This window comes from Platichthys flesus, chromosome 20 (assembly GCF_949316205.1).
Source record: "Platichthys flesus chromosome 20, fPlaFle2.1, whole genome shotgun sequence".
Lineage (NCBI taxonomy): Eukaryota > Metazoa > Chordata > Actinopteri > Pleuronectiformes > Pleuronectidae > Platichthys > Platichthys flesus.
In genome coordinates, this window is record NC_084964.1 from 4755996 (window position 1) to 4877891 (window position 121896).

The 121896-nt window shown below is 41.7% G+C and overlaps 1 protein-coding gene across 1 annotated transcript; it reads right to left on the reverse strand.

The window, feature by feature from the left end:
- Positions 1 to 3520: 3520 nt before the first annotated feature.
- LOC133931779 (dynein axonemal heavy chain 9-like) lies at positions 3521 to 117784 on the reverse strand. Its single transcript, XM_062378732.1, has 78 exons — positions 117386 to 117784; positions 116326 to 116522; positions 116081 to 116239; positions 114908 to 115038; positions 114534 to 114745; positions 112765 to 112998; positions 112483 to 112650; positions 111941 to 112057; positions 111699 to 111849; positions 110093 to 110207; positions 109802 to 109870; positions 106521 to 106647; positions 105927 to 106073; positions 104437 to 104545; positions 100781 to 101022; positions 100478 to 100613; positions 99015 to 99211; positions 98622 to 98884; positions 98263 to 98424; positions 97401 to 97623; positions 96997 to 97163; positions 95855 to 95998; positions 95564 to 95723; positions 94440 to 94595; positions 92893 to 93025; positions 92539 to 92816; positions 92044 to 92174; positions 91838 to 91964; positions 91204 to 91356; positions 90647 to 90772; positions 89287 to 89526; positions 88921 to 89081; positions 84920 to 85076; positions 83877 to 83981; positions 80697 to 80854; positions 79046 to 79184; positions 74488 to 74775; positions 72185 to 72395; positions 71970 to 72097; positions 71392 to 71500; positions 70210 to 70357; positions 69526 to 69700; positions 68529 to 68702; positions 67504 to 67711; positions 66517 to 66682; positions 65724 to 65826; positions 64870 to 65109; positions 59077 to 59238; positions 57967 to 58163; positions 55897 to 56059; positions 55122 to 55245; positions 53221 to 53363; positions 51429 to 51590; positions 50928 to 51161; positions 45077 to 45157; positions 44334 to 44513; positions 43575 to 43805; positions 41878 to 42072; positions 40861 to 40980; positions 39192 to 39380; positions 37432 to 37667; positions 37222 to 37344; positions 36476 to 36680; positions 31543 to 31707; positions 30818 to 30958; positions 29837 to 30007; positions 29538 to 29660; positions 27209 to 27402; positions 26004 to 26152; positions 23138 to 23265; positions 18158 to 18385; positions 16077 to 16268; positions 15754 to 15945; positions 12642 to 12812; positions 8978 to 9160; positions 6416 to 6669; positions 6196 to 6331; positions 3521 to 3836 (listed from the first exon to the last, which is right to left on the reverse strand). Exons 1-78 carry the CDS (start codon positions 117782 to 117784, stop codon positions 3609 to 3611), a joined length of 13443 nt encoding a protein of 4480 aa, XP_062234716.1. The 3' UTR covers positions 3521 to 3608.
- Positions 117785 to 121896: the final 4112 nt, after the last annotated feature.

The window sequence follows — 121896 nt, forward strand, 5'->3', positions numbered from 1 at the left end:
TTACACGCTGTCGTAGCTCCGCAAAAAGTATGTCATTGTGTGTTTTACTTTTTTTTTACAACTCACAGACCCTCTTGATGAAAGTTTTCTTAAGACCTCTCCTCCATAAGTTATGGTCCGTCTGAAAAGCAGAACAAACTAAACTCTCTGCTAAATGCACACATCCTGCTGATCCTGAACTGATCTCTTAAACCCATCAAATATCAAATAAAAGACGTGCTTTGATTATAGGATTTCAATCGGATGTTACAGATTAAAAAGTCAGACTCAGACAGGAAAGATAACTGCTACAGGACTCGTCAAAAAAAAAACTGGCGCCAGCTTGACTGTGGATTGAGATAATCGTTTCCATTATGAGTCACAGCCAGCTCCGAGCATTCACACAGTCGCTGCTGTGGCTGCGACTGGTTTCTGCCTGGCTGCTCCAAATCACCGTCCTCTCCCCTCTTATCTCCCCGCGTGCAGGACCCAACCCCAGTTATTTGCGATAATCCACAGATTGTCGGCAGCTAACCGACATTTGTTTCACGACAGATGCCAGATTCAGATAAACATTTAATTAGCGACTCATCAGCTCTGTCAAAGCTAATTACCCCGGTCTCCAGCCCTCGCCAAAAACGGCTCCTCTCGCAGTTGGTCCGCACTGCAGCTGAGAGCACAGTGGCTGCGGGAGGACACGTGGAGACGGAGGCAGCACAGAGCGGGGGGCCCCTCGGATTGTCCCAGGATTGTAGAGCAGCTAATCCAGCCATTCTGCCACAGCCAAGTCTTATGGGTCAGAGCAGTGAGTACAATGGGTGAGATAGAAGTACAGGCTGAGACCACGTTACACTATTTATCAGCGCTTCACACGCCGGTTGTTAAAAATGACTGCAAAGGGTCTCGACTGCACTTTCAGTCGTCTCCAACAGCAGATTTCAGAGACAACGAAATTTAGGATGTGTGGCGGACATGTCGTTTGGCCGGCAACAGCTTTCTGGGAGGTAGAGGACAGAAGAGACCACTTAGCACCAAGCGTCTGGACTGGAAAGAAGACAACACTGACAGGTCAGTCTGTCCTCCACCAAATGGCTACTGGATAATCAGACTCTGTCTCTTATGGTCTGACATGTTTATATATTATCCACACAGAGATATCTCTATTGCATTCACATCAGGAGCATCTCTGCACTGACCTGTAACCTAGCAACCGCCCGACGGGCCACACTGGTATGTATTTTTTCAATCAGAGCATGAACCCTTTCACAGAACCCTCCACCCTTTTCAGACTCCAGCTTTCTATCCAAAGCAGCACAGCAAGAACACTACCCACACCTACAAATATGAAACAAGATACCACCGCGCTCTTTCAGGCCTTTTGAGACCAGGGTTCTGAAGCTGCTGTCGTTTGCAAAGCTCCGTCATAAACTGCTGTGAGGAACTGTCATACATCTGGCTTCTCACGTCACATCAGTGGCATCAAGTCCCTTTGGTCCGAGTTGCACCACTCGATGAGGAAAATAATGATATGCCAGCCACTGCGAGAGATTCTGTAAGGTGGTGTACATCTTTTAGACTTTACAACCAAAAACACAAGCGCATGAGTGTAAGGAATTAGGCTAAAGCTACAGTCTGTTTGTTGTAGTAAGTTCAAAGACCCAGAGATTAGTTTTTCAAATAATAAAGTTGGAAACAGTAAAATGTCTGCTGAGGGAATTTTGGCGAAAATATTGACAGTCACCTGGAAATGAGAATCTGCTTTCGTTTACCTCTGTGTAAATACCTGACATGAATGAATCGTGACGGAACAAAGGGTTAGTTACACAAATAAGCAATATTTCATTACTTCACATCATCAAGGCCAAAATCATTCTCCTCTGCTTAGTCATAGTAACATGTATGTGTGCACAGATAGAATCGGTTTTCATAATGCCACCCCAAGGTGTAATTTGGGAATTCTACAAAATTGTCTCATCCTGCGTCACTGCTGTCCCCCTCCTACTTTTCCCTCATCTGCTCCTCCTCCTCCTCCTCCTCCTCATGCCTCTCGGTCTCTGAGCGCATTGTTAAGAACCGATGACCAGGAGAAGGAGACGCGTGGGAACCTGGGCTGCGACGGCAAGAGAACAACAAAGAAAGGAAGATATTTCAGAGCTGGGTTGTGTGCGTGACGTGTGCATGTGCCTCCACTGTAAACGTTGTTGATGAGGCTTTGCACTTTCTGCTTTGGAGAGGGTTCAATAATCTCAAATGGGGAGGAGAGAAGAAGAAAGGAGTGAAGAGGAGGAGAGAGACGGGGACAGAGTTGGTTTAAAGACCTGGAAGAGACGAGGCAGGACTGGGAGACTGGAAACAGGAGATAGGGGAACGACTGCATATAGGCACTACAGCAGAAAACATTGTAGTATGTGAAAATAAACCACATGCACAATCTGGCTCGACAAGATAAAACATTGCTATTCTGGAAGACTTCTTGGAAGAAGGTAAAATATTAGTGTATTAATACTAGGACACGTATAAAATATATATAGTTTATGATCAATTAAGACATTAAGATTAAGATTTGTTCTTAGACAATGTACAGTGTAGGTAGTTTTACAGAAAATGTGTGAAAGCACGCATTAGTTAAATTTATTCAGTGTTCCCAACTAGCTACAGATTTAAAACACCTCCTCACTAAATGACTCACAGATACAGAGCAACTACAGTTTCTCCACAAACACATCAGATCATTTCTATTTTAATAACTGAGAAACAGCCCTTCAAAGTTCATAGTGCAGACCAGTCATGGACGAGTTTAAATGGCCAAAGAGACGCAATCCCCCACTTGTCTATTTGTGGAGATTAGATGCACTTTAATAATCAAATCATATATCCATCAGGGATGTTAACTTTCTTTATCAGTGACATATATGAGGTTTTCAAAATTGTTGTTGTTTTCTTCGAAGATTATGTTTGAATCTTTATTAAAAAATTATCAATGACTGTGTGCGATTTCTTGCATGTCCCCCCATAAATGTGACTCTTGTGGATTTGAATGTTGTTCTATTAGGGGTGCAGGCTTTTTTCAGCCCCTGTCTGGTAACAAATAAGTCTGGAAACCATTACAAATAAATATCGGCCTAAAATGTTGACTTTATGAATTTCCATTAGTAATTTGTCATGGGTCCCATTTAATGACGTGTTTTACATCATGTATGTTAGTGTGAATACTTTTCAAAAATATATTGTTTTGTTTTACTTTATTTCAATTTAAAAATGTTTGATCTGAAACTAAATATGTATTATTATTAATAAGTTATTTCTCTGTAAAAGTAAATATACTATAGGAATAAAACAATAAGCTAAATATAAAGATCTAACCATGTCCTGTACTGTTTTGTTCCATTGTTCTACAGCCCTACAGTACAAGTAAACAAGCAACTGTGACTGACTGCTGGCTCCATCAGTAATGGAATGAGACCAAAGCATGACACAATTTATTCAGAAATATTTTATTTCGTCTTTGGTTTTCAGAGAACCATTACACCATTGAAAAAACTTAAACATTAACCAAAACAAAGAATAACTACTTAAAAAAACATCAATATCAAAAATTAATAACTATAACAACTTAAAAAGGAAACTAGCTAGATCTGCAGAAGCAAGGCCACTCCAGCTAAGGTCCACTTGGAGGGGGGCTCTTTGGTCTTCAGGTTGAAGGTCCACACGTACGTAGGTCCCCTCTGACGGGTTTTGTAGACAGGGCACTGGTAGATGTTCCTGCTCTCCTGTTTGTCCACCAGGATGGCTCTGATGAACATGACTGGCATGGCTGGGGTGAGCTCTTTCAGGCGGGCTTCCACAATCATGCCAGTCTGAAAGAGAGAGAAAGTCCAGATGAAGAGGGAAAGACGGAGGGAGACAGAAACATTTCACAGAGCACAGGAAAGTTATGAATAAGTTTGAGCTTCACTGAAAACTTCATTCACACACTGTCCTTGCCATGGAAACTAAAAAGACTAATGCTCCTTTGTAGGAGAAAAGACTTGATGTTGGACTTATCGCAGCTGGCACAAGCAGAGCTAGACTTTCACTTCACTGTGGACGATATGGTGGTACCCTTGAAAAGTGGAGAAAGTCTAATACACACTCTCTAAACACAGTGAAAAAAGAGTGGTCCGTCTCATTAATTAATCCTTCTACACTTAGTGCCTGACAAACAGAGGTTCCTCCCTGCAGGAACAGTGACTTTCAGGAATGAATGTAAATCCTGATGACTTTGGAAAAGCTCGGAGGACAGAGCCCTAATTGCATCTGCAATGACTATAAAACTTTAAAGACTCGTTAAATACCAATAGCTTCATGTCTGCGTGTGTAAATACAAATAATGGGTATATTCAAGCAGACCATGTATGCTCATTGAGATTCACTGTACATTTAGTTTACTCACACGATATGTACACTGCTGCTACTGCGTCAGATGTCTATTTATATAACTATCTACATATTGAGTCATCACTAAGTGGTGGCCATCACATAAACACACAAGCTTTCTCTGTGCATTTCTGTCTGTTTGAAATGGGCTGTTTGCTTGTAATGCTCTGGAGCTACTTCAGAATTATTCCTTATGATTAGTGAGTCCTCCTCAAACAGGCCTAAAATATACTGTCACTTTTTATTGTTTGTTTATTCAGTCTATGGTGCAGAGTGAAGTTAGGAAACTTTGTTTCTGATTGCCTGATATATCTGCAATAAAGATTTTATAGTCAATGTTTATCATAACATGAAAAAGAATTTGCTTTAATAACGTTCACGTGTGTGACTTTTATAAGTTCTGATTAACTGAACCCATTTTTTATAAACATTCCATGTCTGGTACTTCACAGGTCTTTTAAATAATCGCAAAAATCTTATACCCAAGTTTTCCATTATTCTGGAATTCAGCTCAACATAAAGCAATGAGACATGAAACAAATGTTCTACTTTTACTTTAAAGAGAAATTTCCAAACAGGAAGTGATTCGGTGAATATTGTTGCCTTGATAGAGATAAGTACTTTTCTGTGTCTCAGTCTGATATGGTGAAATAAAAAACCTCAAATTATAAGAATGATCAGGTTGTGATGAAACGCGGTTTGAACAAGTTGCGGCTGGAGTTTATCACAGGACTTAGAAGAAGACATGTCCACAGACAGAGTTCAACAAGCTGCCCCCCCCCCCCCCCCCCCCCGCCACTGACTGCTACAGTTTATTAAATGTTTGTTATGATGACCGTATATCAAGTCAAATCACACTGAACTCTGCACTGCACTTTCCTGGGCCATTAATAAAACACATGCCAAGTGTGAAATCCATTAGAAGAATGATGGAAGGTGCACAAGACATGTGTTCCATATACAGACAGATGTTTGTGGAACTAGTAGGTAGGTATCCATTCCACACACAAGGTGTATCTTATACAGTATCTAGCTGTCTTTGTTGTCTTCTGAATGGGGTCAATACTACCGATGAGCAGGCTTATCATAAATCTTTGACTTTTACTTCTGTACAGAGCGGTGTCCAGATGGAGTGCTGCTTACTCTAACTATTCACACTCGGCTACCCCCCGCCAGTGGCACAGAACTGGCCTTGGGGCTAAGAGAAGGAAGATAGGAGGAGGAGGAGGAGGAGGAGGAGGAGGAGGAGGAGGAGGAGGAGGAGGAGGAGGGGTTGTGAGGGGAAGCTGCCAGGCTTGTCTGTCCCCTTGTCTATTTGCCTGTGTCTCCAACTTTAATGAAGAAAAAATGAACCACTCCTCTAAAGGGTGTTCTAAGTGTTCAAGTGCAAACTCTGCACATTCACTAATTAAGAAGTCTACAGGGATGCTCCTTGAAAGCTGGGTGCATATACAGTAGCGGTATGTATGTAGATAGATAGAGCCTTGGGATTCTGAGTAATGCACTGCGCTCTGAGAGCTGACTGTAAGCACGATGCAAAGTAGAAAATTAAACCACAAAGGGGATGTGGCAGCCCCTAAGGGGAGGAATATTCAAGCTACTTTACTTGACTCGTTTTCAAGACTCATTTTGAGGTTAGCTCACCTATGTTGGTCGACCATCAATCATCAAAAGAAATGTGTACAGGAAGATTTCCCTACAAGGCGCTTGTGAATAAAAGAGTTTTCCCACCTCTTCCCTGGAGGCTGGATGTCAAAACAAACAGATAACTCTACGACAATCAGGAATGGATGAATGTACCTGTGTGTCCCAGCGTGCGCCCTCCATGTACAGCCCGTGTACATACGCCCCTTCACGAGGCGCGGAGGTGAAGTCGTCACGATGCTTCTTGGTGACGTCACACTGCAGACACATCCGATCCAGAGGCCACTCGTTCCTGTCATGGATATTTGGCAGTGTCACACAAAGTAGTTTCCATCACAATCACAAAGTATAATGCCACTGTGAAAACAAACCCTACCTGCGAGCCGTAGCCTGCATGATGGCTGTGAGGAAGGACTGGGGGTTGAAGAAGCCAGCTAGCCACACCACAGCGGGTAGGGCAAAGTCATTGGACCAGTGTTCAAGCTCCTTGATCCTGATTAACAGGTCAGTGAACCACAGGGCCAGGCTGGACATTGAGGGATACGCCCGCTTGGTCCAGTTGTCAGGCACCGTGTCCAAGAAGATGGCGTTCTGAAGGTTCTCCATTTCACTGGTCATGGTTAACTCTCCCTAAAAGGTGGGGGTCACAGACAAAGAAACTATTTAAATCCAGCTCATGGCAGGATTAACCTGCAGGGGGAATTCTAGTGAAGCAAGCAAGCAGAACTAGTGTTAACTAAGAAGAGTTCACATTGTTTATTTAAGAGAACTACCTCGTGACACTGACTCTTGTCTCATAATAAAGTGCAAAACCTCTTGTGAGACGATTTGCACTCTGCCAGAAGAGTCTTACATCAAAGTGATGCAACATAGATAATTACCTACGATATCTTCTTCTGTTCCCAAAGGCCAACACACTGCACGGCTGGCATACCAGCGGGAGAAACATGGTCGTGGACACTTTGACATATTGATAGAAGAGCCAACGATCAAACTGCGGTTAGGATAACCTGCCCAACTATGAGTCTTAAGCTTCAGCCGCCCAAGAACAGATACAATTATTTTTGGATAAAATCTCGTTTTAGGTTAAATATCTAACATTTATAATTGTCTAATTGGTTTTGCAGATCTTAAGGCTGAGGTTCTTCTTGTATAGGTCGGACAGTTAAGTCTGTACAATAGCTAAACCTATATATGCTTCTGGGAAGGATTTGGCCACACTTTCAATAGAAATGTCTAAATCAATATTTACAAACCGTGGCACTGTTGTGCATGTCAAATCACTGTCATGGGTACATATTTCTCAAGAGACCAAAGATGTGTACATTGTAGCATTGAACATCACAGGACCTAGAAATATAAATGACCTGTGTTTGCTGTACAGGTTGTTGTGTCGACCTCAGAAAAACGTGTTGTACAGTTTTGCTTCCCTCCTCACTCTGATCATCTAGATAATATCTACTTTAATTAGGATGACTGCGTTCAGTGAACATATGCTGCCTCTTTCCCACAAAAGCCCTTCTTCGCCTTGTGAATTTTCATTAGAGGAAGGAAATCGGAAGTTAAGCAAGTCACTTCCTGTTTGCCTCAAAAGCTAAACATTGGAGGTGACACCTTCCAGCAGCATAAGATGCTTAATGGTCACATACCTTCAACTAACTACTGATGCATACATAAATATGAAGACAAGCATGCCATGCCAGATAGGGAAAGATGCTGTAAGATAGCTGAGAGAAGAAGCCACGAGAGTAATGGGACAGCACAGCTGGGAAACAGTGGTACCCTGAACACACTGATACTGGAGCTGATGTATGGCTGATGTATAGATACCCATATCTGAATAAGACTGAAACAGATGCCTTTTCATCTTTTCAATGCACAGCACGACCGACATACAGTGGCACTATGAACCACACCATCGCACCAAAGCGAGCAATCTGATAGTTCCTATTTATTCCACTATAAAGACGAAATATCATTCCATTTGCTGGTACAATAGTCTACATGGCTCTTAAATCACTCAGCCGATTTATTGAGGCTTGTAGTGCCAGGAGATCAAATCCTCATAACCCCTGACAAACGCTTTTACACTTTTTTCTCCCCCAATCTTTCTCTCTTTGTTTGTTGTTAACACAGGAGACAGTCTGACTTGACACACAGAGCATAGATGTCTCATTCCTTTGTGCTTCCCTGTTACTCACATCTCTGAGAGACCGTGCTTCCGTCAAAACAACAGAAGAAAGGTTAATTACTGCAAGAATACTAAGGCAGCCTGGGTTGGGGCGAACAGCACCCAAGCCAATCTAAGGGACAGTTCAGTTGAAGTTACACTAAAGGTATTTGGCTCTTAGCGCCATGTCTGCAGAACCAGTGGTTCTCAAGATGGGGTCTGTGGACACCCAAGGATGATGGAAATGGTTCCTGGAGTCCACAAACACATGAGAAACACTCTCAATATTCCCCTTAAGTTCTAGCAAAGTGCACTCAACTGCAGATATAAATCAGAGAAAATAAATAAATAATAATAAGTGCCACTGTAAAAAAAAAGAAACTCCCCATATTGGACTGACACAGAATTGCAGAGGCTATATTTTGAAAGTTGTGAAATTTGGTCTGAAGATTGTGTCAGTAGTTTAACAGTCCTTGGGAATAAAAAGCAATGTAAGAAGTTTGAAATGTTTGATAATTCTATGTTCATCCTACTTGGTTTATCTGCAGTGAAGATTTTATTACTTAACGTTTTTATAAAAACAAGAAAACCAGTTAACACAATCTTTTGTTCAAAACTTTTCAAATTAAAAGCTCTGAAATTCAGCTCAATATGAATCCTTTCAGATTCCACTGCAATTTCCTGGGCAATTGAAAATACACATTCCAAGAATGAAGCCAATAAGAGCAGTGAGTGATATCTCCTCTGCTATTATCACTGTCATCTTACCTTCAGTCCTAGGTTGAGCTCATGGAGGGAGCATCTGATCTCCTGCGTAAGAAAGTTCATGCGCTCACACTCCTGCAGCGCCACCACCTGGTAGGGAGTCCTCTCTTCGGCTTTCTCCAGCAGCTCGGTCATGTTGAAATCCTCAGGGAGTCTCTCCATTATCTCCTCCAACACCGTACGCACCTGATAATATGTAATGGAATGACAGTGTGTCAATGAGAGAACTGATAGTAAAAACATATTGGTTGATTAATCTGTTACAACGAAATAAATAAAAATGGTGAGGCAATAGAAGAGGATATAAAAGACTATTGAAAACATTGGGGTTATCTGTGCCAGACAAACTCAGTGATACCAAAGCTTACAGCCTGAGAAACTGTTAAAGTTTGAAATAGACAGCCCCATAAATATTCATGAAGATATATTTTGCAATGGCAGCTCTTTGTTTTCAATACCAGTCTAATCCCTCCAGCAAATCAATGCTCACATCATATTTTTGTGGGTAAGTGATGAAAGCTAACGTCTATGTCAACATTTTCCCAAGGCAACCAGCATTAGTGATCAATCAAAGGATTAGGTGCCGAACAAAGGATTTGAGGTCATCATATCTATGGATTTTTCAGTTCAAATATCTGATGTGGGTTTGGCAGCAGCTAAGTGCACTGAATAGGGAGTGGGCCTCATTGGTAAGCTCTGCGTGGCTGTCATCTGTTCAGACAGTAGTATCCAGGCTTCTGAACCAGAAAGGTCACACATCATAATACATCAGGGAATGGTATTCTGTACACACGTATACAGAATACACAAAACATGCACTGGGAAAAATATTCCATACTAGACTAGAAGGCCTTTGGATTAAGCGCAGTCACCAGTTAGACAGGCCTCAGTGAATATACTTATTTTCAAAATAGTCTGTCTGTCTGTCTGTCGGTGTTGGCTGATAATCACAGTCATTTTGAACAAAAACATACAGTAAAAAAAGCTCTGATAAAACTATGTTTGAATGTTTCTATATTTTGAGAAGAGATGTAAAAGAGGTCACTGATTCTGTTGACCTGATTTCCTCAGGCAGATTGTTCCGTTGCTCCAGGGCTCTGCCACTTCTAGTTTTCAGCCTTGCACAGGTAAAAGTCCCTGTCTGAGGAGCTTAAGCTACGTATTGGATGGAATGGGACTCAGAGGTCGTACTCGTAAATACATATTATTGAGAAGTGTCTTAAAAGTCAACTGCAAGATCTGAAATCCATTTGAAACATTGTAGCATTTCCACCACATGCACGCTGTTATGTTACATATAGAATCTCAGCAAAATCCAGCTTATAGGAAATAATGCTTGAAAAAAGTGGAGATGAAGTTTGGAAAAATGCTAGAGATTGTGATTTAAAGAAAATATAATAATGTTGATTTTAAAGAGGACAACGTCAAAGTTACATGGTAACTGATGGTGTAAAGAAGGTTTCCAAAGACAAACACTGTTCCTGGGTTTGTTATTCATGGTGTGAGAAAACACATATCAACAATCTTATGGTCATCTTGGATCCTAATATCTGGACTGAATTACAAGAATAAATCCAAGTTGGCAAAAATAATATAACTTGAAATAAAATGTAGGGAGGTAAGAGACCTCAAAAGAGGCATTTTAAGTTTTAAGTGTGTTACCGCATACTAGGGTTTTGATCTGCTTTTGATTTGCTAATATGCATAATGGACATTTAACAGAGCGAGGAGTCAGACAGGCTAGACCCTAATTTATGGTATTAAAACAGACACACTCGCTCAATTGAGTTTTGAAGGGCTACAGTCTCTCTGACAGAATATTTGTCTGAGCTTTTACACTGAACTAAACTTTGTGTCAGGTCGGCACTGAACCAGAAAATGCACCGAAAAATACCATCCCTGTAAAAATCACCCTGGGTGTTGTCAGACGCCCCAAACTGTTGGTCCCAATTTATTCTCAATTCCGTGTGCAGCAGCTAAAGCAAATGTCACCTGTTGTCATCACACATTGAAGATTTGGCCTTTTTTCCGCACAGCTTAGTGAAACAATCGTGGTGGTGAAAGGCCGTGGCTTACATATCTGCTCAGGATGGCTCCTGTGTATGAGGGCTTGACTTTTCAAAGTAAGAATATCATGTCAGAATCATGAGCTGAGTTCAGATGCCACCATTATACCTCCTAAAGCTGCACTGGCCTGCAAGTTGGTTTGTCATAACAAACTTATGCAGCACAAAAAGCAGTATTTAAACCCACAGAAGCAGGTTTTAAAACTCCAGTGGGGTTCCAAAGTCCCCAAAGACATCAAAGATGAATTTCATCTTTTAAGCAGCAGCACAATAATCTACAAATACTCTATTAGATGTTAAAGTCCTGCTTTGAAAATTTCTGCTTCATTATTCCTATCAAATGAGATCATTTTTAGATGGTTCGAATATTAGATTGTCAATACTGATGCATCACATGATAAATGGTATTGAGACGATCAGTGAAGAGGAAAGAAGATAAAAACATAGATTCCGGGATTGGATTGTTTTCTCCTCTTTGCCTTTATGTGAAATATTGGAGTTTTTCTTTTTTGGGGCCTCAGACTGTTACTTCATTGAAACCTTGAAGTTACGGATAGAAACATCTCTTTGAGAAATAGGAACGGGTTTAATATTCATTTAAGAATATTGCTTAGATATTTAACTGACATGATCAGGCCAGACAGAGTGGAATAAGACCATTTCTCACACTTAAAGCCAGGAAATTGTAAAGGATTCAAATCTGTTCAACTGTCCACATAGTGAAGATGATGACTTGAGTGGATAATTGAGTGATCACTTGAGAGTCATGCTGACAATCAGGCTCAATAAAAACAAATCTATTAAATGAACAGTTAAACCTACTAAATAAAACATAATGTGAGTTTGAACTCAGAAATATTAACAGATACTGTATAATTACATTCTTACAGTAAACATGTGAGAAAGGTGAGAAACCTGCTCAAGGTAATGAGTCAGTATTACTATGGAAAGTATTGACATGAAGCATCTTTAGTACTCTCTTCACGTACTTTCTTTGGTAATACTTTAGCTTTAGTGATGTTAACAATGCCCACTGTTATTTGTAGAGCTACAAACTATTATGTATTTAATGAGTGTTTAAGGTGTCTCAAGGACAGTGTGCAGTGTGCATCAGTCAAATGTCCTCATTATTATTATTTTTCTAGATATGGAAAAACGTAATCCTTGCTGTTTCTTTATAATAATGTCTGCATGCACAAAACCTGAGCTCTAATTAAATGATTTTCCCAGTGTGGAGGTTCTTGATTGGCCTGCACAGAGCCCTGACCTCAACACCTCTGGGATTAACTGGACTGTAAACCAGATGTTATCAGCCAACATCCCTCCTCAAATCCCAGCAGCCAGGTCCCACAGTCTGTTGGGAAGCCTTCCCAGAAGCTGGAAGCTGCTGTAGCAGCAGATTAATACCTGTGGTTTTGGACTGCGATGGTCAACAATCACATGTGCTTGTAATGCCCTGGTGTCCCCATTCTCTGGTCATGATTTGTATGATGAGCCACATATATATATGTTATATAAGATTTAAAATATCAATACCTGCTCATCCACGAATCATCTTTACACTGCAACTACAGTTTTACTGTATAAATCATCCTGTTTACCTTCTCCTCACGTGTCATCCCACCGCCCTCACCAGCCCCGCCGTCTCTGGGCTGCATCTCCAGCACAGTGCGGAAAAGCTTCTCTGAACTTTGAGTAAGGAAGCCGATCTCAGCGTTGGGATGGAGGCCGTACAGGTAGGGCGACTCAGCAGGTAGGGTGTCATCAATGTACTGGAACAGAAGAAACCACAACACAAATGTTGTAGCATCAGAAACCCACATTTATTCAACGGCATCACAAAAGATGTTGCACAAAGTCGAAAAAGGCAGCACCATTTTTTTCCTTTTTTTTTTTCCTTTTTTTTTTCTTTACCTTTTTCGATCCGAGCAGGATAACATTTCAAATTCCCTTGCATATTATTTTAAATGAACAGAATGAAGATTGTAAACTCCAATTGTGACTAAAAAGTACCAGTGCTTTTCCCCACTCAGGTGTTTTTTAAGATACCACTGAAAAAGGCCGATAATGGAACCATATAGATGATGAGAGATTTCTGGGTGAAATTCAAACACTCGGGATCAATTGACACGCTGCTAATGACCAGAAACAGGGGGAGGGAAGAGTGGCATTTTCCATCTGCTGGTCCATAATGAATATCAATCCTTTTAACTTAGAGCAGATGAAAGTGGAAGCAGGGTTCAGACAGGATGCTCTTTGTGCACCAAATTAAAAAAAGAAAGCCTTCTAATCAGAATGTCCTTATGAAAGTTTTTATGTAAAATAAGTTGACCTTTAACACAGAAAGACTTTGCTATCAGATGTTTGATCTCCCCTGTACTTGAAGGCTAACTTTAGCTGACTGCATATACCTGTATATTGTTTAAAGAGCAGGTAAACTGCTGAGTCAGAGGGTTCTTCTTCATGTCTATGCCACCTCTCTGCTCCATGTACTGGAAGTTTGTTTCAGATTTTTGAGGGAGGCGATGACCTGACACACGCTCTGGGACCTACAGGCCTTAAAGCTCCTGTTCTCTGGCCAAATCTTTAACCGCTCAACCCCCCCATCCCCAGCCTAGTTGAATGGTGACAGCCAAATGTAAAACGCTCCCTTCCCTCCCACCGGAGCCACTATGACAGTCAGGTTGTGCTTACTGAGCAGCAGACTGAGAGAAAATTAGATACTAGTCATACTCGCCACTCCCTCTGGCTCCCTGGGGACGTCAAGGGTGAAATCTGGACCGTCTGTTAGAACACGTTTTTTACCCAATGTTATTCATATAAATGTTGTCAGTTGTTAGTTTTTCTTAAGGCACCAGTGAAGTTGTTTCCTGCTATAGTAGAATAAAGCTTCTATCATGAAACAACCCAAATATGATTGGCCTAGCGTATTTATTTATCTCCTAGGATGATTAATAATATGTGAGACTTTACAGCACGCTGCTGCAGTTGACACGAGAACCAGCCTCATTTTTGATTTCACCCTGTCAATCAATGCTGGTGTTAAATGATAAATAACAACACACGACAAGCAAGGTGAGGTGGTGAGGTGAGGCAGTAACCGGATAATGCCAGGGAGCTGTTACACATTGTGTGTGAGGTGCTCTAAAGCAAAGTCAGGCTTAATCTTGTCAAAATTATTAATGGTTATCACACAGGGGGATGAAGCAGGAGGTGGCTGCTGGATTTCATCTGGTATTGGCCACTTAACAACAAAAAGTGGCAGAATTCCTAAAGAATCCATCTAACGACTAATTTCACAAGCATCTGTCTGTCTGTCTGTATGTTTAAGGTCCAGACTTGGGCCAAATCCCATTTCAACCCTTGGCTCTGCCCCTACCCCCTGTTTTCAAGGGTTAACTTGCCCCTTTAAACGGAGTCACACACGGGAAATTGGGGCAGCTCTTCAAGAAGCTGTTACATCATCAGTAGTTGTCCAGGAAACTTAACACGTCATCAGTAGTTGTCAATGTAAACATACGAGGCAGATTTCCCGGGGATGGCATTGTAATAACATTGTTCAATAAATTATGTGAAAATACGGCCTTATCATGCAAAAAAAGATTGAGCATTATTAATTTTGTGCGTTCAAGGGTAGGTGGAAGGCTGTCCCAATACCTGTTGGGACGGAGGGGTAAGGCCAAGGAAGGCCCTCGGAAAGAAGATTTTTCAAACCCTCACCTCAAACCTAGGGGCACCCAGAATGCCTTGCGATCACCGGCAAGCAGTGAGGGAGACCCACGTATGTAGTATTTTCTCAATTTATACGGATTTAAAAATTAGGATAACGAATTTCAATATCTTAGTTTAATATCATTTCAATGTATTATGGTCATTTTTTTCAGGACAACCTTTAAAAAAATACTGCGAGTGCGCTAGCATGCTAGCGATGTGTTTTTGCATAATAGTCCAAATTTCTTATTTTATAATTTCACAAAAATTTGAATCCCTTCCGCAATTGTTTGAATTTCATGTTGCTAGATATTTATAATTGTATCAATATTTTCTTAGTAAATGCTATAACTGGTAATTCTATAATTATTTTTCTTACTTCATACATCATACGTGGTACCCTCTAGTCTTGCTCCAAACTTGTTCATTATACTTGAACAGTGACAGTGAAGATCTCTTTTTCTCTCGTGGGCGTTAATAAACATTTTGTGTTATGACACATCTAGATCTACTTATTTTGACTCCACACCTCTCAGCGTTCCTTGTTAGATGACTTCATAATCCCAGCATTGTAACTTTCGGGTTTACTAGCGAGAGTTACTGGCAAACTCTTTCCACCCACGGAGCATCTCCACCTCTGAGAAATATTTGTATAACTCGAACTACAATCTGTTACGACCCAGGGACTCATATGGGAGTTTTATTGTGATTGATTTAGTAATAAATTGTAGAACTCTACACTGTATATTGGAAACAGGACAGAGGATGAAATATCTTTTAATTATAGTGATTAAATTATAGCAGCATTAAACCGACATTTATTTTGCCACATAGAAGTTGCTTGGGGACCCCTGCTGGTCCAGAGACAACACCTCCAAAGGTGGAATCTTAGTATTTTCTTGTATTGTAACTATGTAATCAATGCCCTAATATCATGGAATGACTTCATTTGATGTTTCAGGTAGTCTAATGGCCTCATATGGTCTAACCTTGATGCCTCACCTGGTGGTAGTTGTTATAGTCCATGTTCCCAGGCAATGGGAAGCCGGGCGCGAGGCACAGCTCTCCCTCCATCATCTCGGGCTTGATATACTCTCCCAGGTAAGTGCGACACAAACGGCGGTCCCAGTCGTCTGTGATGTGACCTCCATACATGATCTCACCGAACAGGTAGCGCAGGTCATCAAACGGCACCTGGGAATTAGAGAAGGGATGTTGTGGTGTTTACCTGGGGTCACATGTGTTTAGATTTTCAATTAAGATTACAAGCGGTGGCCATCGTAATCCTTTGCACAGGAATACAAATAAAACAGAAACACACGTACCTTAGGATTGGCCTCCAGGTAGTTATAGAGGACGTTGATAGAAATGGTGAGGTCTCCAACGTTAAAGGGATAGGATCTATTCCAGCCTTGAGGACCAAACTTGCTCCTCTCTGCTACGACCGCATGGAAGTAGCACACAGCAAATAAAATACTCTTGAACTCGTTCTCCTGTGCGCACATTTCCAGCGTGTCCTGGAAAACAACAGAATGACACATTTAAACAAGGTTGGACTAATCACCTCTTGAAGTGTGCAGTTGCATTAACAGAGACAAGTTGGTGTGTTACAGGTAAAAAGTTGTGGCAGGCAGCCCTGTGATCTCCTTTATTTAGAGTCCCAGCGGTGCGGTGCACTAACAGACAGACAATGAGATGACTCGATGGCAATAAACCCTACAATGAGATTCCCTTTTAATTGTCACAACTTGTCAGACGCTTTCAGCCTCCAACAGTCTCTGGGGCTCATTATTCCAGGCAGGCAAATCAAAAACGGACATAAATGGCATTGAGGGGGGGGGGCAGTTAAATACGCATGCCAATAACCCCTATTGAAATGGGAAGGCTAAATTCTCTTTATTCCAGCATGTGTCATGGTGAGAGGGCCTTTCACTCTCCCGGCTGCAGTGCCCTGGGGAGCTGACTCCTGTGATGCACATGTACGCACACATACAACTACAGTGAAGGCTGACTACAACAGACACACACACCCTATTGGAGGTTTAGTTCATATTCTGCACAGTACTCCACTGCTCAAAACAGCTGAAACTGATGCATAGCTTTTCTATTCATGAACTAGACTGGAGAGCACCGACATGCAGTCAGATTGCAGAGAGACAGACACATGACCAAACACATGCAGGAACACGCACCGAAAGAAACACTTTAAATATCAATAAACTTACATAGGTTAAGAGCTTAGCTTCTAGGTATGCCTGAGTATGAACACAGTGACAATTGGACAGATACAGTGAATTTATCAGTTTCAGCAAACCCAGAGTTGCAAATCCATATCAGCAACAATTGTGTTATAAAACTGTTATCTCAATATAAAACAAACCCACTGTGCTAGATATTAACATCAGCCCACCCGGACTCCATCTTACAGGCTTCTGAGAATGGAAATAGGCAGTGTAGCTTTACGCATCTCCCAGTGAAAAGGTCAAGAGGAAAGAAACTGTCATTTCTCTGGCTTAGCGCTGGCTTTGGCCATGCGGGTGGGCTATTACAAAGTGTTAGCCTTACATTGATTAGCTTTCACTGAGTACACATGACTGGAATACTCCCTCCATACTTGCCTCAGCAGACCTCCCTTAGGCCCTGCATACAGCAAGGCTCACAAGCACAAAGTACTTATCAGGCAGATAGACATCGGCAAACTAAGAATCGTGGAAATGGACTGGGAGGGAGCCGAGCACTCAGGTAATGGTGCAGAGGAAGCTGCATTGGCAGAGAAGCACTGGGGTAATGGTAATGCTCAGATAGAGATGAGGAAGTGATAAGGTAAATAAAAGCAAGGAGATTCCACTGCAGCGCTCTGGTCCATTCTGACTAGGACGCCTGTAGGACAGACCAGCAGCATGACACTCTTTGACCACTCACTGATAACATCCATCGATCTGTCTTCATGTTAAACCTCCATGTTCCCACAGACTGTAACCCCACTATCTTTTGACGTTAGCATGTGCTACATTCATATCTGTCCTCCATGGGTCAGCAGCAATTCCAAGGTGACAAAGGTGACTGCAACCATCTGCTACATGCTGCATTTCTACAAATTGGCAACTTTGAGCTCTGTTTGGTTTTTACCAATGCTCTTGTAACACCTTTCAGATTGCAAATCGTCATTTGATTGACTGCTAATGTAAAATATTGATTAGCTTTAATCAATTTGTATGCTGTTAGGCAGTTCATGCTTTAACCAGGCATCTTATTTTATGACCTCATGTTGTATTTCATTAAAATTATGTTACCAACTAAGTATGGAAAATATTCAAGTGTGGTACCTCAAACTGTAAGTACAATATTTAGTTATTTTCCATCACTGATGAGGTTATTATTCTCAGATTGCCTCTTTGACTTTTACCTGGTTGAAGTTGTCCAGAGCCTTGTGCAGGTTGGCATGCATGCCTGAAGGTGGTTCATTGGTGATCTTGATGGAGTTCTCCAGGATGCCCTGTGGGATGATGTGGCCCTCGGGGGTGGAGGAGGGTTCAGCACTAACAAACACCCTGAAGTCCACGTGGCTTCCCTCTGCGTGCTGCTCCAGTATTTTCTCTAAAGAACCGAGCCAGCTAGCCACCAAGTGGATGTTCTACAGGGAGAGGAACAGGAAACAGCGTCAGCAGGGACAACGATGAGGAAGAAGATGATGACATGTTATCCTTCGGGGACAAGATCATTTTCCTCTGTGAGGGTTGAAAAGCTAATCTTCACTACGACAATGTTTTCTGTTGGATATCTGTGAAAAGTTTGGGCTTTATTGGATAAAACATAATAGCTTAATCAGATGCTTGATGCTGGAATCGCCTGTATAATTAATATTTGTAATGACAACTGGCAAAATGGAGCAATTCAAATGTTGCATATTCTCATCTCTCCACTGTGACTTTGATATGGCACCAAATTAAATGTTACATAGCACTTGAATAACCCATTTCTAGGTTGCTGACATTAAGTGACCATTCTCCAGGGTAACTTCAGCTGACTTTCTGTATATTCATCTCTCAGTGCAGCGAGGACAGCAGACCTGACTTGTACTATCACACAAGCATGGGTGAGCTCAATTTTCCGTCTCAACTGTCCTGACACTTACAGGATATCCAGTGAATGATAAGGAGTCAGCCATGCCCCCCCACGTCTCACCATGCAGTGCTGCCCATTCCCTAAATCTAATTACAGCACTAATAACTACAGTCATTAATTCATAAGCCTCTTTGCGTTCTCATTTCCCTTTGCTCTCCATATTTAATCTTCCTTATGATGGCTGAAGTTAACCCTCTTTCCGAATGATGGGACACGACATGGAGGGGAACGTCACATTTTTGGGAGGGTCATTGAATAAAAGAAGAAGAGAGAAGTTTAACATTCTGTGAGAGAGAGGTCCGGGAGGAGCTGGAAGCTGAAAAGGGGATAAGTTAAGTTTCCCTCCTGATGCCTTAGAGAATAATGAATGGTATACAAATTAAAAGGCTAAATTCAAGTGCTTTTTCATCAAGCCACAGTAGAGCCCTTCCTCTTGGCATGTAAATACTTTGGCAATAAAGGGAGCCAGCAGAAGAAGTGAGAGACTGCCTCAGAACTTGTCACTGTAATGAAACCATTCATCCTCTGGCTGCAGGGGGAGAAGAGGGAGAAGAACTAACACAGTGAGAGAGACAGACCAACAGGCTGACAGACAAACAAACAAGACAGAGGAGCAGCCACTACTTTATGGCTTTTTAATTAACTTTCAGGTGAAACATTTTTTTGTTCCCTGAACGTCTTCTTGATAAGAGCCTTCCAGCCCCTGTGATAACGGCGCTGATACTACATCAAAGAGTCACCTATTTACATAATAATATAAAAGTTGAATCTCAAACCCATTAGAGGCCACCACTGGCACGGTCTTTGATGCATTGCTATCACACACAACCTGAGGGAATGCACAATGGTGCATTCAACTGCCTGTCACACAAACGGCTTGTACAATAGCAAATAAATAAAATCATTCAGGTGCGCACACACACACACACAAAATATTTCTCTTTCACGAAGGAGAAAGCACATTTGTCAAGAAGCAGCTCTGAGGACAGCTGCACAGCTGGGCCCCAGCACTGAGGAGGCAGCCCTGCAGTGGAAAAGCCCTCAGACTCCAGACTGACGCCGAAATACTATGAATGGGGCCGAGAGCATAACATACTGCTGAGTCTATATTTAAAACTGGTCAGGATAAATATGCTGGATACAAATACACGATTTGATTTTGGAGTCAATGCTTGTTCCCAAGCCCTGGTGAGATGAAAGAGGGTTCAGACAACTGAATGACAGACTCCAACCCTGGTAGAGGAAGGTTCCTCACTGAAGAAATTTAAAAAGTCATTAAACCACACCTAGCAGACCAGCCAGCATGCTTTCGGCAAAATAGTTCATGTGTAGACCAGATTGCAATCCTCTGTAACATAGTCAAGTAATCTCTGAAACAGTCTCAGCTATACACTCCATCGACTAAAAGGTGCCAAATGACATTGTTGAGAGAAACACCCTCTGGAAACTTCTCTGAGACCAGAGCAAAATGGGAACTGGTACAGAGAGACATCAGAGTTATCCACCGTGAACAATTGGTTTCAGGACAAGGTCCCTACTGCTCTTCTTCCATCTGGGTATTTATTGGATAATGAAAGCCACAACGGCTCATAGTGGACAACCACAATGCAGCTGGATGATTGAGACTTTGTCAATGACCTTACTTTTCTATACCTCGTGTCAACAGCAGACACAGAAGACAAAAGAACCAGCAGATAACTCGCAAGTATAGATCTCAACATCCATAAAGTGAGACCTTTTGAATATCCATTGGCAAGATGCCCTCATAAACAAGAACCTCAGGTCAACAACCTGTGCAAGACGAGATCTAGAGAACCAAGATGGGAAAGGATCAGGCACAAACTCCAGAAACCCAATGCCACCTGTCACAAGAACCTTGAGAAGGACGTCAAGCAAAGTGAGTCAATGGCCTATACTCTATACCCTACTACTGATAAGCCTTTCTGTTTTTTTCCCCAGTGTGTCTTATTCAATGTCATGTTTTCATCACTGCCCTTCAGAACCAGAGTCGATGAAAACATCTATCTGCTGCAGAGTCATTTCACCTGGCAGTGAACGCTGATTGTATCCATTTCCATTGCAGACAAAAGCCAGATGATAGCGGGTGTTAGTGGTTTGTTGAACAGTGGAGAAGGGACTTAAGTAAGTAAGTACGATTTTGGTGGACTGTTCTTCATAGTCATCTAGGTCTCTGGAGTACATTTAATTTATATTTCACAGTGTCAATCCAGTAATTACATTTAAACACCTAGAGTAGACTATTAAAGTCTAGTTGCAAAGTGAGACAGTATTTTGAGCATCCAGGGGACCGGAAATTCGTGAATCTTGAATGCAAATGAAACTCTGCAACAATCATCGCAAAAGATATACAACTTACTAAATAGAGAAGTCAATTAAACCTCTCAAGGTGCATTTTGATGAGGATGGAAAATAGGAATCTATTAAATGTTGCATACACAGCTAACAATTTTTGGATGCTGAAGATTACAACACTTTAAAACATCCTTTTCATCCTTTTTATCCTTGATTATAAGGGTGATCTCTACATCAATACTTAAAGTGAATCTTGTCCAACTCTCAATGTCAGAGGAATGATTGAATCATTTCAGTTTGAAAAGCTGACCACTGTTATCTGGCACTTTCTTACAAAGTAAAGTGACGAGGAAGCATTTTCCTCAAACTGTCTCTGCTGCTTTCTGTTCTATTCACATTCTTTTCTGCCACTGGCTGCAAATGGGGTGGCATTAGCAGTAAACCTTCGAAGAAGCTGGTGAGCTTAGGCCACTTGATTCCCACTGCCTGGCCAATGTCTGATATTCAATTCCAATCTGTCCGATTGATTGCCTCTCTATCTCCCCCCTCCTCCATCCACATGGGCTGCTTTCAAAGTTTCTGCATCGCTGTCTCACAGGCCCATCTGAGCCAGAGTGGCTGGTCTGCAGCATAATTACCCATCGACGAATGGGAACCTGCCATTGACCTGGCCCTCCACTGATGGAGCCGGGCCTGGCAGCAGGACAGTAAAGGTGGACTGTGGGACGATAGGAGGGGGGGGGGGGGGTTGATACGTAGGAGGAGGGCCAAGATGAGATAAGGAGGGGAGGACGTGAGGATTGATAAAAAGGTAGATGCAGTGCAGAAAATGATATGGCTACAGTGTGAGCGTTGCTGCATGAGGTGGAATGAAAGTTTGGAAAGAGGAGTAGATCAGACAAGACGGACCATTGTAGCAGGAGATAATACTGTAATACTCTCCCTCCCCTGCCAGTGCCACGGGGGTGGCTCTCAGCAGGCAGACAAACGGACAGCTGATGATAAAGCGAGTGGGAGGTTTGTTGCTAGGGGGACAAGGCCTTTTTAAGACCATCGATCGGGATTCCTATGCAAAGGTAATTAAACATCTGCTTGTCTGTGCTACCCTGGGTCTTAAGCAAAGAGTGATGGCCTCCCAATCTTTTACTTTTTTCTTAATTTCTAATAGCTATTAAATTCAAAGAAAAGGATGTCCAGTCTGCGGCTCATATATGTCAATACTTCCTATTGAAATTCCACCAAGGTTTCCACTTAAAATGCAAACGCCAGCCTTGCCCTCCAGATAAGAGAAGAACAGACACCGTGGCTGTAGATATCGTACTGTATAATGGTGCAGCCTCTTCAGTAAGGACATTTCTGCAGCAAATTGAATTCACTTTTTAATGCAGACAAACCTGGGTAGAAAGCAAATATCCCATTGAGTATGCAATGAAGAACAATGTGATAATACGACGGACTCATTCACAACACACACAGATAAAGGAAATGCCACCTGAAACCACTCCTGAATAGAAAATCCTTGACATAAATGAACCCTGCATTCATTTCCCTAACCATGTTATGGATGCAAGTGTTTTTTTGTGAATAAAATATCTGTCACTTTTCATTGCAAAAGTATTTTTTATGATTTGGCACCTTTTGTGTGAGAAAAATAGAGTTTAGTAGATAAGACATTCTCAGAATGTTCACAGAATCATAATTCAGTATACAATTATATATTGTGTATTTTGTTCAAATACTATAATTGCATCTTCTCTACATGACTGTTGGAACTTTCTGTGAAAACGAAAAAAAGTTTGTGGGTGTTCTCTGTCTATTTTGAATTTATATTGAGACTGTAAGATGTAATATGTCAGACGTATTTTTTTGTGCTTTTGATTAAATACCACAATAAAATATGTTTTTCTTTGTGTATAGTGTGTAGAGCATGATTGTGGGGTTACTGTACCTGTAATATGACCCAATGGCCATTCTTAGCTGCCAAATTGAGGGCTTGGTCAGCAACGACCTCCTGGCCTTGACCCAGAGAAACATTATGGAAGTTCTTGTTGTCAAATGTGAAGCCCAGTTTCTTTCCTGAAACAAAACAGACAAGTTTCATTTCAAGGAGAGTATTCTCCTGACATGCTGGTTAACTACAGGCTTCAAACTGTTGTTCAATAATATTAAATATGATTTATCCGACTGAGAGTTAGGTAAGATATCTAAGAGTTAGGTAAATAACTAACTCTAACCTACTCTGGGGGCTCTAAGGCATATTTAGCCTATAGCTTAGCATAACAAGTAGTAGCATTGGTAAAGCTAGCCTGGATGAAAGGTAAATAAAGAAAGATTGTGTCATATACAGTATATAGTGTGATCAGAGAAACGTGTCATATCATTTCAAAATATTCTCGAACCTTCATCATTATAAAAGTTGATGAACATTTGGACATCCCTTTAATACCAGCAGGACATTCACATGAAGGCAACACAAACAAACACAGAGGACAGTGAAAGTGAAAAAGAACGAGGCAAACCCCAACAGGAGAAAGATTCCAACGAGCCTAGAGAAAAGCAGAACCTCCTACCTAAAGCTACTTCTATTGCATGGATGTGTTCTGGTTGAAAAGTCTGAAATGGACCACAAAACCGAACTTTGCAAATTAAGGTCTAAACGGTTTCCCTCAACATACTTAAATTATCCCTAACCTCTTGTACCATCTACGCAAGACTCATGTCAAACAGTAAGGAGAGAGTTATGGATGAGAGACTCAAAAGTAGTAGAGTGTTCAAAACAAACTTCAGACTCTGACGCCGCGAGAGACTTTTGCCTGCAGCACAACATATGGCAAAGAGTCGTGAGCATGGAAGGAGGTAACAGCTGTCATCGCTACTTACATCTGCAAAAACATGGCTCAATGTACCTGGTCAAGAAACGGTAAATGTATTGATATTTAAATATACAATTATTTCTATCGGGACATGAGACTTAGGTCAAATCACACAGCCTTATAATTATATAATGTAGCCACTAAGACATCAAAGAGTCACTATGATTTGAAAAGCAAATAAAGATTCAAAGGTCAACTTCATTATTTTATAAGGACGTTCCAAATGTTGCAACGCCTCAGTGAAAAACTGCTTGGCGAATTCAAGTATCTGTTTTTTTGTTTCTACTGAAAACATGCAAAGTTGTTTAAGGGGACAATTGAATATCACAACCTGCTCTTGCCAGTTTTTGCTGCAATAATTTTGAGGGGATTTCAGGAAGGTGACTGCTGAGCCACCGACATAGACAGGGCTTGAGTAAGTCTAGATTTAAACAGAACTTTACACACCACCAACTCTTAGCTGACTATTGAACTGAAAACAGAAGCAGCACTCTTAATATCCTGGTGCCATGAGCAGTGATGTAATCGCTTACATGAATGAGGGCCGATATGCATTTGGACATTCGTCACATAGTTTTAAATATATTTAACAAGCTTCAAACTCCTGTTGCATTGAGATAACAGTGATATTGATACGTTCATCTAATTCTCAGAAATAAATTAAATGAAGCAAATTTCTTCAAATGAAACAGTATGTGTCTAACTTCCCAGCCAGCAGATGGTCAGTGATTCAGCCTTGTCCACCTTGAGATTTCATTCAAACAGTACAATTACTTGTAGGTTTCATTAAAACTCCAACCTGAGAGCAGGCAGATAGCAGAGGTCTGTCTCGGGATATTAGTCCCCTGCAGAGCAAACTAAATCACACCATCTCTCTAATGAAAATCTAATTGAAGCTTAGTACCAATGCGAAACCCAATAGTCACAGCTATAATGGCAAAGCCCCTTTCCCTGGTTCAGGGTGCTGCTGCTCCCCATCCACATGCTCTGTCCACATCTGCAGCAATTGACTACTTGAACCTTTCTACTTAAAGTGACTGACTACAGTCAGAGTGAGGGTGCAGATAATCAATGATCCCACAGTTTACAGGCAACTTGATGAGAAGTGTGTCCTATTGTCTAATTGGAGGAGGGTGGTTAATTTCAGTTTGGGGTTGAAGGCCTGTCTACAGCAGGTGTACGTTTAATTTCACCACCTGCTGCGGCCTGTCTCTGTCAAGATGAGGCCTCTAAGATATTCAAAAACAACTGTGCAACAGCTGTTTTTGTTGAAATGGCTCTATGGTATGGATCCATTAGTTTAAGAAGGACTTTCTAGCCGAAACAGCACATAAATGTATGATGCTCTCAGGGACTTGGTTAAAGTAGAAACACTGGAAACCTCTCAGTTCCAGTAAACTGCAATCTGAATATTTCATCCAGCTGAATTCAAATGACACTGACTTGTTCTGCAGCAGATTCAAGTGATGGTGCCCGGTTCCAGATCAGTGCAAGAGCTTTGACTTTTGAATCCAAAAATCAAAACAGCACATCCTGCTGCCATTCGCACAATTCATAAGAATGTAAAGTAACTCTAAAACCAATGACATTTAATTTTCACTGCCCCTTATACACCAGTGGTGTTGTCTCATATATTTGTGACCTTTAGTATAATCTCCTCAATCTATCCAGAGCCTTTAGTGCATCGGCAGAGATAGCTGGTATCACAGCAGAGTCACACAGCACTATCTTCCCCGTGCAGCAAGAATCACAGTGGAAATTATGTAGGCAGGTAAGCGTGCACTTAACTTCAACAGGCTTTTCAACCTAAATCCTGCATGTTCCCACCCCATAAAGAAACGACAGCTAGACCGGCTATATGTCGGCTCTGATAAAAGTCCAGAACACACTGTGAGGCTGAATTTTACAGCTTATTAAAGATAAAACAAGCGTGAGTATTACCATGTTTCTCCACATCCTTCAAAGGGTCAACTCCAGGAGAGAGGATGAAGAACATGGGCGTAGCGGGACCAGACTCTTCAAAGGAGATGGCGAAGTCCAGGGATCTGCCAATCACGTACTTGTTTCCCAGTTTCTCCTCGACAAAATCTCTGTTGGGGGGAACACAACTCAGTTTGCAACCCTCTTTTATTATCTTTGACCGACAAGCTGAATAATGTAAAGAGTCTGCAGCCTCTGTATTACAGTGCATTGGATAGACAGGTACTATATTACCTCTAGTCACAACTATGTTGCCAGTGTATGTTTTCTACATCTGCCGGCACTTTAAACACTTTTTTTTCCATCTTTCTGAACAAATCTTTTTGTTTCAGACATTAAACATTGTTTAGATTTCAATCTTTGCTGGCAGGTTTTCTTTTGAAAATGCAAAGCAAACATAGATGCAGTTTAATGCTTACTTTAGCAAATTAGAGGAACTATTACACATGTATACACATTGTCACGCGTTAACATAAAAATCTTCCTGAGTGCACTGTACAGCAAAGTCATAGTAAAGATAATGTCTGAAATTAACACAACAGGAAATATTCAGCAGGATTGGCTTCATATACGTAGAAGAAAGTAACGAAGATGTCAGGGGAGCTATTGGTGATAAGGGCCGATGCTGGTGTTGATGTGCTACGAATAAAAACACCTGATCTCCGGAGAATGCATTCGTTACGTTCTGCCTCTGCCTGCTGTGCCCCCCATACTTATGTACTGTTGTGAATGTGTCTGAGCAGATAATCTCCTGCTGCCTTATTCATGTTTCAAAGGCGAACTTTTAAAGTCTGCCCAAATATGTGGACATCCTCTGGAGGTCATGTCTGAAATCGGCTATTTATTTGATATTTTCTGAATTTCAATATCCAGATAAGATATAGCGTATAAATACCCTGTGAGCACTGTGCCCAAAGTTGACATGATGACATTTCGAGAGGTGAGCACTGTTTCTCGCCTTGTTTAATAATGAGGCTCATTGATTGTTCCCTGGAAAGTCGTATAATTGAAGTTGTTTCTGTTTGTCTGTATTAGGTGCTCTTTCAACTCAGATTCTAAAGTCAAAGGTTAAACAGTTTAACCTGTTACCCTTCACAAGGAGCACAGGTCAGTAAAATCCTTCACAGATCACAGAGCAAACGTCAAGCTAAGATTCCACCTCTCACCTCACGGCATACGTCATGCGGTCAGGCCTCAGCGCCCTCATCATGCATAGCCTCTGGAGCGAGTTTTTGTTCTTCCACTCCTGGGGGAATTTCTCTTTTTCAGGACACTCGCCCTCCACGAACTTCTTCCAGCGTTTGGCCGAACCTTCGATGTCTTGATCCAGGTTTCTGAACTCTTCCAAGCAGCACAGGGCCTGGTGTGGGAGGGAAATAAAAATTATTCATATAGGAAAAACGACTACATCTTCTTTTAAAGTGCTGCTTCAGTGTGATCAAGTTTTTGACCACTTCAGAGCCATTTTGCAAGAAACAGGAAAAATTGACAAACTTTGTTTGCAGAAGTTGGAGGGAAAAAGAGAGGGAAAAAAGTTAGACAGGACTGTTTATCTCTCCTCATGCCTATATAAATAATATTTAAAATGGAAAGGCTGAGTAATCACGATCCCTTTCAGAACGTTCGGGGGGTGGGGAGGACTGAATATGCATCCGTTGCAAAACAAGAGGGGGTTATTGTGATGCCCAAGCTGACAGACACCTTATCTCAGCTGTGGAGAACAGCAGTGTCACGCAGTGCAGCCTCCAGCAGGTATACTCCCTGACAAGCATACAAGCACACACACTGGCTGTCTGTTCTACTATATCATCTGTGAGGAGGGTCCTGGAGCCCGCCCACAGTAGACACATGGAGTCGGCTACAAGGTGCCACGGAAAGAAATGTATGCAGTTTTTAGCTCTCCCACAACCTTCACTTCGAATGAGGTGGCATGGTGGAGTGAGACGAAATAGCCCGGCACACTGTCTGTCACGTCAACTCTGTCTGTCTAATTACTGCAGGCGGTTGGCAACCTCTCGGCCCCCGTGAGGGGAGAACACACACTGCCTCATGGGACTCCTGCTCTGCTAATATCCTCAGGAGAGCCAAGCATTCAGAGGATCTTATCCTCGTTAAAGCTTTCCAACTGATTATGTATCCAACTGCAATAAGAAAATCGAGTGACACAATTTGATTAGCGGTACTTTAAACATCCGCGGTGGTTCGAGAGCAGTTGGAGAAAGGCCGTCTCTGAATCCTCGGAGGAGTTTAGGTTAAGTCAATATTCTAGGCGGTACAGATTGAAAAATTCATGAGCATGAGAGGGGGGAAAAAACCACGCTGCTGCTTCGGTTTCGTTGGCTGCTAAACTGATGTGACAAGCAAGGGAGCCTCTGCTGTCTGACGTTCACAGCATTGCGTTGCCAGACGTCTGTCCTTTAAGAGGAATTATGGGTACGCAGAGCTCAGCTGCTTTTAAAATGAACCAGGGTCGTAGAGCAAAGCTGGGCCCCAGAGAATCACGTGCCGTCAGACCGAAGGTTTGGGTGAAAGGGAGAAAATAGATTTCAATTAATCCTTAACTGTGTTTTCAAGTTAAGGCAGAGTTGTTGCTGGGAGACTGGGCTGCACAAATTGCATCATAAGAGGCAACTCCACAGACTGGGTTGAGCAGCCAAGTGCTAAAATAACTTGAGGGAAACTGTGGATTTCAGTCAGGCCTCTCATACATGATAGGGTGGATAAAAAGGCATAAGAGTCAATTATATTTTTTACAACTGGAGACCATATTTCTGACATTTCAACATTGAGGGGCAGCTACATGGGATTCCAAAAATGGAGCTGATCTACAATTTAACACTGTGTGCATATACCTTTCTAATACATCTTTATGAAAGTCAAGAGGAAAGCTTGATCTCTTGATCAAAGGTGGATTTTGAAATGTAAAAGTAGCTTTATTTGGTTAATTACACCTTAGCACTAAAGTTTTGTACTGATTCTTTTTGCTCTCAGTCCATTTACTTTAGTTACTTTAGTTCGCTCAATGCATGTGGATTATAACACTATTTGACTGTAGATTATCATTTTTATATATTTGTTTTAATCAACCGTCCAGTGCTGAGAAAGGTTTCACTTTGGCTGTGCTGCAACATGTAACATCACATGAGGGATGAGGAGTTAGTTCAAATATGTTTCTTGGATAAACTGTATTAAAGATAGGGTTGGTAATCCTGAAAAACCAGGAAGATTTGATTTGGTTGGTTAATGACAGACAGGTATGACAGCTAATCATCATATTTGGATAGAGTATAATTGAAAATATTCTGTCATTTGTCTAACCAATTACTTGTCTTCAGCTCTACAGTTGTTGTCACCACTTCGCAGAGGATCCAGCATCACCTAATACTCGTTGACCACTCACTTACATGACATTCTAATTGATTTCACCTCTGCGAGTCACAACAAGAACTCAGCTCATTACATTTTAGTAGCAGCAACAACACAGCCACACAGTACCTTGATCCCTCCCCAGGAGTGGTTGGATAAGAAATCCACCGATGATGTTACACCTGGTTGGACGGGGTATCTCAGAAGGAAGTCCAGCTCTACAGGGTTTATTTCTTTATCCATCAGAAGGATCTGGGGACACAACAAACATAGATGACTTGGAGATGCTGTATTTCGAAAACACACCGCACTTCCTTTCCACTTGATGAAATCCAAACAGGTCCTCTGGTCTCAGGAACAGCTGATTCAATGGCCAACTTGTTCTAAAAACAAATCATTCGGAAAATGAAAGCGGCCTCCCTTCCTACCTGGAAAGCGAGCTGGGCTATGTACGTGAGCTTGTCACACTCAAACAGGCCCCTGGTGGTGTACTGGAAGACTGAGGAGGTGATGCTGTCAATAAGGCTGGACACCCGCTTGCTCAGAACTTCGTCCTGCTCGGCCTTCAGAACTGCTTTCTCGAAGACCACGCTGAACGCCTGGGGATTGACACACAACACAAATGAATAGTTTTGTCAACAAGAGAGTCACTTTCTAAAAGACATGGATGAATAAATCAAATGGCATGATTCAATAACTAACTGTTGTGTTGAATGTGGCTCAGTTATAAGTTGGACATTATCTAGTCAGTTTCATTTGAGATGATAGATATGATGCAGTTAGGCCTGATCCAGCATAAGGAAGTCAGAGTTTTGAGAGAAGGATAAACAAACTGTTGGTTTTGGTCTTTTCCTGGGATTTGTCCTTGAAGCCGTGGCTGTCTAATCAAAATTGTAGTCTAACTGAATTCTTGAAATAATGAGTGACTGTCAATACTAACATCACTAAGGTGATAGAATAATGTCTTTATCTTCTACTCTGAGCACCACGCTGTCATTTTTGTCAATTAAGCTGTCACACTTTGCTCTCACCTGGTGTGAAGAACACATCCTGTAAAACATTTTATTTCATTCAGAAGGTCAAAGGTATATCAACACTGAATGTGTTTTCATTTGATTACGTTGGGAAATAACTTGGGCCTGGGCAGCTACCTGCAGAGTCTGGAGTGATTGCAAACCATATCTCAGGCTGCCTCCTCTCAGCACTCGCTGGCTGACAATATGAAAGACATTATCCTCTACGTAACCACATTAGGGAGCCACAAACACAATGAAAGCAGGACAAAGAGCATAAAACATGGTGAGAAAATGGAGAAGGGAGGGGAGGAACAGAGGGCTGAGTGTAAAGAGGGGTCTCACAGGGGGCCTGTGAGGCAGGGAGGAAACATGGCATGTCAACAGACAGTATACCTTGAGAGAGAACTGGTACATGGGGTGGATTTTATTGAGGTCGTTCATTATGAAGTACAATAAGGAAGCCCGTGCTGCTGCTGGTCGGTAGTGCTCCCGAGCCTCATTGATTTTGGCCTCTGTCACCTTGGCTTCTTTCACCTACAGTAAAGATAGTGCAAACACAGAGGGAATCATACTCACAGACACAAGAGCACATCTGTACACATATTCATACACTAAAGGTTCATCAGTCAGCTAATGATGAAATTCTGCACTATCCAATAAAACACCCTCCAGTAAAGAGCAGAGCTATTTCAATTTCACGGTTCCTTAGAATATGTTCCCACACTGCATGGAACATGATAATTATTAGACTTTTCTGTTTAAGCCAGCAAATGCCTGAACAATTATGCTTCAGAAGGAAAATCTGCAGCTCCCCCTGCAACCCTCAAGAGGATAAGAGGTGTATATATGTAAATATATATTTATGTATAACATAAACAGAAAAGGAGAATACAGGACTTAAACTTTACTTTCCCAATTTGTCCTATCGTGTCCATCTATCTATAGTAACAGACAGTGTGCATTTGAATTTTAAAGTTATCTCCTAACTATTTTATTGATTCCTAATATCCACTAAATGCTTGCACTGAAACTTATTATCTGTAATCTTTATCGTTGATTGGAGCTGAGAAGTTCTGATCACATGACAAGGTGCTGTAACAATACAAAAAGAAGAGTACCTTTTCTTCGATCTCGGCGGCGGTGCGTTTCGTTGTCTCCAGGTTTTCCACCAGTTCTGTGTCGCCCAGGAAATCTCCTGAAGCGGCGGACAAACGGGACAGCAGGTTGTCCTCCAGCGTCTTCAGGGTGATCTTGAAGCTGTTCTGCTGCTTCGTCAGGTCAGACTAAGAAACACAGAAACACACAAAAACTTTCTGTTTGACAGATTCTGCATGTCAGAGGATTTCTCACATACACCATATGCTTGCTGTCAGATTCTTTTCTTTTCCATCATCATAATTTGAGGCGTAGGGGGAAGTTCAAGGTGTGGGTCAATATGAGGACGTGAATACTGAAGGGCACCTCAAAGGCAGAACTAATCAATATGCTTTGCATCAGCTATCTGGACCCATAAAGGAAGCGCTCTGGGCTGGATTAGCCAGCTGCCGTCTGGTTGCCAACATCAAACCTGCAGAGCGACCCAACCCTCGGTGTGATGACACCGTCGATTCGAGGGAAAGGAGAAGGAGCTTTGATGGGAACACTACACACACACTCATTGTGAATCATTTGATACATGGCATTATGGGTTTAATTATGAACCTTTACAGGCATCAGACAGAATAAGCACGCATACACACGCTGCTCAGTCCCAGGGTTCTGCTCACACCTCAGCATATGGATTAGTGCACCCCGTCGTCTAATAAAGCTTAACTCAAACCATTATTTTTTTTTCTGCCTTTGTTCTAACTTTTTTTTCAATTTTTCAAAGAGTGCTGTCTGAGAGGCGTTTGGAGAACAAAGTTGACAAGGCATGGTTGCTTGTCTTTATAGCTTCATCCCGCTTTGTCCTTCATTATAGTCGGTTGCAGCTTCTTGTTTCTGCTCGATAATGACTTTGCTTTTATTGAAGTTTCCTTTAATTGAAGCCTCTGCGACCTCTGAATTGTTGTAATCATGGGAGGCTGGTCTGTTGGGAGAATTGCCAACTCGAGGATTTTTTGGCGACTGATAAAAGTTGATGTTTTTTGAGTGGCATGATCCCAAACAGGCAGTGGTAATAACGTTCTGGTTGTAGACGTTCCTGCCCCTGACCCATCACCAGGGGAGCTGGTAGGTTGCCGTGGGGATTGGAGGGGGGGGGGGCTGTTCCTGGTCCTTGCGGCATAATGTTCCCATGACAAAAGGCATACAGAGCCAGTGGAGTTAATTCTTTTGGAGATCACACTGCTTAATTGGCCTTTTTATGACAGTTTTTCCTTTTGCGGTGATGAGAGGTATTTTACACAATTTTTTAAACTAATTGAACCTACACTTGTTAAATATTTTATGCTCTATATTTGCATTGTTTCTTTCTCCATACTTTAAAACTTCTCTGCCAAAAGTGAACAAGGGAAACCGAACTGGTGTGATTTGTGATACTTTTAAGGCAAAGACCTGACATGCCTGCGCTCAGAGCACCGAGAAAAAGCACAACATTGGTTTGAATGGTGGACATTTAACTGAGGAAATTTGCCTGTGTGACTCAGTGGTGACCTTCTGCTGGCCCAGACTCGGATCTCCTGAGGGGAAATGCCATCCACGCTCAAACATTCCCAACTGGATGAAGTAATGAGTCAGTTTTAAAGATTGGCTTTCCGCCGGCACATTGTACTTGTAATTACTCTTGCTTGAGAAAAACAAACAATTAACCAGTCAGCAGAATGATACTGGAATAAAAATTAGATATTATATCTATCATTCTTTTTTAGGCCAATGATACTGAGTGCCACTTTAGGTACTTTTGGGAGTGCAGCCTTTTAGCTCTCATTAACGCCAAATGTCCACGCAAGAATGGTGCCGGAACAAACAAGCAGAAGGATGCACACATGCAAACTCATATGAGGAGAGGGACACCAGACGAGTTAGTTATTGTGATAAAAGGTTGTGGACTGATTCCCCCTGTGCGCTCTCCAAAAAGGCAACTTGACATTTTAAGCTCCTTAGCCCGTCTTTGCTCCGTTGAATGAGAGCTCTTTCACCCAGTAGTCATCTTACGGCTCAGAAGCAACGCTAACCTCATTAAGAGGTATAATGACACCGAGTCATTCAAAGATTAAACAGGTACAGACAATTTGGGCTCCGCTATCAGTCGGGCGATAGTTATCAGTCCGGGTTGTTTACTGACAACAAAGAGCCATTCAGCGCTTCATTCTGCTGGCCGTGTTTTGAGAGTGTGCTCAGCACCCCCCCCCCCCACACCCACCTTCAACTTTCACTGTTAATTAAAATGATAAGTGAGTATCCAGATCTTGTTTTTTTCCCTCACCCTCCGATCTCAGTGAAATGCTAATTAAACAAGCTTCATTAAATAACATTTCACTTGCTGAGGGGACATTAGACTTAAAAGGATTCCAGTGTTTTGCAGAGTTTTTTTCTCCCCCTCTCTCAGTTTATTAAAAATGCAGATTTGTGTATTGAAGCCTACAGGTCTGAATGAAGTGTCGCCTGCAGAGGCCCCAACGCAAACAAGGGCGCCCTCCGGAAAGCCATCAAAATGCAAATAGCATTGTGTTAGAGTAAATCTTCCTGACCCATTAACAGAGTTCCCACATTATCTACAGCTCTGATCTCTTAAAGACACCGCCGTCAGCCAGACGAGAACCAAGAGGGTTTTCTGATTCTCCTCGGCCCTCGACTAACAAGAGACCCATTTAAGAAAACAGTGGAAGTGTGTCAAAGTGCTGTCTAATTGCTGTGGTACAGTAGCGCCATTGGCAAATCCGTTTCAAACATCTGACATGAAAAGAGCAGATTGTCGATAGAGACGAGCGGGAGGCATCATTAGGCGCTGGAGCTCTGCTTAATTACCAACATTTACATTCACACCGTGGACCGTGCTGTGGATATGGTAACTATCTGCTGCTTCTTGGAAGTTGGTCGCACAGCAGTCAGGAATCTGATGTACTGAACACAGTGTACCGAGCTATAGCCATTAACTCTGACCATCTTTTAGCTTCTGCTGGAGACAGCGATACTGATCAAAGAGTGGATCGACAGCTTTCTCCTCCTCACAGTCAAGGGTCAAGGATCCACGCAACAAAGAAAGCCATTTAAATTAAAAAGGGAAACCATCTTAGAGCGTCTCGTACCTGCCTCTGCTTTGATTTTGGAGATGTGGATGTGTGAACATAAATGACTCTGCCAGAGTGATAAAAAACTGATGAAACTCCCTTGAGGATACCATCCAGACACAATTACCCAATTTCTGAGCTTGATAATAAATGTGTGAGTGTCACAGGAACAGTACCCAGGGTGACTGTGACAGAGTGTTAAATTGTTAGTGCTTCAAAGTTAATTAGATTTCTTATTTAGGATTAATGGATTATTGTCTGAATGGTTCATGCTTCATGGATGCTACAAGCCATGACATGCAAATATAAATACTTTCTTCTTTGATACTGTCTAAGAGGCTGGAAACTGAACAGGGTCATGAAAGCAAATGGAACTATGGATATTTTGATGGTCCACTAGAGCACTGCATTTCTGCTGATCTTGACAGATGGGTCTGTGTGTGTGTGTGTTTGTGTAACACGTAAACATGACACATGTAAAAATGAACCCCTTGTTGGTTGTCGGATAGAAAAATAAAAATAAATGTTTATCCCTTGTTTAAAAGCAGCAGCGCTCTCAGGAAGTAAGTGAGTTTCTCATAATAATCCATATGAAACAACCTCACAACAAAACTTTTTCTTTATGTGCTCTTATATTTGCCATTGCCTGTGCAAGCTCTACTTCTGTTCATGGAGAGGGAGTCTGCCCTACTCTCTGTGCTGTAAAGCAATGGAGCACTAAACTGTATTCACAGAATGCTTTAAGTGTCTGTGTAAGGTGAAATAACCTGACAGGACAAACCCATAAAGAAAAACCCAACACTGCAGATCCCTTCAGCTGTCTGAGGTGTTTTACTGTCTTTCAGCTCATTGCTTTGGTCTCATGGTCCCAAACTCTACAGTCTCAACCTCCAGTTCAGTCTCAGCGTGAAGATGTTTTCAGCAGCAGAGCTACGATAAACCCACTTGCCTAAGATCTAGTGGCAGAAAAAGCTACTGAACATAGTGGAGCATATAGCAGGGTTAGGGTAAGGTAAGTCAAAAGCACATTTAAAATGGAAATATATAATTTCCAGATTACTCTATGTTCCTCCCAGACATGTCGCTTGAACACCGGCACTCATGCACACACAGACAAACACAATCTCACACTGACACAGAGGCATCCGGGGTCCAAGTCTCCTTAGGTGTAGGATCCAAAGCCCCATAATGATCACACATCCACTTAGTTTGCCACTAATCAAAGGCACCAGCTGATTGTTTGTTAAAAGACAGGGAGAGTTTTCTTGCCTCTGTGTAGGAAGATGGATAATGACGAGCGAGGGGTTTCTTTTAATTACACCTGCACAAAAGAAACGCTCAAAGACCAACTCAAAGACTCCACTGATTGTTTGTTTGTTGTCACCTGGAGAGTGAGACTCTTTCCTAGCTACCTCCGCCAGCGCGGTTATGTGGTCACTTTGTTTCTCTGTCTGTTAGTTGGCAGGATAATGTATAAACTATTAGACGGATTACCACAGAACTTGGTGGAAGGATGCATGAGGCAATCCATTTACTATTGGTGCAGATCTAGATCAGGGAGCAGATCCAGGAATAAGTTTTTCACTTTCACACACACACAACTTGATTCAGGCTCACACAGAAGGATCAGAGCGGAGATGCTGTGGTGAACACAGTGAACATTAAGTCCAGCTGAAAACTGAGCTAATTTTTGTGCAGTAAAAAGTAAGAGGCCCACTGTGCAATGTGGTACAGATCCAAAAGAAAATCCAGATCTAGTGAATTTAAATGTGCTTTCATAAGAGGACTGTTGGGCCTGAGTGTTCATATTACATATCTCTGCCTCCACTGACATTCTTACCTTCAGCTCTTCCAGGTCAGGTCTCTCCATGCTGACCACCGCGGCGAGCAGCTGGTCCTCCAGACCGTCTCTGGTCACTGTGAAATTTATCAGTGTGCACTGAGCCTGCAGCTCCGGCTGGTAATGAGGGCTGGCAAGCTTGGTGTGCAGGATGAGGCGGAAATTAGGGTTGTACTCGCACTCCTTGTCTCCGATCTTTATGTACCTGTGTGGGTAAGTGAGAGCAGCTGAATAGAAGTGAAGATTCCCATGATACCAAATGACACCATTAAGGGGATAGAACACGATCAACAATTATGTCATCTCACTGTCATTAGGAAGTACTAAGTACTGACTATATTTTTCTTTTTGTTAACAAATCATATTAAAAGTGCTGAACCATGCATGAAGGAACATCAGATATCAAGAAAGACCGTTTCTAGAGCAAATGTCAGCTTTGTCCATTCTGAGCTACTGGAGAAACATGGCGGTGGAACATGGTTGACTCTTTGGATAAGAACCCTCCCTCTATCTAGACATAAAAAGGCTCCTTTAAAGGTATATTCACTAATATATACTTTTATAAGTCATAGAATTTAAGTAAAATGAATTTACTTGTCTTCATTAAAATATTGTTTTCTAATTCAAAGTTTTTATAAATTTACCTTCAATAATTTATACGCATTTCACCGGGTACCAAAACAATACTCAGATCAAATACCAAACAGAAAGTTTCAGAATGTAAATAACTTTGTGAAACTGCTTACCTGCCCTTCTTAATGGTTTCTCTGCCCAACAGAGGTCCAAGAACAGGATCCATTGTTTCCTCCAAGTTCTCTATCAGAACGGCGTCACCTGCTGCCAGCGCTCTTTCCATGGCATCCAGGTATCTGTCAGGGCAGAACAGCAGGAATTCATGTGTCCAAAACTCTTTTACTAAAAGTGACAGATGCACATTTAACTGTGAAGCCTCTTACCCTTTCTGTCCAATGCGGACGACACGCAGGTCGTCCCCATATTTGGTTTTGATCCATTTGATGCCCTGCAGCTGGGGGTCCACCATGAGGGGCCAGCGCTGGCAGGTGGTGAGAATGGTTGCGTTCTCAGTGGACATTCTGTCAGCAGGCAGGCCCTCGTTCTGCCATATAGCGATGTCAGCGCTATCAGTCAGCATGGTCAGAGGGTCCAGGTCAGGCGTCACCGGGATTGGAACCTGACAGATGATATTTGGTGTTTGAATCATGTGTATTACCTTTAGCATCTTAAAGAGAAACAACGGTAGTCAGTCATACTTGAACACATACATTACGTTTGAACTTCTAACCACTAAATCCACAAATCTCAGTCTGTCTGTTTGTGGAACGCTGATCTCGAGAACAGTTCATCATGAGGTGTGATCAGCTCACACGTAACATGTGTAGTGTTGAAAGGGTGCAGTTTGGAAAACGTTTTCCTTTATACACTTTATACAAACAGTTGGCAATGTTCTGCAGCAATGCAGGCTGGGACTCATCGCCATAAGAGATTTTGCCAAACATGACAGGCGCAACAACAACTGATTCTCCAGTTCAGGGTTCTGTGGCCTGAGTCAAGGTGAACAGCTCTTTGTGCAGCAGCGGTGGCTTCAGGGTTCTGTGGACTGAGTCCTGCAGCAGCTCTTTACTCGCTGCGGCTCAATTACTGCAGGTAACTTTTCTAGTTTCAGAAAGAAAGTAGCAACCATCATCACCACAGGCCAAGCAAACAGCCCACCTAACCAGGCATGTTCACAACAGGCACTGCGTGGGGTATAAAGCTAAATGTGTCCTTGACATAAGCCTATACTGACCTGCGAGACACTTTTATCCAAAGTGACAACACTGAAGCTCCAGTACAGGAGAATTAGTGCTACATCTCTTCCATAAACCAAATTGAAGGAGATCAGGTGAAGAAATGCAGTGAACGTGCACACTAAGTGCTAGGTAGGCACACAAGTCTTCAAGAGATCATTAAAGACAGAGAGGAATTGAGAGCATTTGGTAACTTATTCCATCATTAAGGAACTACACACAAGAACAGCCTGGACTGTTATTGACTTGTGGGCAGAGATGGCAACGCCTGACAGACCAACTATGGGAAAGTTCCCTTTACACTGATAAATAGACAATTGTGATACAATCAGTAACTGGATTGATCCTGTTTACGTTCTTTCATTCATCATGATCGACAGCAGTGATTGCAGCAAGCAGCAGGTTTGCAGTGGGGATGGTTTTGTTAGATGTGTGACTAAAATAAAGAGAAGGTAACTGAGCCTTTCTTCAACTTGATGAATGTGCTGCTCTCTTTACAACAACCTCCACCAGCATCACACAATTGTGGGAGAAAACAAACAGGCCATCCTGATCATCACAGTTCCTGCAGCCTCCATGTCGAGGAGAAAACAGTGACTTTGGTTAGGGACTCTTTTCATCTGTGGATTCATACTCTGTAAGAATATCTGACAGGTAAAAAGCTGTTAATGAGAAGTAGATTACTGAGACTATAACGTCTAACTGTTCTTGTAACACAGTACTCTGAATGCACCAGCATAACTAATACAAACAATCATACATGTTGAAATCTGGATGTCACACTGATGAATGTTGCACCGTTAATTAAAACAAATGTAAAGTTTTTTAAAGCCCTAAAATAATCGTAGGGCTCTCTGACATTGTTGTTGTTTCTGGTGCATTCTCATACTCAAAACTAGGCCTCTCACCTTCAGCTGGCTGAAGTAAGACCTCCACATGTTGTCCATGAGATGCAGTCTGTAGTGTTTGGTGAAGTATCCCAGGTAGGAGATGAAGGCAGTGATGAGGAGGACATCCCCGCACAAAGTCCTCTCCTGTTTCTTGAACTCTTCGACCGCCTCCGCCCAGCGAACATTCTCCGACACCAGACCTCCCACCTGAAACACAGACCAAGAGATTTTTTTTTTTTACTTCACTCCAGCACATTCCTTCTGGGAATCTCCTGTAAAATCAAATCTAAATGAATCTACGTCTGCTGTCGTCGATGCACACGCTCAGGAAAAAAGAAAATCTCCAGAACAACAAGTCCTTGTTACCTTCAAGTCCTTTTTTATTAGGTTTTCATATCCTCTCATCACCTCCCTGCTCGTGTACCAACACCTCCTTACTGCAGAATGATCCAATTTCCCACCAGGGATCAATAAAGTTCACCTCAATATCTTATCTCTTCTAAACTTGAGAGGCTCCACACCTTGATACAGACTCTCACTTTTCAGTGCACATCGTGTAAACACTGTACACTTGAGCAGGTTCACTGCATTTGCATTGATATTAAGTGATTGACGAGCAGACGAGTACAAACCCTCGTTCTTGTTTTGCTCTCGTCGCCCTTTGGAAGCTTCTTTTGAATAATTGTGATAATAATACCAACAGTGTCAACACCCAATTTTGTATTGCTGCTGTCAGCAGCAGATTTACACACTGGCAGATAGGAAGGGATTTATGAAGCCTGTATATGTGAGTGCATGTGTGCAGACATACATACTGTGTACCTATGGAATAGACAGCTGAAATAACAAGCATAAATAGCTGTATATGTAGTATTACTGTATATGTGCCTAAAAATACAAGTTTCTTAAAGGGATAGTTCATCCAAAAATGGAAAGTGTTTGATTCTACTAAACACTTTTTGAGTTTCAGGGGTAAACAGTGTCCTTGTTTGGTGTGTGGATCACAGAGAACATCACAGGGAGCAGTATGGATGCATTTGTTTTCTGTTGTTTTTTAACGTTTGAAGAATCGGTCACCATTTACCTCAATTATATTGGATTTTGCCCCTGAAACTCCAAAAGTGTTTTGTCAAACTCTTCACCGACTGCTCCATCGGTGTAGTGGTGAGTAGATAATGAGTATGTTTTCACTTTTGGTTGAACTTTCCATTTAAGCTGTTTATTTTACAAGTTATCCACATCTCTAAATCATTATTTTTTTAATTTTCTCTTTGGAAAAAGATGTGAATCTGTTCACATTACTTTGAGCTTTTTTGTCTATAGGTTGTGGGTTTATTTTGGGACATTAACAGGTTGTGGATATCTGGGCTCGTGGCACCACTGTAAAGTATAAGGTTCAACTGATTGTGCCTGTGCTGTCTGTTTGTATTGATTTGAATGATTTATGATTTAAAGGAAATTGTCTGACATTGATGGGGAAGGGAAGGGCTGAACGAATATTCTTTCCATTTATACCCCTGAACAAGTACACAAATATATGAAATCATATGAGCGAGGGAGTTTGCAAGAAAGTGTGTGTTTCTGTGTGTGTGTCTGTGAGTGTTTATGTGTGTGTGTGTGTGTGTGTGTGTGTGTGTCTGTGAGTGTTAAAGGATGCTCTGTGTGAGACCACTGTTCCCCTCCTCACCAGACGGTTGGCCAAAGAAATGGTCCGAGCGGTTGATTCTGCATCCTGTTGGCACTTGAGCTTGTCTGCAGTGGCTTTCTCAAACTTGGCTGTCAGCTTCGCCAGGTTCGCATTAAGGATCTGATAGGCCACAAACACACACACACACACACACACACATATGCACAGACACACAGAGATAGAGAGAAATTGGCAGTGGTTAAAATACGGCATGGTCATAAATAATCCTCAAAGACAGGAAACAAAAAGGACTAAAGTCTGTCTACGAGAGAAACTTGGGAGTGTGTGAAAAGTTGGGTGAAACTTATGATCCCTTCCGCTATGGATTTATTTGGCATATGGAAGCAATTAGCACAAGGACAAACAGGATTAATCGGTGGTGAGGCACACAGGTTCAGTAGATTAGTTTGAGGATTGCTAATTCCCCTTGGCTCTGAACCCTATCTCCGCTCAACCGATCTGACTGAGGGCTGAAAAATGACAAGATGTCCGACTCTGTCTTTTTAAGAGTTGTCACTCTGCAGGGTTGGATAGAAGCAGCAGAGTCCCGAGCACCACTCTCTGTGCCGAATGCCAACGCGACTGAGAAACAATTATTTACAGCTGCTTTTATCTATAGTGTTTTTAGGCTGATGGATCTGGTTTCAGATTAATGAACAGTAAAAGCCTTTAATGGCCCTTACACCAGCTTTGTATTGTTAAATATGCTGCTGCTCTATCATTACTGGCATTGCTCATGTGTCAACTGTCACTCAAGCTTTGATAAAATAAGTCATATCCTGAAGTTGGGCTCCGGCTTATAGCCTCTGGTTGTTGTTGTCTTATTTGGTTTCATTTCTCTAGCATCATATTCTTATTATACTGCATATCTTCAGGGTTTGATAGAGTTGTTGATCCATACTGAAATCTCAGAAAAGTTTCATAGCTAGATGCTGAGATCACTGTCTTTCAGAAGTCAAATTGCATTACTTTGAAACGAAAGTTGGTATACAGCAAATAAATCTCTCAACAACTCACATTGATCTTGCTCTTGATGGCAGCGAGCTTGAGCTGTGCAGCAGCCAGCTCTGCGTTGGCCTTGCTCAGCGCCTGACGCTTGGGCTCCACGTCGCAGAAAACCTCGTAGAACTTGACGATGTTTATAACCCAGGAGCACAGACCCGCCGCTGCATTCGACTTGGAAGCCACCAGATCTGGTTGGAACTCTGGGTCCTGATGAAGAACAGTTGAATCCACACATGCAGAAATGAAAAATATAACATCACAAATTTCCAGTCAGAGTGAGACAAGGTGCTGAAAATAAATTGCTATATTGCCCTGCACATGCAGAAGCTACATACTTGCACGAACAAAACTGAGTTAAGACCAGAATATCTTTCTGACATTTGTTCTACTTTATATATAAAATGTAACAATACATTCCGATTTTATGTTTTTCTTTGCCAGGGAGAGACAGCTACACAGCTAACTCCGATCTGTAATTGAACTCTACATAATGAAGAAGTAACGGCAATCAAAATCCAGTCATGTTGAAAAATGATAACACTGACTAAACTAATCTTAGTAGAGTAGTAACTACCATCTAAGCCTATGGCTGTTTTAAAATTATCGATGTGCTCATCATTATTTAGGCCAGTTCATCGTGGGAATGTTGGCAAAGAAGGTTTCAATTTGTTTGTATCGAACATCTAATGCAGAATCTCACACATTACCTTCAACTGACACTGGAGCTAATGTTGCTAAAAGCTAACACAGGATGTGTTGTAACAGAAAAAGGAAAATGTCTTAGAAAACCTTTTTTGACCTTGAAAAATATCTTCTGTTGGTTTTGTTCTGGACTTACAGAACACCACCAGTTCACATTGCATGAAAGCACATGATATGTTACATTATCCCTCAAATGTAAATATCAGTCACTGCTGGCTGAAAACTGTTGTTGTTGTAGTTGCCGTTATAGATTCACTTGCTCTCTTCCCAACTTTCTTGTAACAATTGAAGAATGTTAAATTGGTGTGTATCTTTCATTTGCTAAAATTGACAGTTAAATTTGATTTCTAACATTAGCTCTACTTTTGCCTTAAAAAATTTTACGTTTATGATTCAACACATGCAAACAGCAGTGGTTTCAAATGAGTCTGGGCCATTGTTGAGAGAGTTAGATAATGGTGAATTGGAAGCTGAAACAATGAATGGGAGTCAAACAACAGCGAAATAAACTAGGACAATAAACGGACAAAATTATAATCACTTCGCAGCAATATCAGCCTGAACCAAGTTTTCAACATTAGCTAATTATCAACCATAAGTTCACAGAGTGAGATTGGAGCAGAACAAGGCCAGAAAGCTTACTCACCTGTTTATTAGAAAATCGTATTAAACACGAGAAACCATGAATGTGTCTGGAAACTGAGGGCAGGTGGTGTTCTTGGTGAATTCAGACACAAGTTAGGTTTTATCTGCTGCACTGACTTACCTTGTTTCTGCTCCAGTGAACTTCATAATCAGGGTGGCTGTTAAATTTGTAACGCTTAATTAACTGGTTGATTTGCTCTGGCTGTCATTTGGACACTCAACACCCATAATGTGGTACCATCATTGTAATCATGCCCATGCTATATTTATGACTTATTAGTTGAGCCTGCCCAGCAGCAGACATTGCACACTGCCCAATGTTAGCATTGACTTAATGAATAAGGGCTAATTGGAACACTCACCTTGAGGTAGGGCTGAATAGCTTTAAGGCAAGTGTCTGGGATGTTCTCTTTGTCGAAGTTTTTGAGCGCAAGCAGGAACGCGTCCACCTTGGCCATCATCACCTTTGCAGCCTTCCAGCAGCGGTCCTTGGGGACTTTCCCACGAGGCGCCATCAGGACCATGACGGCTGCAGTGACATTCGTCACAGCGTCCACTGGAGAGCCGAACGACTTCAACTCTGTCAAGTTGTTCTGACATAGAAAAGAGAGGGAATATTGGATGGAAATTAAAGAGCATTAATTGAGTTTGAACAACTGCAAATCCCGGAAAAAAGGGAGAAAAGGGAAAGGATTAGAATAAAGGAAAAATAACCTGTGCTGACTTTGAGAAGACGACAGAGAATACTAATTAGAGCTCTAAGCAGTGTTTGAACTGTCGGTTCTGCTTGTTTGAGCAGAGAGCACCTTTTAAATAGAGGGTGTTTTCTAAAATCCCCTAGGCTGCTCATAAACCTACATGGGATGCAAAGATGAAGCGAAACTCTTGCAGAACATAGAGAAGACATTATTTTTGCAAAGACCCGGCTAAGTCCTGTGATTCAATAATCTTTCATACTGTTCAAAGCCTACGTGGACATAACTTATTCCACTGAAGCTGGGAAAACGAAATCAAACAAAGGAAAAACAACACAAATCCTCTTAAACACAAACACATCTAGGAGAGAAAAGTATGATTGAGCAAATCAATAAGAGATAGCCAGGGATGAGAGAGTAACTGACCTTATTGAGAGTGTTAAGGGCTTCCTGAGCAGCTAGGAGAGCTGGTTCTGCTTTGGCCAAGTCCTCCTCACAGTCTCTCTGTGTGCCGCTGACCTTCACAGCAATGGCTGCCACCTTTTCCTCTTCCTCATCGGCTATGGCTTTCTCCTTGGACACCTTCTCGGTTTCTACCCCGACCACCTATGGACAGAACATGGAATTTATTGATTGTTAATGATGCAGGTTCAAACAGAGGCTCAGCTTTCAAAGCATGGGCATATGATATATGATGTAAAAAGTCATCGAGTTGTCAGTTTAGCACCAGGCTAATTCACATTTTCTGACAAAACCAGATCAGCAGCAAGAAAAGTTCAGCCTGCAACAAATTTATACATGAAAATGTTTAGTCCTCTCATCTATCGGATCTATAGCTAAAGCTTAAACAGATCAGAGGCTTAAGTCCATGTTTCACTGAATTTCTCATCTTGTACTGAGCAGTTTCTACATCAGACACCAGAAATCTATATATGGATTATCCAGACTGGCGGGGACATTTTTTGAAGGATTTTGTTCAAATGAAATATCAAGTTTTTGAGCAACAAAAGGGAGCTTTGTTAGCAGAAGAAATCTCAGAGACAGATATGATAATGCTGGACATATAAAACCAAACCTCAGATCAGACTAGAGCCAGTGTAAGTGAGCAGAAGCCAACACTTTGACTGACAGTTTCTGCAGTGTTTCTAAGAGGGAGCACATGGTCTTGCCTGAATCAGATTGTCAGCGTCCTCGTTCTTCTGCTTGAGTTCCACTTCTTGGGCTGCCAGCTTGGCCTTGAGGTCATCCACCTATCAGAGAATGAGACATGGAAGCCAGGAGGTCAAGAAGATGCTATGGCTGATACTACAGCTGTGTGCATGGATCAGGATGAATGAACTGTAGATCATATACATTAGACCTGAAGGATAGTGTTTGCAAACAATTCTAAAAACACTTTTTTCCTGGATTATTTAGAGTGAACTGGTTGGCAAAATGGCCTTTGTTTATATAACATGTAATTGTATATTTTTAAAAGTAAAAGTTAATTGTGAATAAAAGCCAAGGGATCATCTAAGTAGTAGTGGTATCATTTTCAAGTACTATTGTTATATTTTGTACTTTTCTAATATAAGTGTTAACAATTTATGCTTTTTAATACCGACACTTAAAAAGGGACTGTGAAACATTCAAATCTTTCTTTGTGTATGGTCTTGAATTGCAAAGAATGTGTGTATCATGGCCATTCATTAATTAATTACTATCATAATGAAGGCAGTATTGAATGACTGATTATATCAGTTTAGGACTTTTTTGTGTTTTTGTCCACTTATTAACATTATTGTTATCATTGTTCGAGGTAGAACCTTTCTCTGTTTGTGCTGGTTTATTGCTGTTGTTGCTGCTGCTTAAATTGATTTTAGCTATAAAGAGCAAGAATCACACAACTTGATTCAATAACTCGACATGATGTGCACATGCTTCAAGAAACATGGGACCAAATTTGAAGTGCACCATGTTAGGCCTGAACTCCATAATACTACTATTGGAAAGATTGATCCATAAACATGGCTGCTACAAACCAATCACCTATAAAATAGTTGGTAGATTTCTCAAGGCCATGTTTGGAACAGAAATTCCACTATTTTGTGCATGTGCTTTGAGGACAAGCATTACACTATACATTAAGTAGTTGATTGATGAATGTGGGCATGGCTGGCTCATCAGTATCAGATACAACTCCTTCCGTGAGCGGGAACAAGCTCCAAACATGAAATTTGGCACAATAACTGGGAAAGAAATGCTAATGTCTTCCAAATATGATTCAAATTGACCTGAAGAGGGCAAAAATAATTAGCTGTCAGCGAAGTGAAGTTCTGAGTTCCATTGGCTTCATCTGCAGTACATCTACAACTCAGTACTCTTCAAACAAGCTACTTAGACCAAAATGGCCCCATGATGAAATCTTAGCTCCTTTACAGTAGAAACTACAGTTACATGAAGGCTTCTTCTTAGATTACAACTGTACCAATACAAATTTGGCATACAGCAATATGGAATCTTCATAATTCTACATTAAGTGGACAACATTAGTCGAACAAATGGTCAACATCAGTCAATAATCTCAACAAAGGATGGGACTCAGCAGGGAATTTCCCATGAGGGCTGCTGCACATTAGAGGATTTTCCACTCTTGACCAGTTTCAATAACCTGGGAGACCACAGACATAATGAGAGATTCAACCTATCTTACAATCTTCAAAACACACACACTGGGTGATTTGCCCAGTATGTTGGACCACACACTTGCCTGGATTTAACAGTGGTGATTGAAATCACACAGAAACTTGCGAAAGCTTCTTCCTTACAGCATTACAGCCACCTTCTGAATTGGAGTGTGGAACAATCACGTGATTTGAACTTAAGAAGAATAATAAACCTTGATGAGCACTGACGTTGTGTGTTCTGTTTGCAGCGAATATATCATTGTTTTAGTCACAGCTGTACAAGTACACAACATTCATTTCTGTCGGAGCCAATTATATTATAATAAATTGTATTAATATATAAAAAATATGTTTGATATTTACGATTCGAGATCAGAGAGGCTCCGACTCAATCAGCAGCGTCAGGATTATTTTGTCACATGATCAGCCCAGAGTGACATCCAGTCGGGAACGCCCCGTGTTGGTGGAAGGGACAATTCAAATTTCAAAGTCACAGTGTCCTCACAAAATTTGTTTATGTTTTTTCTTGAGGGATATATCTTAAGATCAGTTTCAGAGACTGTCTTCAAATTTGGTCCAATTATTCACTTTGACTCCAAGATGAACTGATTCGATTTTGGTGGTCAAAAGTCAAGGTCACGTGAGGTCACATTGCTGTGAACGTGATACATCAGGAAGGCCTCAAAAGGAAATTCATTACATCTAGCACAAACATTCACTTTGACTCAATGATGACCTGTGTGCTAGTTTTAATTAGATTAAAGAGTGAAACCCTAGTGTGAGGCCTTAAAAATGCTTTCTACTGCTCGTGGCCTTAATTTTATTTTCATTTTTTGTGTTGTTGTATCTTATGAGTAATGCAATTGCTTATGAGCAAAACAGCAATTTAATTGAGCCCTAAACATCTCAATCCTTCAAAGCAATAAAGAGGATTTTGTGGCTCAAGAACATCGAACAAATGAGCTTCAAGAAGAATCTATTGATATGACCTTCAATCCATTAGTTAAAAAAATGTTATTCTGTCCAAGAAGATAAAGAGGCGGAAAAAGATGAATGGCGTGCATTTCGGGGGGGGGGGGGGGGGGGGGGGGGGGGATGGTAAAAGATTAAGGTATCAAGAACAGCTATGAGCAAACACACACACACCCGCATGCCGCACACACAGTCACACACACACACAAATACATACACCAAGGACGGCCATAAAGAGAAATTAAAGCTGTTACAAACTCCCCATAACTCCCCAACAAATAGGGCTCTGTATTACCGTCCGACTCTGTCAAAATGTTGCACTGGGGAAATAAAAACAGACTGTTTCTCATGCTTGTCTTTCATCTAATTAACAAACAGGAAATCAGGCCGCGGGGAAGACAGTTCTTTCGGGGTTGAGACGATTCCACCGAAAAGATTCAGTCGAACATTAGACGAGCACCAAGTGAGCCATCAACATGATGAATAGGTGGGGGGGAGACAGGAGGGGGAGGAGAAGGGGGGAGAGGAGGGACAAACTAATTGGTGGGAGACATGGGTGAGATTCAATACATCTGGGCTCTTGTTTATCTACTGCAGATGGAAATCAAGCAGGAAAACGTATCTCTCTGCTTCTTGTCGGTCTTTATAAAGCAGCTGACTACAATTAATTACTACTAGTACTGCTACTGAAACCATTACTAATGCTATAACTAGTATTACTAATACAAAGTACTACTACTGCTACTGGCACCACTACTAATGATAATACTTCTACTACTACTAATAGTTTCTGTAACCACTTCTGCTACCACTAGCAATGCTACTTTTTAGCTTTCACTTCAACAACCTCTAAACTTCTTTTTTCTACTACAACGTCTAAATTCCTAAATTACTACAACTATTTACTGCTATTATTACTATACCTACTTCATACCACAATCTCTGCAACTGCTTCATACCAGTATAACTACAATAGTCTAAAACTACTATTATTATAACTGCTTAATATAACCATAATGCAGCTGCCTACTACCACCATTAAAACTACAACAGTCACTACTCACGTGACTAGTAATGCTAGTTTTGTGCTACTGTTAATACTATGTCTGTTGTTATCTTACCATAAGTATTCCTCAAATGTCTTACTACAACTACCACTGCTAGTGACTGTAGCTGGTAAACACATACTATATTACCAATGCTATACTATAACTGGTCTTACTACTACTGCCAACAAAACCTACACAACCATTAAAGTTATTGTCACTACCACTATTACCACTCTTTCTTCTAGTACTACCATCTCTACTACTATTATTATTAGGGTTACTGCTATGATTAGAAATTCTAGCATTTAATAATATGTTGTACCATTATCTAATAACAATAGTAGTGGTAATACTACGATACAAATGCCCCAGAAAACAACTTGTGTGTTTCTCAATTAATGTTAACGATAGTGCGATTGTGGCAGTCCATTCAATGATACACACATTACTAGTCCAGACTGAAGCAGCCTCAGGTAGGACACAACCTCCACAAAGTTAAAGAGGGAAAAAAACACATGGAACTAATGTGTCCTCTGGGGAGCTGATGACTCATACAGCATCTCCTACATTCAGCACACACACACACACACACACACACACACACACACACACACACACACACACACACACACACACACACACACACACGCACACACCCACATACACAGATCTTTGTTTCAACCCTCCTGGTCCTTGTTTATCATGACCACAGCAGCCCCTGGTGAGCCATGGATCCTCTTGCACAGAATGTTAAATAACAGTACTTACAGTTGTGTGGCCATCAGTGTGGATGCACTAACAAACACTGGGTGCATTAATGGTGTCTTGCTGCTGTGAAGTGTGTGCTCTCTAATTAGAGGACTCCTCAATTACCATACACCTCCTCTCTCTGTGTGTGTGTGTGTGTGTGTGTGTGTTTCATTCCTACAGTAATGGGAATGCGGTGCAATCGGAAATGAGCACAGGACACCGTGGCTTTCAACACCCTGACGTCACCTGCGTGTGAGAGGTGTTTATGAATGTGCGATTGTGTGCGGGTGGCAATGTGTGGGCATATTTATGCAAAGCAGTGGATAAGCATTGTAAGTAAGAGTAAAATTGTGTGTGTGGTTTTGCTTCGCTTGCACAGTGTACACCGTTTATAATTAGGGCTGCTTCCAATACAGACCCTGTGTTGCATTATTCATGGCCCTTATCTGCAAACGTGTGTAGATAGTAAACATCTGAACCAATGGATTCAAGTGTAGATATTAGAGATGAAAACACAAACTGATGCGAATAAACATTTCACATAAAATAAAAAGGACAAAAGTCAAGCCGTTATTTTCTGCTCTACATAAGTAGTATCTTTAAAAGGGGACCTGGCTGCATACGGCATAGCAATGTTAAGCTTAAAGTTATCTGGACCCAAACAGCAAAGCAGGGGTAAGGCAGGTGAGAAGATAAGTGAAATGTAATAAATAAAGGCAGGCAAACTGAAAATTCTGCATATCCCAAAAACTGAAGAAGCAAAGGGAACAAAATGGCAACACTAAAATTGAATGGCACCAAAAACAGAAGCGCAAACCAGGGATATAAAGATGAGAACTGACAAAGGATAGAGAGAAGAGCACAAAGACTAAGGCATTGTCTACACAACCACAGATGTTTGTCTGGACAGATTATTTCCCCTCAGTTAAAAAAGATCTCCTACCACGCCACCTTCTTTTTACGAGATCACAAAGCGACTACAAATGTTCAAGCAAGTGTGCCAAGCCAGTAGATGGCGATAAAGTTTACATCAATGATTTGCCAACTAACAGAGAATGTAATTGTGAGAATGCTGAATGAGTTTATGGAGTGAGGAGTGATACACAGTATATTTCTCTAAATTTTTCTAAATCACAACAGTTGTACCACAGACAAACTGCAGGGCTACTTGATAGGGTCTAGTTGTGATGTTCCTATGATGTTTGCCACATTGTGATGAGACGATTTTGCTATAAATTTACCCACTGACCTTATTTGAGGTCAGTATCAATGAAAAGGGCTTGAAAAAACGTAACAAATATCTTAAATTCATTGACATGAGCACAAACTACATCAGCTGATGAAGACCATAAGATACGATAGAAAGTTTGGAAGTTTTGTAGTTTCATGGAACAGAAACAATTGTAAATCCCTTTTAAAGATTGCATGCAGCTTGGTTAAGTTTCTCTGTTTGTAGTGATTGAAGATACTTTTGTTTTAAGGAATTTTAGATTAAAAAAACAAGGATACTGGGCATGAAACCTGGGAAAAGAAAAACATACCGTATCTTCATCAAGTTTTAAATGGATGCTGATGTACTGTACCTGAGCTGAGGTGCTGTTGAGCTTCTGCAGGCCGTTCTCCAGCCTCTCCATATTGTTGGTGAGGAGCTTACTCTTCTGACCCAGCAGGCTGCGGTACAGATTGATCTGCTCCAGGAAAGACTTGGGCGTGGTGTAGTTGTAGCGCCGCTCATTGGCCAGGTACTCCTTGGATGTATGATTCACGCTCGTGTGCACGTACGCCATGAATTTACTGACTGAGTCCTTCACTTCAGGCTGTGGGAATTATAAGTTACAGAGCTGGTTACATACTGATTCACACAGAAAGCGGATGAATCTGCAGATTTAGTGGAAAAGCAATATCTCCTGAGGCTCAGGCTCTGAATTTAATTCATGGGTTTCCGGTCTTGCTCTTGAAATTAATATCACATTCATTGTGTCATTGTGCCTGACATTTGAAATTGTATTTTCAGGGCATGATGAACCTTCTTTTTTGTGGGATCTTCTTGTCTGTGTGTGTATTAGAGTATGAGCTGCTCTCACCTCAATATTTTGCACTTCCTGTAAGAACCTGAAGCTGACCGACTCCAGCGCCTCCTGTGGCCACTCATGGAACCAGTCGATAGCCGTGCAGTTCACCACTGCTGGGAACTTCCTGCCGCGAACCCTCAGTTTATTACCCACTGGAGAGAAACACAGAGCCACCTGCAATACATGGACGTGAACACACACACACACACACACACACACCAAGGTCAAACACATTTGAGTTTGAAGTCTGACACAGCAGCAAGATTGAGCTAATTTTCTTTCACAGTCAGACAGAGAAAAGAATTCCTGCTCCGATCAGCACTTCTTTGTGGTCAAGAGGGAGATTGGAAAACTCTGCATTAATTATTTGCAGCTCCATCATTAAGGAAATAAAGCCCCAGCGAGCATGTGGATTAAAAGTGCGTTGAGCTGTGGGCTGTGTCAGACTGATTTTCGCTGTTGGAGACTAACAGCTGGCTTGTTGAGAAGCTCGGCCAGATGCTCAGGAGCATTAGACTGAAGAGGCAAACACACAGAAGGCCCAGCCAAAGACTGATGACAGAAACAACAAACAACTGAGAGAAACAACAACAATGTTTTACATTTCCTGTTATATATGTCGTACACACTGACTCACCTCGCTGCTTTGATCAGAAGGGACTCTATGTGTCATCAACTAAACCACAAGGTTCAACTTCTCATCACTGGTTCATTACTTATTTTAGTCTGTTAAAACAAAACCATGGCAACTTGTGGTAGAGGTTGAATGCAGTGCCACATGAGCTGTGGGGCCCCACGTCTGATTTCTAAAGTTAATATTTTGTATATTGTACACTATTGTTAGATGTAAATTTATTTTACAAAATTCAATAGGATATGTATAAATTCTGTTTGACTGATGCTATTCACTAAATTAATCAACTGCAGCATGGGGAACTCTGCTACAGTTAAGGTCGGGCAGAGACGGACATGTTTGGGAACATCGGCTTACCCATTAGGCTGTATTCAGTCACCGCGTAGCCTTCCCTGATTGGTCAGGGTCCTGCCAAGTGACCACTGTCACAGATAACAATGTGACAATGCTGTTTATTTTTTGGGAAACAGGTGCTTGTCAAGCAGAGCTACAGGCAGTGACAGACACCTCAGCAAATTTGATGCAAACTTTCTGAGTGACAATGACTCTTTGACGAGCAGCTCTTTCCGTCCAGACAGAGTCATTATGAAACAGAGACACACACAGGGAGAGAAATCCACTCTTTTCAAACCCGTGCCCATGGGACTGTCTCCCTCATTTGTTCACTCTCCAACCCAGCGAGGCTTGAGCTGGGAGGCAGGCAAGGGTGGAGGATGTGGGCGGTGGTGTTGTGGGCGTGCACACTGTAATAATGACAGGATAAGCAGCCCCCTGGAATCCCTCATCTCCCAAGGGGAAACAAAGTGTCTGCACGTTGGTGAAATTATCTGAAACTATTGTGCTTGGGATTTATATTTATATGGCGTCCACCGATTGCCGACGCATTCAGGTTCATCTGAAAATGTCAAAAAAAATGATTCTCTAGGGGGAGACTTCATCATAAACCAGGTGTTTATCCAAGTCTGAGGGTTGTTTTATTTGAGAGTGTGAGGCAGCATGCCACTGCTGTATTAAGACAGGAGGGAGAGCAAATTCAGACACAGTTCTAAGAGAGAGATTAATGTCAAACTTTGCCCCCAAGGTAAACCACTGAGAATAACTCTTTCTGCATGAATGGTTGTGTAATTCAAAGTAACAGAAACAGCTTTTTGTCCTGTGCTTGTGTTTCACCTTGAGTTGTCTACGAACGCGGTCGATGAAGAACTTCCAGCAGTTTTCCCTCGTATCCACCACTCCGGAGGCGCTGACCTCTGGCCTCACGCAGCTAATGATGTTCTCCACCTCGTCGTCTGGGAACAGGTCAGGAATCTCTCCTTTAAGGGATGAAATGATACACATAACCGGCGGGAAGACAAGCAAGACTGTAAGTAGATGTCCTAATGTTTTCTGTTAAAAAGCTAAACTTCCAACTTGAGAGAACTCTGTGAAACGTTCTTATCGTGTCAGGATCTGAACTGACACTGAGACTCAAATCTAGGTGTGTAAACAGAGCTGGGGGCTGCAGGAGTTCATACAGAGGACTTATGCTAATGCAGGGATCCGCTGTAAGGAACAGCCTCGCAGCAGCAGAGACGAGCGGAGCACGGAACGTGAACGTCGACTCCTTACAGCTCCCAAAATAGACGGTGCCCCGAGTTCAGGTGTTTCTACATAAATGTCCCCTTCTTTTACACTTGCTTAATTTTGTGTTGCCTCTGATCAGCACAAAGCCCCTCTGGGTTGTTCAGACCTGATCTTGTGTGAGATTAGGGCAGAAAATAAGCCACAAGCCAAAGTGAAAGCCAGCCTGACATTCAGACTGAATAGCCATGTCATTTCACATCATTACTCAGAACATTACTTCCTCAAAATGACATTTTTCTTAGAATCTGTAGGAGCAGTTCCTGGGATGAGTTAATGCTTTCCATGACAATCAAAGATATATGACAATTTGAGTGATGATGATATAGTCAAATTACAATAACTTCTGGGGAAAGATGTCAACATTCTTAATTTAACAAATGTTATTTCCAATAGTTTGGTTGTTGGATCAAACAGTCGTCAATGAGCACAATATCTAAAAGAAATTCTAATGTTCTGTATGTTACAGCTACATCAATATCAATGATATTGATGTAACTATGTCTAACTATGTGTTAAATTTGTTATACATTTACACGGTAGGAATGACACAATGTATGAGCATGATGTCGTAGAATGCTTTTGTTTCCTCTGCCAGGGAAGCTTTGTTTTCATCGCTGTTTGTTTGTATTTTGGAGGGTTGTGTTTTTTGTTGCTGCCATGCTTTAAATGTTAAGCTAAACTGTAGAGCTTTGATTTAAAAAGGTTTGAGCTTGAAGACTGAGTCGATGGCTGAACTGACTGGCTCAACATGCAATGAATGAAAAAAACAAAAACCAGATAGGATAAGCGCAAAGTTTTTTAACTGTGCTCTGCACCATAGACATATAACATATAGAATATTGGAGGCCTGCTATGTTTTCATTATTCATTTAGCATTCGTGAGCACTAATGCCAGAGAATAAATCTGAAGTAGCTACAGAGCCTCACCACAGGTCAAGGAAACGGCCCATTTCAAACAGGCAGGATTAGAACGGGCAGTTAAGAGTCCTGAATGTATTGAACTGAGCAAGTGTTTCTTATGATTTCAACTTCTATTTTTATTCATGGGGGAAAATTTGTGCTTTGTCTTAAAACTTGGAAGTAATGTTTTAATGTTGTTGTTCTACTTGCTGCTTTTGACATAAACCATCTTTCCCAATACTACCAGAAATGATTTAGTACATTTATTTTTGTAAACTAACGACAAAATGATTCCTTTGCTAAGATTGGTATACAGAGAATCATTTATCCTCATATTTCATTATACTTCGATATGTGTTGTGCCCATTGAATGTAGCGTATAAATCTACATGTGGCTCTCAGCTGTGGCTGCAATCCCTCACAATGATGTGTTTGGTTGATGAGTGTTTGGTAGAAGCGGCACCGCAGTGATTTGTTGCTCAGGTGAAGCAAAAGCATTTCTCTGTTGCAAAACATGACATGCAGTAATTAGCGGAGCCTGCTGTTACCTGATGCCAGCAGATCGTTGACCAGAACCAGGAACTTCTCGTCTGCCACTTGGGCATCAGTCATTAGGAACACGGTGCCAATATTCTTCACGCCAGCTTTCATGTAAAGGGCTGCCAGGTCACACTTGGAGATAGGGAGAGAGAAAGAGACATGGAGTGAGAGGGGGACACTCAGAATGAGACCAGGCTGTTAGCGGCCTAACACAGTGGTCAATGACTGAGACCTGGATAACTGACCACATTCACAGGGACAACAATATTCATATATTGACCTGAATAAGACAGAACAGTGTGAATAAGACACTGCCATGTAGACAGCCTGTTCTCATAACCTCAACCTGATTGAGGTTATACTTCAAATAAGCAATAATTGAATTATAACATTACATTATTACATCTGATTAGAGTTTCCCCAGCATTTCCCAATATCGACCTGAGCAGCAGTTACCACCTGCATCACGTCACAGTGATTCTTTGCTCAGTAACATGTAAATGGTGATTTGAATGGGAAACTCTTCTTGCAACTATAGCTGAAATAATTCTGCCTGTATAAACGTAGTCAGTGCGAGGACACCATGTTGATTCTCCCAGTGTTGACATACTGTCGGGATTATGCCTGTCTTTGCCTCAGACACCACCATGTATACGTTTGAACCTCACTTGGCTGATCTGTATGCATGTTAGAAACTTGTTATGACTCAATATGAGACAAACAGACCAGCGCTGATGGATGTTTGTTCAGAGATGTAAGCTTGCAGTGTAATTCTCCTCATACCTTCAGGTCAGGGATGCCGTAGCCTTTCTTCAAGGTGATCTGGAAAAACTCCAGATTGGAGATGAAGGCAGCCAGTCGGGTCAGACTCTGCTTGCCACTGCCGCCCACTCCGACCAGCAGCGCATTACCCCGTGGAGACTCCAGGATTCGGTTGATGCGGCAGCTACATGTGGAGGTGCAGACATTCGGGGGAGGGAGGAAGGACACATATGATGGAGGAGAAAAGTAGAGGGTGAAGACAATCTGACTCATAATACAAACACACAGGTTGCCTTTGCCTCCCGCTCTCTGCTCTCATACAAAGAGTCACCCCCGCCCTCATCACTCTGTTTCATTAAGCTGTGCCACAATGAAATGTGTTACAGATTGGACTCAGTTGTAGTGGACTCCTGAGAATCTATGTGTCTTGCTTATAACGAGATGATGTCTCTTCATTGTGAATTGAGGAAATGATTTCTGTTTCGCTTTGTTGTAGCTCCATTCTAAAGGAAATACACCAACACACTTCAACTGCTGTCCCTGCTCACACACTGAGCAACATATTCTACCCATTAAACGACGACAACCTACCTGCGCCTGCATCTGCCTTTGACTCTTTGTCTCAAATGTCAACAATTTAAAACAAATAACTGCTGATCAGCAAACACTGACCTTTTCAAAATACGTTGGTAGTGGTTTTTATCATGAGACTTGCGGTTGATAATATGGAGGATAAATATTGTCTGCTGTAGTCGGGTGTCTGTTTAAAATATCAAGACAGCACATTTAACCTGAAGACTGTCTCCTTTCCTTTTTAAAGAAACTAGAATCACCCATTCAACACAATACATCATTAATGTTATTAGAGCTGCTACAAGATTTCAGTTCATGTTTACATGACTCGAGGAATAGGAGAGGCATTATTCTATCATATATCAACAAAGCCCAAAGCCTACCATGTGTAAATCTGTCTGTCAATAGCAGTTTCCCTATTCTGAATGCTGATTTCAGCTTAAACCCCCTAATAAAGATGTGAATCTTTCAAATCTGGTCACAAATATAGACATTCATTTTCAGCAATTTCCTGAAACAGCTTGAAACTGTAGTTTTTAGCAAAAGTTACTCAAACATGAGCCAACTGTGTATTTTTAGGGTCGATTTTCAGTGGTGGATTAATACATATTTGGTGCTCTCTTGAGTATTTGCATGGTATGTGTATGTGGGAACAAAATGAAAATAAACTACAGCGTGTGTGTTCATGGTTATGTATGAACATCTGGATCATTAAAGTGGTTTTAACTCGGCAAAATCTCCTGAAATAATCAGTTGCTGTGGACATTCTCCAGACTTTCTCCTGCCAGCCCCCTGGTAAATCTGTCTGAACGAGCCCAGGTGAGAAAACAGCAGGAGATTATCAGGACAATTCACTGCAGGCGTGTTGGCGCGTTGATGATCAAAACGGTACAAATATCTAAATAAAGAGAGGAGTAATCATCAACTGATTGTCAACTAGTACAAGACGAGATTTGAGAATATTTGGGGTTACAGGTAGATGAGGATGTGTTACAAACAAAAAAAGAATTAAAGCAGAATTAAAACCTTATATCCAGCCTCCTACGTGTCGCGCCGCCCTCGCTTCAACGCCCTGCAGCTTTTGGGGTTTTAGTAAACATGTCTTTCCATTGTGCGGATATTAATCTTAGTTCACATCTGAAAACCGCTTTTGTTTTTCGGAAAACATTAGCGATCTATGTCAGAGAAGAATAAGATACAGTATACCAGGCTTTGGATTCACACTGAACACTTGTTAGGGACAGTCACCGAAACTTCTGCTTTTAAATTTTTTTACAATGAACCTCTACTCTCAATTTTGTTGAGGCCATCATGATGTACTGTCACTGCTTGGTGTTTAACTGATTTCCCTGTGTCTGCTTTTGACAGTCTGCAAATGGAACTGTTAGACCAAAATCACCCGGGACGCCATTTGCCTTCTATTTTAGAGAATAAAGAACCTGACCAAAATATTTATTTTATACTCCTTCTTTAGTCTCCCCCCACAGTCCCAGAGGGGGTTGCAACACTTCCACTTACATGTGAGCCATGGCATCCTCAAACAGCACCAGGTTTAGGGTGGCATTGACCTCGTTGTAGGCGTCCAGCACTTCGAGCAGGGTTTTGTTGAGGCTGCTCCAGGACTCTGCAGCCAGGTACTTGGGCTCCCCCAGCCCACTGGCAAAGTGGCAGAACAGGTTCATCTCCTTGACCTCTGCCAGAGTCTCGTCTATTTCCTAGTGGGCGGATACACACACAAGCACACACACATTGGAGTGGTAAACATACAAATACACATGCTACCCCTGTCAGCATAACATTAGTGTTAAGCTTAAACAGTCTGGACAGGGACACAGCTGAATATCACAGCTGCGCACAGGGTGACCTAGTTCATTTTCACCCGGGCAACTATTGGACCACAAATTATTTCACTGGAGAGATTTTGTGTGTCCCTAAAGGATGCCTGCACCCTCTGTAAACTTTCACTGGCATAGAGTTGCAGTAGATGTGATGAATGAGGCATTTTTGTACAGATTCACATATAATTCATGATTTGTTGCAGTCTTCAATTTCATAGGAGCAGGTTCTTACAGCTCTATGTCTCTAAAGATATTATTGTTTGTGTGTAAAAATAACCAGAAAACATGCTGCAAACTGTTCTGTGGCACACATTTTCATAAGTTTGCAGAAGGTGTGAGCTTTAAATAATATATTGTAGAGAGGTTAGGATTATTTTTCTCCTCCTTCTATTTCTGTGGGTGTCTATACACATACACTTGTCAGGCTCTTCATTGTGGCATGACTAGTGTGCATGCAATAGAGCCAGAGAGGCTAGTGAGGGGAGCAGTGGACAGAAAACCATTAAAATGTTTTCCAATTTGCTGGGTTGACAGCACAGACCCTGACAGCCAGGCCCCCATACCATACTGATTAATATTCTCACTAACCCTCTCCTGGCCCTCCGTCCCATCAGCCCCCTCCCACACTAAAACACATTCTGTCTTTTCTCCTCTGCTCCTTCTCCTCGCTGTGTTGACCACTGATGTGGAGGTCCAGACACAGAGCAGGCAGCCAAATTATTTCCTCCACCTCCCCTCCCTGCTCCCTCCACCTTGTCTTACCCGGCAGAACTTTGTCAAAAACTCTTACCTCGTAGAACTTTTTCACTGTGTCCACCTGCAGCTTATCAAAGACCTCGAAGTCACGCTCCTCCACCAGCTTGTCTCTGTAGACCCGGCTGCACTCGTGCAGGTAGATTTTCAGCAGGTCCGGAGGGGCTTTCAGACACTCGCTGGTACAGAAGAGAATGCCCTGGGCAGAGATGGGAGAGAGCAAAGCGTTTTCATTCCAGAAGCTGATTTGGCCCATTTACACTAAAACGAGGAGCGAAATACACCTCAGTCACTCAGAACAAATCAATGGATATTGAGTGGGCAAGCTGTTAGTCAGAGAAACTCAGAAAATAACAGCAGCGCTTTCCTTTCATCTCACTGTCTCAGAAGTGTTGCCGCATGTGGTTACAAGTTCTGTGGGCAGGTGTTGGATGGAAGAAATGAATTATGAAAAATCAAGGAATGGGGTTTCATGTGGCTGCAGTGCTCTCAAAGAGGGTTTAGTTATTTCAGTCTACCAGTATGTCAGGAAATGATTCCCTTTTTACTATATGTTGAAGTCTGCTATTTTTTGAGTGGCCATATTCTGCATTTGTGATTTCACATGTGAATGTTATGATGATATAAGGCTCTGAAAAAAGAACCACTGTCATGAAATTGTAGCAACAATGGCATTGACCCTATTTTACTCTCCTTATAGTAACACCTTATAATGATACAGTAAAATGATTATTCATCAGTGTTTATGATGTGGGTTTACTGCTCACTATAGAGTAAATTACAGTGTGTGTTGCATGAAGAAAAGTCAATCACTCATTCCCCAATAGCAGCAGGTTGAGGCAACACATTTACCTAAGTCAGTATGCTAATATGCACACAATGACAACATTGCTATGTTGATGTTTAGTGAGCTTTCAGAGGCCAGGGTCAAACAAACCAGACAGGATCCCAGGTGCAGGATGTGCAAAGATGCCCCTGACACAGCCCAGCACATAACAGCAGAGTGTGAGATGCAGGCAAGGACGGCATACATGGAACACAATAACCATGGAGGGCAAATGGAAGAGGAACATCTGTGGCAAGAATGGGAGCTGGAGGTCCCAAGGTCAAAATGGAAAAAAAAAATCCTGTGGGACCCCCATATCCGAACAGATTACTACTACTACTACTCATCCTAATTGAAAACAACAGAAATCCAGGGAATCAATACACTGAGCAGATGAGTGTTTAGTGGATGATTGATGATTAACATGTCTCCACTGGAGGCTTGTAATGTATATGTTTCCCACACGGCCATTCCCACCAAGCCGAGCGGAATGGACGGTGCACCTCTAGGCACCTCACATAGCAGGTGTGGTAGAGGACGAGAAAGAGAACGAGGACGAGGAGACGCCCGGGAACTTGTTTCCCTCTGCACATTGTCCCCCAGGAGGCTGAGCTAGGCAAACAGATGTTGTGTGTTTCCAGCCCCAGAACTTATTCTAATCAACAGAATACTCTCTGGGGGTAAAGCCAGCTGAATCTGATCTGCCTTCAAATCTTAGCCCACTGAATGTGACAATTGGCTGCTAGATCCACTGTGTAATGGTGCAGATAGGGGAGGTGTGCTGTGTGTTGATTTGTGTGCACGTGTACTGAGACAGAATTATCGCCACTTTTCTGGATCTACAAAAGTCAAGATGTTTTCTTTTCCATGTATGTGTGAATGAAATAATCCTTTGACTTTTAATTGATCTCCTTTTCTGCTCCATTTCATTGCTTAATGGTGACAATCATGACATCACTGTGTGTAAAAGTGTGCCTGAGCAAAACAAAACACCATATGGCAACTCCTCATGGCCGTCATACTCGAGTCTTTAGCTGTGCATCGTACCAATCAAACAAACAGCTAAGAGCTAACAAACTGAGGAACTTTGTTTTTCTTCTATCCAGCTGACTTTCTCTCCCTGATTCTTCATCGCTTTGCTCAACTCAGATGAGAGGGATTAGAGAGTTCTGTGTGCCGGCATGTATCTGTCTGTCTGTCAGGCAGTCTGCAGTGTGCACGCTTTCCCTGTAGCCTGACAGCTGCTCTGAGCCCCAAACACTACTTCCCCCCCTAACTAATGCACCCAGCTGAATATCCACAAAACATCATACAGACATATTGTGCAGTCAGTACAGTTCAGCTTCAGAGTCTCTCTGCAACGTGTATCTCATGTACTCTGTTTCTCTCTCTTTGCCTTGTCTCTGTCCTCCTCTTTTACTCTGTCCACATCCCCCCATCCTCTCTCTTGCCTCTTGAGCTTCAAGGAGCTCATTTAGGCTGACGTGGAGAAGACAGGCCCGCAGAAATGCCTGCTGGTCATGGCAGAGAATGAACCCTGGCAAACAGAGCTCTTTGACAATGCTCCGGGTCGGACGTGAATTTTTTTATCTTGCACTTAAAGCGGAATTTGGCAACAGTACTTGACTTATAGTTTGTCTAATTTAACATCCACAGGGTGTTCGCCCCAGGGTTTCATGGAGACAGTCTGAAGCAGAAGACCCAGTGAGAAAGTAAGTGCTCAGGGACAAAGTGGGAAATATTGTTGAAAAAAAGAAGGAGAATAATTTAGCTCCACTCATATTTCAACATAAAGGCCCTAACCTGAGAATTTTGTCAGCAAATAACATAAACAATATTTTTTAAAAGATGCATCCTTGAGCGTTGTCTGGACCAGCTTCTCTTGCCACATTTAAAAAAACCTTTTCAACACACAGAGCCTCTGAGCTCATCTTTCTGCCTCATTAGAGATGATCATAACGAGACGGTTACCTCTGGCTACATCTCTCAGCTCCAAAGTTTTGAAAAACAAAGCGAATCGCAAAGAGTCCCCCAATTATTTCCGCTGAGGTAAACATCTTAAACCTCCAGCCACAAAACGCTGAATGACAATTAGGCCTTCTGCTCGATATTAAAGGAATCGTCTGTACAGTCCCGGCAAATACTTTCCAACTTCTGAGGGTGTTAAAGCGCCGAGGTGTGGAGGGAGAATTACAGCGAAGACAGATCTGTGAGCTGCAAGTCTGCTCACCTCCACCCGTCGTGCCAGGAGATGTCGGGCAGAAAGAGTTAGACAGGAAAACTTCAAACGAGCTCCAGGAGTCCCTTTCTGACGTCCTTTACAAACTCGCTAGAGGAACAGGGACCCAAACTTTCACACTGTTTCCACTGAGTGGCCATTGGATATCCAGTTGCACTATGCAGAATGACTTTGACAAACGGGCAGAAAGATCTCTTCTAACGCTGGCCTCACAGTGCCACAGTGGGGCTAAACTCTCCCCTTGCAGCTTCAAGGCAGTGTTTTGTGTGATCAAAGTTCTAAAAGGTAAGTCTTGGGGTCATCAGGGCTTGCGCTTTGGGGGGGTAATTATGCTGAATCTCAAAGTGCAGGAGGCCTATACCTGGTACAGAGAAGCTCATTATAATGGCCAAAATCCAGTCGTCATAAAGGAAAGGCTCTGGTGAAAACAAAGTGCTTGTTGGATGGTCTCACAACGTCGGAAGACCCCCTTTTAAACTGCAGAAAACGTTCAATCGGATCATCCCTCCCACATTATTCAGTGACTTGTAAAACTTTGCAGAGTTTGAACTTCTATCGCAGTTTGCTGCCGTAAGCAGCTAGACACTTTAAATTACTTCTAGCTTAATCCAACTTTCTGTGTTGAGTTGTTGTTTTGATATCACATTTTACAGGGTTGTTTAAAATAATTGTTTCCTTTTAAGGGACTTATATCCCATATTATACTGTATAAAAATCCTGATTAAGAGGTATATGTTAGTAGGTTGTGCTGATTCTGGGATGTATAAAATAGTAACAATGACTTTGTAAGGCCAAACACATGCAAAGCCTGAAGTTATGTGTTTTACATGGCGACTAAACCCTTTGCCAATCCTAGACTGACCACTCCTAGAGGCACAATGACCTCTATTCCTTTGCTCAGTCAGTCGGTGAGAAAGCTCCAGAGTCGGTGGTGCTGCCATGACAGGACTAGTTTAATGCTGAAAAGCTTTGCTGCACTGTGCTACCATGCGGTGTCCTGCACAATGTGGCCCATAGGCACAGCATACACCAACAGATAGTGCCCAGCCTTCCAGAGGACGCCGGAAAGGAGGCTTTTAAATTAATTTTTTTAATCAGTTCTTTTAATGAGTAGCCTGATGCCCTCTTTTAATTGGCTCACTTAACGTGTGCTTTCTCTGGAAGTGATATGGACAATTATGAACTCATTAGCATATACAACTTAGGGTGTGGAATGATTGAATTGTATTTCTCAATTTCATATTTGCTGGGAAACACAAAAAAAAATTCTAGACTCCTGCATGTGCACAGTTTCATTGTTTTTCAATGTTTCAGTGCAAAAGCGGGTAAATAGCGCACTGCTGACTATCCAATCAGTATAGAATCTAAACAGGGCTTAAGAGTCTCCAGGTTTTAACAGAGAAGAAGAAGAATGTGTATAAAATAGATAATAAAACGGACTCGTAACTGTTTCTACTGCATCGATCTTGATTGGTCCAACACTGACAACAATATTCCCACTATTGACCCTATTTTTAATAAGACACTATTTCGATAATGGTGTACACATGAGTTGCTAATAGAATATTCAATTAATATTCCCATTGACATTCTTATGTCAAAGTGCATAGGCGGAAAATGCTGTTTACATGGCAGTTTCTTTGACATTGTCTTATTAATGGGGTTAATATCAGAATATTGGTGCCCATGTAAACAGAACTTTTCCTTCAGCACAATCATCGCGTCAAAATTTAACCTGTCCAACATTTTTCTTTATGACCAAATACCAATATGAATCCTAATTAGCAAATTCTAGAATGCTAATATGCTAAACAACAATGCTAAATGTGGTATCCCATTATACCTGCTGCATATAGGCAAGTCAGCACTGAGACTGTGAGCTTGATTGTGTGTTGAAGTTAGCATTTAGCTTTGAGTGTCTCTGTGAACAGCCTGAAAGAGCTCCTTGCACAGTGCTTGTGTTTCTTGCATGTTTGTTCAGGCCCTTATGAATATAGTCGGTTGTCCTCCCCTTTTAATGACCGGCCTTCTAGTGCTTGTGTGTCCAAACTATAAACGACTCTTTAACATGATACATTCATTTTATCTATTGTTAACATAACAAATATCGATTGGTGCAGTTTTTAACAAGTGCACATCAAATATAATTTTATTACATCTGCAGTAGTAGATAGTTGATTATATTGTGAAAACCAAGAGCTGCCTTTGTAAACTCTGAGATGGAATTATGAAAAATGAAGTTTTCTATAGCTGAGTGGCTTAAAGCATTAATTATTACAACGGAGTATGTTAAATGAGGGAGCCTGCCCTCCATGAAACCGTGGAGGATTCTGACAGAATTATTGCCCCAAAAGCTTCTCCCTTCACAGCCTCCCTGCTCTGATATTATATTCATTTAAATACATTAAATCATCACTAAAACCCGTGGAAGGGCAAATCCATTCTATTTTCTGTTACACTTATCTCAGACTTATTTCTAGCTTTCAGACTCTGCTCTTAAATCAATAATCATTTAGATGAGAAATTAGTGACAGAAGCCTGACTCTGTCCACATGGGAGGCAGAGCCATAGAAACAGAGAGAGAACTGCAGCAAACCACATCACTCCGTGTTTGAAAGGGAAAAGGGAGTGAAGTGAAGAAGCACACAACTCCCAGGCAACTCCTGACATTTCATTGTGAAAAGATTAACCTGAGGTTGTTCCTTTTTCTCAAAGAACGTCTATGTGGATAAATCCTTCTAATACATTTTCTATATATGATTCACCTGGAAGATGTTGGAGAGATCTCTCAGGTTGAAGATGTAGTGGAACTTGACTGCGGTGGGAAGGAAGTTGCAGGAGATGCTCTGGTGCAGGGCCAGGGCTAACTGGACCAGGGTGGGGCAGCTCTTCTGCAGGGCGGCGGTGAAGCCCGGTCCTTTCAGGTGATGAGACAGGATGGAGGTGTAGATGGTGCTCAGGGCCTCGGCTCCGGGAAATGACAGGGCAAAGACTGAGAAGTGCCGCTGTTGATGGAGATGCAGCACAAACAGGGAAACAGTAAACAGGTTGTTCTTCAACCTGTGAGTGTTTGCAGCATTAAGTAAATGTGCCTTTTAAATTCAAATATGACTATCTTTAATCCTTCATTAATAATAATGACAGTCAGTGGGAAAGTGTTCCTCCAAATTTAGTTAAACTTCAATCATCTCAGATTTGTAATTATTATCCTGTCTTTGATAATTTCTGATTATTATCTATTAGATCTAAGCTCTGCATTTGGACACAGATAAACATTCTGTTGTAGAGGACTGTCTCTGCAACTAGATTCATCATGTGTCACCACCCTCATGCAAACTGTTGTAACATCCTTAGTGGAGAAATATAATGTTGAGATATGGTGAAAAGTCAAAAGCAAATCAACTCTGCACAAAATGCCTGAACAGACAAAATGCAGGAAAACCATGAGGCCATAATTTTGGCCATAAAATTATAAATAGTTGAACTAAAGGGGTTGGAAAAGCCGAAAATGTCACCTAATTGAATAAAAAAGGTACGAAGGGAACCAGAGCACATGTAACATCAGCAGTATGTGACATAACCAGTGGAACACAATGGGGGGGGGGGGGGGGGCATGTACCTGCAGTCGTGGATTAATGGTGAAGCTGCCAGCTGTGGGGTTCATGCAGGACACGTATTGAACGTTGTTTATTTCCTTCAAAAGCAGTTTGGTACGGTCATACCTGAGAGGACACACACACGCAAAAAATGATTATTTAACAGCCTTGAAATGCACAGAAAACATACACCCTAGCTCCCGCACACACAAACACCTTCCCCACACTTATGCCGATATGGATGCCTCAGCTCCCACTTAAGCTGGCTTGGCTCAGTAGCATCCTCCTTCCTCTCAATTTCATACCTGAAATCCTCCCAGCATATCTCTAATGGGCTGACTGTGTCTAAGCCAGTCAGCCTGTGTCTGACGCAGTGGAACCATGTTCAGAATGGCCTCACTGTGTCAGAGAGATGAGCAACAAAATCCTTTTAAGGGGAATCATACAACTGCTGCTCTCGCATTTGACTTCTGACTCTTGTAGAAGTTGTAGCCCATTGATACTGATGCGGGGATCTGTCTGAATACTAGAGGGGAAGCGTTTTCAGCAGAAAGGCTGTTCATGTGAATTATTAGGGTATTAGACCTATCAGCTGCTGGCACTCCATTATCTGAATGATCCTCTTCTGTGTTAATACATGGAGAAAATGTCTGAAAGTGTCCATCATTTAGGCAATTACCGACTGGAACAGCTCCACTGCTTCCACCCAGAAAGACGGTCTAGACATAATATTCCTCTTTTAAACTGCAACAAACTCATGTTTACTCATACTTACAGGATATGTGTCATAGCTGCAATATAATGTCATAGCCTTACCAGTGATTATAGTCCATGTGTTGGCGTATGATTGTATGAGGCTGCACGGTGCCATATTCGTCCACCTCAGGCATATTCATGTCATCTATGAAGTAAATGAGTCTTCTGCTGCCTGGAGGTCCATAGTTACGCCCTGCTTTCTTCTCCAGGGGCTTTTCCAGCACCGCTGTGTAGGAGAAGAGTGATGGAGCAGAGGTGAGGGGAAGAAAGAGTGAGAACTGAGAATAAACAATATTTGTGGAGTGGTTGAGGTAAAGAGTCGGGGGTCAGTATTGACTCATAACTGGAAGAGTACAGAGGAGGACCCCCAAAAGGATCACAGTATGAATAGAGTTGGGGTTCCTACACATCCGGTATCCACCAGACCTAATCCCAACAAGGATTTTGGTGCCTCATTTCAGTGCCTGAGATTTGTACTGAAATAGTTTCAGTGCTTACAGGCAACATAAACATAAAGACTCTCTACATGGCTCTGGCAGCACGTATAGATAAGCCTGCTGTTAGTCATCAAGTATCTTCCTTAAACAAAACAGCAAGTCTACAGCTAAACAGTTGAATACAATTCTGTGTAAAGCGAGGAACAAAGACAAACCTAATGATGCACCTGGCATTTTATATATAATGAGATTTTGTTATGTAAAGTTTCGCACTTATTCATATTTTTATATTCAAGTTATGTACACTTTTAATGTTAACAATTAGTATGTTAAGCTTCAACCTCCAATTTATTTTAGCAATGAAAAAGCCATTTGCATTGTTTCCTGTCTTCCTCTTTTAAGAAATAAGTATTAGTTCTGGCACCAGTACAACACACTAGTACCGTTATCCACCAGTATAAGTAAAAACCCAAATGATGCCCAACGCTGAATAAGAAGCTATGGGGTCATGATAAGTTTGAAGTATATAAAAGTACATAGTTTTACCTTTGATACGTTAATATTTTCTGTATCCGTTGTACAAAGGCTAATGTAAATGCAGGGTTATTACCTTGGAGCATAGCAGATGTAGTGTAGTAGTTGAAGGGGGCATTTTTAATCATGTATTTGTCTGAGTCCAACGATCCCAGTTTGTCCCCGACCAGAACAGATTTCCCGGTCCCAGCATTCCCCACCAGCATGACGGGCCGACGGTGCTCAATGAGGCGGTCCATGAAGTAACGGACTCGAATGGTCTCCGTCGTGTGGACCAAGCAAGCCTGCACATGGGAAACACACACACAAACACACACATTTGCACAATCACCTAATCCAATATTTCTATTCTAATTATCAATCAATCTGAGTGTTAAATCTTTTCTCTGTAAAGGAATGCATAATAGAAGTTCCGCGATTTCCTGGATGTGACAGAAAATGTCCTAAAAATATCAATAAACTATTTTGTAAAATATAAAGAGCACTAGAACCAGAAATGGATACTGGATGATTACTGTTATGGCCAATACAAGTACAGATGTTTGAAATAAAGTTTTCTGGTGGACAAACCAATGAAAGTTTCTAAATGACCTCAAACAATCTCTACAATCATTGATTGTTATTGCAGATAATACCGAGAAGCTTATTCCTGTGATAAAAAAATAATCAATAATATTAAGGGTTAGGGTTAGGGTTAGTATCAGTGGGTTCCACTTTAAATTAAAGCTGTGATAATCTGTGGTTCTTTTTTTAATCATATGGGACAGATGATTAAAAAAAGAAGCTAAAACTCATGTCAGAAAAAGTTTGTTGAATGAAACTATTTAAACATCCAGCTGCCACAGAAGATTATAGTGTTAGCATTCATTTGGAGCCAGGTACCTTGTAGTAGATCTATCAGAGCTGTATCATTGAATACAGCAGCAGCAGGAAACTGAACCCTGTTTATTCAGAAATATGAACTGATGTAAATTGAACCTTTTAATCAATAGTTGATTAACTCCTGTCAGTTGACTAATTGACTACATGATGATGTGTGTATGATGTAATCCACTTGATGAGACTGGATGTAAAATCCTGATAGAAAAAAAGCTGTTGTACCTGAAGCGGTGTATCTGCGTCCATCTCAAACTTGGGCACCAATTTGGACCAGGGTTCAAACTTCTTGCTCTCGGGGTCGATGTAGTAATCCAACACAGTTCCATGGGACGGGAACTTGATGGTTTTGAACTCAGTCACCCACCACTTGCTGAACTCCACTCTGTAGTCGACCAGCTATTCACACAGAGCACACACGCAGAGACACACAGGGTCAATACTCCACACTCACTTCCTACCTGCTTTTTTTTCTCCTCCATACAGGAGCTATGGATCTGGGCCTTTCAATGGCATTGGTGTGCCTATGAAGCGGAGGACAAATAAACAGCAGCAACACAGAGACGCAGCTGCAGCAGTTGAAGGGTAGAAAATGAGAGGTGGCAGGCCCATCTATTCGTCTTCAGACAGTGAAGTAGCCTGATCACCTGCTCCTCGCCCCCCCCCCCCCCCCCCCCCACACACACACACACACAAACACCTCTTGGTACCTGTCTCCTCCTTTCACTACCAACTCTCAAGTCAATAAAACCACTTAGCATTTAAATGCATTTGTGATGGGAAAATAAAGTGGAGTACATTTGCACCAAGGGGAGAGCGGTTTTATCCCATAACGTAGACGGACGCACTTACTGTACAGCGCTAACTGGATTGCTTAGCAACTGCTTGCTACTGCGTGGCTCCCCTGTTATTTAAATTCAGCCAGCCTGTGTGTTGTTGAGCAGGAACGGAGTCCACTACATTTACAGAGATCACTCATCTCTTTTTAAAAAGCCTGTAATTTCTTCAACTCAGAGTAATTTTCAAATTACTTTCATGAATAGATAAACAAAGTTGAGTTGCATAAGAGTCATCAAGGCTTAAATTATACTGATGAAGTGCAAAAAACTCTTTCAGGAAAGAGTTATGAAATCTTTCAGCTGTTTCACTTATGCCCCATTCTTCTCCCTGTTTATGCAACCACTTAGTAAGTGCCTCGCATGGCCAGAGGACCACACAGTACCTGGTCCTGGAACATGGCTCCCCCGAAGGCCCAGACCGCAGCAAAGACAAAATAGAGCTCGTAAAGTTCCTTGGCACAGTCTGGTGGGGTGTTCTCAGGAGTCAGCAGACACTCCAGCAAGTAGCACAGCATCTGGACCATACTCTGCTCAGGGATAGGGATGATCTTCTTGAACCTGAGCAAAGACAAACACATCACATCACCAGATTCAAGCATTACCATTGACTTGTGCTGTGTGACTCATTGGGTCAGAATAAGAGGTACTGTGCTGAAAGAGTTAAATATGTTTTCACTGAAATATTTAACATAAAAATAAAGCAATTGTGTTTGACTGGATGAAACTGGATGACACATTTATAAGCTGTGGCGTAGTGGTGCATTTTTCCGGTCTTTGGCCTCTCATAGAGGACAAACTACTCCCCCTCTGCTTCCTGTTTTTCTGTCTCATCTCCAACAGCAGTGGTGACAGAGGTGTTAGAGGAGGCGATTGGTCCTGTGCAGCAGAAGAGAATGAAGGACAGCATCCAGTTCTTCTGAGTCACTCCCGGTTTGCTCCTGTCCAAACCGCCCACCTCTGCACAGTCCCTCCCCCAAGACATGTCGCTTCCCAACATCCTGCGTCAACTGGACGTGTCTGTGATCATGATGTTCATAGTGACACAGAGCGGCTGAGGAGCTGCTTACCTCGTTCTGAGGACGTCCAGGCAAGAGGGAAGGTACTTGTCGAACAGTATGGTCAGGTTGGCCTTCTCTGATTGGACCGGCCTATTGTCAATCCAGCTGGATACGGGCGGGTTCCAGCCAAGATCTGCTGGGTTTATGTACAGGATGCCTGGAGAAAACACACAGGTAAAACTATGTGGTTGGGACTCCTAGACTCTATGCAAGTACTCTATCGTGGCACCTCCATGATTCTATCAAATGCAAGGTACACAGCAGAATATTCCTGGCAGCAAACAATATTCAATCAAAACAATTCAAATAAAGAAATATATATATAAAAAAAAAAAAAAAATATATATATATATATATATATATATATATAAGATATATTTTATTTTAGTGATTCCTCAATTGTCTTCGGTTTCAATTTCAATTGAGAGACAAACTAAAAGTCAACATTTATTTGATGTTGTGATTATTTGTTCCGGGCAACTTTCTAGTTTACTCCATGCTTCATTAGAAAGGCAATCATTCCCTAATTGATGAACGGCAATTCCTTTCACATTAGGTTCATTCATTTCATGTATTACGATTATTGCAGCTCTGAGGTCTCCAAATGACGCAGACAAACTGATGCTCACTTTAATTTCAAGCGGGCGGGAACATTGCAATCCCTGACTATCTGGTCTACTCAAAAAAACGTACAATAACCAGCAAAATAATAGCATTAATAATAATAATAATAATAATAATAAATATAATTCTGATCATCTTTATAAATTAAATAGAAAAATAAGTACATCAAAATAGAAATTTAAAAAGTGTATCAGTACTTTTCCTTACCTTGTTGCTACCAATATTATTTAAAATAATGATTACAATTATCATCATTTCTCTCACCAATAATAATAATAATATTAATGATCAATAGCACTACTTATCGTCAAGTTTTTTAAAATTAAGTTGGGGTACACATCGCCGTGTCCACTGGTGGCATATATTGTACTTTTTTATTGTTTATTGCTTTTATAACTTTTGAAATCTATTTTATGGAATTTCAATGAGAGCATTTTTATTTGTTTTTTCTAAGCTTATCATCAATTGTGAATCGCTTTGAACTGCACTTACGTTCGATTGATTGTTTGAAACGACCTTTTCGATACGGAGCACAAAGAGCAAAGAAAGAAGAAAAGCAAGAAGTACCTGCTCGGGACACTGTGGCAGGAGTAGCGGTGCGGAGATGGCTGATCTCGAACACCAGCCTCATGGTGGGGTTGAGAGGGATCCGCTCGTTACTGGCCAGAGTCAGCACCTAACAGAACCAGACACAGTGTATGAGGACATCACCGAGCGGGAAGGTGCTCATTTTTGTGCTTCCTCCTCAAACAGTTCTACAATATACTGTCACTTTTTATTGCTTGTGTGCTGGAGTTTGTGTGGAGAGCTTTTTATAAACAGTCCATGGGGCAGACTAAGGTTAGAAAACCTTGTGTTCCTCCTACACTGTTTATTTGCATATTATCTGCTTTGTTATTTTTCATGTGTGGTTTATGTGTTAGTTTGAATTATTTTCTTAACTGGGGTTGTTTATTTATCTGACAACATAAAAGAAGACACGTCCAAATCTGTCCACAGACTGAAGACACGCTCAATCTCCTATTCATATCGGTCTGCTCATTTACAGCAGACATTGAATGTGTCATTTGTATTTTGAATGGAAGACTATAAGTCAACACATTTACAACAAGCACACACACACACAATCTTTAATTTGCTCACACCTTGTTGTCATCCATGACTGTGTTGAGGGACTCAATCCACATTGGGTCAATGTCTCCATCCAGAACGATCCACTTAGGCCCATTGTGAGCGACATTGGACAGGTCACGCAATATGTTGGAGAAAAGGCCTGCAGGAAGAGAGAGAGAGCACACTCTAGTTAATCTGTTCTTGAGTCACTCTGTCATACACTTTTTCTACATGACTCCTCCATCACCATCTTTCCACTCTCTGGTGGCTGGGTTGATGATCCCGAAAAGCTCGTCATTGGTCACAGCCTTTGGGTTGAGGTCGGTCCACATGGGTCTGCGCTTCATGTTCTGATAGGTCCTCTGGAGAGACCTCAGCACCTTACTCTTTCCCGTGCCAGTGTTCCCGATCACAAACACAGAGTGTCGCACAGCCAGCAGCTCCTCCAGCTGCACCACCTACCAAACAAACACAGTGAAACGTTTTAGATAATGCTCTGTCTTCCTCACATGGAGGGCAGATATAGAATTTCATGGGCTGCTACGCTGCAGCACTCAGTCCACTGTATCCTCGATGTTCTAGTTTTCAGTGAATATAATGCGATGCAGACTGACAGGGTAGTGTGCTGCACTGCACTGCGGTGAAGCAGTTTAGTACACTGTTCACACACTACAACAAATGATGGCAGCATTCTTCTGGAAGGACAGATAGCTGCACTCTCATTAATCTGTGTTTGCACATCTAAAGGGGCACTACACCAATTTTACACAGAAAGATGCTCATCACAGGAAGAACACTCAGCCTTTTCTTTGCCGACTTGCATACAAATTCTAGCAACATAAGCAAATTACCTCTTAAATAAAAATGTAATCACTTTTTGATTCAGTAGGAGTTTTAAATATAAATGTGTCTTATATTGAAATATGGAAATTATAACATCCAGTGATTTTAAGAAATATTATATTTTTAAATGCTTTTTTCCCCAAAAGATTTAACACAGCACTAAGAGAGAATAGAGAATGGTGCATTGACAGAAGGTTGGTTTTTACTTCCCATTATGTAATCTTAAAGCTGTAAGCAATGTTTTTTAGCTAGTAACAAAATTTCATTTAAATTTAGTTTTGGGGGGGTTTAACTACAAAGTTTGGGGGATAAAGCTCTAAAGGTCATTTATTTTTATTTTTTAAACTATTAAAAGATTATTTTACTGTGGTCCTGTTTTCCTTGACTCAGTGGTCTAACACTTCCTGTGAATCCAGGTATGTGTGGCGACACCACAGAGCGGGTAACAGAGAGTGGCAGGGAGAGCAAGGGGGAAAGAGAGATTTTCTCCCCAATTCCACTCAAACATAGAGATGGCGGAGCTCAATCAATGCCATCGACCAGGCTCCTTGCTGCTCCTACTCCTCATCCATTCAGCCGGGGCGCAGGCGGGCGGCTTTACACTCCCAAAGGCCCGGCTGATTACTGCTTTGATGCGGAGAGTTCTAATGCTAGCACAGGCTAACACTTTAAGGTATGCACTCTCTCTCTCACCTCGCCCGCTCCCCCTGAAATCAAAAGGTTGGCCATACAAACAGAGGCAGTAGAAGTTCAGGCTCTGGGTGTGGATGGTTGTTATTGACTGACATGCCATTCTCTCTCCCCCTCTGTTTCTCCTCCTCTCTGTTTATTTCTGTGGCTGTCTCTCATAATGTCAGGGTTAAGTGGCATGGTGCAGTGCCAGCCGCCATTGATTGACTGGTATTACGTGGTTCTCATGTCTATTTGACCTGAGGCAGATTGCACTTATTTCCCCTGGTCCTGTGCTCATGTGACTATGACATATAGTGCCTTATACTGTGCATGTGTGTGTATGTCTGTGTGTGTGTGTGTGTGTGTGTGTGTGTGTGTGTGTGTGTGTGTGTGTGTGTGTTTGTGTCTCTGTGTTTGTTAGTTTCTGTCTCAACCTGAATATACACCAACCCATGGAGAATTGTGCAACTGTGGGGACAAAAATTGAGGTTCCAATGGGTAGAGACTGCTGTTTGAGAGTTAAGAGTGGTTTAAGGGTTGTGGGAGGATTAGGTGTAGGTTAGTTTGAGGAGATGATGAATACAGTATTCATCCCTGGGTTTTCTTGGATTTCCTGCTGTCACGGTCGAAAAACAAGCAGATTGGGGTGAGGTTGATTGGAAACTAGAAATTAACTGTATGTGTGAATGTGAGAGTGACTGTATGTCGACCCTGCACAACACTGGAGACCTGTCCAGAGTGAACCCTATTGGTCAGTGTCAGTGGGGATTGGCTCCAGCTCCATCTCCGACCCTCAAAGGATAAGCAGTATAGATAATGGATGGATGAATAAACGAGTGCTAAATCTCCAACTGCTTATATCTGGAAAATTGTTAAGGATGAAATCCCCATTTTGGGACTTTGCTTTTGCTTCTCAAACTACTTGAGGTTGCCATTATCCTTGGTTTAGTAAAAATTGTGAGTTTTACATCTTTTACATCAGCAGACAAGCATGAGAGCTGTCAGCAGGCTGTCAAGGAATTGTGTTTACTTTACCTTGAGTACAAAATTGTCCTCAGCCTGTAACTTCAAGTCCAGGATAGAGTCCTTTACGTGCTTCTCAAATTCCAAATCTCTCTTCCTGGGCACGTCAAGGGCAGGAAACAGATCTCCGATCAGCCCCATGAACACTGGCATGTCATCTGTCACAATCTTGGGGATGTTGAAGTCTCTCAGCGCTCGCATCAGCACCTGGTCCTCCGCTCTTCCGGGGTCTCCTCTCTTCAGGGAGCCGGCCACCACCAGCACTGACTTGATGGCTCGTAGGCCCCAGTCATAGTGGTCCTTTGGTAAAGACCAGAGAAATATCAGTGAGCAGAGGAAAATACACAAATACACATATCATGACTCGTCATCAAACTTTAACAAATACTAATGTGGTTTGGTTCGGCTATCAATTGCTTTTCCTGGTACCCCAGCTGTTTAATCTGAATTTTTGCAACTGAATTTTTACAACTGAATTTTCGCAGTTGAATATTATACTTTGAAATTGAATAGGGAAATTCATTGGCAAAAAAATGAAATGCATAATTTCCATGTAAAAATAATTCAGTGCTAGAAATTGAAAGGCCTCAAAATCTGAAGAGACTGATTTACTTCCATACACTTCCTTCTGAGGCTTCTTGACAGTGGGATGATGCAGGGCCATTCCTTTGTCAGCTGAACCTACCTGTAGCTACTTTGCAGACATATGGGGCCTTTATTTTTCCTATGTTTGCAATAGACATGCAGTTTTATCTGAATATTTGTTGGTCATCCACACCTTGACTCCCACATTTTCTCTTAAGTGCCTTTTCTTATTGACATTTCAGACAGTGGACATCTTTTCATAGCCTCCCCTGATATATATGCATCAATTAGATCACAACTAGAGACCAAAAAGTTTTAAGAGTCATCCTTTAGCACCTCTGGAAAAGTTATCAGCTGATATTTTTTTTCCTGAAGCATATCAATTACATATTAATCAGTTTTTACGCGCGATTCATGAAGGTTCATGAAAAAGAACATGACAGCTTTTCACATTAAAAATATCTGCCTGCTACTGGGGTTGTTTTGACGTCTTTTCACTTCGTCAATCTACAGAATCTGCCCAGAGGTGGCCAAACCTTTACAAAAACTATATATCATGCATTTAATTTATCAAAGACCATCAGTGGAAAGAATGCTCTGAGACTGTCCAGAGGCTCTCCAGGTTAAGATGGAGAGTAAGGCATAACCCTCAAAAACCATCCATCCACCCTGAAATATAAAGAAATCAGGGGAACACTAGCTCACCTGTTATTTCAAGCTCTAATATCCATTAAGGGACTCACAGTAGAACTTATCGGGTGGAATCCCCAGGAGGCTTTAAAGCATCTTTTTCTGTAGTGTCACTTTCAACATACATTTTAGAACTATTTCTAAATTATGTAGTATTGTGTGAGTAGCATGAGGTGATATGTTTTCAACCAAGGTGACATCATAAACCTGAAGTCAGCAACTGCCCTAAACCTGTAGATTCACTCTACGATGATTTGATTTAACTTTATGCTCCACTAAGGCATTTAGCTTGAAAATGGCCTTTTCACTGACAAAGGTTTTAATCCCTGTCCATACTAATACACCTGAATATGCATCATGTGACCACTCAAGTACATTAGACATGCACGTCCGGTGTGAACAGGGTCAGCAACGCTTGTAATTGATTATTCATGTTGCGTTCTACACTGGAAGTCGAGGCTGATGCCATTTGTTTTCTCCCAGGTGGGGTTCACGGACAGGAGCCTGAAGTATCAGTAAAGGCTATGTAGTGACCCAAAAGACCCCACCAGCAAGCTGTTGAGAGAATCTACGTCATTCTCTCCAAACATCTTTGTTTCAGCCCATTCAAAATAAAAAGCAGCCCTAAGGTTCCATTGATTTTCAAACAAAACGTAGTCGCCTGAATTTAATGTCATAGAACTAAGAAAAGCAGCAAATAATGACATCTGGGAAGATGTTACTAGAGAAATTCTGGGGCGTTTTTGCTTGAAACTTCTTAAATAGGACTTCAATCATCATATATGTAGCAGCTGACCAGTCAAGGCTTCATGCACAGCAGGGAATCAACTGCAAATTGTTCCAAGGGGGTTCTAAAAGGTTAATCTGTCCATGAACCTTGTGATGAGTTCAATCAAATGTTCTCCTCTGATATCAATGTAGTATTAAAGGTCTTGCCAGTCTGCACACTCTCTGCCTAATAGCAAAAAAATGTGTCTGCCAGTCAGAGGCGATAAATTGCTTTACAAAAGGCTCTAATCTGTTCATTATTGATTCAAGCCAGACAAGCGAATCCTGACCCCAGATTGTGTCAAGTTCTGTTTCTAACTCCACATAAATCTTCTGACCAGTCAGTTGAACATCCTCTGTTGGATGATTATTAGACCCCGTACAGAACTGGTATTAACATCCATCCTGAGTGATCACAAGTGAATGCACCGAGACCGAGACATATTTGAGATTCGATCATTTAGACCCATTCAGATGTGGTCTAGGACACAAATGTGTCATGGCCATATTGAAGGACCACATCAGCTCATGTCCACTGACCTGCTACAGATTGCTAATGAATCAAATGTATTTTTACATTTCTCAGTGTTTCACATACACACTGATGTATTTGTGGTCACAGCTACAATATTAATACTGACCACTACATATTGATTTTCTGTTTTGTTTGAAATTTCATATGAGTTAAATCTTTTTAATTGTTTGCACCGGGCATTGATTCACTTAGCTCCTACTTACCCTACTTTCTCTATCTCTCTCACACCCACACACAAACACACACACACACACACACACACACACACACACACACACACACACACACACACACAATGACAATAGATCCGTCTGTCATAGTCAGACTGGATAAAAGATAAATCAGTCTTTGCAAACAGAAAAGTAGCTCTCTCTTCTCCCCCCTCTTTTCCACCCACTTATCTCCTCCAATGTTCTCCTCTCAAGAGTCGGGTTTTGTTTACAGGTGCCTTACATTCCTACAATCCAACAGTAAAATCATGTACAGCAAAGCACTTTACACATCCACATCAGGATCACATCACCCACACCCCCATCCAGTGGTGTGGCTCAGCCCAAACAAGAGAACTCACACAGCTGTGGAAGTAGAGGCCCCAAACTTAGCACTTATCACATCTTGCCCAGCGGGGGAAACAGCAGAGTCATTCTGCACAGGCCCATTCAGCAGAATGGATATTAAATCTGCAATTATGAACCAGTTGTTTACCTAGAGAAAGTAGCTCTCTGAATCATTTCCCATTGATTTGCAGTTTCAGCCCTTGTGAATAGAGCTTAGAGAAGCAGTCTGTTCATTATCTTTTGATTTCATTACCACTGAGTTGCTAAAGATGGAAACTTGTAACGGAACTCAGGCAAACAACTTTGAGAAGATTTTTAAAAAGTGTTGTTACGGGGATATTTAAAAATGTCTGGAGAGCTAGAGTTTAACAAAACATGAAAAAAGGAACTGCTGTGCTTTCAGAGAGAAATGAGGCCTGTAGACGCAGGAAATATCTATGCTCAACTGATACCATGAGGCAGCACTGCACATAACCTTATTGTGTTCTTTAAATTATGTCTTGCATGTAAAACAGCCCATGACTGGAAAATAATAACAATAATAACAATAATAATAATAATAACAATAATAATAATAATAATAATAAAAGCTTAAAGAAGACATATTATGCCCATTTTCGCACAAGTTGATATGGTTCCTTGGGGTCTTAATGAAATGTCTATATCATATTTTGGTCAAAATACCTCAAGGTTTATTTAAAACAGCACCCTTTTTACCCTGTCTAAAACAGCCCTCCTCAGATTGACCTGTTTTGAGTGCCTGGTCCTTTAAAAGCTCATCAGCCAGCCCTCCAGAGTTCTTGGGTCGGTACACATGCTAGATGCCCAAATTAACGAGTAGAAGCACTACAAAAGTGGAATTTTCATAATATGTCCCCTTTAAATGTATATAGAGCCTTTACAGCTCACCTGGTTGGGCTGTCACCCCAACAAGGCTCGGGTTTGGTTCTGACCCGCAGCCTCCCCCACTCTCCCTCTCTATCTTCCCTTCACAAGCCTAATCTTCCCTATCCACTAAAGGTGATATAAAGCCCCAACAATACATTTAGAAAGAAATAAACAGCACTAATGGCAGGGTGGAGCATTAACTGAGGCCAAAGGCCTTAGTGAACGGGTGGTGCTTGAGTCACTTTTTGAAGCTGTCCAGAGATTTAGTGTTGTGAATTTCGACAGGGAGAAAGGATTAAAGAAAACACTTCTAGATGGAATAACATCACCAGCCTGCAGCTTCTCATTCATATGCATGTAACCCTCCACTCTGACAGTCAAGTTAGCGACTCAGCTCTTGTGTGGTGCCTCTCAGTCATTCCTTTATCAAAAGCCTCAAATATGTTTAAACAGGGCATTGTGTCAGTTGTCAGGCTTTGAAGTGGAAATAGATGTGGGTATTTTTTAACCCGATCAGATGTGTAACATTGAAGAGATCAGACAGTACCTGTTTGGACAACAGCTCTTTGCACAGCGTGTAGAGCGTGATGAACTTCCTGGCAAGGACCCGGGCGTCAAGAAAGCCCTCAGCCACCAGCATGATCTCACAGATCAGCTCGAAGTCTGGCACCACCATGGCACAAGGTCTGTGGAGACGTGGAGAGAACACATTCAAATGAGCTCAGTTCTTCTTCATAATCATAATTCTGAAGAGATAAATCTTTTGCCATCCACAGTGCATCATTTAATTAAATATGCACATTAAATCATGGTAATTTTACATCATTTTTACATCATATATAACCACAATTTCTTCCCTGCAGTTGTATGCCTCCGTTAACCAGTCGGACTTAGTCTACATACTTTCTATTTCCAGACTCACTCACTGTGACTTTTGACCACTGAAATGTAATCAATGAATACTTGAGTCTTAGAGACAAATGGTCTAATTTGAAGAAATCCTATTCAAGAGGCCTCAATATTTCCTTGAAAAGTCCTTGAAATTTGATCCCCCAAATTTGATCAGTTAATAAATGAGGCAAATTAAAAAGGATTTGATTAAGATGATGTGTTTACTAGGCAAAAAAAAGGTTGGTCAAGCTGAGAACATAATGCCTCCAGCCACTTGCTGTGGCTGACACTGAGGCATAAAAAGCAGAGAGATGTCAACATTAAGACCCGACACCTGTATAGTATCACAATTAAACAAGCCACACAGCTCTGCCTTAATATGACATTGTTTATCCCACAAATTCCTTTAGGCGTTTTCCATTAAAGCAAATCTGTCCCTTCAGAGAGGACCTAATATCTGGCATGCTCTCCCTCCATTGTATTCCTTCACTTACCTTGATTCATGTACCTGCAGCCTTGTGGCTTTAGTGTCATGTGGAATTCAAAACTTTTGCGTGCAGGCTTCTCCTTCGTCTCTTTGGACTGAACTAGTTTGTCACTTTGGACAAAAGGGTCCGAAATGAAACTTTAATGTAAAAATTTGCTTAACATGAATGTAGTCAGGGAGATATATAAGGTAATGTTAAAATTGTTACTGCATTTATTTATTTTGTATGTTAAAAATAGTCAGTTTACTCACACCCTACATGTGCTCTCAAAGACAGGAAGGTCCCGCTGACAATATGATTTTAATTACAGTATAGTTGGGTCATTAAAAATTCTTTAGGATTGCCTACAAAGAAAGGGTTGGTTCACTTAAATGAAATGGTTTCATTTGTCCAGGTTTTGAAATAACTGACGTCTGCGTCTGCCCTGAAACACTTCACAGACCTCAGTGTCAATAGCTCTTAATTTGGACATTTGGATGACTCTGACAAATTTCATGGCAAATCATCAAATAATGATTGAGATATTTCACTCATGGTCCTCATTATCAATGGTGAATAGACTTTAGACTTGACCAGTGTTATGAGGAATTAGAAACTATACTAGTTTATAATTATCAAGAGATCCACCTCAGGTCAGAAGTCTTTCACAGGGCAAGTTCAAAAACTGTGAAATTATTCTTTCAAAGACAGATACAATGTTTTACTTTTAATCGTGTCTATCCATTTAAATTGTGTCTAATTTAAATTTGTCTGGATAATCTCATGAATAAAAGATAGCAGCAGATAGCTGATGAGAGAACTGAGAGTCATTTTGCTCACCTGAACAGAGCCTTCAGGTTCTCAGGGAGCTCAGTCCTGCCAGCGTAGCCGGGATTCATTGTGATGAAGATGCCGACAGTTGGGCAAAGATTCACGTCCTCTCCCATGAAGTTAAATCTCTTCTTCTTATCGCGAATGGCATCCTGGATACTCTTGACCTTCACATGAATAGAAAAAAGAAAACACAATGAACTGTCACTGCTGGGTTTACTGGATAGCCAGTAGTACTTGTCACTCAAAGCACAGCAGTGCACAAACACAACGACCCTGGGAACATGCTGATGATAGGCATGTAATTCATCTTGGCTTAGCATCTCAGCCCACAAACACCACATCATATGTTTTTCATAATATGTAGATTGTTATCGCACCTTTAATGTCGTTTTTCCAATGTTGTGGTCTCCACCCATAACAATACTATTCGCTGCTAAACGCTTTGCTGCTTTTATCAGCTTTGTTTGTCTGACATTTGGTTCATCAACTCTATTTCAATTTTGTATTTATCTTATTTAACATTAATTTAACCAGGCAAGCCCCACTGAGTTCATCAACATATCGTTAACATCACTCAGCAATCACCAGAGTCTATTAGTTACAGTCTGTCAAGTTGTTACGCAGCATACACCTTTTTTTCAGGGACGCAATGTCATCAGCATGGGCGTGCTATCAGCCAGGGTTTACTGGATGGATGAACAGCCAAGGCTCTGTTTGTCTACATAATGATTGAATGAGATATCAGAAATGAACTTTTTGTGCGTGTGCGTGTTAGTTTGGGTCTAAAACTCTGACTCCCGGCCTGTAAGAGGCTTTATGGATTTCACATGCATGTGGTAACGGAGCGTTGCGAGTCGACAGCTGGAAAGAGGAGGAACATCTCTTCATGGATGAGTACTCGGCTACAGATCACTCAGTCATACTAACACAACAGGGAGAGGACAAAGGCAAATGCAAAAACAAAACGCACAAAATGAGAACATCAGTGGGACTTTTTACGTGAAATGACAGCAGCCCACCACTGTCGTCCCACAGGGATATGAAGGGAAGTAAAACAGCAGAAGCACATTTGAGAGAAATTCAAGAACAGACACAGTTGTGAAAGGTGGGATCCACTGGGATGTGGCCCATCTCTTTGCTGTCTCCATGAATGTACAGACTGGAACTAGCAGCATCACAGTCCAGGGGCAGCTCTGACTGGAGCAGAGGCAGAACTTCACCAATTTATCTCCATGTAGTTCCGTGTGACAGCCTTCTGTTTGTCCATGCTTTATTTAACATAGAACTGGTCCCGCCACCTGTGTTAGCCGACCCGACCGGCAGTATCTCAACATGCAATGCTAGCTGCTCCCGCTTTAAGAGGATGGATTAGCAATGTGTGCTACGGGGAGCGATGGCTCCAACGAAGCAGGCCGGTCACTGGGGCGGGCCGCCAGCTGTCACAGCAGGAGTTTGACGCTCTTATGTTCTCAAGGTCTACTTCTCCATGTATTAGGCACCGTGATTTATTATTCATTACGCGATGCATGCAACACCTATTCATTCTACTGACACTTGAAAGTGCTGCAAAATTCAACAGCTTACAGAAGAGAGAGAGAGAGAGAGAGAGAGAGAGAGAGACAGAGAGAGAGAGAGAGAGAGAGAGAGAGAGAGAGAGAGAGAGGAAGGACAAACTTTTTTGCCATTATCATCACGGCCATAATCGGCCTCCTTCTCAACTGTACACATTTTTACTTTGACAGTATTGCCCATGCATGGCACTAGTGTCTAGGACAACAGCCTGCAGGATATGAAAACACCAGCGGGACTTATGAAAGCACAGAGAGAGGATCTGTTTGATCCGGGATAACTGAATGCAAGATGGCAGAAAAGCTAGCATCAGCTGAAACACACAGAATATGACTGATTTCTCTAAAGAGGCACATAATCAAAGGGCTAACTGCTGTAGGTTGCCCAGGGTGTCCACTACTGCGAGTGTGGAGAATATGAAGCTTTTTAAAACTTTATTAATCTGTCACTGTGCATGAAGTGGAGACAGAAGAGGAGAATGAAGGTGAAGACACTCTGCAGTTCATTCAGAGGTAATGATATAACTTGCATGGAAGCGCAGACTTTAACCCTCTTTAACTTTTATCAATCAACATAAACTGTTAACAAAGCCGTAATGTGACTCACAAGTCTGTGGACTGTTTACACATTCAGCAAACACAGAGGTAAAGATGTATTCACGCCAATCACCATGCTGTTTTCACTAGCTTTGTCTTCTCTAAACTTGATTTCCTCTGCCAAAAAATGTGTTGTCGGTTTGTTTGTTTGTCTGCTAGTCAGAATGATTACGTAAAAACTCTAGGACGTCTTAGATGAAACTTGGTGGAAGGATGTGCTGTGGGTCAGGGCCCAGATCTGGGAGTAGATCCACGAATATGTTTTCACTTTCTTTAGCATAGTGAGAGGGAGTTTTGCAAAATGTTCATAGACTTCTCCGATAATGATTCATCGATCAATTTTGTACAGATCCAAGTAAAGATCCAGATCTAGTAAATTCATAGGGGGACTGTTGGGCCTTGGCTGAGCGATATGCACTCTACAGAAACCCAGGTAATACTTTTACAGAGGCTCAAATAAGCTAAGATCGAGATAATCACATAGTAAAGCTCAAGTAACGCTGAAATAAGCTTGGGGCAGGGATCATTTACAATAATTTATAAAAAAGATGCTTAATGCAGCTAAAATAAAAATGATGTTAAGTTAATTCAAACGATAAGTGGGATTAAACTCTCCAAAGACTGACTGAAACATCAGAGTTGGGAGTGAACTCTGAGGGGTTGTCACCATGAGCGACACCTTTGACATTACAAATCACCATCTGATCCATTATTAATGTGCAAATATAAATATTAATAACTTAAAAACATTCCTACCTCACCCTCAATACAGAGGAGGTGAGAGTATTTCATTTATGGTGATCAGATCATTGAAAAGTGTTTAAAAACTAACAGCATTTCAGGAGAAGTGTCCCTGTTAGTGTCGAAATAGGACCTTTGTGAACTTGATATGGATGGACCACCCCCTCAAATAAAATGAAACATTTTAAGAAACATTTAAGCTCCATACGCTGAGGGTGCAAACACACAATGAAGTCTCTGACAGGGATTCGGGAGGCAGGAGAACTGGACTTGTTCTTACCTGTACGGCCACCACGGACAGCACCTCCACGGAGATCCTGTTAAACTCGTCAAAGCAACCCCACGCCCCCGTCTGAGCCAGGCCTTTGTAGATGCTCCCACAGGACTGGTGGACACAGAAAGACAAAGACATTCAGATTGATACAGCGGAAGTCGGTCTGTTAGGCTCGCTGATGGGAGACCTGGTCCGACTGAGCGATAAGGCATGTGGCAAAGCAGACAGAGACGTATCACCAATTAGTCAGAAGATATATGGGAGAAACATTCTTTGCAGCAACACAGCAGCCTGAGAGTAGGCGAATAATAACAGGAGGATACAAAACAGGGCCCTGATGGCAAAACGGGAAAGGCCAAATAGTCTACCACCCGCAATTTAGCTTTCGTCTCTACTTGAGAGCAGGTGAACAGCCCTTAGGAGAGCAGCTGGACCAGGATGAAGCAGGCAGCTGACTTTTCTCACCAATTACAGGGCCAAGGAAACCTTCTCTGACGCAAACCGGAGCTGACTGGAGGATTGATCCAACTCGTATGTGTGCGTGTGCATAACACAGTATGAGTAACACTGTGAGGCTCTGAAGCCTGTTTCTATTGCCTGTGTTCCTCCTGGAGTATATTAGCACTTTTCTCTGACACCTTGCTGCAGTGGGTATAGCCTGGGGTGCTGTACACCTCTATACTGTAATGATGCCCCCGTCTGGGGGAAGCAGGAGCAAGCTGCATCACAAGATTATGTTTATGTCTCCCATGACCGCTTTATATGCAGAAAGTGTGAGTGTTAAGAGTGTACAAGTGTGCATAATAACACAAGGTGGAGGCTGGATACGGAGAGGGCATTACAGGAGAAATAACAATCAGAGTTTAACCGATCAGCTCGTCTCAAACAGTGGATGAAAAGGAGGAAGATGAAAGAAGGAGGACTTGAAGGTGGGTTGTCAACATTAATGACAAATGCAAACTATATTGCTGACTAAGGCAGAGATGTTAAAAAGAAACATGCTGTGAGTGCACGAGTACAGACGCATGTGAGTGTTTGCAGCATCTCACCTTGTAGTCCATCTGCTCGGAGCAGTTGAACACGTAGACCATGATGCCCAGAGCTCGGCCCAGATCCTTGGTCGTCTCGGTCTTGCCTGTGCCAGCGGGACCTGCTGGAGCGCCACTCATGGTCAAGTGCAGGGACTGGGTCAGGGTGATGTAGCATCTAAAGACACACACACACAAACACACACATGCCTGTTTATATGACAGCTACAAAAGAGGAGGCCTTTGCCTGATTCAGTTGGCTGTTCTTCCATTTATAGACATCTGGACAAGGATCCTTCACTCCACTCACTCGCTGGAGGTTTTTGACAAAAAAGAGAAATTTATAGTTGTGTTATCTTCTGGGTATGTATTTGCATTGCTTCCTTTTATCTCTCTTTTTACTATAACCAGTATTATTTTTGTTCTTCCTTCTGAATTTCCCCCATTCATTTTGTTGTTGTGCAGAATTTTTTTGCATTGATTAGAGCTGTATAAATAAAGGTGCCAGCTTTTATTTAGAGAGAACTTATTGTACCTTATTATTATGAAAAATAAAAATTAAAAGATTGTGATTGCAATTCATGACACTTTCCCTTTGAATGTTGTTCTGTCTATAATGGGCCAACTGAGTAATTAAATACTTTTTTATTTAATCTCAGAGATTAACAAGCTGTTTCGTATAGTTTATTGAATTATTTGCACAAGAAGAAAAATGTAAAATTGACAATTTATAGATTGAGGGGTAGGGGTGCAGCCTCTCCTCTGGTTGCTTGGCAGCCTCACTGTGTCAGCTAGACTTCAGGAAGTCACCACTTTCAGCTAATTACTTTGTGTATAAACCTTTAACCACAATTTCTGAATCTTGCAGATTAAACTTTGGACTGTTGCATTGAGAGCAGCTTCCCTACTTTCAGTCTTCAAGTGTTACATACAGGTGTGAGAATTACATTGGTCTTATTTTGGAAATAAAGTGAAAAACTATATATTGGCGGCTCAAACTGCTGAACTATATTGTCAAGACAGAGAAGGGAAACGTGTCCGTGGGCACGGTCTTCCCTCCTGGCACCTGCCAAGAGATCCGCACCTATAATTCTATTTTTCCTTGTGCCTCAGGATCGCCACCGGAGCCAAACTCGCCTGTCCTCGCTCCAGCTCACAGACTCTCACCCTAAGCCAGGGATCAGACTCTCACCTGCTTGCCACAGCTCAAAATTAAAGACTCTTTTCATTCACAACCAGTTCCTCTCTGTGTCTAGTTCCGGGTCAAGTTACAAACAAAACCTCACAAATTTACCATTTACAATTTTCCAGTTTTCTTGTCGCTGCATTACAAGAAGTGCACACGGTGACAATGAGTTGACAGAGTCTTCTAACGAGCCCTAACAATGTCTTGGTGTTGGCTCAGCCGTCATCATACATAACCTCATTATATGATAATAGAATCTGCTCCTGTGCTTTGATTATCATGCCGGCTGATTAGTGACGCCAGTGATTGCTTCTCCCGCGGAACCTGTCAGCGCTAACAAACAGTGTGCCCGTCTAGCATCAATAAGAAAGGAGCAGCGCCATGGACGTGAACCGATGGAGACAATCAGGACTTTATTGATCAGGGCAATAAACACTATGGTTTGCCTTGAATATCAATACAGCAACGATTTTAATGAGCTGCTGGTTAATAGAAGATGTATGGAAGGGGGAAATATTGGAAAGCATAAGGGGACAGAGAGGCTTCAGAGAAGACAAATGATCCCATCTTTGTACGGTGTATCATTCGGTCACCAGTGCCAACAGGCTTTATGATCATCCCTTGAAATATGACCAAAATCTCACTATCATTTGTTGAGGAAGCTGGATGAGGATGTTTCTGTTCAGAATAACTAAAGCCAGGAGACAAGAGAGTGAAACCAAACAGGGTGGCCGTGACAAGGTGACTCGTCCTATTACAGGGTTTTTAAAAGGAGCAGCTGTATATCAGTCTGTCGCGCTGACTCATTCTCCTTCCATTCTTCAGTCCTTCTCTCTCTCTGTGTGTGTGTGTGTGTGTGTGTGTGTGTGTGTGTGTGTGTGTGTGTTGTCTGGGAAAAACAATTCTGCAATTTTGCCTAATGGTGAAGCTTTGGAGTTCCTGCAGTAAGTATTGAGCGAATGCAAACATTGTGCCGATAACATTCCTGCTGTTATAGATTAGCACCAGTGATTCCTTTAGCCTAATTATACTGCTGCAGAAGGTGAGCATGCCACACTAGGTATAGCCAGTTTGTAGTTAACAAGCACAGTGACCTGTGTTCATTATACAGTGTACTTAACTTTGGAGCAGCAGTGTCAGTGCTGTCCTTTACATCCCTTTAAATTACATTTATTATTCAAACTGGCTCTGCTTCCCAGTGTCTAAGAATACATTTTAAAGTGTGACTACTCCCTATGCTGCCAAATATATATTATTTTGTATATTTCCATATATGATCAGCTCCTGATATTCTTATTCAGGTCTGCTTACTGTGTCAGGCTAGAAAAACTCAACTTGTATTTGTTCATTAGGTAGTAATAATAGTATATTATAGGGGTCTGGATAAACATGCATGTAAAAGGTGATGTGAATGTTCGGCAGAGGCATTATTCCTGTCTTTTGTAACCCTGATCCTTTCAAAATCCTTCAGGATGTAATCAGACATCCACACTGTCAAGCAACCTGAAACAAGGTTTTCATTTTCAGATACTGTGATGTGAGGTTTTCACTTGACAGCACCAAGATGAATCTTCTGTTGCCGACTTGGTTGCAAAGAAAGCTGTGTAACAATATTGTGGAGCAAACATGTTTTTTTTATCTGTTTTCTCAAGTCATGGATTAAAGGATTTGACACCCAGCTCCCTTGGTCCGTGGTCCATTGTTGAAATGAAAGCCAGTGGCAAACTATGTGAGTCTTAGCGGGTCCCAGTGAGGGCATGCGCCATATGGTGGAGTCTCGCTACATGTACGCTGATCCAGCCATCAAAGCGTATTGTTTGTGCTTTGTTCAAGCTTCAAAGGGAATACTGGTCAACCTGGAAAACCGCACAGTCAAACGCAGCAGTTTGCCAAAGGGCTCTGGGAGGCAGGTATTCATCTCTGTGTAGCTCAAACTTTATCAGGAATACTGCAGAAACACATGCATGTGCATAAACAACCTGTTGGAACAGAGCCCAAACGGAGCTGTTCTAAAAGGTTGTGCATGTGGTGGGTGTAAGTAATGATTCAAATCAAGAGTTCCATCTTCTGCTCAGTTCTTAACAACACAAACAGACTGTTGTTATGTACTTAGAGTTACCTCCATGCAAATTGGTTTTGATTTCATCATCCCACAAAGGATTATAAATCAACTACTCTTGCTAAGCACTTGTTTTCCGTTTAACCTTTTTGAGGGAACTAGTTGGATGACTTTGGCCAGCAGACTGTTTACTGACTGCTGTCCAGTAACAGCCTGGTGAATATTGCTACAAACAGTGCATGTCTCTTAAGCTTGGGATTGGGACTGTAGCGAGAATGATTCTTGCAGTTTAAATTGAATGGAAGTTGATCTCCTTTTTTCTCTATTAAACATTTTGAAAACACAAAAATATTAATTAATAAATAATAATCTGCTCTAATCAAAGTTCAAACATTAACATGTCACTTTGATTTATTGATTAGCCCAGCCAACGGTTACTTCAAGGACCCCAAACACTAGGATCCTGGATGCTACTATTTTATTATCCTTAGTTAAGAAGGTTGTGTTTTCACCCCTGTCCTTTTGTCTCTTTATATGTTTGTCAGCAGGATGATACTGAAGGTCTACACTAGGTAGGCCAAGAAACAACCCATTACATTTGGTTGTGGATCTGGGCAAAGGTGTAGATCCACATCCAAATTGAAGTGTTTTTTTCTTATCAATGGAAACTGCTTGATGTGGCAACAGTAAGCTAACGGTCAATTGAAATAGCTTCAGGCAATCATGTTATGTCGCCCTTCAGTCGTTACAAAGGCCCAAAGAAGGAAACCACCATACCTGTCTGTCAGAGGAGTGATGACTAGTCGTGGTGTGTTGCCCAGGTATTCGTACGAGTAGGTAAATGTGGCATCACAGATGTTGGCAAAACAATGCCCCTCCTTCTCGCCCCAACAGTGCCTCAGCTGGGAGAGCCACACAAATGCCTGAGAATTGTCCACCTTAAAGAAAAATAAAACTAATCTGTACCAAAGATTGATAAAATACCAAACATAACAAGTGCTTTTCCACCTTCTGATTATGGTGGTGAGACACCTTGCTTGAATAACACAATGGTTACATCTTCACGAAAAATGCTGCCATCATGTCTGCAATAGAGTTTGTAAACGTTACGTTCTTCAACAAAATTTATGTCTTCCTGCTCACCTTCTGTACGATCAGCTTGTCCACCACGTCTCGGGCGTGGACGTCAATAGTGCAGATGGTCATCACCTTCTGCCGATCGCCCGGCGTGAGCTGGCCAACCAGCATGGAGATGAGGGTGTTGAGCTGGGTCACCTGTTTCTTGAAGTACTCCTTCATGGCGTTTTCATAGCCCTCCTCCAGCCGGATGAAAGCCATGCCAACGTCAGACGTCCACCAGATCTGAGAGCAGGTCAACGCCACCTGAATCCGAGGCAAAGAAAGGTAAAAATAGAAGTGATGGATTTAATGTAGATGGATTGCTGTTTTCAGGAATTTAAAAAAAAAATGATCTAAATGTGAAACAAATGTAAGAACTGAGCCAATAAAGCATATGGTCTCACAATATACCTTTGTGTTTTATACATAAAACTGGCAACCCCTCGCCTTTAGAGAATCGAGGTTTCTCTGTATGTGGGAGAATTTGGACTGAGATGCGAAGTTAGTTCATGACAACCAGGTCTGCTTTTGCTGATCAGTGTGAAAAGTCAACTTCAGTGAAGAGGCGGGCTGGGCACGTTTTATGAGGTCTGGTCATCAATCTGTCGGGGGTGTAATTGCGACTAAAGACCAGTTTCTATTCTCAGCCCTACTTTGATTTTCTTAGTAAAATCGTGCCAACAGTGTCCAGATGTCATCATCCACATGAGAGAAGATAAAAGGGTTGACCTGGACATTTATGCCACCTTATTTCATCACCATGCCCTCGCAACAACAAGCTTCATGAGGAGGTTTATACTTCTTTGCCCTGAGTTTTGCCCCTCAGGATACAGGCTGCCCTAATCTTCCAATATTAGATTTGCTTTTTTCACTCAGCCAGAGAGGAGGAGAACCTGCAGATTTAACGAAGAGCTGGAAAATGTACTGCTTCCTTGCTCACGAGCGAATCATTACATTTCCAAATTAAGTAATTGGTTTATTTATTACAGACCTGCGAGGGCCACAGTCATTGTCTTTTTTCCAAACAACTTTATTTCTTGATGGCAATCGGGACATGAAGAGTATTTCTATAAATTCAGAGACAACTTAGCAATCCTACCATGTATTTTGCCATTCAGAGCATCAAATACTTACATTTCAAATTATGGAAGTAGAGAAAACATTTCCAATAGTATAGCACACCTATATTTGTAGTTACACTATTCAGAATACTCAACTCTGTGTATAAAGTGTAAATGAGTGTATGGACTGGGTTGAAATGTCCATGGGAGACAAAGTACTATTTTTGGAACTGATCCATCAGATGTTGGAGAAGGTGACCAAATATAAAATCCCCAAAGTAAGTGTCGTCAGTTAAATCGATGCGTACTGAGCCTGTTTTTACCTGAGCTGGATAATCAAACAGCCACTGCTCTCTGGGTTTCTCCTCGTAGGCGATCACTGCCTCAGTCATCTCATGGCGAACTGTGTTGCGCATGGAGTCCATCACCCGGTTCAACCACACCTCCACCTTATACAAGGCACACACACACACACACACACACAGAGGCCCATGAATACAAATGTAGGAAAATATTGCATTGTCTGTAACGTAGGAACCAACGGGCTCTCTTATCATTGGACCGTAATGAGGTCATTAATAAGCATTAGAGTGAATGTGGAGTCAGGCAAATACTATGGGATGTAATGGAAAATTAATGGATTTATGGGCTTTGATATGCAAAACCCCTGAGGGGCAATGACAGACTAAATTTCATTCGTCTCCCTCATTGTGGGATATGATATCTGTATTTGCTACATATTTTCCTCAATGTCTTTCCATTACAGAAAATGGCAGGTAAGTGAATGTTCTATCGCCTAATAGAGACAAAGATAATGAGTCATTGGAAGTTGCGGCACCACAATTTTAAAGATGGAACAAAGTTCCCGGGTCTATTTTACCTGTCCAGTGCAGTCACAGGGCTGATAAAAGGGGACGTACTCTTCCTCTTTGCTGGACATGCCCAGTCCAATCTTAGTGGGCTTCCCTTCTCCATCCTCTTCAAATCGCATCTTAGCCATGTTGTCGAACAGCTTAGACAGATGCCTTTGGACCTGAGCAAACACACAGACACATTAAGCTCGGGCTCGATTTACACTCGGCTCACGGCCTGACCGGTATTTTCTTTGCCTGCCACTGCACAAATAAATAACATTTCATTACTGTTTTTCAGAGTTGTTAATAGAAGGGCAGGAGCTGTGTTCTGCTGCATGCCTGCTAACTTCCTCTTAAAGAGATTTAGTGGCATGTTGTGCTTTACAGTGATTTATTCCTACGAGCAGGAAATGCATAAGACGGTGTCCTGATGATGGAGGTTGATGTGGGCTGCAAGACTATGAGCAACATTGCCCCTGTGTGGGCACTGTGGGAACTACACAAGTCATCAGCATAGAGCAGAAGAGCCAAATGGTGCAGAGGAACATGGTTTTAAAAAGCTGTTAAAAAGTAACTTGTAGAATGTGCGGCATACAGTTTTTTTCTGACTCCTGCAAAACATTTCTTGCGACCCCCTCAGGCACATATAAGTGAAGTCACCTGGTGTGGGTTGGTCCCATTAGACAGGATGTCAAGCAGATCAGCTGACGAGACGAAGTAGAATCTCGGGAAGGCAAGACGCTTGGTGTCCAGGTATTCTGCCAGAGCTTTTTCACAGAGAGATAGTCTGTAGAGAAATATACAGTCAGCGTATTTGTGAGACTGCCCCTGATAACAGACGAAGAAGAAACAGAAAGAAGTCTTACACGTTCTGCATGTCCTCAAGCGTAGCAAACAGCCCTGGTTTATTGGTGGCCTCCACCACATTGGGAGTTTGATGCAATGCGATGGCCAGCTCTTTGAAACTGGTGTCAATTCCCTCAAATCGCATGGAGTCCTGCAGAGGATTTCACAAGGGAACACGGTCAGGGGATTTAGGTTCCCACAAGAGAGACGAGAGAATCACAGGTTTAATAGCAAACATCTGGGTTAAGCACAGCATCAGGGGAGCAATTTAAATAGTTGTTTAATCTCAGCTCTTGAACTGTATGGTCTAATTAATGCATTCCTAATTAACAGCTTTAACAGCCATGTTATCTGGGTTCATATGGCAACACAAGGGTGTAAGTAACCCTGCATGAATTGGCGCTTGTCACTGATGCATACCGGAAATATAGAGCTGTAAGTAATTGCGTGTGTGTGTGTGTTTGTGTGAGCATATGTATCCATCTAATCAGTTTGTGGTGGGATTTGTCTGTTACCTCAGGCAGCTGTTTGCGTATGTCCTCAGAGCCAATGAAGATGCTCTCTAGATGGGTCCACGTCCGCTGCACCTCGAACCAGATGGAGATGACCGAGTCGGCGATAGACAGTTTGGTCTGCCACGACGACACTTCCTCCAGGAAGTGCCCAATGTACTTGGACGTCATGAGGTTCTGCAGCTGGACCTGGTTGTCCTCCAGCGTCTCAATGAGCTCCTCGTCCGTGCGCAGCAGAGGCACCTGGGTGCGTTGGTGGGGCTCGTATTGGAACTGCATACCTGCGTACGATCGGTAAACTCAGTGGACTGGAAAAACTTTGCATTCTGATTTTAACAAAGTGTCCCCTCCCCATACCTGTCCATGTGGTATTGAGCTCGGCAAGGACCTTTTCCATCCCCATCTCTTTAACAGCCTTATCCACGATTCCTCTCACATCCTCTTCAAAGCAGTGCAGGTTGAGCGACAGCAGGTCGGCCAAAGTGGTATCCTGCTCACAGAAAATGACATCAGTACTTGGGCTGCATTATGGGCTGCATTACATAACCGGATAATATTAGTAACATATGACAGGTGAGCACAGGCTGTGATTGCTGGTTTCCGTTTAATAAGGGAAAAGCACGCATAACTGACAATCATCATCAAATCCAACTTCTCTCACCTACATCAAGAAATGATAAGCTTGCGCAATTTGGATACTTGCACGTGACAATAACTACGGAAAGCGCTTCCCACAGAATGAATTCCATCTATGTCAGTAGTGGGTCAAAGGTCACTCTCACGGTTCACAGACTTAAGAGTGAAAGATAAGTTCTACGTAAGAGAAAGAACTACATTGCAGCAGAAACTAGCCAGTGTTACGGGACCAATCTCAACATTTTGCAAAACATAAGGAGGACGCCACACCAGAGTTATGCTTAAAGCAAAATGTTTGTGTCAGCAGAAAACCCTCATTAAATAACTAGGAGAGTGTGGAGGTGTGGCCAGATAAATAAAAAATGAGAAGATCTGGACGAGCCAGGTAGTGTGGGCTGTCAGACCCAGAAACTTCTCCCTCACTACCTGAGTGAAATAACTAACCAGAAACAGGACTTACTCAAAAGAAACAAACAAAGAGAAACAATATAATATGTGCCAGGATGATGGAGGCTGTATATCTATTATATTACTGAGCTTGAAACTGTGGACGGACATTAGAATAGACCCATGTTAAATATTCACAGGCTGCAAGTATTGCTCGTACAAAGGCAATACAAAGTTTAACTGACTAATAAGTGGCATAGGTTAGAGCTCTGCACTGTAGCTGCTTGAGCTAACTTTAGCATAAGAGAGCCTTTAATATCTCATTTCACAGAAACGTTCATCCATCTATCATCTGTCCCGCTTATCCTTTTGATAGTCATTTCAGAGATATGAAATGTACATGCTTTTTGATTGTTGAGATAAAAAAGTGATCATCATTCAGCCCTGAGAAGTGCTGTGTAAAGCAGAGGAGAAGCCTATCGTAAAGACCTTTCAAAACCTTGAAGAAAATATGGCTGCTCTTCACTTTCAAACCAAGTCCAGCAATGTTATAAATCATTGTAACCAGTGGAGAAATATTTATGGAGAGCGTCTAACGATAAAAAAGTTATTTTAGAATTTGTGGGTCCAACCCTTATACCGGAGTTTGGTGGTAAAGACTTAAAAGTGAACAGGTCCAACTGTCCCCTGTTACTTTCCTTTCCGATAGTTGGCCAGAGCAAATTTTATAAGGTATTTTGGCACACTATTAATACCTTAGTTCATTTCAAATGTCAAAAGTTGCACTAATATTCAACAATAAACACATTCACCCAAAGCAATGAACAGAATTAGAACAACAGAGTGCTCGCATTACGTATCTTTAAGAATATATTGCTAACCTCATCCATGGTGAAGCTGACTCCAGTGGCGGCCATCAGCTGATCCCAGTGGTGGGCTCGTATGGCTGGGTTCTGGAGCTCCCCCACAGCCCGGAGGGAGACAAGGAGGTTTTTCACCCTGCTGTCGAGACCCCCGAAGGCGTCCCACGCTCTAGCCTAGGGGGGCAGAGGGCAGGAATGACTTCAAGTATTTTTGAAAGGCTTCTGCTCGGAGCCACAATTTCAGATTTAATTAAAGATAAACTAACTAAGTTGACATTTATTCAGTTACACATAGAGGCCTTGCTCAAGGGTACGCACACACAGTTGCATAGAGAACATACCTCCATCAAGGTGCAACAGCCTATATTTCATTCAAGCTGCACCAAATGTTACACACTTATAAATATCAGTTCCTTAAATGTGCCTGCAACTTCCAGGAATTATTTCGCAATGAGTTTGTTGAAGAGGCAAGTCTCCATCTGACTGACAGTATTACCTCCATTGAGGAGGTTAGGGTTTCACCCCTCTCTGTTCGGTCACTTTCTTTTACGTTGCAAAAGGATGTTTAGATTCCCAAGGAATAATTCATGGTTATTTATGGTTATTTATGGGCCCTGATATTGATAATACAATTTGGAACATATCCAGAACGAAATCCAGATCAGAAATGTGGTTTCAGGGAAGATTTTTTCAGCAGTTGTATGGTAACGAACAGGCTACAAACCTGTAACTACCACCAATGTTCGGCTGAGATAATTTTGAATAAGTAGGGAATTGGTGTTGAATCTAAGGGAATTTTGGGCGTTGGCAGAGGTATGAGCTCTTTACAAATACTTTTAACAAAATGTGTTTAGAATTTAAATTCTATTTTTGTTGACGTCTGGGGTAACAAGAGTGTAAACTTCCTCCAAATAAAATGAAGCATAAGATGGAGAGGCAGCTTAAACTCTGACAGCATCTAGGATGATGGAAGAATAACTGTTCAGAGAGGGGTTCACTGAATGGTCAATTGCAGTTGCAAATAAATTATTCATCTAAGATTTTCAAGATTATTTGTCCTCTTCTTCTCCGCCTAGCAAACTTTTCAACCTCCATACTACTGCATGTTATCCATCCTGGTCTTGCCCAATCTCCCCCCTCACCTCTTTATCCAGGCCCCGTGTCTCTTTAGCAAAGCGTTTGCACTCCTGCTCCATGTCCTCCACCTGGATCTCTCTCCACAGAGTTGTCGTCCACCCAGCGATGCTAAACTCCACCGTGGTGATCATGTCCCACAGCTTCTTCAGCATGCCCACCTCAAGCCTTGGGGATGAAGTGACAAAGTGAATTTAACTGAATAACACTGAATGTGAATGTCAAATAAGATCCCCACTGCAAAAGACTTCACATTTTGCACAGGATTGGTATCTTGGGCTGCCAGCGTCGGGCTTTACCTGCATTGTCGGAGCTGTTTGAACTCTGAAACGTGGACCTCAAACAGGTTGGCCGACTTCACCAGAGACGCCATCACAGCCTCCCGCTCCTGGATCTGCTGGTCAAAGGCTTCCAACATCTCAAAGGGGCTCTCGCTGTCAAACCTGGTCAGATGCACAGAAGCACCCGTCACATTTGCACAAGCCCAGTATAAATCAAGCTGCTTATGAACGGCTGCAGTTTAGCCTGACTTGGCTGCAGCATAACCACTGTGACAATTAACAATGACATTAATGGGGGAATAATCACCAGGTTATTAAGGGACCAATTACACACATAACTAATCTGACAATTATAACGAAGCATCGCTACCTATGAATTAATTATCTTTATGTGAAGATTCAATTAGCCTTGTCGGATGTGACCTCCAGCCTCAAGATAACACTTTGCTATTATCTTGTGAGAAGGCGAGGCAAGGTGACAGTCTTATCTTTTCAAAGGTTCTCGCTGAACGGAGTCAGTACTGTAAATTAAGTAGCCTTCACTGAAATACTGAGGAAAGTCTGGTTCAAACAGTATCACACCTCTCCATTCACCTCCTATTGATCATTTATAAGCTGCAGAATTGCAGAATAATATACTAGTAGCAGATGATTGGTCCTTTTTAACGGTGAATTAATACACCCACATCAACTGTAGCATATTTATTAATTATATTTCATATATTTATTGATGAAATCTGTTACTACTTCAACTGAACTGTCAGTGAAAGACCATCTTTTAATAAAAGCCAGGGTCTTGAGGGTGATGCTATCCCACTATATTTTATACATAATATAATGATGAAATATTTTCGAGAAACATATCTGCAAAATGTTCATTGTTCATTTGTTTCTTTATGTTATATAATATTCACTTGTAGCAACTATATGTCTTTTTTTTCATTATATTGAAAAAAAAGTTTAAGTTAAAAGGCAATGATGCTGATTTTTAATAGGATTTACTGGCCTGTTCAACCAAACTGAACTTTGACTTAAATATAGCAACCTTCCAGAAACATATCCAGTGGGAAATATATATATAAATATATATATATACATTTTATATCTTTGGATTCTGTAGTTATTTAATATGGTGCAACGTGGGTTTCAGTTGTCCTCACCTGAAAGGTCCATTTTGGCGGAAGTCCTCCCTGAAGGTGTGCTGCTCCACATCAAATGAAGCGACTTTGCTACGCAGGCTAGACACCTCACGGAGCTGCAGTGGCGCCACCTGCTGTTTGGCTGACACCGCCTGCTTTCTCACAGTGTTCCATTTGTCTGGCAACTCCTGCAGATCGACAGATAGATTTGATGCAGACAAAGGGAGATAAAAATGAAGAGAGAAAACGAGGGATGCAGGAGTGACAGATGATGAATGGCCAGGAGGAAGAGGGTGGAACAGGGACAGGCAAATGGAAGATGCAAAGTAAAAGTAAGAGAAATGGTTCTGTCTACGCTAAAAGAAACAGATGGAAGAGTACAAGCTGGTGAACGTGATCTGAAATGACTGAACACCGGCACTTACCTCTAACTGTTTGTAGACCACATCAGGCAGCTCCTGCTCATACACCTTCAGCAGAGTGATGGTTTCCTGCAGGGGCTCAAACATGGCGTCTGTGGTTTTTTGTCTTTCCTTAACAGCCAACAGGTGACCCATGATGTCCACCAATCCATCGTAGTCACCCTCCTTCACTTGTTGGCCCAGGCCATCCTTAGTCACGCAGATAAACTGTTCCAGGTCTGACAGGCTGGGGACGAAAGACTGATCATTATAGAGGTTCATCAATTTTACAAGAGCTTTACCTGCCATGAGCAGCACAACTGAAATCAGTCGTGAGCCCACATGATATCATCAGGGGTCATCTCAGTACAAAAATGGAGAAGACTATTTTTGAAAAGAAATCCTGCATTAAAAATTAGAGCTTGACAAATACAGCCATTGACTATGGACATGAAGAGAAAGTTATCTTTTTGAGGTCCTGACCCTCTGCAGTTCATCGCTACAGCATTTTATGGAATGAGTGGTGACATAGACTCCATTAAGACTGAGTATTCACACCTGTCCTGAGTGATACAATTACAAGTGGTCAGTGCTAAGTACAGGCCTGAAAGAACCAGAGTGCGTCCTGAATGCGATCACTCAAACCACATTCAGAAGAGATCTAGGACCAGGTGCACTTTGGCAGGTCGCCTTTATAGACTAGACGGGGAGATTATTGCATAGAACATGTTTTCACTTGAAAATCATTACAGATCAGTTTGTGTAACAACTTGACTATATGCCCATTGGGCACATTACTTTGTGCAAAATTGCTTTGAGTTGAAGTTTCCTTACATCCTTATCTTACTTGAAGTAAAACCCCTAAGTGTTTGAAATATTGCCTCACCTGTTGGTAACATTGTCAATTAGGTGCTGTTTGAACATGAAGCTCCACTTTTTGATGATGTTGAGCAAGGCACTCTTCATGATGCGGCCATCAACCTTCATCCACCCATTGAACACATGCACTGCCTTCAGACCCTGCACCTCTTCGTAGATCTTCTCATACCTACAGGATGATGACAAACAGTTTTCATTGATGTACATAAGGACTTAACCCTTAGGCTTATTTCACCCTATTGTCCAATCTTTTCTCCAAAATAAAATCCTATTCCAATCCTTTAAAGTTGAGATGAACATAAGAATAACTAGAAATTCAAGAGCAAACACAAATAAGTGCTCACTCGCTGCTTCACCAATACCCACTTGTCTATCGTGTCCCTGAAGTCATCCAGTGCTGGTGGGGTCTCTGGGACTTCATTATCTTCATCAACCTCCATCTCTTCGGCGGTGAGAAAGTGTCCATACTGGAGGAACTGACGCATTAACTTCTTCCTGTCATCCACGTACAGGAAGCTGTAGTGGTGCAGAGAGCTGCGATACTCACAGCACGTAACCATGACGCCCTGAACACGTTTCATGAGGAGTTTACGCATGTCAGCCAGGTCGGCCATGCCCTCCATGTCAGCCTGAAGATAAGGAATCACCAACCGCAGCATTTAGTCAGTAGAAGGGATATGCATTTAAGATATTACAACTTAAGGGAAAAAACAAATAGATGTTTTGTAGATATTGGAGCTGTATCACAAACAACAGTACCTGATAGTGGGGGAAGGGAATGTGCTGGGCGAGGCGTGGCACCAGTGAGGAAATTCTGAACACATCATTGATGAGGCTCTCCACCAACTCAAAGAAACCGTCCCCAGCTCCCGATTCCAGAGAGGGAGCGAACACCATGTCAGGAACCTTCAGGCTCAGCTGGGTCTCAAAAAGAGGGGCCCCACCAGTTCGCTGGTCTGGAACCAAAGGAAAAAAGTGGAAACTGTTAAAATAACACGGAAAACTCTTCTCAAGTAAGTAAGCATCCTGCCATCCTGCTTTGTCTCATGGTATTTCCCGTTGCCTTCCCCTATTGAGTCACCTGCAAAAAGCTTCCTGATCGTAAAAGCTTTTCTGAACCCAAACAAGAAGAAGGACAGGGAGAGGAGGATAATGAAGTGGAAGCAAGTAGGAGATGAACTGGATACTGTAACAGGCTGGCAAGGATTATCCACATCTTGAACCACGTCCCAATTCATCTAAACCCGTTGACAAAACTTGTGCCAGCAAACAGAAGTATTTCATGTCCACAGCCAATACAGGCAGACACCCAATTGACATCAAAAGCCCTGTGGACATGTTTTTCAGAGGCAGTCCAAATCAGTGCTGGCTGGGAGACAACTAGTTTATGGTGTAATCAAAGCAGTGAGTAGTGCTGAATGTTCTGATTTTACATTTATGGTTGGCGGCAGGATTTGAGGCTTTGAAATAACAATAGTAAGATCACTACAGTACTACAAATACTATGGGCTCTATTTTGTATCCAAGCACATTGCATAAGTGTATTTAAGGAATGTCCAAATCCTATTTTGCTAATGTAATGGTTCAATAGGGTTGCATTTACCGTTATTTAATCATGAGTGCGTTTTGGATGTGACATACATTGAACCATGTCCCATTCCCTTTAAAAGGTGGTAGGAGTAGGAGGTAGTAAGGGAGAACTCTTCCCTGCAGAGGAAACATGGTTCCCTTCACACACGAGCAGATCATCTGTGTGGGTAACATCCAGAGTGGATGTGTGTAGCAAATCTTTCTAAGAGAGACATTTGCATCAGGCTTGCTGCTCTGCGCCACTGAACAAAAATTACACTTACACCCTCTAACATCTGGCTTTTGTCTCCCAATGAGAATAGATACAATTGGCATTCAGTCCCAGGTCAAAGGACTCTGCAGTAGACACAGGTTTTTATCGTCAATTGGCTTCGATTGGCAGTGATGGAAACAAGGTCCCGGTTGAATGCGCTCACTTGGCATGACCAAAAGGTTAGAGATTATCAAACATGATGCACCACAAAATAAAAGCATTGAGACAAAGTCTTCTACTGCCAATGGGAAGAGTCAATCACCTTATTCCAGCAGGTTTACCTACTTTGAATAACGTGCATATACCCTCTAAATTTAGAGTAGAAGTTTTTTCATTTTGTGATTTGATTGTTCTTTCTACTTCCTTCTTAATGTCCTACCTGTGTTATCCAGGAAAAACTTGAAACAGTTTTTGATACTGTTGAAGAATCCGTCAATGACCATGTCGTCGATGTACTTCACATAGGCCTTCCACTCCTCAGTAGACGACTCAGCTCTGAACAGCTCCAGATTGCTCTAAGACGTGACGAAGACACACACATGAGACAAAATAACCATTTCTCCCATGTATGTACACTTTAAAATCACAGACTTATATTAACAGCATAGAATGACGGAATAAGAGCAAAACTCAAAGCCTATTTGGTATTTCACAAAAACACAGAATAACATCTTTTATCTACCTTCATCAGGATGTGCATCTTTTCTCCTGAGGACCGGATCAGACTGTAAAAGCTTTCCACCCTCTCAGCCCTGTCCTCCAAACTGAGCATTGCTTCTTTCTTGTCCTCCTTCCTGTTGAACATAGGGGTGGCCCAGGACCTCATGCAGCTTTGGATCTCATTTACATTGTCTTTGGTTCTCCGGAGTCGGCTCTCCAGGTCACAGACGGAGGATTGCACTTTCTGGATATACTGCGAAATACCTAGAGAGGGAAATATGACGGAGTAGTGAGAATGAGAGTGAATGAGAGTGTGTGCTGCTCCCTCACTGTGAGGGAGAGAAAGCCACTCAACAAAAGCACGACTGTTTGCTGTCGGGGCTCCTTGATGGTAGAACGAGCTCCCAATTGACGTCAGGACAACGGAAGAACTAAATTAAATTAAATTAAATGTTTAGTTCTCTTAGATTTTTCTGGGTTTTTACCCTCACAGTTTAATGCATTTATTGTAAGTCTTATGGATAAAAGCGTCAGCTAAATGAATGTAATGTAATGGGAAATATCGGTATCACCTAAAAATGTGTTAATCTTGTGTCTTGTTTCTTCTTTCAGACTACAACTTAACCTGCATAATTAAGATACGATTGACAACTGAGGTCCCTCATTTCATCGATTTTGGTTTCCTATGACAAATTGTGTCGTTTTCTGTAGTACTACCAAACAGGAGGTGTGGGGAACCTCTGGAATTTGATATAGCCCATTAGACAATTCGTGAATAGAAAACAGGCAACGGGAATGTTAAAAAAACTTTTGAGAGCAAGGAGGTTCCTTCTGGCTGGTGCAAACATAGCTATTACTGTATGTGTCATCGCAGACAAGCATCAAAGCAACTGTCAAGAAAAACAGATGATGATGGAGAGGAACGATGTCCTTTCAAAGAGAAATGGAGATGCATTTATTTCTTGTTTGATAATGTATCGGTGTGCCTGCTTTGTGTCGGTTCACTCAGTATGATGAAAAAAGAAAATTCCTTCTGTGACACGTAGAGACACTGAGACTGAGTAATCAGTTCTACCATTAATGTCAAATTCAAAAGATCAGATATCACCTAATCACCAAATAGAAGGACTAAATTAGAAAGAAACTTTCGAAACAAGCTGTGAAAAAAGCCATTTTAGAGTTGTATCACTACCATCTGACATCAGACGTCTCCACAAAGAGAAACAGTTCCAGCTGGCATAAGGGTTAGTATGATAATGTGACTAACGTAAGTAAGTTAACAGATTTTATATCAATAACCTGGCACCCAATATTCTTTCGTGTGGGGAATTAGGACAAAACAAAACCTGAGAGAAGAAGAAAAAACCCTGGAGCAGAGGAGGAATCCTAGAGTTGATGTTTCAGAGATAAAACAACCACATTATATAATATCATGTGTTCAGTTAATTAGTATGGCCCGCAAAGGACGTTATAAAAATTGAAATGGCCCTTGATAGAAAAAGGTTTCCCCTCACCTGCCATAAAGAGTGGTCAGTGTGAGTGTGCTTCAGCAGCTTTCACAGCATTTAAACAGACTTGCTTTAGTCAATGCATAAATATTAAAGCGTTCAACCAAAATACAGTCTGCCAGCACACTCAGGATCGAGTGTGAGCAGTGGGTGTATTCAACAAACACACCAATGGACATCTGCTTGACTGACTTTTTAAAACAGACTGGAAATGCATTACAAACATGTCTTTCTTCTTGGCACCTATCGAAATTGTTGAGCTAGGTTACCGTCCAGGTTGCCTCAAACAACAACATCTGACACATAGATACATCGATAATATGCATGTGAACATGATGTTATCAGGCCCAACATGGAATGAAGACTCCAATTATTTCACAATTCAGTGGCTGCATCTCTCAGACGCTGCACTTGAAGAACAGTGGCATCAATGCGGAGTGAGTCCCATTCTAAGGCTCCTTCAAATGAGACGAAGAAATGTGGTTGGATACTTCTCAACACAACCTATCTCAAGATTCATTGAGTGCCGATGTTGAAGCTAACAAGCTGGCTATGCAATGCGATTAGTTAACGATGCACTGGTAAGAGTGAGACAAGCCTAGACCAGACCGTCTCATTTAAGTTCAGCATATCAACAAAATACACACCCACTGTGCAGCATGAAGGAGATAAATGTGTGCAGCTACTGAACATTCTGCAGAGGGACTGTGACTTTGTTCCCACAGACAGCTGCATGCTTTTGCTTTTACCGTAAACTCTCTATTCATTTCTGCTGCGTTCCTCTTCTGGGAATCCCAGGGGCTGAAGAAACTAACAACATGCCTGCCGGCGCAGTGTCAATCAGAGCATATCAATGATTGAACACCTCTCCTATCCTTATTTTACATGTTTTAAAATGCAGAAATTGCTGTTCATGTCACATCTCTCAACATCCTGCTCTTCCCTCGAAATGACAGGGATGGAAGGAAGCGCCAGGGAGTTGGAGGAAGGAGGGACATTTTGATCATTCAAATAAATACCTCCTTGAACATTGTGTAGTCTCGGATGGGTCTCGGATAGGTCTTCCAGCACGACAATGACTCAAAAAATACGGCAAAGGCAAAAAGGAGTGGCTCAAGAAGAAGCACATTAAGGTCATGGAGGGGCCGAGCAAGTCTTTGGACCTTGATCCCATGGAAATAAGTGGAGGGAGCTGAAGCTTTGAGTTGCCAAGCGACAGCTTTGAAACCTCAAGGATTTGGATAGTATCTGCAAAGAGGAGTGGACCAAATCCCTCCTGAGATGTGCGCAAACCTGGCCCTGTCAACAACTGTTTCTCCACCAAGTACTAAGGCAAGTTTTACTAGGGGATCAAATACTTATTTCACACAATCAAGTGCAAATCAATTTATAATGTTAATATGATGTGATTGTCTGGATTCTTTTTGTTATATTCTGTCTCTAACTGTTACAATAAACCTACCATTACATTATAGACCATTAATTTCTTTGTCAGTGGGCCAATTCACAAAATCGGCAAGGGATCAAATAATGATTTCATTCACTGTATATTTATATTTTCTCAAGCAAAGAAAGTGAATGAGCATATAACCCAGAATGTTGACCTAACTATTCCTCGGAAGGATAAAAAACTTCTCTCTTAAAGCAAGTAAACAGTTACGCAAGGTCATTGCATGAGACTTTAAAAAATATATCTCTTGCCCTACAGTCTTGTGTTACTACAAGACCCTAATACACATCCATCTGGTGTTGCAGAGGTGCTATCTGTGGTTGAAATCCAACTTTGGGCTACCAATCTAAACCAACACCATGTATCCTGTTACCTCACTCTGTCAGAACAACCTCACTGATCCACAGCAGTTTGATGCAAAAAAGATTTTTAAGTTTAGCTTAAAAATGCATGGGGACGTATGTTCTGGATTATACGGTGATACACTGTTTCTACTGCAGAATAATTCAAATGTAATTTGTTAAAGCTGTGAGCACCACTCATGAAATGTACCCACCTCCACTGACCTGTGGTGCAAAAACTGTCAAGCTAAGAGTATAGCTACAAGTGTGGAATAAATGTTTTCTGTAACGCAGGTTAAACCGACCATTTAACAGTCACGAACAATTACATAGGTAATTTCTGAGTTATGTGTCTGATAGTATGAGTAAACATCCAGACCTTTGCTGTTCCAGTTCAGACTCTTCTCAGCCTTTTGGAGCTTAGCGTCGATGTCCCTGAGTTGGCCCATTATCAGAGGATGTTCCACCTCGAGCACAGAGCGCATCACCTGCAGTCAAACAGTGGGAGATTAAAAAAAAAGGAAAAGAGGGATGTGATGTGATTCTGTGCTCCCATTAAGCGTTCACAGTAATATCATTTTAATAGAACCGCCAGTGAAAGGCCACACAAGGGCCCAGAGCTGCAAGACGGCTGTTGTCCTCATTAAAGTCTCTGTTTCTGGATGCAACCAGGTTGCTGGGACTTAATCTGACTTAAATCGTTTGCTACCCGAAGCAATGAAATGCTGTATTTCCAAAATTATGGCAGCTGTGACACATGTGGCTGAGTTGCCCATTTCCCATTACAACAACATAACAGAATTGTGAAAACAGTATACTTATGTTCTAATGTCTAATGTCAGTAAGTGAATTCATACACATAATGTGCATCCTCAATTTTGGATCTTATTCCCCCAAAAAAACAATTCTTGTTTTAGCAGTCTACAGTCTGTATGTTTATTTGTTCCATTCAACTGAAAATCCTCAAGGGAATTTCTTCAAATTTAAAATGTTCACCACTAAAACATGAACTAATTAAATTCTGATGGTCAATGTTGAAGGGGTATGCTGAATTCACAAATAATAATTATTAATCAGGAATCAAACTTGAAGAATAAATAAATTATGACAGATTCTCTGACATTAAAAAGTTTGAAAGGATGAAATTTCACTTTTATAAATCTAAAGGGCAACATCACATTATAGTGATATCAATATTTTGTCCCAAAACACCTCTGGTCATTATTCAACTCCCTAATTCAGGAACAGGAGTAGATACGGTGAATGGACTGTATTTAAATAGCACTTTTCTCTTAGCAACCCCTCAACAGTAAAGTTATCATTCAACAATTTACGCAGCACTACCCTAACTAGCACTTTGTCCACATGCATCTCATACACACGCTACTCAGGAGCAATTGTGGGTCAATGTCTTGCCCAAGGGCACATGTCAGCCTGGACGAGCCAAGAGATTAGTGGACGGCCCGCTATACCTCCTCATGTCAAACTAACTATTGAATGTCACCAGTGTATCTTATCTTATTCCTATTTTAGCTTAACTTAGCTTAGCTTAGTTTAGCTTATTTTCCTCACCAGTCAGTGTTAATGTTAATGTCTGGAGCTACTACTCTATAGTGCAAGCATATTGATGCGGATGACATGAGAGGATGTGACATCAACGGCAGGACTTATATATTTCAACGAACTAATAGATGTTCCCTTCTCTACAGCACTGATGCTAGCATGGTTTAAAAAGCCTCAGACTGCCATCTAGAGGTTGACATGTTTCCCCTGCTGCCAACTGTGTCCCCACCTCATGCTCTGATATCACACTTTATTTTCATCCTTGTATACATTTCCTTGACGGCTTACAGCCTGATCGACACCAACCTTGTTGTATGCGCCAATGGTGATCTCAAGGTTGGCAACATATTGCAGCAGCTGCCCCCTGGTGGTGTAGATCTGCATTGCAGTTTCAGGGATGGCCACAGTCTTACTGGCCTCCAAGTACTTCACCTCCCGCAGCAGAGACACCAGCTGAAGAAGAGGAAGAGGGAGGCAGTGAGAAACACAACAAGATATATACATGTTGTACTGGATCCTCATGTTATCCTCATGTTATTTACTGTAAAGTTTTGTTGTTGGTGGAAAAACTTCCCACTAAAGCTCAGATTAATGAGAGGTCAGTTAGAAACTCTTTAGGGCAGCATGGAAAATTAAATTACCGACTTAACTTATTAAAATGATGAATGCGCAGGAAAAACACAACTTTATTTAAGGAGTTATGGAGCTGTGGGCAGGTGTCTGACACTTAGTGGAAGATGTTTAATGAAACAGATTAGTTTGATATATATGACAAAACCAAACTAATATATCACTCAGAGCGTGTGCAGAGTTTCTCAGAGTAAAAGGTTTAAAAACAGTGGCACCTCTAGCAGCCTCCCTCGGATCACTTTTTAGAGAAAAGTGGATTAATGTAAAAACCTGCGGGCTGAAGTTGACTGAGATCAGCTTAGTGGCCGGGTCTCTGCTGATTAAAGGCAGGTTCAGGTTGAACTGGGAGCTCTCGCTCACGGTCTCTGTCCATGTCTCATACAGACTGGTGGAGTATCTGGAATGGAAAACACACAGAAAACAACACTTTATCTCAGCCAAACTGAAGTTATTATCACACAGAAATATACCCATTGTTTTTAAGCTCTCTGATAAGTGCAGGCATCTCTGTGCATCTGACTGTGACTCGCAGGGCTCTGTGTGGAGAGATGAGCTTCAGTGAGGTTTTAAATAAACAGGTGAACAGCTCCTTGTGAAGCGGCAGTGGAGCAGCTCAAAGGTTTAATCTTTATGACGCGGTCAATTATAGCTCGGAGCTCGGAAACTGCACCTGGAACATCACCTCAAGTCCCAATTTCGAAGGAACTTCACCAACCCCCGAGTTTGCAATCCAAGATGGCGGCTCCGTGTATCAACATTTAGTAAAAGCTGTAGTTTTTAATGTTTATAAGCACATAGTGTTGTCCAATTTCTGTCTGGGGTCATTTACCTACAGTATAAGTACGCCTGAAATGCCATGTAATGCGTGATTATGAATTGATTATGCTAACAATGGCTAGCTGGCTAATGTAAACAATCTCAGGGAGGACAGCCGCAAGACAGGCTTTCTCTTTCTTCGACTTCCGACCAAATGTGATACAGCCAACATGACCACAGGCCAAACAAACAGCCCATTCTAAACAGGCAGGTTTACAACAAAACCTTCACTAGTTCCCATTAAAGGAGATTTTCTGTCACAAGGGCACAGGTTAAAATCAACATAAGTAAATAAGAGGCATATGATTGAGACATTTTCCCCAAATCATCCGAGGTTGTAAACAGAATGAGTGGCGTTATTTGCTTGTTCAAGGGCAGAGGGAAAGGCAGCAGTTCAGGAAGGTTACATGCAAGTGTTCAGGGGTAAGATGAGGATAAACCTTGATTCATCTGCAAGAGGCTGGGAACAGACAGCATTTCAGGGCTCTGTACAGCTATATCAATCAGTAAATAGTCAAGATTATGACGAGAACTTAAGTGTGCACTGTGTGCTCCTTATTGGATTTCTGCTGTGAGCTTCATTTCCTGATAGTGGCACCGCAGACGCAGAGGCAATCAAATGCCTCGGTCATGGCCATAAATCACACTGCATTTTGTCTGTGGGGGTAATGAGTGGGGATGCCCATTCTGTCCCTCACTGGAAAATGTATAATAATGGTGGCACTCACTCTCGACTGAGGCGATGATTATTACAACATAACAAGAGCTCTAATTTCTGATGGGAGTAAATTGAGGGCAAAGGACTGCTGTTGTTCATCATTTGAATTCTGTGGGTTCGGGGGGGGGGGGGGGGGGGCATCAAGTGAAGGAGTCATATTAAGTGTGAAGCGGTAACATTGGTTATCTGTCGGTTGTGTGTGTAATAATGTGCATCATTCACAAAAGACATCTTCACACACGCACACACTTTTACATTACCATACTTGTAAGGACTCACTTATCTCTATTCTGAGCTTGGTCTGGAATAGCTGTAACTTAACATTCATCCTCATCTTAGCTCTAACATAATATACTGGCTGCTGATATTTTAAATTAAAGTGATAATAACTTTCTTCAATTAGGGGACAAATAAATTGATCAAAAATATCTTTGTATCCGGCCGCTGTCCAAAACCAAAACAGTTTCACTATCATGTAAATGACATATTTCTGGTTCCAAGCATCTTATTTACTGCTGATGAGGAGAGATCTAATGAATGTAATGGATAGTATATTTATTTTCTAAAAGAAGAGCAAAAAACATCCCCAATGGAATTTGTTGATTCTCTAAATCCTGGGTTTCATTGCTTTGATCGGTTGCAGATCAAGACAGTTTTTCTGCAACTGTTGACATCGCCCCTTGGAAGTTTAACTGAGATTGTTAGGTTCTGATGCTGATTTCTTAACTACTTGAACTTCTTTGTTCAACAGGGCTCCATTTGGAAACACCATATATTTCCAGCTCATTACACCTATTATCTGCCTGATCTGTTTGTTGTGTTTTCTCTCTCTCTTTGTTTGACCTGCATCTCTTGCTCTTTTCTTATTCCAACAGGAAGCAGCCAAGCAAACTGGAGGCCATGCAGCAGATGGGACTATTTTTATGTAAATAGTGAATTATTTTTTTATTCCATAAGGTGTCCTCCCTCATTTGTCAATCATGTTTTGTGCTATCCTAAAAATATTTTGAAATACACAGACCTTTTTATTTTGATTATATTTATTTACGCTTTGACTCCCCTCAACAGCCAGAATCTATATTTACTGCAAGTTGTACGTTAAGAGAATTCAGCTGTCAGCTTTTCACCCGAGGCGAAACCCCATCACTCTTGTTTTAGCCTCTTTACACTGGCTCCTAGTAAGTATTGGTATTGATGTTAAGAACTTACATATAATATAATATTCTTATATATTTAGGCCTGGCTCAGGTCTGCCTTGGACCAGCTTCTAGTTATACTGCTATAGGCCTAGATTGTCAGACAACACATGGACAAATGGAGCTTCTCTTTCTTCATCTCATTCTTCATCAAATTAATGTCTCATTGATCCATGTTACTCACTATGTAGCTTTAATCAGCTGCCATGTGTAGAGTGCCTTGAAACATCATCCTGTGCAGACATTTCTACACAAGTGGAAAAACAGACATGCCCTCTCTCTCTCTCTCACTCTCTCTCTCTGTCTATTTTTGCCTCTAACATAATTTCGTTTGATTCCATGCAAACAGCATCTTCTGACCCATGGGATGCTTTATCTTTCAGTTTTTGATGTTGGATATGGTCTAAAAGGCCATTCCTCACTTGACATCAGTGAGTAGTGAAGGAACATATGGGATTATGGGAGTCCTGTGAAATAATCTGTAGAGCAGCGCCACAGTAATGAGAACATAAATCATGCTCGAAGCTGCGTGTCTACATGCTATTCCACAGGGGCTGCTTTCATAAATGTTACACGCTCAACCATCAAAATCACAAACATGCAGGTTCAAAACTGAGTCTGTGTGAAGTCCCAGCCACAGAGGGAGCTAATATCTGAGTAATGTGATTGGCTTTCAAGGTTATTACAGTCTTGAAAGATGACGTCTCATTCTGTCACTGTCTATTCTGTTTAACCTCCCCTTCTGTTCTTTTATTCAGTGATACAGACATCCAAGCCTGATGACAAGGGTTCTATTCTAGGAAAATAACATCCACACTTACTTGTCCAACAGTTGCATCATCTCCTCATACTTGTCGATGACCTTGGCTCCTTCCTCAGACTCCAGACACCTGCAGAGAAGATGAAATCCGTCACCCCTTGCAACAATTGTAGCCTATACCTTCCAAGGAGCCATTATTCCACATCATAATTTTTATGAGGCCTCAAAAACACCGTTGTAAATGTTATGAAGAGGAGCAGCTAGAGCATCAAATTCACAGGTAAACCGCTGGAAATGATTAACCACAAAACAATTCAGTTTTTAGCAATGTTGGCGATGGGAGGAAACTCACGGGCAGGAGAGTTGTTCGAATTTGGAGAACTGGGTCTGGATGCGCTTCTGTAGACTCTGGGCCCATCTCAGCCCGCCAGCTACTGGAGGCATATTCTTACTCACGACAGGCGAACCTGAGGAAGTCAAGTGTGCTACAAAGGTTAATGGTGACTGAGATAAGAACCATACTATGTTGTCAGAGTACACTAAATGCACAAAATAAGGTTATCCCCGAGAAGAATGAACCCAATAAACCTTCGATATGGTGATTATATGATCTTAAATCTCTCTCTCTCATTCTCATTAACTGTTTCAAATTGAGACCTTTCCAAGTTTAATCCCTGCATTAACCTGTGAGTCTTTGCAAACTGTCCCTGAAGCTCCTTAAGCCATTTTCTTGTTCTGCAGAGGATCTCCCGAAAATGAGGGAAAGAGAAAGTCCGCAGAAACTCCAGAGGAGCTCATTTCAGTTCACACAGAGTTGTGTGCACGTTTAAAAGTAGCTTAATACATCTCACACTTATATCCCTTGTTTTCCAGTTTTTTGGGCAGTTTGGGCCTTAATTGGGTAAGTGAGAGACAATTGGAAATGAGAGGAGAGTGTAAGAAAGAGAGATGGGGGGAACAACATGCAAAGGTCCTCTATAGCTGGACCTGCACTTGCTCTGCTTTATAAAACTATATTTATCTATAGTGCTATCTAGCCACCAAGATTGTTTTCATTTTATTTCCCTAAGATCTCAGATATGGTGAATGTTTCCGCCATTTGTGCTGCCGCCCCAATACGATGCAAGTGAAAAGCAATTTTAGTTTGTTGCTGAAAATAAATAACATTTTATGAAATGAAATTTTAACAGATACAACCTCTCTGTCAAGCCACTTGCTTTTGGCTTTGTCATGGTTAGGCACTTAGCGATCATAATTTTTCATCCTCACAGCTATAGACTTATATGTGGTCTCTTTTAAGGGGATACTGAAATATATATATATATATATATATATATATATAGCATACTGTAGTAAAATGACATCTATTTATATATATGTATATATATATATATTCAATATCATACACCACACTTAGCTATCTAATATCAGTATTTTTTTGCATATGTGTGTTCATTTCGATATCTTTTTATACATAATTCACAAATACAGTTTACAGGTTTGTACAATCAATCTGTGCACTCAAGTACGTTTGTCTACCAATTATTTTCTGTCTATAGTGAAAGGTGTGTATTATTGTTTTTCTCTATATTGTTATTTACAGTTATTACAGATGTATTCTCTTATCGTATCTCCTCTATTCTTATTTTGTCTTACCTTCCAAACCCGTCAGTTTAAAGTTTAATGTCTAATCTACACCTTTTTTGTTTTGAGGTGGAGGCTGAAATCTCAGAGTGACAAAACATGTTCAACAAACCCTTGAAGAGACAGATACCCCAGATGGAACAGAAAACCCCTGTTATCTCAAAATGTTACACAAATTATACAGTTTTTAATTTCCATATTTGCCTAACCCGAGCTACATGGTGTAATCTCCCGATCACTCTCTATTATGGGGGCCAGAATTTTGTTATAGCTTTGCTCACTGTAATAATACAGGAAATTGTTCTAAATCTCACCAAGCTCCTCCGCAAGCTGGATGTGTTTGTCATAGACAAGTTTACAGCAGTTCAGCTCTGTCTCAAACACAGTGACAAGGAGAGGGTATCGGCTCACAGCATCGGCTGCCACTAGGGGGCGTTCCAGCAAGCTACCAAACATATCCACAACCTGCAGACAACAGATTAGCAAAAGGGCTTTAGAACTCGTTTGTGACTGTGTTTGTGCATTTGTGAGAAAGACACAAATTCAGTTCCCAGACCTTGAAGGTGGGCTCCAGTCCGGCGGCATCATCGAAAGCCAGACAGAAGATGGTTCCTAGTCGTCGCTCTATGTCATCCACCCTCAGATCAAACTTCTTCACATCTTCTTCAAACTCCTGTAGGGAACAAAAAGCACAGCTACAGCGGCAGCCAAAAGAGCACACAGCTTAGACTGTGACAGGCCGGCATTTCCCTTTTCACATCTCACTGACTCAAAGCCATCCAGAGGGGAACACCGACGGGTCTTACACGAAAAATAAATTACTTTTCTTGCCATTGCTCAGAAACATCTTGGTGAAGCAACTAAAGAGTATTGGATAAAAAATACTATTTTGGTAGAAAACCAATTTGCTCCCCAAACATAAAACTTCCCAAGCTGTAGTGGTGTTTGCCTGCTTGAATAAAAGAAGCATAAACTGAGAAGTATTCAGGGCTAAAAATTGCACTGAGTGAGTAGCCTGTGTCTAGTATTTCATAAAACCCTTGCATCTCACTTTAATAGCGAAACCCCTGTGCACCCAGTAATCCTCACACTCCGTACCGTATTGTTCAGGTCCAAGCAGTCATAGGGCTTCTCTGTGATGAATTTGAAAGTTTCTGCAAAATCTTGGTTGAGCAGCTCGACCTGCTGGCTGAGTGCACTGCCTCTGACAGCTCCAATCACCAATTTTTCCAGCTTTAACATGTCTAAAGCGGTTAACAGGATGACCTATAGGGTGACAGTGAGAGGAAATTGAGGCGATTGAGCTAAACTACAGTATCACTGAAGTGACTGCATCTCAATTCTCATGCCAAAAGTGCTAACCTTGGATTAAATACTCACCTTAATGGCGAGGATTCTATTGATAAAGCAGTCAAATCTTGAGAAGACCAAAACCGGGGAAAAGTCCCAAGGCTTAACCAAGTTCCCGGCCCTCTGGTACTCGGCCAGATTGGCCCTGCGGTCCTCGTAAGTGGTCCTGAAGAGCTTCAGGATCTCCAGGCACGTCTGTACCGTCAGGAGACTCTCAGAAACCTCTCCTTTCAGAATCTCATCTGGAACTAGAAACATCTGGGCCTGGTGTTGGAGAGGAGTAGCAGCTACCGTAAGTTTGGATTCCTACTCAAAGAGCCTCATCTCAATTATACGCGATGGAATGGATTCTATTGAGCCCAAAGTTAACTTCTCATCATGGGCCAAACACAGACTTATATAATGTTAGCTCTTATATCATAATCATTGCACAAACGCTAGCTTAGCAAAGATATTTTAGGGTTCAAGCGACGGATGTAATTAGTGTGGATTGTTATGATTTTCTCTGAAAGGCTCATTAAGACACTTTGAAAAAACATGGTAACCCTTTGTAATATATAAAAACTATGTTAAAGCCCTGACGCCTATTCCAGAAGATTGGGGGTAACTAAAACAGCATCTAAGTTTATCTTTGTTTGGCTTACAATACAAATGTGATAAAGCATAAACACAGCATAATGCAATTCCCTATAGGTGACAATAAGCTACATCCTATATATTTGGCTGCAGTTGCACATCAGTCCCTTAAACATGTTTGATTTCTTTCATCATTTATGCTAAAGCTAAGCCAATCATCCTCCTGGTATAAGCTAAAAACGTTAATATTCTTGTCCAACTCCGGCAAGAAAGGAAAATAACCCTTTATTTTAATGTTAATATTATTTTTACACTAGTGTAGTTCACGTTCTAAACATATCTGTATGGACTTGGATGTTGGCTTGGTCTGTGGTAATGCTGCAGAGCCTACTTCTTACTTCTACTCCTTAATATAATATAAACACACCTACAATATACGTTCACTTTTCTATTGTTTGCGTGCTGGACGTGGTTTATGCACTCTATGGTGCAGAGTGAAGTTCGACAACTTTGAGTTCATCCTACTTGGTTTATGTCCCGCCCCCATTGCCTGCTTCAGAGTGCTATGTTTATGTTTATTCAATTTGTATTCATATGGAATTCATCACAAGGGTTTAAGTATAGGATACACAATTCAAAGAGAGTGAGAGGAACTTTGGAGGGGCTGGTGAAAATGTTTGTCAAATACCACGCTAGAGGGTTAATCTAACACTGCTGGCTTGTTAGACTTTCCTGGGAAAACTTTTCTGATGCACTGTGCATTTTCAGCAGCAAATTACTTTTCTGTCCAATAAACTGAACAGAAAAGGAACTGAGCTGGACAGAAAAAAGCATTCTAACCCAAAGGAAATCCAACCAAACGGGAAAAAAACAGCACTCACCTACTTTGTACTGAAAGGTGACCTCTTATGATTACAGAAAGACAACGGTGATTACTATTAGCATCAAAGATTGTTATTTGAGCCTGACTATTATAAATGGGTGGCCTTTCACAGACATATCACTGCTGTTTTTTATCTTTTATGATTGTACAGAATAAACAATGGAGAAAAATTTATTTTATTATTATTATTATAAAATATCAAGCTTCATAGTCATCGGCTGATAAGTCGATGCTGGTAATCTTTTACTCCCTAATTACTATTACTGCTATATATATATATAGTTACGGCTCAAATCTTTATATCAAAAATAAAACAAAGAAAAGTATAACTGCTGCTGACCTGCTGTATGAGGAGGTTGCAAGTCTCCTGCAACAGAAGGATGAGGCGTTGTGGTGTGTTGTAGTGTCTGGAGTTTGCCCACACCAGGCATACTGTGTGCATCAAAGGGCCAATCTGACGTCTGACTTCAGGAAACTCCATGCTCTCCATGTCCTCAAACAGGCCCTTGAGGGGCATCAAGTAGATGCTGATGTCCTTTGCTTCTTCCAAAGCTGGCAAGTGAAAATGTGATCAAAGTCAGTTCAACCACCACATGTGAAAAAGAAGATGGTGATGAATCATCTCAAATCATGCCTCAACCAGATACACACTACACCTCAGAGACCCAAGACTAATTACATGTTTTCCTCAGGTCGGATGTACAGATTCATTACCTGCAGAAACCTTCAGTTGCATGTTTTTAAAAGCAGGGAAATAGCTGCTCTCCGCAGCCTCCAACAGCTTCCCCATCTTATCCACTTTAGAGGCTGTTAACTGGGAATAGATGCCATCCAAATCTGCATATCTTCAAGTGGGAAAAAGAAAAAATGGAGGACAAAAAAGTTCCTGTCACACTGGATTGTTCCACCACTTATTTTTAAATCTCTTTAAAACTTGTTCATATGTTCTGTTCTGATAAAAATTACGTAATTTGAAGGATCAGTGTCTGCTCTAGGAGGATCGGCATGTAAATGTCCTCTTGATAGCTAACTTTTATTTTATCACCAGGTAAAGTTTGAATGTAAAAAAACAGATGAGGGCTGCTGCACACAGGAGGATTTGTAACTCTTGACCATTTAATATACGTGTAGGAGATGAGAGACATATTGACAGATTTAACAAATTTGAATGTTGCAATCTTCAGAACACACATACTGGGGGATGTGGCGAGAAGGTCAGACCACACACTTGCAGTTTGTATGAAACGATTTCACATTGGCCTTCCAGAGACTAAGAAATTTGCGTTATTTTCTATTTTTTCTACAACTATGGAGGAGGCATTTATATTTTTCATGTTTTTGGTCACAACTGTTCAAGTACCTAACATCTGGTTGGTGACACTCTTTCGCTCTCCCTCGCTATTGTGGGTTTCTATCGTGGTATGTTTGATGTTTATGGTAATGGGTTAAGGTTCAGAATCAAACGGTCACAATACAAATATTTTGTTAACCCCCACACTTCAGAATTAGTTGGGCAGATAATAAGCACAGGGTGACCTCCAGTCAGGAACACCCCCATGATTGTTGGAAGGGGAAAATCAGGTCTAAGATCCGGCCCTAACATCCTGTAAAGTACAGCAGCCATAACAGAACAAATGCGTTTTTTCAAGATTTTATTCTGCCACGTTAGTATAAAAAAGAAGAGTGCACCAAATTGCTTTTGTCCCTGGACAAGTGTGCTCTGAAAATCAAACAATTAGTAGCTTCAGCAAAAAAATTGAAAAAACAAACCAACTTTGAGGTCCTACAGGGACATTGTGTTATTTACACACAATCTCATCCCTGGAACAAGTGGAGCTGTGGAGCTGCCAGTGGATACTTTGTGTCTGTAATAACTGAGGTGCTGACCTGTTCTTCCAGAAGAGCAGCTCTGTGTCAGGTGTGGGGTTTTTGCCTTCCAGCAGATCCCCAGAGGAGTCTATCTTCAGGACGACAGAGATCTGACGGCTCCACTCGATCACTGCTGACTCCAAGGAGTGGATGATGCACCTTTCCACCATTCCCTCCCTGTGTGGTTTCATAAACCATTAGAATGTGCAAGTAGGAGAAATTATGCATTGACACAAACCTTTTTTTTCCAGCTGTTTGTTTACCTTTTGCCAATCTCCAGGGCGGCTTGCTCCACTCTCTCGATGTCCATGGGGAGGGGCAGCAGAGTATGGCCTTGGACTTGGCCTGACACCACAAACAAACTTTTCTTGAGGAAGTGGACGTTGCGCGCGACATCATCACACACTCCCGGTGGCCATTCAGTGTGGTTGCTACTGTTAGACACCAGCATGTCCAGCAGCTGTGAATGTGTAAGGAAATAAGAGTTTTTAATGCAGCAAAATATTAGCTTCGGAGTAAACTTTCAATGTATCAAGTGGTGGAGGAAACATCCAGATCCTTTACAGGGTCTGTGGGAATAGGTTTGTGCTTAATTAATGGATGTTAGACTAAGATACCTAACTTCTTGAAGTCCCCTATCTTGTTTTAATGCAATTTTTTTAAATCTTCATTATTTAAGTAAATGTTTTCATGGCATGAGCTTTGTTATTTACAACTGTAGTTGACCTAATACCCACAATTCACAGTGACTGGATCAAGACAATACATAATATATTAAGATTCTTTAATTATTTTATTGAGTTAATCAAGATTAAATCTAAATAATTTAATATATAATGCACAAATATAACTAATTAAAAGATGAATAAAACAATGTGAAAGATAGTCCATTTCAGCAAGTGTCCAGAATTCAGTATCTTATCACATCTGAAATAAGTACAACAAATTATATATAATTTACGATACACATTCTAAGTGTTGATTACAAAGAATTATGTATTTCAAACTAATTTTCTAACACGAATCTTAAGGTTACTGGCATAACCCCTGTTCTCTGAGTAGCATCACTGACAGGTCTCAATATGGGATATGCCACTTGCGTATCCCATAGCTAGTTTCCAGAAACTAATGCAATAAATGGAGTCCCCATCCCTCTCTTTGTATCAGTAAGCAGGGGTTGACATACTTAAGTCTTTACTGACTGTAGTACTTATACCTATCAATTGATCAAATGTACTTGGATGACTGATTTGGAGTGATATACAAACTTCACTGTCAGTTCATGAAGCCAGTACCCAACCGCACAGAGAACACATTGCTCACCTTATCTATGGCAGATAAGAGATCTAGCGGCCTGGAGGGCATGTGTCCCCAGGTCAACTTCTCGCTCATGGTCTCCACAGTGAGGGCTGTCTTTTCCCGCTTCATGAAGTACACAGCCTTGGTTCCTGGTGACGAGGAGGAGAGACATTTGGCGGCCTGGAGCATCCCACCGGCGGTTAAAGACACCAATAGGCTCCGTCGCTCGGCTCTGTCCAGGAAGTCCTGCAGCACCTGGTGGTTCTCCTCGCTGGAGACACATTTCTGCCACTTGTCTTCTTTGACTTTGAGGAATTTCAGCACCAAGTCGGCGATGAAGACCAGCCGCTGGTCCTCGACAGGTAACGCCTCTGTTTTGGCTCCTTTTTCCCCTGCCTGATCTGATTGTGTCTCCGTTGCCATGGTAACCCAACAGTAGTGTAGACAAGGTCGTGATCAGAAAACGCAAACTCAAATCTTGTGTTTCTTCTGTAAGGGCAAACTGAAATTGTGGTTCTCTTCGGTAAAGGCAAACTTAGATCTTGGTTCTCTTTAGTAGGGGCAAACTCAAGTTCTGGGTCTCTTTGATAAGGGCAAACAAAAATCGTGGCAGTGGTAGGTTGTGGAGGAATTTACGGTCTCAATAGAAACGGCAACTGGAGTGTAAATGCACTTGCCTTTGTTGTCACTGTTAAAAGGCAAATGCCTTTACACATCAGGGGCAACAGCCTTTGATGCCACACTGTAACTAAAGCTGCTTGTGATTGATACAAACAGCTTTATCTGTATAAAAAAAAAAATATATATATATATACTGGTTTATTAAAGTTTATTAGATAGTTTGTTTGCTCTCTAACTGCATAAAAAGAAGAGTTTGTGTCAGTACGTGTCGCAGGACATTTCGGGAGAAGTTTGGGTTAACGGCTGTTCACAGGAATCTGCAGGCAGCCCCGAAAACTGTCAGGAATTACCAGTTTCTGGCAGGCCTGGGAATGTTGGGAAGTGACCCCCCTGCTCTTAAGCCTAGGGGAGGCTTACAGTGGCAAATGACAATTCTCTGAGCTTTACAGATGCAAATCAGGATAGTTTCCCTCAGTGCAGATAACACCTTTTTCTACAAGGTACCAAACTATATGGGGTAAATACACCAGGCTTGAAATAAATATAAAACCTGAAATTTTTAATTGTTTCCCTTAAGTATGTAAGTGTGCTATAATGCATTATATTGTATACCATGAGCAAAGGTCAATGCTAGGAAAATGTTTTGAAACAGGGCACTTTATTTCAACATTTTATTATACTCCAAAACAATGAGGCTCAGTAAATCTGTTTCCCTAGATTAGAGTGGAAACTCACCTCTTCAATCTTAATTGCCCATGAACACTATCCTAAAGCTCAACCACTGTGCAGAGTGGAATGATTACAGTTACTTTTTCACTTGTGTTGGTTAAATGCACAGTGGATGTGTTAACCACATATCTACCAGCAATCTGCTCAACAGGAAGAAATGATGCTGGGTATGATATGTAAGCTCCAAACTTCTACTGGCTTTCCATAAAAATATCTGTCCTCCCAAAATACTGGCAAAAACAGCACCATATTCACATGTCCATGGCAAACTAAGCTGTTGACTCTGCTGAAATTCCCTCATAATTTGAACTTTAATTGTCTTAAAGTCCTCCATGTAGGCTGTTTGACCGAATAGCGTCAAACATTGCTAATACAGAACTGCTCCATACAGCTAGGTATTAAGAGCAGAGATGTTAAAATGGTTAGAAAGAAATTTAATGAGACTTTTAACAAATCAAATTTATGAACAAAACAGGAAAATTGAATTGGTCACATCCTTCTCCGCATCCTCCAGGTGGACCAATTGCTTCTCCTTCTTCATCAGCCTCACTCTTACAGAGGGGAGGAAAACACAGGTCATCAGGGTCGAAGCGAGGAACCACCGGGATGTTTGAATGCAACATCAGGGGCAAATATTTAAATACATTTAAGCTGTTATAGTGACCAATCAGAAGACTTCTTTACATCCTTTTACAACAGTTTGTGAAGTGTAGCCGAATATCTTGTTCCCTGACGGAATACTGTAGGAATAATAACAAAGAAGGTCACTTCAGATTTAATAAACGTTGCTGTTGTTGGTTATATCCCTTAAAGTCTGCAGCCAGTTTGCAGGTTGGTAAATAATAATAAATCGTAATAAATACTGAGAACAAATAATTCCATTTTAGAAATTTTATTCATTTTTATAAATGTGGGGACAACAGGAGCACCCTGAGAAAACCCATTGCAAAACTTAAGACTTAGTAAAAGCTAGGGTAGGCCGGATAAATCCCTGGCCTGAAAATTATAATGGGGCACCGGCACCACATAGGATCAATCAGCGCAGGTGACAGGGAAGAGATGCCTGCTCTGAAAACCAGGCTTTTTGCACAGGCATCTTCTCACAATGGAGATTATTGATATCTCGAGTTCTGGATCTCTTCCAAGAAGGGAAGACATTAGCATCTCTGGACACTTCTTACACAACTCCTTGAAAATGTCCTTGTCAAGGATTCTTCTAGGGATGAAAGTTGGGTCAATGTCTTTGACCTCGGCCCTAATCTCTCCAGATGACGCCTTATGTCATCATCAGTACAGTTCACCATTCTATAGATGCGTGTGACAAGCTTGTCCGAGAGAACACAGATACATTTTATATCTGCCCTCTGCCTGGGTCTTTTCAATCTTCACCCTGGCCCTCCTGTCTGATGATGAGTTCTTACTTTCTTTGCTAACCACTGCTGGTGTTGACTGCTTCAATCTTTTACTCCCACTGCTGGTGACCACTGCTGGTGTTGACTGCTTCAGTCTTTCCTTCCCACTGCTGGTGACCACTGCTGGTGTTGACGGCTTCAATCTTTTACTCGCACTGCTTGTGACCACTGCTGGTGTTGACTGCTTCAGTCTTTCCTTCCCACTGCTGGTGACCACTGCTGGTGTTGACTGCTTCAGTCTTTCCTTCCCACTGCTGGTGACCACTGCTGGTGTTGACTGCTTCAGTCTTTCCTTCCCACTGCTGGTGACCACTGCTGGTGTTGACTGCTTCAGTCTTTCATTCCCTCTGCTGGTGACCACTGCTGGTGTAGACTGCTTCAGTCTTTCCTTCCCACTGCTGGTGACCACTGCTGGTGTTGACTGCTTCAGTATTTTACTCGCACTGCTTGTGACCACTGCTGGTGTTGACTGCTTCAGTCTTTCCTTCCCACTGCTGGTGACCACTGCTGGTGATGACCGCTTCAGTCTTTCCTTCCCACTGCTGGTGACCACTGCTGGTGTTGACTGCTTCAGTATTTTACTCGCACTGCTTGTGACCACTGCTGGTGTTGACTGCTTCAGTATTTTACTCGCACTGCTTGTGACCACTGCTGGTGTTGACTGCTTCAGTCTATCCTTCCCACTGCTGGTGACCACTGCTGGTGTTGACTGCTTAGATATTTTATCCCCTCTGTTGGTGACCACGGCTGGTGTTGACTGCTTCAGTCTTTCATTCCCTCTGCTGGTGACCACTGCTGGGGTAGACTGCTTCAGTCTTTCCTTCCCACTGCTGGTGACCACTGCTGGTGTTGACTGCTTCAGTATTTTACTCGCACTGCTTGTGACCACTGCTGGTGTTGACTGCTTCAGTCTTTCCTTCCCACTGCTGGTGACCACTGCTGGTGTTGACTGCTTCAGTCTTTCCTTCCCACTGCTGGTGACCACTGCTGGTGTTGACTGCTTCAGTATTTTACTCGCACTGCTTGTGACCACTGCTGGTGTTGACTGCTTCAGTATTTTACTCGCACTGCTTGTGACCACTGCTGGTGGTGACTGCTTCAGTCTTTCCTTCCCACTGCTGGTGACCACTGCTGGTGTTGACTGCTTAGATATTTGATCCCCTCTGTTGGTGACCACGGCTGGTCTTGACTGCTTAGATATTTTCTTCCCTCTGCAGGTGAACTCTGATGATGGTGCCGACTGCTCTGATCTTTTCTCCTCAAAGCTGTGGACCTCTACTGATGATGACTGCCATGAGTCGATGTTCAATAAAGCGACTGACACTCTGTTTGTGTGGCGGTTAACTTGGTTGTTCAGCCACCAGCTTATCAAGGACAGAAAACAAAACACCCTGGTCTGAATGTCTGCATATATGCCCCTGTGTGAAGTAGGAACACAAACCTTTTTCACTAGACCTGAATCCATGTCTGAATTCTTGCGGGGTGCGATGTGCAAATAGATCAGATCTGAAAGCCGTTTTGTGAAAACAATAACCTTTTCAGATGGAGGCTTTTCCAGTGTTTGGAATGCAGAACTTTCATTTCCACCTCCTGGCTTCTCCTTCTCCAAAAGCACAGAGTCAATACTAGCAATCAATGACTTTATTGCCTTCCTGCTAGTGACTTTGGGATTCTCATTGAATTTTTTCGCCATTTGTGACATTATTTGGAGCGTCCCTGCCACGGCAAAATTCTTTATCAAAAGCCTATTGAGCTTTCTCATTCCTTTACCGT

Coding starts and splice junctions, on each gene's coding strand:
- LOC133931779 (XM_062378732.1), bottom strand. CDS start 117,784: ATGGCAACGGAGACACAATCAGATCAGGCAGGGGAAAAAGGAGCCAAA. Junction 91,965..92,043: donor CTTGAGGACATGCAGAACGT/GTAAGACTTCTT, acceptor ATTTCTCTACAG/ACTATCTCTCTGTGAAAAAG. Junction 83,982..84,919: donor CCGAGCAGATGGACTACAAG/GTGAGATGCTGC, acceptor TGTGTCCACCAG/TCCTGTGGGAGCATCTACAA.